At 40.7% G+C, this 144,179-nt stretch overlaps 1 protein-coding gene across 2 annotated transcripts; it reads right to left on the minus strand.

Annotated features, from left to right (window-relative positions):
* Positions 1-11,983: 11,983 nt before the first annotated feature.
* On the minus strand, positions 11,984-85,840 carry TMEM200A (transmembrane protein 200A). Of its 2 annotated transcripts, XM_032339532.1 has the most exons (3): positions 84,783-85,840; positions 65,726-65,876; positions 11,984-15,077 (listed from the first exon to the last, which is right to left on the minus strand). In XM_032339532.1, exon 3 carries the CDS (start codon positions 15,059-15,061, stop codon positions 13,583-13,585), a length of 1,479 nt encoding a protein of 492 aa, XP_032195423.1. In that variant the 5' UTR covers positions 15,062-15,077; positions 65,726-65,876; positions 84,783-85,840; the 3' UTR covers positions 11,984-13,582. The 2 variants fall into 2 exon arrangements, with proteins under 2 accessions (XP_032195423.1, XP_032195422.1); XM_032339531.1 differs by lacking the exon at positions 65,726-65,876.
* Between the last annotated feature and the right edge of the window lie 58,339 nt (positions 85,841-144,179).

Raw genomic sequence — 144,179 nt, forward strand, 5'->3', positions numbered from 1 at the left:
CTTTGGACCTTAAAGCCTAGTAACCTGGAACCAAAGGACAGGATGGGCTCAGAACAGCCTTGTAATTCAATTGCCAGAATACAGATTAGTATTAATATCTGCAAGTGATAAACCGGTTTTTTAACATCAGCAATGAGAAATTTATGACTGAGACTTAACATTTCAGGATTACTCTGCCCTCCAACCATTAGAGACCAGCCAGTGCTGTAGTGCAAAAATAAATATTACAGTTGCCACGGAAACTGAATCACCTTGGAGATGATTAATACCAGGAGGGTTAACAGTAGAGGCTGCAATCTCATCATTTCTGGCCAAATTAATCGTGATCAAACAAAGAGCAGCAAATATTTTATAAAGGCATATGAGCTCAACCCTTTTTTTTCCTCGATCATTTAAGAGGAATTATCAAGTTTTGGGGGCACCTGGGTGACTCCATTGGTTGAGTGTCCCACTCTTGGTTTCAGCTCAGATTGTGATCTCAAGGTTATCAGATTGAGGCCTGTGTTGGGCTCCAAGCTGGGTGGGGAGTCTGCTTGAAGATTCTCTCCCTCCAGACCCCCCCTACTCATACTCCCAATCTCTCTCCAACATAAATAAATCTAAAAAAAAAAAAAAAAGAATTAGTATCAAGTTTTGTTCTCTGTCACGAAGTTTCCTGGTAAGCAGTTACATTTTTTATTTACTGAGCAGTTTTTTACTAGCTCATCTATAGGGGGTATACAATTCCTCTGACCCTGTGGGGAGGAAAGTTTCATGATGAAAGTCCACCTTGTAATGGAAAGCCCTCCAGCTTGTTTTCTATTAATTTTCCCCCTTTGCTGTGAATCCTCATCTTTTGAGAGTCTGGTGACTCTAGATTATTATAATCATTGAGGTTTTGATTGTTTTTTTATTTTATAAAAATTCCTTTGCTTATGAGAGCTTTGCCAGACCTTTAATACATGATGATGTTATCAAGAAGTCTATTATTGAACAGGAAGAAATTGTTACTGTTCAAACAAAAGAGTTCGTAATGGAATGTAGAGACAATAAAAAAACTTTTGTTACTTGGCATGGTTGGTTGGTGATTAGGCTGTTCTAGTTTCCAAAGACAATAAAATTGTTATCAACAAAGAGACTGTTTCAGTCACATATTGCTCTCAGAAATTATAGCATCAGAGAGATAAATAAGAGTAGAAATAGTTTTTTTTTTTTCAAATAAGGAGGACCTATAAAAATATTATTGAAAATTGATCTGGTCAAAATGATTGTCTTGATGCCTATAATTAGTTTATAATACTTCCTCCTGGACAAAATGATGTTGTTACTATGTATTAGTAAGGTTGAGCAACATGGCTTCTGTAGCAGAAAATCCCAGAAATCTCAGAGGTTTTATTCAATAAAGGTGATTTCTCAACCCCAGTGCAAGGCAAATTTAACAGCCCACTTATCACAAAGAGGGATTGCACAACTCATGTACCTCCTAAGAGGATCCAACGAAAAGTACACACCACCATCTATAAAATGCTTTTGCCAAAAAATCCTCACTGATCAGATGATCCATACACAGGACATATGGGGAAGAGAAACTCTCAAATAAACCAGAGACATGCGATCAGGCTAAATCTAGAATATGGTGAATGATAGAGGACAAATGGTCTGGTTTCTTCAATAAAGAAATCATGAGGATCAGACGCAGGAAGGGAGAGGAATCTAAAGATTAAAAGACACTTAAGAGATTTTAAATTGTAATGTGTCGACCTTATTTGGATCCAAAGATGAAGAAACCAACAGAAGAAAAATATGGCATGATTAGGGAAGTTCTAATACCAAGTGAATATTTGATAATATTAAGAAATTAATATTTTTTTTTGCTGTGATAATGGTATTATAATTAAATTAAGATGAAAGAAGACTCCTTTAGGGTTAAATGCTGAAACATTTACAGATGAAATGGTATGTCTGGGATCTGCTCCAAAATAATTCAGTGGGAAGTGGTGGTAGAGGTGAGAACTTCACCTTTTTGCTTTTTTAATCTCTTGGCAATAAGAAGAGATTTTGCTCATTAGCATAATGATATTAAAGAGGAGCTTCCATTGTTAAAATTAGTGCCTTTCTAAAAGGATGGTGCCTGAGGTTTGAGTTTGGAAACCCCTACTTTAGATTGTTACCATGTCTGTCTTGAGTAAAACTGTCATTCAAGGCATTGATGGGGTTCAGGACACACAAACCTAAAATATGGCCCTTTGCCATATTGAATATTTTAAGTTGACAGAGTCTGAGAAAACAGCAGAAGCAGGAAGGTCACCCTGATCTCCCCTCTGCACCTGCTTTCTTCCCTGAAAACGGGACCAATCTCCCAGTATCAAGAGGAAGATACTCATCACCAGAAAAGGGGACTTAGGGGTAAGAAAGCTGTATAAACAAATCTTGTTACTTTCTCACCATTCTCTACCCGTACCCCAAGCCCCTTTGTCTTGTTAATTTTCACAAATTTATTGTTTCTTTGTCTAAAAGGCATAAAAGTTTCTTCCTTTGGCCATTTCTTCAGGTCTTTATTCTCTTATGAAGGCTCCCATGTGCATGTAAAATTTTAATAAAATTTCCATTCTTTTCTCCTGTTAATCTTTGTCGGTTTCACTTTCAGACCCAACTAGGACTGTAAGAGGGTCAAGGTTAACTTTTTCTTCCTCTGCAATGTGGTAGAAGCACATACTTTTATTTTTTGGAAAATTAAGACTTTACCAAGCTTGTTGAACAAACTGTTCTACTCCTATTTGCTAATAAATGCCCATATTGTCACATAACGTGCTAAGAGACTTGTTTTCATTTTAACCCAATAGCAAGAGACCAGCTACATCTGTCTGTAACTGTTGGCAAGTATTATAATCAACCAAAAAGAACTTAATGGTGATTTGTGCCCCCATAGGCTTAGATCCATTTGACCAGTCGTAAAAGCCATAGAGCATATACTCGGGAGACTTAGAGTAGATGTTTGGGAAGTTGGAGGAAGAATAAGGCTAAGGGATGAGCAGAGAGAATGGAAGCCAAATTCGGGTAGAGAGGAGAACAGAAGGAATTGGGGGAGGGGCCTGTAGGGAGGGAATGAAGAGGTTCTAGGTGGAGAGGTTCTAGATCCTAGAAAAAGCCTGAGGAATGGGTCTTAGGCTCCTCCATTCCCACAGTTCCTGTGATAGTTCCTTGACAGCTAAGCCAGCTCTGGTTTTCCTTTCTGGAGAAGGAAGTTTCCAAAAGCCTGCACAGGTAGAATTTCTCCCTGCCCTGCCTGCTTGCAAAGACTGGAATGATTTAAGGACAACAAAGATGTTTGCTCCCCAGTTAGAGGAGAAAAGGCTAAACATCAGAGTGTACTCAATTAATCAATGAATAAGCATGAATGGTTATTTTAGATCTTTACCTCTTGGGAGCTCAAGGGATGGAGGAAGTTGCTCCCAAAGAGCCATGCACAGAGACAGGAATAGGCAGAGACAGTAGTGAAGGCTGAATTGCCAATAGACGGATATTGAAAATTTCCTAGGGTCTCCCCTGGCCTGCGACCAGTACACTTTTTGCCTGGATGCTTTTTCAAGTATAGCTAAGAATATAGGCCAATCTGTTTCTCAAGGTTTCAGAGGACTTTGTTTGAGCCTAGGGGAATATTTTTTTCTTCTTTTTTAAATAATAATTTTAGTTCTCAGAAGATCTGTCACTGAGAAAGCAAGAAGCTTAGAATATATGCAAATCCATTCAACGACAGGTAAAATGACTTAGTAATTTCTGAGTGTCTAGATCATCAGAGAAACAGTCTTTTCAAAAACCTCTGCCCTCCGTCTTCCTGATTCACCTCTTCATTCGCGGTCCATGGGCTCCATCTCCCCCCCCCCCCCCTCCTATGCTCAGCAGGGGATTCTGTGCTGGTTAGGGCAGGCCAGAGAGGCAGGAAGGTGACCCCAGCTAACAATGATAGCACAGTGGCTATGCCCGTGCTATGAAGGAGGTTTTAGCTGTTTGAACTTTGCAAGCTCCTTGAAGGACAATGTCTAATTTGGTTTTGTTTTCACTGCCTTTCACACAAGGGCTGGTACACAGTGGGCTTTCAAAAAGTGATTGTCACATCAACCATCAAAGGGTGGGATCTTGGGGGACATTTCATTTTCTAAACGGTGCAATTCCATTTTGTAAGGATGTGGATTGTTTTTAATAATGACCCCACATTCTTTCCATAACCGGTGGTTATCAGGCAAATAATTCTAAACATATGAACAAGAGTTGATGAAAGTCCTGAAGGCCAAAGAGAAGTAAAAGCATGAGGTGTCAAAGGAAAAGGAAAAACCTAGACATGGTTGAGAGACTAAAGAGATTAGGGACAGCGAATGGCAGGAAGAGCCAGAGAGGAAGATATGAAAGACAGTTTGGTAGAAGCCAGCATCCACTGTCCAAAAGATGCCAGATGCAGGTGTAGGTTCAAGCGATGCCTTGGGGAACTGGGGGAGGGAGAGAGTATGAGAAAAGAGTGAACCATCAGCCTCTCTCAGGGTATTTCTCTTATGCTTAGGGAGTCTCTCCACTACCCTAGGACCTAGCTCCTTGGCCTGGCTTTTGAAGTTCTACTAATTTCCAATTTATCTTCTGTTCCTCTCTAGTTCAGACTCAATACTCTAGGCAGGCCAAGTGTCCTGCAGGCTTTACTTCTCCCTGATTCCAGTTCCTAACTTGAGCTGCAATTTCTCTCTAAAACACTGTCCTTGAAATATTTCCAGGATTCATATAAATCCTACAAAATCTAGTTCAAGGTGTTTCACTTCAGAGAGCGTTACTTTCTTCTTGATATTCTTCAGTGTGTCAAGGACAGTGCAGGTCTCCTTGAGGCTTCCCAATGCCACAAACAGAAGTCATGTAGGTGTGCGTGAGATACTTAAGAGTCTTTTAAAGAATCTAATACTTTATCTTAAACAACGGCAGGATTTTTTTTTCTTACTTAACTTAGAAGAGTGAATGTTTACATCTTAAATTTCTATTTTCCCACTCTCCTGGTATCTGCTCTTGGCACATAGGTATAAAATTTCATTAAGAGCAAGTTTCTATTTCAGGTTTATATCTAGGAAATGAATGTAATTTGCACACTCAGGTGCTGTTGGGATTCCTGAGAGACGTGAGCATGGGAACGGTGGGCTATACCCAATAACGAGACCTTGGTAATGAACCGTACCCTGCAACTCTAAACAAACACTAACTGCAAATGATCATTTTGACTTACAAATTCATGCAATTGAAATATTACGTACACCTGGGTAGTTGTTTCATTGATGAAATGAACTTCAAATAGGGCTTAGGCCTTAAAGACTGAAAGCAAATATATGGGACAAAAAGATAACACAGAGATCATGTTTCAAAAAGGCCACTGACCAACACTATAAGTATTGAATTCCTTTTGCATTTCAGAAATAGCTTTTCTGTTTCCTAAGCTTTTAAAAAGATACATAAGCTTTTGAAATTGCTTTCTTATTTTTTCTAGTCAGATGACCCAGAGTACCACTGGATTAATTCTTCCTTTACTTTCCTGAAGTTGGTTTATAGACTAGTCCATGCCTTCCAGTTTTAGAACCAGCCACATATGTTCTCCCTTTCTTATTGTAGATACTTTTGCAAACTGACCCATAAATATAGGACAGTGAAATACTGTCTGTATTTTTCACCATGAACTGAAAAGTAAGTTCTTCCAATTCCATTAGGAGCCCAATATGTTCCAACATTGTGTAAAAGTCTGAGGAATCTGGATGAATGGAGTCTGAAGTCTAGAAGAACAGAAATAATGAGAAGAGAGTCTACGACGAACATATTAAAATCAATTTCGTGGGGCACCTGTGGGTTAAGCCTCTGCCTTCGGCTCAGGTCATGATCTCAGAGTCCTGGGATGGAGCCCTGCATCTGGTCTCTGCTCAGCAGGGGGCCTGCTTCCCGCCCCCATCTCTGCCTGCCTCTCTGCCTACTTGTGATCTCTCTCGCTCTGTCAAATAAATAAAATCTTAAAAAAAAAATCTTAGGGCGCCTGGGTGGCTCAGTGGGTTAAGCCGCTGCCTTCAGCTCAGGTCATGATCTCAGGGTCCTGGGATCGAGTCCCGCATCGGGCTCTCTGTTCAGCGGGGAGCCTGCTTCCCTCTCTCTCTCTCTCTGCCTGCCTCTCCATCTACTTGTGATCTCTCTCTGTCAAATAAATAAATAAATAAAATCTTTAAAAAAAAATAAAAAAAATAAAGACATAGTAGTTATAAAAAAAAAAAACAACTTAAATTTCCTGGACTTTCCAGTATACAGTTTATTCAGTGACATACTCAAATTGACAATAATCTCCATTCTGACCAAAAGTCAACTCTTGGTTGACTATGGCAACAGGAGCCAGACATCAGTAATAACACACACAAAGTATACCTAGAAATACCCAATATCACACCTTCTCAGATATTCTCCCTTTTCTTCCATTGCAAGCCCGTGGCAGTGTTACCATTATGCTATAGATGGTCAATACTCAATTTTATCTCTCCTTTAGCAGGACAACAGAGCCATAAAGTTGTGTCGACAAAGTAAATAATGAAATATATAAGCTTAAAAAAAAAGAATTGAAAGAGAAGAGCTTGAAGGAGCCACAGGTGAAATACTACACATTTAAATATTTGGTAGCGATCTATACTTTTAGAATGAAACATTTTTGGTGTAAGTTTATAAAAATAGAACAATTTTGCCCCAGAATTTCTTAATGTATATCATTGCCAGAACTCTAGCATAGGAAAAGAATGGCTTCTATTAAATTTTCTCTGTAAGTTGCTAAATATCTTGCAAGTCAGTATAAAACACAATGCAGTGATCACACAACAGAGTGTATTTCCCTTAGATTACTTCCTAAGAGACTATTCCCCTCTGTGAATTGGTAATGAGCATACTGTACTGTAAAGGATAATTAATAATCTATATTGAACATGATTCTGACTCTACATCCCCTTCATATTTTTGCTCATCTGTATTTCATTTGACCATCTTAAGGTCTTGAAACAGTAACAGACTATAATAACAAACATAAAATACAAGAGCCTTTGAAAGATACTTCCTTAACTCTTTAATTAACTGGCTGGAAAGATCATTTGACTTCTCAGGCTATTAGCATTGTAAATGGTAACACATTTGGAATTGGAAGTGCTTTAGAGAAAAAAAAATATACCTAATGAACACAGAAAATATCTGAGTGTAGAAAAAAAGTGCTTCCATTTTTTAAAATTATTTATTTATTTATTTGACAGACCGAGATCACAAGTAGGCAGAGAAGCAGGCAGAGAGAGAGAGGAGGAAGCAGGCTCCCTGCTGAGCAGAGAGCCCGATTTGGGCTAGATCCCAGGACCCCGGGATCATGACCTGAGCCGAAGGCAGAGGCTTTAACGCCCTGAGCCACCCAGGCGCCCTGTGATTTCATTTTTTAAAAATAATAATCTCTGAACAGCTTTGAGCTATCGATGACTCATTAGTTGACAACCTCATTAGTTGTCAACTAATTAGTTGACAATTAGTGATTAATTCGCTAACCCTTAGGGTGACTATTGGAAATAAGCTGGAAAATAAACACTGATAATATCTAAATCAACTAAGAATGTTTTCTCACTGCTTCCATGATTAAAAATTATAGGCTTGGTTTTGTTCCGAAATAAATTGTAAATGGAATGCCATTTGCTATGCATGGGTTTTCAATAAGCCTTAAAAACATATGGTATTGTCTCCGCTCTATCCCTCAAACCCCACACTTCTTCCTTCCCTCCTCGTCTTCCTGCCTTCCTTCTTGTACATGTGGTTTATTGAATATGGATGCAAATGACTCATTTTAGTTCCATAAATCTTGTTCAAAGATAATATAATAGCTCAGGCAGGCATAATGGCATAATTTTCATGGCAGAGCTTCACAGTTAATATGTTAAAATGCAGGAAGTCAATGTGTAAGATAAATACTAAAAATTCCCATTTCTAACTGTGCCTTATCTAACACCTGTCCCAAGTATATCACACCCTGTGTACCCCACACATGCTTCTAAGATATGATGAAAGTTTCAACACTCTATTTCCTACCTGAAATTTTAGATATTTTTCTCCGTGCTAGTCCTAATCAACACAAAATCTATTCATCAGAGTTTGAACATACGTGTTTTTAAAAATCTTAAAAAAAAAAAAAAAACCGACTTGTGGGGCACCTGGGTGGTTCAGTGGGTTAAAGCCTCTGCCTTCGGCTCAGGTCATGATCCCAGGGTCCTGGGATGGAGCCCCACATCGGGCTCTCTGCTCAGCAGGGAGCCTGCTTCTTCCTCTCTCTCTCTCTCTCTCTCTCTCTCTGCCTGCCTCTCTGCCTACTTGTGATCTGTATCTGTCAAATAAATAAATAATATCTTTTTTAAAAAAAAACTGACTTGATTTTAATTGATGTAGATCATGGGAATCAACAGACTTGGATTCAAGTCCTGGTTTTGCTACTAACTTTTGTGTCCCACTGGGTATCAGCTCTAATGTCTTATAGCTTCTAAATTCTAGGCTTTCATGTTTCCATCAGTAAATATTCAATCTTGGTATCATAAGTATCATGGCATTATGATCTAGATTATAAATAATTGCACTGCAAACAAAATCTCTAAATTTAATTGACAGAGTACACATGCTCCTGGAGACACAATCCACACCATTTCATGATGAGAAGGAACTAGAAAGTCATTAGAAATCTCCAAATATTAGACGGGGAATTAGTAGGGAGGAATGAAAATAAATTTCTCAGTAATTTCTGTATAACTACTGAACCAACCGGTAGTAAAGGGAAGCAATAAGAAGAGCATACTCAGAGTTTAAGATTAAAATGAAGACCAACTTGATGCCTGAGAAAGACAAGATCCTATGTGCAGAAATTCCTGTATCCTCTTTCTTACTTACTTTCTCTTCTCTTACAGTCAGCAAAAGAAGAAATACATATGTAAATCAGTTTACCAGGGATGTGTTTCCAGAATAGGAATTGACCTGCCGACATTTAAGGGTTGAAGGACCTAATTCTGTCACTTTAATGAACCCTGTTCTTGGGCAGGCCTGATTTTTAAATTCTATCTCAAGAAGGCATCAATGAGTCAACGGTACTTCAGTGAAGTTGGCCTTTTCCCCCCTTATGCATTCAACCTGAGTGAAGCAGTGTATAGAAAGAAACCAACTGGACTACTTCAGTTTGAATTCAGATCACAGAGGACTTAAATCATTCAATGGGGATCTGATCCGATATTATGGTCATTATCACTATTGATATAAGGCCTGAGATGGGATTATATATAGCAAGGGGGAAAGTGTAATTCTTTGGAATTAAGTGGAAGGATAATCTATGTATGGCGGTTGCTACTTGGAGATGAGTGCTTAAGATCTTTGAACAATCTGAAGACCACAGAGGTTGGATGTGTATCATGCGGCAAGCCAAGACTTTCATATTTAAAACACCATAGGTAGAGTTTTGGTAAATTGATGGATTTTTAAAAAAAAATTTATTTTACTTCTTTTAGTCATTCATGGTATGTTTCCATAAAATAAAGAGGGTTAAATTTGAACTTGCTAAAGCAATTAACTAAAAATTTATCTTTAGTACACTGTTCTTTGCTAGTACAATATCCATTTTGCTTCAAAGCTGGGCTAAAAAAGTTTCCTTTTTACTGATATTACCACTGCTTCTTCTAAAATTACATGAACAGAAACACTAATTTGACAATGAAAACTTTTACAATTGGTAGCTGCTTTGAAGCCAAGAGTTTAGGATATTCTCTTACCCAAATATGGGAATATATAGAGAGAGAGAGAAAGAGAGAGAGAGAGAGAGAGAGAGAGAGAAAGTGTGTTTGTACCTCTTAATACTCTCCACCTATTTTCCCCATCTCTTCATCCCCTCCCTTCTGGCAATCACTAGTCTGTTCTCTTTATTTATGAGTCTGTTTCTGGGGTTTTTTTGTTTTTTGTTTTTTGTTTTTGCTTTCTTGCTTATTTCTTCATTGGTTTTGTTTTTTAGATGCTACATATAAATGAAATCATGTATTATTTGCCTTTTTCTGTCCAACTTACTCATATAGAATAATACCTTCTAGGTCCATCCATGTTGTCACAAATGACAAGATTCCTTTCTCTTTTATAGCCAAGTCATAATCCATTGTGTATACATACCACATCATCTTTATTCATTTATCTATCAATGGACATCTCAGTTGCTTCCATATCTTGGCTCTTGTGAATATACTGCAATAAACACAGCAGTGCATACATCTTTTTGAATTAGTGTTTTCATATTCCTCAGATTAAAAGCCCAGACGTGGAATTACTAGATTTTATGGAACTTCCATTATTACCCTTTTGAGGAACTTCCATACTGTTTTCCACAGTGTGTGCACCAATTTACATTCCTACCAACAGTGTACAGTCTTCACATCCTTGCCAACATCTGTTTTTGTTTTGTTTTGTTTTTTGTCTTTTTGATACTAGTCAATTTGACAGGTGGAAGGTGTTATTTCATTGCGGTTTTGATTTGCAATTCTGTAATTAGTTATGTTGAGCATTTTTTCATGTGTCTATTGGCCATTTATTTTTTATTATCTCCCAAAGTCAATATTTCCTGCTTCAAAGCAGCTCTACTTCTTTTGTCTAAATTATTATACTTACATTATCAATGTCAAAATAAATTTTATGTTGATCATACATTAACTTTGGGCCACCTGCCATCACCTGGGATGGGTGCCTTTCACCCTGCTTAGTAGTCTGCTGACAACTGGCTCACTTCTCTGAAAAAACTCCTTTTGTTTGGGGGAATGTATTAGTTCCCTGTGGCTGCTGTAACAAAATACATGGAGTTAGTGGATTAACATAGCATATACTTACTCATTTACAGTTGTGGAAGCCAGAAATCCAATCAGTCTCACTGTGCTTGAGTCAAGGTGTCAGCAGGACTGCTTCCTGCAGAGGCTTTAAAGGGGGAATCCATTTCCCTGCTTTTTCCAGTGTGTAGAGCTTTGTTCTTCCATTTGTTGGCTTGTGACTCCTCCCTCCATCTTCAAAGCAAGGATCTTGGCATCTTCAGTTTTCTCTCTGGTGTGATCACATCATTTCCTCTGTAGCCAACTCTTTCTTAGTCTCCTTCTCATGAGGACACTTGTAATCACATGGGACCCACCTGAATAATACAGGATAATCTCCCCCATCTCAACATCCTTCATTTAGTTAGGGTTACAAGTGTTTGTTTTGTTATTGTTGTTTTTGTTTTTTTCTTTTTTTGTGTGTTTTGTTTGTTTGTTTTGTTTTGTTTTGTTTGCCACATAAGATAACATTCACAGTTATGCAGGGGTGTTTAGAGTAACTGTTTTCAAACTTGGGAGCATCTGACATTCGCTAGGTGCTATATACCTAGTTATTTTCCTGAAAGCCAATGAAATTTTAAGTGAGTGATCCCAAGTTTACTAGTCAGGGTTCTCCAGAAAAAGTGAACCAATAGGATAGATAGAGAGAGAGAGATGGATAGATAAATATAGAGACATTTATTATGAAACATTAGCTCACATAATTGTGGAGGCCAAGAAATCCCATGATCTGCCAACTGCAAACTAGAGAGGCCCAGGAGAGGTGGTGGTGTAGTTTCACCCCCAACCTGAAGGCCTAAAAACCAGGGAAGTCAGTGGAATAAACCTCAGTCCAATTCCAAAGGCCCAAGAAACAGGAGTACCAATGTCTGAGGGCAGGAAGACAGAGGTCTCAGCTCAAACACAAAGAACAGACCTGCCCTTCTTTTTGTTCTATTCAATCCCTCGACAGATTAGATGATGTCCGTCTGCACTGGTGACCAGCTGACGGATTCAGATGGGACTCTCTTCTGTAAATACCCTTATAAACACACCTAGAAATCTGGGCATGCCTTGGTGTAGTCGACATGTAAAATTAATAATCACACAAGAACAAATATGGAAATGGTCTAATTCAATAGGTGGGTAGACCTAGCTCTTTAATAGGAGCAAAATAAGAAAGCCACAGAACCCAATACATATACTGGAGTATCAGGAGTCTTCAACAGAATATATCTCAAAAGTTTGAAAAACAATACTTTAAACAGAATTGCATATTTAAAAAATGATAGCAAATGTAGGCAGAACACAAATTTCTAATAAGAACAGAAGTTTATTAAATGCTTTATAGTAAAATATTGAGTCCACTCTATTACAGTATACAAGCTTGGTGTTCTAACAAGTAACATTGACTCAATGTCATGATGCCATCACAAGATGGAATTGTGGGGAGCTACGCACAGAAATATATCTTCCTTCTCCTTTTCCACAATAGCTGCAATAATACTGATGCTCAGTAACATTTAGGCATTAGCAAGAACCTGTAAAATTTCCTGAGTATTCCATTAAACAGTTCTTACAATTAAATGTTACCTTAATGGGAAACATGAACATTTTCTAATGGAAACATTCATTTTCGTATTTGTTTTCTTCAATAATTGAGAGTTACAATCCCCAAAATGTATTACACCATAAGAAAGTCTTTGGGGTCTTCATAAGGCTTTCCAGCACAAGATAAATTTCAAGGCAATTTGTCAAGGACTAAATTTTCTTGAATCACCAAGCTAGTGATACACAAAGATAAAAAGAAAAGTCAAGGTTAGCTGATTGTTTTCCAAAGAACAGGATCTGAAAAATCTTGAGGGAAAAGAAGGATGTGGGAATGAATGGATGCTGGATGATAAAAGAGATAGCTAGGAAAGATATGGAGACTAGTTAGCGTTAACTAACCCATAGTGTATTTTTGTGACTAATCAACATCTTCTTCATGTATATAATTATTTCAAGATAGCATTCCTACAAACTAAATTGGTTCATTCCTTTTTCAAGTTAGATGCAGATAAATTTTGATTCTGAATATCTAAAGTTATAGCTAATAGCATTTTGATATTTACTCCTAAGAATACCTGGCACTCTCAGCCATGGTTCTTGAATACATGGTTTCTTGATAAAATAACACTAAAATAGAACAAATAATGAAAAAAGAGCCCCAGAGCTCAGGGTACTAAACACAACTAAATTAAATAATTCCTATCAATTAGTTCACATGGAACTAGACCAATTTCACCAGTCCAAATTATTTAGCTCACCCAGAAACTAGATCTTTCTCCTTTTAAATAATTTAATTGATTTTTTATTTTTTTTTTTAAAAAGCAGTTGTTTAGAAAATTTGTACTCTGGACAATTCATCTTATACAGATGGCCATCAATGAGAGAATTTAAAAGTAAATAAAGGGAGCTTTACTACAGATGGAAGTGTTCTGTGTGCACATTGATAGAAGAGATACATTTTCAAAAGAAGGGAGAATATAAAATCACGGGTGATCAGAGAAAGTCCTGTGATCATAAGTAACCTGAACATACAGCCATCGCCGCCACAGAATTAAGCAACCAGGTCTAACCCACTACAAACCGTTTGATAAAAAATGCGTATGATCCATACTTTAACAGGGAAACACCAGTGAAAATAGTTTTAAAATATATAGCCTTGTAAAATGATATATTTTTTAACATTAAAACCTCGTTTCAGAAGTTCCCCGCTTTAGGTTGTTACTCAAGAATTCATCATGTTCAAAACTCAAATTGTTATGGGATCTTGAAATCATGAGAAGCTTCTCCTTATTAGTAAAGTCTTTTTTGATCGCAGCTTGGGGTACAAGCAGCCTCTCCATGGGGTCCTCTTTATTCTCTAGTTTCATGTATCCTTTGCTGTTGCTTCGATCCAACCGAGGCCAACTTGGGTGTTTCCGTTGTTCTGCCTGAACAGTTAGGGTGGAGGGACCCCTGTCTAAGTCTAAGGATTTTGAATGTGACGAGAGCAAATGTAAAGAAGTGTTGGACCCAAACTGTCTTCTAGCAGCCCCAGGAGACAAGAGCTGTCCAGCCCCGGGTCCAAGGGCCACAGAAGACTTGTATTGGCTCGACAACGACTCCCCAATGGAATTATTCCTTGGGAACACGGTGCTGACTGGCTGGAAGGACTCATTGGCATGGGGCACAGGGACCACGAGCGAATCCATCGACAAATTCCTTGACCTACTTTTGAGGTTCTCAGCATCTTCAGTGATGTTATCTATACTGGGCTCATCAATAACACAGTTATTAAGTTTGATCACAGGCAATGTAAAAGCACTGATGGACGATGACACAATTGATTTGGTTTCACACTTCTTAGGGCCGCTGGACTTATCATCAGTCGTCTTGGAGGGAGGTGGATAGAGGCCAAAGACAGAGACGGAGCTGTCTGAAAGCAAAGGGGGCATGAGATGCCCCAAACTCTTATTTTCGTTTAGTGCAAACTCATCCTCCTCGACAGAGCTGTCCATCCGAAAACTGCTCCTAAAACCTGAAAAAGAGGCAATGGTATTTGCGGCCAGTCTCGAGGCACAGGAGCTCCCATTCTGTTTTACTTCTGTGTCTCCCATCAATGGGAGATTGTAGATGCCATTCATATGCTTTTGCTCCTTGATTCTCAGTGTGTGGATGTCTATAACTGTGGAATAGATATCCCTCATGTGTATGATTTTGGTTTCTTTGTCCCGGTTCTCATGGAGAATGGCGTTGGCACAAATGAATATGAAAATGCCAATCCCCATGGTGAAAGGGCCAAGCATTTTCATTTTATCAGAATGCAAATGTTGCTCAAAGAAGCGGACCACCACGCCACCTTGGTTCCGAATGACCTGAGTCTCGTTGGTTGACAGTGTCGTCTCAGCATCAATAAAATGTTCTTTTTGGGGCCAATATCCAAGGACTGCCATTGCAATTCCTACAATGGAGATAAGCACTCCCAAAATGAGGAAGAAACCGGATGGGGAATAAAGCCGGATTTTGCCTCGAACGACTACGACATCGGCCTGAGGCCGCCGCCTGACCGGTTTCTTCTCGTGGGCAGTAGGCGAGGGGCTGAGGCTGACATGATGCTGTGACCTGGCAGAGTCTTGCCTTTTCAAGGCAGCCAGGCCGGTTATCACACCACCGGTTGCTATCATAGCTCAGTCTTTTGCTCTGAAAAGAAGGAAACAAGATGATAATCTAACACATCCCGGGACATGCTCATCTGTTCAACAATTGTTTATATGTTCTTTCTGTTGTTGTTTCATATAATGAAAAAGGGCAGAACAGTATCTTTTTAATGACATAGTTTGAGTAGAAGTTTTGCTTATTGAGTAATGTAAAATCCTGGGGATTTCCTTCATCAGCTAAATTGGTATCTCCAATCAGATGAATTGGTATCTCTATTATTAAGGAAACGTGAGTTCAAGGTTTATTTTACTTAAACAATTTTTCACTTATGTAAAACAGTCCCAGGTCACAAGGTGCTCGCTCGCTCTCTTGCTCGCTCTCTCTCTGTCACACAAACACACACATGCCATCTTTTATTATTTCTGTTATTTTAAAGAAATGGGACAATAGGCCCCAAACCATCAAAACCTAGACTTACAAAGAGAATAGATTCTAGCAACGTACACTATAAAATCCACTCTTGTGACAGTTACCAGTAAACTCTTAACTCCCACATTTCATTTCTCCTGTTCCATTCTCAACCTCCTTAGTTCTTTGTGTCCATGAACATTTCTGGCCCCTCCTTGCTTGAAACTCTCTTCTCCAGTCTTTCATGATTCTAAGTCTGGCTCTTCTCTGACCTCACTGACCACTTCAATCTTGACTCATCTTCCCTCCCCTACACGTAGACCGCCTTCTCCTGAGAGGCCTATCTTTGGCCATCTTCTCTTTAGACCCTCCCTTGGCGTTCATATCCACTCTTACACCTGCCACCATTACGTCTGTGCTAGTGAATCCCAAGCCAGTCTTTCAGACTCTAGCCAAGTTCCCGTTTCCCATCTCTGGTTCACCATTGGGGAGCACATGTACATTCATGCACCACTAGCAAAGCTGAACCCACCTTCCCCCAGTACTGTTTGACTTGTTTGCCTTCCTTAAGGGTGTCACTTCTTAGGTTTGGATCTTCATAATTATCTTTGGCTCCTCCCTTTTTTCCCCCTCGTCTTCTCATCAGGTTCTAAATCCTAGGAATGTTCACTGCCTGGTGTCTCTCAATTCTACCCTCCATCCCAATCCCACCCCTCCTAGCCCAGGGCAGCTCGCAGTACCTCTTACTAGACTATTATAATAACCTCCCAGCTAGCCTTCCAAACTCCAATTTCTCTTCCTCCAGTCAAGCTTTTACACGGAGGACAGATTAATTATCTGATTAATTATCCTCAAACACAGCTCTGAAACGGTTTAAAGAGTGGAATAATGGATAAAACATTCCCCATTACCTAGCAGAGTTAAATCGGGGATTTCAGACCCAGGGGATTTAGTTTTATCTCTAACTGCTCCCTTTCATTTACATAAAACAAAAACCTTACGATGTTCCCTGTACTTCATACTGTACTATTTCTGAGACTTTGTTAATAACGTCTCACTATCTAGATTGCCCCTTACCCTCCATACCACATTGCGCACATTAACATCTGGCTAGTCATCAAAGCTCATATCCCACTTCCTTTAGAAAGCCTTCCTTGACTCACTCAGCAAATCCCATCCGAGCCCTCATTTCTCAGTGCATTTCAGCAAGTATTACATGGCACTTGCTGCATTATAATGTCTCTGTTCTTTCAATTCTTGTGGTCAAACATCAAGTTCAAGTCATATTTTCATTACCAAAAACATTCAATGTAATAACTTGTACATAGCCAGTGTTCAAGAAAAATATGCTAAAACATTCAATAGGAGAGTAAGCCTTTCCCTGAGATTTGTTGGATGACCATCGCGTTATTATACTAACTTTCCTAGTTAAAAATATGAACAAACAAAATTAATACCAAAACAAAAAGCAACATGTTGTGAGTTGGTAAAATATTTGTCATTATTTGTAAGAATAGTTCTCAAGCTGCCAGAACTGGCTGGTAGGAAACAGAGGATATTTTAAGACTCACAAGGTCTCTGGCAAATTTTGGAGAGGGTTGCTTCACGGCATCAAATCTCATCTTGTGAAACTGAGCTCTCTTTTGAGTTGCTAGTTATGATTTCTGAATAGTGTTTCAGTAACCAGGGTTGTGGATGGTATCTACCCTTTAAGCTAGCTGAACAAGCTGGAGAGGAAACCCAGCATTCATTGGAATTATAAGTAGGATTAAAATAGTTTGATGCTGAAAGAAGAAGCTAGACTGTAACCCACAGCACAAGTGTATGAAATGTATCAACGCATACATACTACAGTACAGAATGTCTTCCCAACCTTAGCTACCGCAGGGTTTCATGTCAACCTATGTTTTCTTGATCCTAAAACAGTTTCAAATGTTTGAATACAGTAATTTGATTAGATAGAAGCTGTCTCACTCAGTTATTTCCATGTGGCGGACTGAGGATTTAGTCCGAGATCCTTCTGAACAGAATCAAAACAAGGCAAAGGCTTTCATCTGCTTTGAAAGGCCCCACTATGGTTGACCCTTCCATTCAGAGTCCACGTTCACCTCCATTTGTCAAAACCTTTCTGCTAGCATTGTCACTCTCCATTCCTGAGGCTGACAGAAGAAAGGGGGCTAGAAGAGAAAATCGTATTCGAGAAAGATGGGTGAGGAGAGGAAGGCAGAAAAGAGCGACAGTGAGTGGGCTTTGTGTGCGAGCAGGTAGGTTAGACTAGACAGGAAGGAAAAGCAAGGGCAGTCTAAGTGGGAAAACTTACAGCAAATGGAAAGAGAAAAGAGTCAGGGCGGAGTTTGGAAAAATCAAGAACAGAGTAGGGGCAAATGAAAGGATCCCATAGCTTCTTCAACGGGGCTGCCCTGGCCAGGTCCAGACGGGGGCACCACGAGTCTCAAGGAACAGGAAGCTCAGGGTATGTGCCAACATCCTTCTTTAGTGAGCTGTTGTTATGATTAGGTCCAAAGTGACCCAGAGGGGAAAGCAAAGATGCTTAACACAGTCATTGCTTCAAAGAACTTGAACCCCAGTGTAGGAGCTAGTCCATCCCCATAAAACAGAATTAATACCCCTAGAATGAAAGTTTCTATAATGGAGGAGCTAAACCAGCTTCCAGCAGGTGAAAGCTTTCTAACTTCCATCACAGTGAAAAGTCGAATGAATTGCATTTCAGGCAGGGTCAAAGGAAAGCAAGGCTGGCACACAGAGGCCCTGGTCTGCCTCTAGCACCCAGTTCAGCACTGGAGGAGGAAACCAGGTAAGGCTCAAGAGGAAAGGGAAGGGCAGGTCTTGGAAGATAGCAAGTGTCACTCCCAAGCACCTGAATATTCCATTCACATGTGATGGGGTTGGAGTAAGACACACATACTATTGTTATAATCTTAGGAAAATTAATCTCAACTTGTAGACCAAAGCAGCAATGAGGGACCGACCCTGGGAACAATATAAAGATGCTAATGGCAGTTCTGCAGTAAGAAGTCCATGGAACTGTAAATATGGAGAGAGTACATGCACAGGCCTTTGCACCCCCAAAGCGTAAGGTCAGCTTGGTCTATGGGGTACAGTCTATGTGAAAGCAGCCTCAATCTATTTTTTTTTAAACTTATGTTGCAAAGTCATATCCCCTCCACTCTACACTTTCATGACTGTGAGTGTGCTCTCTGCCATCCCAGGGCAGGGCTGGGACTTATCTCCTTAAAGATCTAAGTGGAGAATTTTACTAACTGAATTTCATTCTGTTGCCTTGGGCACAGAATTTATCTGGAAGCAAAGCTTTACCTAACCTTCTGGAACCTGAAGGAAGCCATGTGGTGTTCCAATAGGGCCCTCCTCCTAAGTGGGTGCTGTTACTTTGGGTAGCTGTTCTCTCATGTAATTAGTCAACACTGACATCTTGTATGGCAGTTTTAGCAGTAGACTCAAAATCAGTTTTCTGGCCTCAAGAATGTAATGATCAGCAACCACCTTCTTCTTTTTCTTTTTTTTTTTTTTTTAAAGATTTATTTGACAGAGAGCGATCACAGGTAGGCAGAGAGGCAGGCACAGAGAGAGGGGGAAGCAGGCTCCCTGCTGAGCAGAGAGCCCGATGCAGGGCTCAATTCCAGGACCCTGAGATCATGACCTGAGCCGAAGGCAGAGACTTAACCCACTGAGCCACCCAGGTGCCCCCAGTAACTACCTTCTTGAAGAAGCCATTAGACTAATTATAAATAAACCTAACTAGAGGGTCAGCCACACTCACTTTCCATATTCTTCAAAAAGATACCATGATTTTGTCAGAAGTCAAACTAGAAGACAGGTAAGACAGGTATCATCATCTGTTGACAACCAAAAATAAAAAAGAAATTTAGATAGGGTTAACTTTCAGCTACATATTCATCAGCCTCTTTTCCATTCCTGGGGCTTATATATCAGCCATAGTGTTGCTAGCCACAGCTATCAAGATGGCCAGCTTACGAATGACACGTGCATCTTCTTCCTCACTGCGCAAACCGGCTTCCTGCTTGGCTATCTCTGGGCCTTCACAATCTTACCCATTCACCGTAGATCTCCAGAAATCATCAGGATGGATTCAGTCGCAGTGGCCACCTTTCTCCCTACAGATGTAGACCCTTGGACTTACTCGTGCGCCCCATTCTAATCTACTCATCTACCTGAGACTCATCTTCCCCCAGGACCATGCTTATTCTACACCCTCAGCCAAAACCTCTTTCTCTTTGACTGAGCAGATCTCAGCTTTGCATATCATATGTTAACCCCACACCATCCTATCTCACCGTCAGGCTTCACCTCTCCTCCTCTTGCTCTGCTAATCATTTTAAAAGCCTTGTAGTTGTCCTTCACCCCCTGTCACAAGCTTAAAAGTGCATTGTGGAATTGGCTCTTCAGAGCATTCATCCACACTTAGGACTCACATCATCACAGAAGCTTATTGCCTGTACTCTTATGTCCTCATCTGACCACACTGACCTACTGTTCTGACCACAGTATGAGTCTCCCACACATCAGGTGTGGCTCCAGAGGCATGCACACACTTCCATCTGAGATAATAAGTAAGTATACTTGCAAAGTTGAGAGACGTTAGAAGTCTTTGAATCAGACATTCCTTTTAACCAACTAAGTACCAGGAATGCTGTCTCAGATCCAACAATGAAGTTGCAGAAAGAATAGGATTGGAATTCAAGTTTTCAGATTCCCGGCCCAGTGTTCACTCTTGGTTAAATATTCCTCTTCTTACTGTTTTTCATGCTATCTCAATGCCTCACAGAATTCAATGCCAAAAATGTGATATATGCTCAGAAAGTTTCTCTGTTGACTATAAATTGACTTGAGGAAAGCCAACCCATGACTGAAATGTGCTGCAGACCAGGGACACCAAGTTAATAACACCTGGTCCTTGATTTCAAGGAGTATGGAGTCCAGTTGGAGAACAATAAAGTATATATTTAAAATAAAATGAGGCTATGATGATGGACTTAGCCTGGAGAATACTCTTCCACACTATCTGGAGGAATCAGGGGGAGGTTTCCAAGAAGCGGCAAGAGTGGAGACTCACTGTATCAGTAGGAGTTTGCCATGCAAACAGATTTGAATTCATTTGTGTTCCTCTCTGTTTCATGATGGTCCTCGCACTAGGGTTTTTCTTCATCTTCTCAGCTGAAGGATGCTTATTGTCCTAAATATATTTGATATTGTCTTACTTCTATGTTTGAATTTTTATTCTTATCTCAAGGTTTAAAAATTCACCAGAATATGAGGCTATCTGCCAAAGGAAGTAAAAATTAATCTGTGCCTTCAGGACCAAACAAAAACATTATATAAAAACCCCATGTGGTATCCACAAATGTGACAGATGGAAATATTTTCTGTTCAAGCTAGAATAGTTATAGGACTCTCTTCCCAGTAGAGACATTTTAAACTTTCAGACTGGGATTTTTAATCTATATCCTTGCCAGAGTTGGAAGAGAAAATGCCTATGGGTGACTAATAGTTCTATCACATTAAAGTTTAAAAAGTAAGAATAGAGTAGAAATCATTTTTTAATGTGTAGAAATGGTTTTGCACATGGAAAGTGGAATTGTAGAAACCTGGTAGCCAGGCAACCTTGGACAAGTTTTTTTGTTTGTTTGTTTGTTTTTGTTTTTGTTTTTAAGATTTATTCATTGGGCACCTGGGATGCTCAGTTGGTTAAGCGTCTGCCTTCAGCTCAGGTCATGATCCCAGGATCCTGGGATCAAACCCCACATTGGGCTCCTTGCTCAATGGGGAGTCTGCTTCTCTCTCTACCCCTCCTCCCAGCTCATTTGTGCTCACTCTCTCTTGCTCTCTTGCAAAAATAAATAAAATCTTTAAAAAAAAAGATTTATTCATTTATCTTAGAGAAAGAGAGAGAGAGTGCGTGAGTGCACAAGCAGGGGGAAAGGCAGAGGAAAAGGGAGAGAATCTCTGGCAGACTCCACGCTGAGTGTGGAGCCCGACACAGGGCTCAATCTCATGACCCTGAGATCATCTCCTGAGCCAAAATGAAGAGTCGGATGCTCAACCGATAGAGCCACCCAGGCACCCATTGAACAAGTTGTTTTTAGATTCTTATCTTAGTTCCTCTATCTGTAAAATGGCAAAAAAACCTTCTTTAGTACATGGCATTTAGCACACGGGAGGCAGAAGACCAGGTGGGAAGGGCTTGAACTCTGCCACACCACTTAATAGCTACAACTGAGCAACTGACTCAACTTCCTGGAGCCTCAGTGTCCTCATCTGTAAAATGGGGACAGTAACAGTATCTGTAAGGTTGTTGTAGAGCAAAGGAAATCATGAACATGAAACACAACTCAGTATGTGGGAACAATGGTCTATGTTAGTGATGTTAGCTGTGTCTGTTGTAAGGTCATGTTAAGGATAAAATGAAGTATTATCCATGAAATGTTTACTGTAGTGTCAATTGTAGTGAGTTATCAATAAACAATAGCTATTTTGATTAACTCTTTATTGCTCAGTGCCATTAACTTTTTCATTGCTCTGCTAGGCACATGGAGAGGAAATTATGATCACAACCTTGTACTGGGACTTAGAGTCAAAAACTATCTGCATTGGAGACTGCATATTTTAGTGCCCAAAGCATTAATAATTTGGTAGTTATGAAGAAGAGCTGCATTTATAGAAGAGAGAGACAGGTGGGGGGTTGTATAACGCATGCCTTTCTTTTACATTGTATTTCTTCAAATTTGGAGGCCTGTCTTGAGACAAAAAAATAATAAAAGCAATAATAAAAATTAAGTAGGAAAACCCAAACCAGTTCATCTGATGTTTTTACTTATCTTAATGATGCAATTGAACCAAACCCATGAATTTCTGATCAATTCTGCAGGCACTGTTCTGCTTCCATTTGGACCCTCGGGCATAAAACAGACTGAAAATGAAGAGGACTATGGGGCTTGGGGATATAGGGACTAGAGAATTTGCCATAAGGGTGATATAGGATGAAAATCGCAAAATGTTATTTTTGTGACAAGAGGTTTAAGCTGTGATTTTGTGTACACCGTGAAGACCTTTGCTGGTCTGCCTTGGAGAGAAGAGTTTCTTAATATTCAGTGTAAGTCCACATCTGCATGAGTGCTGGAACTAAAGGGAGATATAAAATTTTTTATAATGAGCAGAATGATACTCAGGTCCTTAAATATAAAATACCACTTCATGGTTGAGTACATCCTATGCACACAGAAAACGCTAGAACACAGAATATGCTTGGAAATCTATACACACTCTTTGTTACTGAAGCCGGCCTGACAAACTGTAAAATATGGGTCCAAACCAATTACAGACTCTGCAACAATAACATCGAACAACTGCTCTCCCAGGACTAACAGCCATGAAGCTCACAGAGCACAAAAGACTTCAGAAGGCCAAATAACAGATCCATAATGAGCCGTTAGACAAAATCCTGCTGAGACCCAGTGGGAGACATTTTCTGCGGGAACAGAAGAAATTAGAAGGCTATTTCCCCCAAAGTAGAAATATGCTTCCTGCCTTGTACCCCAATTCTTCAAATCTGAACAACACTTACAATGACGGTCACACACCTTGCTCACGGTGTTTCCGGGCAGGAAGTCGACCTGAAACGGATGCACAGGAGCTATTGTTCAATAGCCACAAATTTAATAAAATGCACGAAGTTAGCTGCGATATTCTTGGATAAAGAGCTGAAACACTCAAAACCCCAGGCTGGACTTTGTATACGGTTTCCCTACCGCAGAAGAACATCTATGGTAACTTCACTTAGGAGGTACGGTGACAATGTTTTTTGGAGACAACATTGGTAAGGGAGACTCCAGTATTAGTATCCTTTCCAGCGACTTTAAATGCCTGGAGAGTAGCAAACATAGTACTGACATTCCTATAGGGCAAGGGGATAGGCTGAAGCTTGGTAGTGAGTTTCAATTTTACTTGCTCCACTTTGTGGCAAATGTCTTCTATAAGGCCACCAGCTCTGTCTGCAACGCAGCTGGGCCAATATTTTGAAGGATGCCAAACATCTTCCTTTCTTCTCTAGTGCAAATGAGGAACCATTTCCCTCCAAAGCAAACCACCATCGAAATTAGCAATCAGCTGTTCATCCATCATAACATACTGTACATCAAGTTTCTTTTTTTTTTTAAGATTTTATTTATTTATTAGTCAGAAAAAGAGAACAAGAGAGAGCGTGTGCACAAGCAGGCAGAGTGGCAGGCAGAGGCAGAGAGAGGCAGAGAGAGAAGCAGGCTCCCCGCTGAGTAAGGAGCCCAATGTGGGACTCAATTCCAGGATCCTGGGATCATGACCTGAGCCTAAGGCAGCTGCTTAACCACCTGAGCTACCCAGGCGTCCCTGGATATCAAGTTTCTTACATAGTTTTCCAAACCATGGTCGGTCAAGGCTGCCATGAAGCATTTGTAAAACCCAAGGAACACATTAGGAAGTAATTCAAACTTAATCATTTCCACTAGAGAATTTCATTATCCCCCTAAGTATAACCTGAGTAGGATCACCCTTCAGGCGAGGGAGGAAGAGGTGTGACAGAGGGGAAGACCAAACTGCTCACCAGTCACAAAAAGAATGAGTCTCTTCAGCTCGGAAATACAAAAGTCCTTTAGCATTAAGGAACATATTCTTTAGAGAAACGTCAGTGAAGGAGGTAGCAGGGGTGCATGTGACTATTTCTATTTTCATTTTCTTCATCTTTTCTCCCACTTGTACAGGTTAGTGGCAGGAAGGTGAATGGTGGAAGACAGATTTTTAGACTTCCAATTTAAAAACGGTATTTGTTAGTCAGTTTGTCCTTCTCCCCTCCTTTCCCCTCCCCTCCCCTCTTCTCCCCTTCCCTGCCCCCTATGTGGAAGCTACTTGAGCTCAAGGCATCTGGCAATACGAAGTGGAGAGTAATTACCTACACTCCTGGTTTCCCTAGTCTCCCCCTCCTAGAGGCCAGCAGAATGTTGGATTTCTCGTAGCTCTTTAAGAAGTGGGAAGAATGTTTTCTCATTTGGTTTCTTAGAATTGATTTATGAGAACTCTTTATATATTGAAGAAATCAGCTCTCTGGCAGTGTTATGCCTGGCAAACACATTTAATTTACATTTTTTAAAATTGTCCTTTATCAAACAGAAAATTTTAATTGTAAGTGGTCAGACTTATCAATATGTTGATTGATGGCTTCATAGACTCATTAGATCTTCTTCAGTGGAAGATTATGTTAAAAATTCTCCCATATTGTGGTACCTGGGTGGCATCTGACTCTTGGTTTCAGCTCAGGTCATGGTCTTGGAGTCACGGGGCTGGGTCCTTCAGTGGGCTTCCAGCTCAACTTAGAGGCTTAGGAGTCTCTCCTCGGCCCCTCCCCCTGCACATGTGTGCTCATGTGTGCTCATATGTGCTCGTGCTCTCTTCTCTCTCAGATAAATAAATCTTTAAAAAAATTCTCCCATGTTTTCTTCCAGTAATTTGACATTCTAATTCTCCTACATTTTAATTTTCTTATGTATCTGGATATGTGTGTGTGTGTGTAAGAATACAGGTAGAGATCTAATTTGTTTACAAGAAATAAACCTCTCCTCCCCTGCTTCAAAATGTTACTTTCACTGCATATTAAATTCTTAGAGTTGTAGAATGTACCAAATCTCATATGCACTTTGGTCAGTATTAAAGTCGACCATTCTGTTTCATTAATGTATTAATTTGCTTGAACCAAACTGACTTGATTAGTATTCATATTATAATAGATATTTGGATAAGATTAGTTTATTTTCATTCTCCTGTGTCAAAAGTTTCTTGTCTATTCTTACATTTTACTCTGCCTATGAACTTCAGAATTTGATTTTTAAAAACCTGGCATTTTTCTCGAGATCCCACTAGATTTCTACATAACTACGGGGAGAACTGACACTTATACCACAGTCGCATTTTATCTAAAAGTTTTCTTTTATGTCATAGTTGTTTTTTTTTTTTAAAATATAGACCTTTCTCATTTCTTGTTACGTTATGTTTCTTGGGTATTTTGGCACTGGGTTTTCACTGTATAGCAGTAAGCTTTCTGTCACTATCATTTCTGTCTTCCAGTGGTTGTCATTTGGATGTGGGAAGCCTACTGATTTTTGTGCATTAATTTACTAAGCTGCCTTACTGAACTAGTTGACTATTAAAAAAGAAAGAAAGAAAGAAAGAAAACGATTTTAGTTCATTCTCTTGAAGGTGTCCTAGGACAATTACATCATCCAGATATATTTTTGCCTTTTCTTTCCCAATTTTAAACCTACAATTGGCATTTTCTTTTTTCTTTCTTTCTTTTTCTTTTTTTTTTTTAAACTTTATTTATTTATTTGAGAGCAAGAGAGAGATAATGAGAGGTGGGGAGGGGCAGGGGAGAGAGAGAAAAAGACTCCTTGTTCAGCAAGAACCCCAATGCATCCCAGGACCTGGAGATCATAAGCAGAGCCAAAGGCACATGCTTAACTGCCTGAGCCACCCAGGTGCCCCTACAATTGTTATTTTCTAACTATACCACCTAGGACATGGAGAGCAAAGGAAAACAAGTACATAATAGGGAGGCGTGGCCATCCTTGCGTGACTCCTGGGTTTAATGGAGCTCCTATGGTTTCACCATTGAAGTACCAGTTAGTGAATGTTTTATGTAGCGTTTTCACTTAGATTCTAGGGGACAAAATTAATTATGTCAGAGCTGCTGCTGGATAGACACGGAGGCAGGAGAAGGAAAGAGGAAGGGAAAGGCAAAGGACAGAAAAGAAGGAAGAAGGAAAGGTGGATACAATGGAGGAAGAGAAGGAGAACCAGGTTGGGGGGGGGGATTATGGTTTATTAATGCAATGCTAACTACCTAAAACCATGAATCAGTTCTATATATTTTCTTGAAAATCCTTACTTCTTTTCATACCTTCTTAAAAACAAAACAAAACAAAACAAAAAATACTATACAATTATATAAGGTCAGGAATTGTCCTGCTGGGGATGCTGGGATTACCAGATCATCTATATATCCTGACTGATTATACTAGTCAAGAGGGGAAAATTGAGAAGAATGATAAACTGCATATGATATCAGGAATATAAAAAAAAACTGGAAAGAATGCATGGCAGAAAATGATTTCAAGGGAGGTTTAACCTAATGGCAGCAAAAGATGGAACCATGTTTCTAAAAACACCATACGTGCGCATCTCTGCTTTCTACAATGGTAGGGTATGTGGGGGTCATGCCCGAGATATTTTTAGCTTCAAATATCTGTTATACTTTATAATGGTTTGCTTTACTGGTAATTTCTTGTGAAAAATGACAATCCAAGAGAAAAATGGACAAAAGGCATTCATAGCCCAGTCACAGAAGGAAAAGTACAAATGTCTAGGTAGCAAAGGAAAAGAGCAACTCAATAGGAAAGAAAATTGCCAACTAAACCAATTTCAAAAGTCAAAACAGATCTTCACTTACTAATTGACAAAGAAGAAAAAGAGGGATTGACTATGTCCATTACCGGTGGGGTGTAAAGCAAATAAACCCTAAAACGCTGTCAGTGAGAGCACACGTTGGTATTTTTCTGTGGTTAGTTTGAGAGTGACTTTCAAAAGGTTAAGTGTCCATTCCCTTTGTCGCCGCCTCCCCTGCACCACTTCACTTCCATGACTACATCCTTTAGAAAGACTTCCGCGAGTCTCCACAAAGTGTGCGTTCAGTGCTATGGGAATGGTGACATCTGGGAAACTACTTACATGTTCATCAGAAGATTGGCTAAGTCATTCATGCTGCATCTAAATAACAGAATAGTATATAGATATTTAAAACAAAGAGTGTGTACTAATGAGGTAAAACATTTACATCATATTTTTTAAAGATTTATTTATTTATTATAGTGGTGGAGGAGGGGTCGAGGGAGAAAGGGAATCTCAGGCAGACTCCTTATTGAGTGTGGAGCCCAACACAGGGCTCGAGCTCATGACCCTGAGATGACGACCCAAGCCAAAACCAAGAGTCTGACGCCCAACAGACTGAGCAAACTGGGCACCCTATTTACATCATATTTTTGAGATTTTAGAACAGAAATAAAGAGTTTAAGATCCTGTTTATATCAACCACACAGAACATGTGTTCAGATAGGCACTGAAGGGATGTGGAAGACCACAGCACAGCCAAGAGTGCTCAGATGTCAAGAGGGCGAACGCTCGCTTCAGGTATAGCCAAAGTCTTCATCTTTTTGCAAGGAGCACACGCTGCTTTTATTTCAGTTCCCTTTTGGAGCTCTAAGTACAGATCACCCAACACCCTCCCCCCCTCACCCCAAGAAAGGATACTTAAGCTTGTAATATAGGAGTAAAAGGGAGAGCCATCTGGTATACATTTGGGTAATTTGGTGGGCTTGCTGATATAAAAACTGGTATAATTTTGCCTTTGAGGCAAAAATGCAAATGTAGAGAAAATAGAAAATGGCTAAAATCACTAACCAGACTAAATCAGAAACTCAGGAATGAAAAATTTACTTACGCTACATCATAATGGTGAAGAAGAGAGAACAAAAGTCAACACCTGCATTTACTGGGTTCAAGGTGACATAAAGGATGAGTTACGAACTGGCAACTGTCTTTAGGAAATCTGCAATCTGGGAGATGCTCATGGATACTGTGTGTATTGTAAAGCAAATCCTTTATCAGGACTCCCTGGCTGGTCTGTGCCTGGGTCATCCTGACTTATTCACATGGCTCCCTTCTGGCCTCCGGCGGGGCTGGGGCTTTCTTTCTTTCCCCAGAGCTCAGTCCTCGCTAATGATCTTCAGTTACTCTAACCTTCCAACTTTGAGTCATTTATGGAAAACGGGCTCCTGCTGGAGATTAGCCTTCAACTTCAGAATTATTATTCTCATCAAGCATGCGGCCACAGAGGCTGGACAGATATATTTCAGCCTTCATTGTGAGGGAAACCGGGTCTGGGGCTCCGGAAAGGGTTCTTCCCTTTAACCTCATTTGCATTCGTCTCCTCCAGGAGATGAGGCAGCAAGGCTGAATCATATTTAATTTTCATGCCCTGAAATTAGATCTCTGTTCTGCCCTGTCCATTGATCCTGCTTCATCCTTTGCGTGCAGCATGGTTCTGTTGCCTACAGAGACCCAAGAGTTGTCCTAGAGGGTGAGGATCTGTTTTGGTAGGAGCTTGTGGACCAAGTTGGGTGGGGTGTTGGTAAGGAGAGGGTCTCTTGTGCTCAATTGTTACACCATGCCCACCCTGCCCCTGCGTAATCTGAACACAGAGAAAGTCTATTTACATGGAACTTTCCTTCAAGAGTCGACATCCTTGGGCTTATCTAAGATGAGTTTATGCCAAGGTTCAGCCATCCTATAAATTCACATGACTTCAATCTGAGGGTTTTTTTTGTTTTGTTTTATTTTACTTATTTATTTGTCATAGAGAGAGAGAGCACAAGCAGGGGAAGCAGCAGGCAGAAAGAGAAGCAGGCTCCCTGCTGAGCAAGGAGCCCGAAGTGGGACTCCATCCCAGGACCCTGGAATCACAACTTGAGCTGAAGGCAGATGCTTAACCAACTGAGCCACCCCGATGTCCTTCCAGTCTGAGTTTCTAAAATGCCCTCAGATCTTGATGTATGTCATCAAAATCTAAAAAAAACAAAGAGGGTTATGATGATGAACCTTTGACCCGTGTGCTTTTTAAAGGAATATTTGGTCCGTTAGTTTACATTTTTGATCCTCAGTGATACCCACAGACTTGGGTATCATAACTTGCTTTAATAGTCTAAGTATTTTTTAGATTTGCTATAGTTACATGCTGAACCACAGATTTTATCTGTAGCCTTTTGGAGATCAATCCAACATTTGTTGGCTTATTCATATGTTGGCTCATTCAAACCTCACAACTCTGAAATGCAGGCTGTAGCTTCATGCCCACGACGTACAGGTGCTTAGCATCCCCCTTATAGCAGATGAGCTAAGAGTCCAAGAAGATAACTAAGTTATGTAGCAGTAGCTGTTTCCCAGGCCTGTGAGAGCAAGTTCTGACCATGCCGCTCCTCTAGCCACTTCATTCCTTCTGAACTGGCTCATCTCCCAAAGGAAAAGTATGGAGAGGATTGAGGTAATAGCGGAGTTTCTTCAGGTTTCGGTATCCTTTGCTTTAAACCGTTTATTTATATGGCATCTGGGTTCTTTTTTATTACTTTTGACATAATGCAGAGGACTGTTCTTGCTTCCTAAATCCATATAAGATTATGAAGTCAAGTAATTAAATAAATCAAATCACATTCCTAATTCTTCCAGAATGATGTTGATAATTTATTCAAATTTCTCGTTCGCTTTGGAAAGCAGAGAATCTCACTCAGCTCTAGTTAGCGCTGTCTGGGCTGCTTCTAGTTCAGATCGCCACTTACAAGGATTTCCACCCTCAGTGCTCCTTTGTCTGAGGATCCATGCTTGTGACCTTGGACTCTGACTTCTGAACTCAACAGGTGTCTGCTGAGCACCAACTGTGTGCCAGAGCTCCACAGTGAGTCTGACACCCTCTGTGCCTTTATCGGGCTGGCACCCCAGAAGCAGACCACCAAGCAAGTACTAAGACACACTGTAGGCACAGCAATGGAAGTGTTTATGGGAGACAGAGAAAGCCAAAAGGAGCCAGTGAAGTTAGGGGGTGAGAATCAGGGGAGGGAATAAGCAGGACAGGTGTCAAAAAGAAGGTGACATTCACACTGTCTTCAAAGAAGGGAGGAAGAAAAGCAGAGAAGCAGGAAGGAATTCCCAGTAGAGAAAACAGAGAGAGGAGAGCCATTAGAATGGCACGAATGACTTGCAGGAATTACGGCCAGGTGGGGGTTTAGACGCAAGAAGCATAACTTTCTATCAGCAATGCCCAAGCAGAAGACAGAATTCAGTGGTAAAATCCCTGAGTCTTACTTGGTGGAGACACCAGTCATCATCATCATCCTAGCTCCCCAACCCTGCCCCACCTGCTCTCATAAAATATTGAAGACTGTGTACTGCTTAAAAGGTCATTTTAGGATTCGTTTGGATTTAAAAGTCATAAAGTTAACTACCCTAAGTTCTACAACCTTACCAAGATCAAAGTAAATATTAGTTAAACAGTGACTTTTTTTTTTTTTTAAATGATGAATTCCAGAAAGAAAGAAAACAGTTTTGCTCTGAATCTCTTCTAGGAGAACAGCCAAGAAGTTCAAATTATTCATCTGGAGGCTTTGGGGGAAAGTATGAAAATTGCAAAGGAAGAATGAAAAATCAGAAATGGGAAAGGAATGAGTATTTATTGAGCTGTGACAGTCTGTTAGGAACTTAATATACACTATTATATTTAATCTTCAGAAAAAATTTTGTGAGGGAGGAAAAACTGTACCATTTCACTGAGACTCAGAGAGGGTAAGTAATTTGTTTCATGTCACACAGCCAGGAAACAGAAGAGCATGGTTTCAAATCCAGATCTGTTTAGCTCCAAGAACATGTGATTTCTCCTTCAATTGTCCTGCACATAAACAGAACTAGGATAAGGGGAAAGATGAGGCATGATTGCAAATGTTGAGAGAAAACAAGGAAATGAGGGGAAGAAGGAAGAACTTGTGATTATGAATTTAGAATGCACTGAGGAAAAATACGTTTTTTAAAGAAGCAGGGGCACCTGGGTGGCTCAGTCATTAAGCGTCTGCCTTCAGCTTGGGTCATGATCCCAGGGTCCTGGGATCGAGCCCCACATCGGGCTCAGTCGGAAGCCTGCTTCTCTCTCTCCCACTCTCCCTGCTTGTCTTCCCTCTCTCGCTGTGTCTCTATCAAATAAATAAATAAAGTCTTTAAAAAAAAAAAAAAGCAAAAAAGCACATCATTTAAAGAAAAAATGTTATTTAAAGAAGGAAATCACACGCATCTCTGACTTGCACAGCAGAGCCCCATGTCCTCAACAACTTGCAGCTGTTGGTGATAACAGAATGGGTTCCATTTCCAACCTTCATAGGAACTCACTTCTATAAAAATTATCAAAGCTGTAGGTCAGAAATAAACAAATTCCCCCAAAAAACACAAAAGTGCAAAAACAACAACAAAAACCACTCCAAACTACATCACTCAATGCATACATAAAATAAAAGTCAAATATCCCCAAAAGCAAGTAATGGTGGCAATACTCTTAATCGATTTTGTTTCTGATGTATCTTCCTACTTTTAGGCATACTCATGGGTATGTTGCTACAGATCTGACCAAACTAGGGGAAGGATACTTAAAAATGACCCTTGTACTCTGAACTGATTTGAGAATATTTTAAACCCAATCGGTTTGAAGATTTCATTTTTCGGGGCACCTGGGCGGCTCCATCTGCCTTCAGCTCAGGTCATGATCTCAGGGTCCTGGGATTGAGCCCCACATCGGGCTCCCTGCTTAGTGTGGCACCTGCTTCTCTCTCACATTCTCCCTCTGTGCCCTCTCTCTCTCTCTAATAAATAAATAAAATCTTTAAAACAAACAAAAAACCCAAAAACCAAAAAGACAAAACAAAACAAGATTTTATTTTTCCTCTAAAGTGTCATATTCACAAACTAAGGAAATATCAGCAAAAGTTTTTTTATTAGTTAACAATGTTTATATAAAAGTGTTTCCTCTCTCTTTAGAGGGTTATCCAGCAACATGTATTTTCCCCCCTCTCAATTACATTAACACAATGATTTAACCCACCAATTATGGTACACTCAAACAAATAGTAGTAGTCACGTCAAAAATGTAGAAAAATATTTAATGACAGGAAGAAATGTTCAATAAATGTATTAACTAAATATCAAAAACTCAATGTAATAAGCAATCTCATTTGTTTGAGAACTAGGTTTCACACACATACACAGCTGTCTACAGTCTACCGCTGGTCCAGACACACTGAGAAAACATACATGGAGAAAACACCCAGATAAGCCGTTTGGAAAAGAGCTCACTCTATGGTCCAACTAAGTACAATTCTTAATTTGCTCATCTAATAATGCATACTCCAAACAGAAGATCACTTAAAATCTAGACTTCCATTTCTTCAAGCTCATGTATGTCTTTATTCCCAAAGTCAGATTGCTTTGCTGTTACATCAAGATCAATTTAAGGGTTACAGCTATGAACGTAGAGCTCGACTCAGTCAACCAAAGGAGAAAAGTCCTTGTGCAAAATAGCAGATGCATTAATTTTATATTCAGTCCCTTTTGCTGATGGAGCTTTTTCACTTCTTTTAATGATTTCAAAAAGACCGACTGGCTAACTAGCTAGATACCAGGAGTATCGTAAAGACACTTATAAATTTCTGAACTAGCTGATGAAAGGGTCCAAATGTCTTTGCCACAAGGAAGCCGTCCCTTAGCTATTCTGACCAAATACAGCCTTCAGAAGGCAATCCCCTCTGCTTCCCCGGCCTCCAGAAGGTCTTCTGGGACCAGAGGGTTCCAAGGCTTTAGGAATTTGTAATCTGTAACAATCAAAACAACATTTGGGCAGACCCATAAAAGAGAAGCCGAGTATTATAATAGCAGAAGAGAAATAATTAGGATCATCCCAACAGTTCAAAAGCAACATGAAAAAATTAAGCAAACCCAGCACCTGAAAAGAAACGAGCTTCGGGAACTCTGGAGGCACCTGGAGGAAGGGGCAGGGACGGAGCTCAGAGCAAGGCTTTCCAAATACCATCACATTGGTATGACTTGCGAGCTGGTTGGAAATGCCAAGTTCATGGACCCACTGCACCCCCCTCCATCAGAAATCCCAGGTATGGTTCCAGCAGCCTGTCGGAAAAAGCTCTCCAGGTGATTCCCATGCCTGTTGAAGTCTGAGCCAAGGAGATGGAAGAATTTCCTTAACAGACCCTGCCTCTACTCAGATAAAACACTGGGGAGAACCGGATTCTTTTCCGGGGGGTGGGAAGGAGGTAGGGAAGGGAATGCTATTACTAGAGAAATATGGCTCAAGGCAGGGGTGTCTAGCGGTGCTGCGGAATCAAGGGACTCCTCTTTGCTCCCCCAGAGGTCACAGCCTGGCCACAAAGGATGGAAGAAATGAGTGGGAAGGGAAAGGCAATCAGCACTGTAGGATTTCAGGATCCCGTGCACTGAGAAAATGCCCCCCGTGCTCTCTCTGCTCCTGAAATTCCTTCAGATGGGGACGACGGTTGCCTACTCATTCTGTTCATCATTCCATTCAGAACGGCTGAGTTCCAGACGCTGCTGGGGCACCGAGGACCCCAGACTAAAGGAGAAGAAAGAGGCCTCTGAAAACAGAGAGGACTTGCCTTTGTGGACACCCCTCAGACTACACCCTGACCTGCTTCCTCTCAGCCCGGAGGCAGGGTGGCCGCGGGGTTGCCTGAGAGGGCGAGGGAAGGTGCAGACACGGGGCTGCACGCGGGAAAGCAACGTGCTTAGCTCCGTTCCATGAAGTGTGTCATTCCAACCCTCTTTGTTCTTCAGCAGTTTATATAAGGCACAAGTTTCCCCTCTGGACAGAAAAGAATAACTAAGCACGGGGACTACAGTCACCGTTAGGCTACTTCCTCGTGGGACACCGAGGCACTTCTATCATTACGCAGCCCTAAACTTCTTGACATAGGCCTTACTTCTGAAGTTTCCTTTTCTTAAGGGACACCGTGGGCAACAGGCGGAAATAAATCTCAAGTCATCCTTATGAATGAAGTGGGTAACCAGCGTAAGTCCCAACAATCCCTACCATTGATCTGGTTCTTGTAAGGTACCAAGCATTGTGCTTGGTTTTATGTTCACTAACTCAATCCCCCTGACAACGCTCCTAAGGCCGGGGGTGGTCTTTAGGGTTGTTCACCGACATTCCAATTCTCCTTCCAGGCCCACGCACCTGCAATTGGATTGCGTTTTCTCTACTCCGTGAATCTAGGCAAGAGCAGTGGCTGGCCTTGGTCACTGGAATGTGAGCCAAGAGATGTGTGTCCCCCTCCAGACAAACCCTTTAGAAGCCAGTGTGTAATTTGCTATGGTCCCTTCCCCAACCATGATATTTCATAGCCCTCCAGACGGTAAAAAGTCAGTCGTCTCAGGTTCCCAAGTACAGATGAGGTGCAGGAGCTGCAGGTCAACCCACAACGGACATGAATAAGAAATACATCTTTGATATTTCAAATCACTGAGATGTGGGGGATTTTATTATTGCACATGACCTACCTGACTCATACAGCTAGGTTCTGTTATTATTCCAACGTTTTATAAAGAAACTAAGAGCCAGAGAGATTAAAAAACTATTTAAATGAAGAGGGGTATTGTCACCAGGTAAAAAAAAAAAATTTTTCCCCCAGTGCCTGACTATCTAGCTTCAGGAGCCAAAGGAAATTGATTAGCTGATTTCTCAAAGATTCCCTCTTGTGTGGTTCCAGTTCATTTTTCACCAAACTGATATATGATAATGTCACATGACTAATAATTGCTCAGAGACTGCCCTCATCTACAGAGATTAAGCCACTGTGACTCGGGGCGCCTGGGTGGCTCAGTGGGTTAAAGCCTCTGCCTTTGGCTCAGGTCATGATCCCAGGGTCCTAGGATAGAGCCCCAAATCGGTCTCTCTGCTCAGCAGGGAGCCTGCTTTCTCCTCTCTCTCTGCCTGCCTCTCTGCCTACATGTGATCTCTGCCTGTCAAATCAATAAATAAAATATTTTTTTAAAAATTATTAAAAAAAAAAAAAAGCCACTGTGACTCACCTAGTATGTGACCAAAGGAAGTATCCAAACCTAGACCTGACACTAAAACCTGTGATTTTGTCACATTGCTTTTATGGCTAAAGGTATCCTGAAAAGACTAAAAGTTCTGGTCCCTAATAAACTGTAATCTTTTTATTTTTTTTAACAGATTTTATTTATTTATTTGAGAGAGCACGCATGAGTGGGGGGGTGGGGGCGGAGGGTTGGGGAGAGAGAAACAAACCTCCCACTGAGCAGAAAGCCTGCTGCTGGGCTTGATCCCAGGACCCTGAGATCATGACCTGAGCCTAAGGTAGATCCTTAACCAACTGAGCCACCCAGACTTCCCAATAAACTATAATCTTAAGATAATAATTTAAGTTACCACTCTAAGTTTTTATTTGTAAAATTAGAATACTTACTCTCCCATTCTTTTATTTATTTATTTTTTTAAACTTATTTGACAGACAGAGATTACCAGTAGGCAGAGAGGCAGGCAGAGAGAGAGAGAGGAGGAAGCAGGCTCCCTGCTGAGCAGAGAGCCCAATGTAGGGCTTGATCCCAGGCCCCTGGGATCATAACCTGAGCTGAAGGCAGAGGCTTTAACCCACTGAGCCACCCAGGCGCCCCTTACCCTCCCATTCTTAATGGGTTGCTTGAGCTATGTTGAGTTTAAAGGGTTTACAAACTAGACATCAATAAAATCCAAACTGGGAAATACTGAAACTTCAGGCTTGGGACACTCCCTGGCTTCTGAGTAGCTCCCCAAAACAGAAGTAGTAACTTTGTATTCACCTTTTTTTAAACTTTCATTATTAGGGATAAAAATATTTCTAAAATATAATACTTCAAAAAAATGTAGCACTTCATTTCAGGTTCCTCAAACAATATTAAATACAATTTAATTTTCTCTTGATATCTCAGAGTTCTTTTGCTTTGTTGTGAATATAATAATCACCTATGACATACTTTTGTGTGATTCTCTGAAAGTTTTGTAAAAAGCCCAGGTCTTTCCCTAAAATATTTATGATCAAGAATGGAAAATAACTTGTTTTTTAAAGATTTTATTTATCAGAGAGAGAGACAGAAAGCACAAGCAGGGGAAGGAGCAAGCAGAGGAAGAAGCAGGCTTCCCGCTGAGCAATAAGTCCAATGCGGGACTCGATCCCAGGACCCTGGGATTATAACCTGAGCCTAAGGCAGAAGCCCAACGTACTGAATCACCCGGGCATACTGGGAAAAACTTTTTATGAGTGTAATTGTGTCACTAGGTGAATGTGGTTAGTGCTATCACACAAGTAAAGTTCCCCAGAAGTCTGGGGGAGGGCGAGGTTTCTGGCTGACGCTGCCATTGGGAATACGGTTACTACAACTGCTCTTCCTTACCCAGTTCTTATGTGTGGCCTTGTCCTTAGAAATGAGAAAGCCAAGAAAATAAGCTTACTGATGCTAGGTGCAAAGTAAAAGCAAGCAAAGTTGGAGTGAGGACTTTGAGTGTACCTAGGCCTGGGCTTTATGACATCCATTCAAGTTGTTTTTTGACTTTGGGATGTGTGCCTACTTCCTGGTTTTGCTGTGTTCTTAATAAGTCTGCAAATTTACAGTGAATGTGAAGTTCTTATGTAAGATCAGGCCCACATGCTAGACAGTTATTTAGATAAGTTGTGGCGTGAGTATTAGGTGACCAATATTTTCTAAGTGTTACATTCTACATACATTCTCATAAAGAATCCTTTCCAGTTGTTCAGAGCTTACCAATATAGTTAAATTTCTTCACCTGAAAGATTCTTTCTCTCTGTTCCCACACGATGCCAAGTCAATTTGAACCTGAGGATACGAGACTGTTGATAACACTTTCAAACAAACTTTGTAAAAGTACCACCCATTTGTGCTCAGATGTTCATTATTTGTTTTTTTTTCTTCTAATTTGAATTGCCATTATAATTTACCACCAAAGTGAGTATTTGAGTGACATTTATATGGATCTATCATTCATTCATCCATTCACTCATTTCCTTTATTCATTTTCATTCATCCGACAAATACTGAGCATTCATTATGTGCCAAGCACTCTCCGGGGAGCTGGGGATAAAAACGATGAACAACTCGGACTCGATCTCCCCCTCCTTGGATCTAACTGGAGAGGCAGGAAGATAGACATTGAACAAATAATTGCGAGCATTACATGTGGTTAAAAGGGCAAATGTAGGATGGCGTGGAAGTGAATATCACAGTAACCAACTTTAGTATTAAGAAGTTTGAGGAAGTGGCTCTAAACTAAATCGAGAAGGGAGGGAAGAACAGCGTGTGCCAAGGCAGAAATGGTAGAGTACCACGTCCCAAAGAAGCCAGCAAAAAGCAATGTGGCTCAGGCAAGGAGGTGAGGAAAAATGTTGTAGGGGCAAGATCACATGCAATTTCACAGATCATATTAAGGGCCTTAAACTCTAACTTGGGAGACACAGTGAGTGGGCTTTAAGCAGAGAAAGAACTGATCAGATTTGCATGATTATAGGATTCCTGGTGCCAGAGGGAAAGGAAGCAAAAATGGATCTAGGAAGACCAGCTAAGAAGTCTTACAGCAATCTACGGAAAAGACAACAGTAGCTTGAACCAGAGTGGCGGCTAAACGGTGAGAGCAGATGGAGCTGAGAGGGTAGAATGAAGAGATCTTGGTGTTAGAGAAGATGCAGGAGGGAGGGACAGGAGCTTGTCAAGATGGCCCCATTTGCTGGCTTCAGCAACTGCATGGATGAAGACACCTTTTAAACAAGGAACACGTGATAAGAAGTCGTTTGATGGTAAAGTTTAGTTTTGAATATGTTCTTGGTTCTCATATTCCTACAGACTTACTGTTTTGTTTTGTTTTTTTTAATCAGACTTACTGTTAATTGACTATATGTACACACACACACACACACACACACACACACACAGCAATCCTCTAAGCAAAAGTTGAAAATTTAATCCACTGATAAAACAGGCATGAGGCTTAATGTCCACAAATCACAATGTTGTTTTTCTTAGTGAAACAGATCCTCTGAATCTTTACACTAGAGTCAAATACTAACTAATGAATGTGACTAACTAATGAACCAACTTCCTTTCTCCTACAATACTATTTTTTTGTAACCTGGAGAATCCCAGCAGCAATTAGTATGGAATAATTGTCAAACTTAATTTACCATTAAAAAAAAATCCCAACAACTAAAAAACCTGCTCCCAAAATAAAAATCCATGTAATTATGACATTTAAAATGTAAAAAGGAAAAAAACCAGGAATGTCTATAAAATATTCAGTATGTGTGAAACATTTTGAAACCTTGGAAGAGTTGGGAATTCAAAGTATTATTGTTACCCAATTATCTCTAGTTTAATTTCCAAATGACTTGTTTCAGTGAAGATGATGAATCTTCCTAATGATGTTTACAAATTCTGTAATAATTCCTTACACATACATAGCACAGTAACTCATTTGCATATCAGATGACAGTTTTCTTTTAGATAAAGGTACAACCTCAGACACCCTCCAAGAATGACCTTGTGGAAAACCCTGGAGGCACTAAAGTGGAGGAAAGGGACCTCTACAGCAAGGAGGGCTGGGCAGATCTGCGAGCTATTTATTCATTTTTTAAAAATTTTTATCTATTTATTTGTTATAGAAAGAGCGAGAGAGAGAGGACAAGCCAAGGGAGCAGCAGAGAGAAAAGCAGGCTCCCTGCTGAGCAGAGAGTCAGATGCCGAGCTCCATCCCAGAACCCCGGGATATGACCCGAGCCAAAGGCAGACGCCCAACCAAGTGAGCCACCCACTCACCCTAGCATCCATTGAGTAAACTATGAAAGTGGGGCTTGAGGGAATCCCAGTGGCTTTTCAAAACTTAAGGATCCATCATCTTATGGAGTCTTCGGTTCTCTTTTGTCTGACATGTAGTCCTCTTGAAATTATAAAGAGCTGATTTTTTCACCAAGGAAGGATACAATTCATTTATAATGAAGCTTGCTGTTAGCAAGCCAACCACACAGAATTGAGAATGCATTAAATCGTTCACCTCTCCACATTCCATTGTTATCTGTTAGTCTCTACAGGATGCACGGGGATTTGGGGACGAAAGAGCTTTCCTTAGCCTTCTGCGCATCTCCGTGACTTGCACCTTATCAGGCACTCGGTGGAAGAAAACCCTTCTGTTTGGGCCAAACCTCTGTTCTCTCCATCTTCTATGGTCTCTAACACCCTGGTTCTCTTCCCTTTCTTCCTGTTGCCTCAGAGGCTAGATCTGCAAATCCTTGCATTCCTCTGAATTCTGTTCTGCAAGGAGGGGTAAGGGCGAGCATTCAGTGCTCATGAATACATTATCTATGAAACAATGTAATTTTATACTGCCTCAAATAATTTATCTCCTATGAGTTAACATGAAAAAAGAGTCTCTGGCTCCTCCTTTCCTCTATATTTCATCTCTAAAGGTTGATTTGGAAGTTCACTATGGCTGTGGCTCCGGAAACTCAGTGTGTATGAGCAAGGAAAAGTATCCCTCCAAGCACATAAATGTATTTGTAGTTTACTTGTTTATTATGTTTCTCCTCTACTAGATCATGAGCACAGTTTGTTCCTAAGTTCTTAGCATAGTGTTTGGTGCACAATATTTCGTGAATGAAGGTAGGAGTCCAGGTCACTGGACTTGGCTGGGTGATGCTACAGAAGAGAACTCTCTGATCTCATGAGCCAGGAAATTCAAGAGACAATGAATGCACTCATTCTTGTACTCTGGGCTGTGCCATGTACATTTAAGAAATTATTACAGCATTTACAAACACCATTAATAAAAATTCATCATCTTTACAGAAGCAAGTCGTGTGAAAATTGAACTGGACATAATTTGGTAACAATAATACTTTGAATTCCCTTTTTTCCCCAGGATTCAAAGTGTTTCATATGCTGAATATTTCATAGACACTGTAGCTTCTTTTCCTTTTTACATTTTCCATGTCATAATTACCTTGATTTTTATTAAGACTTTTATTTTGGAAGCAGTTGGAAGCAGACTTTTTCTTGTTGTTTCCTTTATAGTAAATTAAGTTTAATTATTATTTCATACTAATTGCCACTGACATGCTCCTTCAAGTACAAAATGAATAATACTGAAGGAGAACAGAAACAAGTCCCCAAATCACACTTATCAGTAAGCATTTGGCTTTGGTGTAAAAATTCAAAAGTTCTACTTGGAAGAGGAATTTAATGATCTTCTAGGCAAAGGATGTTCCAAAGCTTTACGGTAGCAAAAACTTTGATATGTTCCAAGAAAGAAAGAAAGCCAGGTGCTCAGGGCTTAGAAAGTAGAGGGGTGAACAGCACAAGATAAGAGTAAAGAGAGGGACTGGGGCTGGTCATGGAGTTGTATATAAGAACCATAGGGTTTGTTAAGTGCTTTTAAGCAGGCTAGGGACATGATCTGATATGCAGGCATCGCTTTGGCAGCTGTGAGGATAATAAATGAGGATGAGAAGGAGATGAGGTGAGACACTGTTTGTTTGTTTGTTTGTTTTCCTTTCCTTCTCTTTTTGAAGGAAGAGTGCAGGCCTCTTGCACAGCACCGGGCTCCCATGTATAGCCCAGGGGGATTTCCTTTTCTCCAGCCCATAGGTGTTTCTCACCCCCAAGACAGACAGGTGGCCAGGAGATTGTGCTAGGCTCTTTGTTCTCATTTCTATCCCATTTTCATTTGTAATGAAGAACTTTGGCCCTCCAAGTATCCATTTCTGTCTTTTTGCTCTTTTTTCTAAGGTAGGCCCTCCCTGGGGGCCATTCAGAGCCAGTGTCTCAGAGCGATATCCTATGCTTTAAATTGGGGAGTCTGGCAGAAATCTTGGGACTCTGTCATAAGTCGGGCGACAGGGCCCCTCGTAATTTGCCTTTGGGAACTATGTTGACAAGGAAAGGCCTGGGGTATTTGATGGTGCCAGGTGGGATGTGTTTGTGTGCAGGCAGGGTCAAAGGTTTTTGGAGAGAACTGTCCTCACTTTAAAGCCCAGGTAAAATGAAATTAGACATCTCATTTCCAGTTCTATCCCATTCCCACCCCAACTAGATTTGAGACAGGAGGTACTGAAAAGAGCAGAAAAGACCACATGCACTGACCTATTCCACATATGGATAACGAAGGATCAAGAACATTTCCAGATCTCTCACCAGCGGCATGGTTGTGCCCTTTGTTGGGAGAGGGAAGACTAGGAAGAAGACTGACGCTGAGGAGGCTGGTGTTAGTTGTCAAGAGTTCAGGTATGGACATGCTGAGTTTGAGATGCCTGTGAGATACCAAAGGAGCACAAAACCCAATGAATGCCTACTTAACATCTCCATTTTGGTACCCCATAGGCATGTCGATGACAAAGTTTTAGTACAATTGAGACAGAAAAACAGTCTGTCTCAATTGTACTAAATTGTACTTGAGAGATCTGAAGGCAGCTCCAGGGCCAAGATCTGGGCTGGAAATAGAAATGTGGGGTCACTAGTATACGTCCCATGTGCAGAGTGGACAGTGCATTAGACTTTTTGTCTGATTTCAAAGAGTACAGATCTGATGAAATGTCAATAAGGCACTGGTACTTGATTCTGACATCATGGGTTACTTTGGACACGAAATCCCCTGAAGACAACTTACTCTTAAGTAATTAATGCACATGTCTATTTTGGAAAAGAAACACTATAAATGTGTGTTCATTTCTCACTGAATGTGGAATAAGTTAAACATCAAGGTCTGCTGTATTAAAATATGTATCTTCACATTAAAAGATAAATCTTTAAAAAAATGAATTGACATGAGGATACTTAAGAAATCACTTCTCTTTAATGGTATATTTCAGAATCTTGGTTAAAAAATATGACTATAGATCTTCTGAGTTCAGCAAATCATTAGGTTACTTCCACATCAACATTTAAAAGTGGCATTACGCCCTGTTCCTTTCATGAGCAATTCATTTCTAAAGCAATTTGGTGGGGCTGAGTAAGGCAAAAATCCACATGGGTGAAGGGAAGCCATGGTGATGGAGAGGGGGGTGTCAGAGACTGGCTAGAATGAGGAAGATATTCACCGAATCTGGATGTCAAACTCTGAGCAGAGTAAAGAAGACATCCCCAAAGGGAGGGAGTGGGGGGTACCCAAGCACTGATTTTCAGGGTCCAAGCAGAGCAAGAAGCACTTCCACATGGGGCCAGCCCAGGGTGTCACACTTGAGCAAGGTGAGACAGTACTCCCTGTGGGAGAGGGCAAGGTGGCCTGATGTGGGCATTGAGACCAGAATAACACAAAGGAGTAACACTATTGCACAGTAGCCCAGCACAGGGAATCAGAGTATGAACAATGAGGAGGGAGTCCCCCTACGGTGGGGTGGGACAGCGTGATGACTCTCTACTGAGAGGGTCTGTGAGCAGCAGCAACACCCTGATCATATTGAACACACCTATCACCCATATTTTGGTTTCTAAATACCATTCTCCATTAAAAGGAACAAGAGCTTCTGGGAGAAATGAAAAATTTCAAAACTAGAGTAGTGAAAGTGTAAGATGATCTCAGAATAACATGTGCCCCCCAAAGCAAGGAAATGCTCAAACAATAATGGCAATATGTCAAAAAGACACAGAAGCCAGCTTGAATGCGCTCTCACTGGCCAAACATGGAACAAGTGAGCATCAAAATAAATAATGGTAGTCATAGGTTATAACCCATTAAACCATGAGACCATAATAATATAAACTAGTAAATGCATAAATTGAAAGTTTAAGAAGGAAAAGGATATTTGCATAAATTCAAAGTATCCCTTCACAAAATATTTATTCATTATAAACAGAAAACACTGTGGAACTTGGATTGATTAAGGAGTGGCAGAAACCAGATCAAAGTGAACATTATTATCATGAGATGAACTGAAATCATGCACTAAATGGCACAATTAGAAAAAAGCACCATAAAAGGATCCAGAATAAACCACTGTGGCATCAAAATTATTTCATGATAGAGGCATTTTGAGTTCCTGAAATCCCTTATCTGCTTAAAAGCAGAGGCTCCTAAAAGAACTTAAAAAAAAAAAATCAGTTGTCATAAATACCATCTCTGGGAACAATTCCAATCTTCTCTTTCAGAGAGAGAAGCCGACATCACACCTGGACTGATATTGTCGCAAAACCACCGTATCTCTCATCTATTTTCCCCGAGGCATATTATCCTTCCAAAGAGTCATTTGTTCTTCCATAAGTGTCCTCTCTCTGCACTTCCTTTCTGAATAGTCATTTGTTCTCCCAGAAGTAAGCATCTGCCCCCCCCTTTTCTTATTAAGATGGTATATAAGTCTCAAATCTTTACTACTGCTTTGAGTTATATTTGTAAACTACCATGCATATGTAGTTAATTAAATCTGTTTTTCTTTCCTCTCACTAACTTCTCTTTGTCAGTTTAATTTGCAGGCCTCCATTCATTAAACTGAAGAGGTTAGAGGAAAAGTTATTTTCCTCCTCAACAACCACTTCTGGGATACTCCTGCCCAACATGAATCTAAGAACAGGGAAGCGTCACCAGACAAACCCCTACTGAAAAACATCCTACAAAACTGGCCTTTCAAGATCATGAAAGTCTAGGACAGGCTAAAGAAACATTCCACGTTGAAGGGGGAAAATGATATGACCACTGAATCTGACACGTGATTCTGGACTGGATACTTTCATTATAAAAGACATTCCTGGGATGCCTGACAAAACTTGAATGGGGTCTGAGGATTGGATGGTAATAATGTATCAGTATTAAGGTTTTGGATTTGATGTTATATTGTAGTTAGGTAAGAATGTCTTTGTAAGAAATGCACACCAATGTACCTGCACACTAACTCATGTCAATGAGTTATTTTCAAGTGGTTTAGGGAAAAAAGTTTTTTATACTATATTTGCAAAATTTCCATACGTATGAGGTTTAAGAAAAATCAACACTTTAAAAAATGGCATTGATTTCCCAACAAACATGATCAATTACTGGTTTGAAAAGAATCTCAGATGCCAATGTGAGATGCCATATTGATTTCCCCAAACTTCCACTTGACGGAGACAGCCTCTCCGTAGTAACCACTGTACATGCCACTGTGCTTTCCCTACATCTCTGAAAACAGGAGAACTTAGTATTAATTAAACAAAAAGGTCGTGCACCCCCCAGATTCAATCTCATCAGAATGAAGACATAAGTTCACTAACATTTCACTGGGGCTTTTGAAGTAATCATCCTTGTCATGTTCGTGGATAACCAGCTGCCACCCTGCATAGGAGCAATGTCTCATTCATGTGCAGGTTCTAGTACTGCAAAATTATGATGTCACATGAAATCCCTTCACCAAACAGACTTCCTACCACTATTAAACAATATCACAGAAATACAAGATTTTTCTTTACATGGTTCTTTTCACATTTCAGCAACATACTATGTGTTCTCTTTAAATGCAAATTTAAAGAGAAAATGGCCACAACTGTAATTAGATCATGTGGACTTAAAAAAATCTGGTTCTTTTTTTTTTTTTTTTTAATGGAACAGTTCACATGAAAGGCATTTAGCATCTTATCACTCCACAGATTTTGAATCCATTTGAATTTCTGCTGACCTTTTAGCTGTCTCCTACTGAAGAGACTCTCGTTATAAGATGAGAACAAAGCAGTGCAGCCAAAACCATGAAGTTGGACCTGGGTCCCTCCCTAAATCCTGCACCACACAGAGAAAGCCCATTCATAGAGAACTTACAAAGGAGTTATGATCACAGAACACCTGAGAGCTGGCCCAAGAGATTAGATAAGGCTCACCTCACAACTTAAACACATTCATTTTAGTTTCAAAAAACATTCTAGTCAACCTAGCACTTTATTTTAAATAAATGGGAGTCTAGAATTTTGTTGTTAGCCATATTACATGAACTACAATAAATATGAGAGACCTTCTAAAAAGTAAAAATGAACTTCCATATTTTCTGATAGCTTACTTCAAAAACAGGATTCATTTAAACGTGTATTAAAAAGAGAGAGTGAGGAAGTGCCTTTCATACACAAGGCACAATATGCCACAGAGGAAACACGGCCTCAAAACTCACCTGGTAGTTTGCTCTAACTACTCTTGTCCCCCCAATGCTAGGTCACAGGCTTTTTAAGATGCTGAATTATCTTCCTCTTTGACCTAACCCCCTGCTAGTCCTGAGATATCAAAACACTTTATATGATAAGAATGACAGGCAGGAATAAAATCCTATCTGTCTGAAGTATTTCCTGTCCATCAGCTCTTTGAACCTGAGCCAATCCTGCCATGATGGGATGTGGGAAAGTCTGACCAGGTAGAACCGAGCAAGGCTGGCCGCTTTGTGCGGGTCGTCCGGGAGCCGGTCAGGGCCCAGGTAGTTGTAATAATAAACTCACGCAGAGAAGTTGAGCTCTTCCAGGAGTGCAGTCTCTCCTAAGATAACGTAAAGGTTACTTCTCACTCCGTACCACAGTTCATTTCATATAAATGAATGCATGCTAGCTCAGAGGGAAAAACATAAATAAATCACCCGAAGACATACACTGAAACTTAAAAATAGACTTCAAAGCATCATGTGTCAGTTCATGTCCTACAGAAAGATGTCAAGACGTAATTAGAAATCTGAGAGCTTCCTGGGGGAAACCCTGGGACAGAGAAGTGGGAAGGACTCAGAATGGGTGGAGGGAGCTTCAGACCACCATAAAACCTTGGACCCCATGAAACTAAAGAGGAAAGGACAAAGAATCAAATGTAGCTCAGAGAAGGTCTCTGCCAGCACGATCTCAAGGACAGGGCACCCACCAGAAGAATCCTGTGTTGGGCACAACACCCTGCCATGCTCCGTCATCCCTGGAGAGGGCCCAGGGCAGGGAGGCCCTGCGGGAATGCTGTGACACCAGTAGCCAACCACTCCTGCCACAGTTTCTCTTGAAAGGGAGATGGGGGTGGCGGGCCTCATCTACAGCTTCCATGGGGGAACAGGACCCCCAGCTAGATGTTATGCAGAGAATACAACACACATCTTTTCCCGTACTCTGCTCCTTGAAAGCCTTTCAAGTTTCCCCTGTGCCCACATAATAACGTCCAAACTCTTCAGCAAAGCATGGAATATTCTTTCATGATCCAGACACTTTCTGGTCAATTCTATTTCCCACCTCTTCTCCCTAAGCGCCCCACCTGTATGCATGCCCCCCACGTGCCTCATGCCTTTTTTGCATCCCTGACTTTTCTCACGCCCCCTTCTTTCCTTCTGTTTCTGATTGCCCAGGCCCATCTCAGCTGCAGCACCTGCCAAATCCAATCTGGGTTCTGAGGCCAACCAGAGTCTAGAGAGAGGAATCATGGGAAGTAGGCAAGAAAGAGAAGACTTGGGGGATACAGAATGGAGGTAGAAGCAGTGACGGAACCAATCCCAGTGTCTGGGAAGAGGTTTGTCATAGACCTTCTCCAGCCCTGGGTGTAGTTGAAGAATAACCCTTGAAAAGTGTCCCTCCCCCCACCCTTGGTAGAAACCTGGAATTGCGATCCTCTGGTGTCCCTCTGGTGACTTTCTGTTCACCCTTCAAAGAGCCCCACTGGGTCCTGAAACCTGTGCGATCTGCTCTTGTTAATCAGACCATGTTCATATCCCCTCCGTGGAGCCACGGCAGCATTGCGTACAATGGGGCCCTGGGGCTGTACTGGGCTCTGAACTTCCCCACCACATCTGACGGATCTCTGTATGTCCACACTTGGTAGTAGAGGGTACTCCATACCCAGTACAAGCAGGAGAACAGAACTGTATTTATCACAAATGTTAGAACACAGATAGCATGTTAATAATGTATCAATACAGATGATATGTAAAAATTAGAAGGATAGAGAATTCAGAGATCATGTCTGATATATAGACTCATGAGCTTTATCAAGAAAACCAAAAGAAAAAGTTTCAAAAACATGGAAAGTCAACCATCAAGAGGTCAAATGCAGCCTGGATGGGAGGCTAAGACGTACGGTATAAACTACTCACTGTAAGATTTTCAGTCTTGAAGGAGAGGAGAAAGCCAGGGAAGTAGTTCAAGATGGACACATGATTAAGGAGAGGGTGCTGGTTTTCTGTTTAAGATGGAAGAGTTTTGTTTCTGGCAACCAGGCTGACAACGTGAAACAAAATAAACTATTTCTAAGGAATTAAAACTGGGAAGTGAAGTTATTTTGTTTGGAACTCAGGACACTGGTGCAGTGTCTACACTAGCGCAACATGGAAACTGGGAACTGGATGAGAGAAAACTATATCTTAATGCAGACTCACCATACAAACGTAATGGGATGAAAAAGCTGGCTTCAGAAGACTTCATGCATTCTTACCCTGTTTATGTTTAAAAAGATGTGCTAAACAAAAGATTGGGAAATAAGAGGGGGAGACAAACCATGAGAGACTGTGGACTGTGAGAAACAAACTGAGAGTTTTGGAGGGGAGAGGGGTGGGGCATTGGGTGAGCCTGGTGGTGGGTATCATGGAGGGCACATATTGCATGGAGCACTGGATGTGCTGCATAAACAATGAATTTTGAAGCACTAAAAAGAAATAAAATAAAATAAAATGAAAAAAAAAGTCTTACTTATGCACTAATAGTTTGCTAATTGAATTTAATTGAAAAATATTTTATTTATGCATTTCTTTGGGAGCAAGAGTGAGCAAGGGTGCGGGGAGGGGCTGAGGGAGAGGGAGAAGAAGATTCTGCACTGAGTGTGGAGCCCAAAGCAGGGCTCGATCTCATGACCTAGAGATCATGACCAGAGCTGAAACCAGGAGCCAGACGCTTAACGACTGAGCCACCCAGGCGCCCCTAAACAAAAGATTCTTTTGAAATATATACACATGATTCAACTATAAAGAAGAGCAAAGAATAAAATAATACGAAATTCAGGATATTGCTTCGGAGAAGAAGGAAGAGCACACAAGCGCTTCAAATATATTGGAAAGGGTCTAGTTTTAAGATTATGGTTGTTGTACTATTATCCTTTAAACTACGCATATATTTTATATTTCTCCTATATATGTGTGGCATGTTGTATATATTTTTAAAAATCAAATATAAAGACAGAAAAGACTCGTGGGCTACATTATAAGTAAAAAAAAAAAAAAAAAAAAAAAAAAAAGAGCCACAGTAAAAAGTAAGAAGTGAAAGCTGTGAAAATACAAGTGTAACTGATGGAGGCAGATCCCAGGAGAGAAAGAATTTATGGGTTCCTGAGATGGGTGAGTTCACCTTGGAGAGGAAGGTCATCTCTTCCCAGAAGCCGGAGAATGATAAAAGAATGAAGACAAGCATGTCTTAGCTTGAAGCAGATCCAACTGATGGTTTTGTGAGTCAAAACCCTTCAAACATTGGCAATTTCACACGGGTCCATCCCAGCAGCGGAGAAGAGATGGTCCACTGAGGTCTTAACCATCACAGAGCTGAGCCAGACTGGGAAGCAGGGGGTGAGGGGACCTGTGCTGGGCGGTGGGAGCAGGCACAGACAGGGATAGGGCAAGCGGTGCCCAGGAGGGAAGCTGAATAGCCCAGAAAGTGCACCCGGGCTGGAAGCCACGACATGTTAATGGCACCAGCCCACAAAACTGTGACGTCTCCCCCAGTGGCGGTGAGTGACCCAGTTGTCAGAGGTGGGGGGCTGAGCACATGGACATGAATGCACACAGCTTCTCACTCTTAGTTAGAATGACACTCCTATCAAGATACAAAGTCAACTAATGGGAAATGAGTTGTAAGAAGAAGTAAAAACAAAACAAAAGAAAAAAACCTGTGGCGGTAGTGCATTTCAGTAGTAAAAGCAGCTCTGAAAACTTTCTGAAATAAGGATTTCACACAAAAGCCACAGGATGAATGACCCATATCGTCTCACTTAAAAATACAAGTTAGCAAAGATGATATATTTCTTTCAAAATTCTGTAATTTGGGGGGTGCCTGGGTGGCCCCATCAGTTCAGCATCTGCCTCTAGATTTCTGCTCAGGTCATGATCTCAGGGTCATGAGGTTGAGCCCCACATCGGGCTCCACACTCGGCGTGGAGTCTGCTTGTCCCTGTCTCTCTGCTCCCCTGCTTGCACATTCTCTTTCTGAAATAAACAAACAAAATCCTTGTTTTAAATTCTGCAATTTTAAACATATAATTTGTTTCTTCCCATAACGTTCTGACTATCTAAATGATCATCAATGTAAATTAGCAGGAAAAATTCCCTTGGTATTAAAAAGAGGGCTATTTCTGGACATAAGTTATAAAATAATCTTAATAACCAGGAAGAATTCATCATTACAGTATCTAGAATTTCCTTGGTATGAAAGTAGTATCTGTGTTGGCCATTCATTCTGTCTGAACAACTGGCAAATAAATCTGTGAGCTGCTGTTTTAAAAGTAATTCTGTAACATTCTTGTGAATTTTTGTCACATTAACAACAGGGTTTGAGTTAATAAGTGGTGATCCCTAATGCAGCCTATTTCAGATATCCCTCAGAACAGACAGGACTGCTCATGGGAGGTGCCCAAGACAGAACTTTCCACTAATGTGCTTTTTTCCCAAGTGTTTTCACCTGGTGTGGCTGCACCAAGATAAAAGAAGAAGTGGTGTGGCCCATGACTGAAATAATACGAAGGGAAGCCACTGCAGAATTGAAGGATGGGGGATGGTAAACAGGACTAAGATGCAAAAGTTAAGGAAGAAGAGCCAAGAGAGGATAGAGAAATGACGCGAAGAAACACTCTTGTATACAACTAAGGAGGTTGGTTAGGCAATATTTTCATAATCACTTAAAAAGTGATTATAAAAATAAAATTTCTAATAGATGAGCAAGTACTTCACTTCATCTAACGCATGTTTTCTTTTTTTAAAAAGTATTTTATTTATTTGACTGAGAGAGAGAGGAAGCACAAGCAAGGGGAGCAGAAGGCAGAGGGAGAGGGAGAAGCAGGCTCCCCACCAATTAAGGAGCCCGATGAGGGGCTCGATCCCAGGGCCATGGGATCATGACCTGAATCAAAGGCAGACAGACACTTAACCAACTAAGCCACCCAGGTGTCCCCTAACACATGTATTCTTAATAAATCTTGTGTATCAAATCCTTGTAAAATTAAGCAAATTGTAAACCTAGGATTTATAGAAATTCCTCAAGGTGGTGATGAGTTGTTTAAACTGCACACAGCATAGATTTCCCTTTTGCTCCTGCAGCGTATTTCACAATAAAAGCTATACATTTTGAAAAATCTTGGTTAAGTGACATGCTAAAGGACAAGCTCCAAAGGGAAAGGGAAAATACTGAATATAGAGAAAGAGAGGCAAAATTAATGTAGTCGCATTCTGAAAGAGAAAAAGGGAATATGAAATCTTGAGATGGTTAAGTAAGCCCTGGCTCCACCCAGCAGCTGGAGGTGGAGTGGAAAGGAGGCAGGAGGAGAGAAGGATGAGCCAAGCTGCTATTAGGGTGAATCAGAGGCCAGTGCTGATGCCGCAGGGAAAAAACAGGTCAGGTATATGCAATTTTGTAGGGATCGATCTCAGAAGCCAAAATTATCACCCCCTAATTCTTTTCTGGAACACAACAGGTAATCAATACATGTTGACTGAATAATGAACAAAAAAATTAAGTTTCATTAAAGTTGAACAGATGCCCAAATAACCCTCATTAAGTGTAATAAAAAGTCATTTGTAAATCTTACCCAATTAATCATAAATCTCAAGTAATATGTAAATAGAACAATTGACTGTGAGTTTTGTATTTCTTTCCTTCAGATTTATTTGAGTGTCTTAATATTTTTTCCATTTTTTACTCAATTGTGTCCTATTTTCCATGAACAGTGTTGTAGTCTCTCCACTGGATGCAGTGTCTGAATTCTCATTCCTTGAGAATTGCTTGTGTTTCACTTCAAAGTTTCATTATTTTTATTGTTTTAAGTGTATAACTTTCCCCCCTATTTATTCTGGGAAAAGTTATTTTTACTAATGTTCCATTTGCTTATTATATGAGTTACTCATGACAAGTTAGAATTTTTTCTGTTAAAAGCACTTCACAAATTCCTTAAGTATTTTAGTCATAGTAAGAAAGCCAAAATCCATTAAGTTTTTTTGTTAAGAAAAGCTATGAATATATAAAATTTAAAATTCTTACATGGCAAAGCCACTGTAGTCAAGTTTAGAAGAGAAACTGCAAACAAAGAAAAGTTGCAACATATAGAACAGGCAAAGGAATACTGTTCCTTCTATATATAAAGAGTTCTTAGATATCAATGGTTAGGGGTTCTCGGCTGATTCAGTCAGTACAGCATGTGACTCCCAATCTCAGGGTCATGAGTTCAAGCCCTAGGCTGGGCATGGAGCCTACCTGAAGGAAGGATGGAAGGAAGGCAAGAAAAAAGAAGGAAATCAACGGTTAAAAACAACGATGGCAACAATACCCTATTGGAAAAACAGAATATAATAGAACATAAACAGGCAAATTTACAAAAATTTGAAAAAAGTTATTAACACAGAGAAAATGTCCAACCTTATGCCAAGTGAAGTCATGACATATCATTTTTTTAAAGATTTTATTTATTTATTTGACAGAGAAAGAGAGAGAGAGAGAGAGATCACGAGTAGGCAGAGAGACAGGCGAGAGCGAGAGGGAAGCAGGCTCCCTGCTGAGCTTGATCCCAGTACCCTGAGACCATGACCTGAGCCGAAGGCAGAGGCTTAACCCATTGAGCTACCCGTGACATTTCATTTTATACCTATCAAATTTACACGGTTAAAACAATTGAAAAGATGCAGTGATGGAGAAGTGTGGAGTAAGCATGGGCCTGGGAAGATACTGGGAGGATAAAAATGTCATAATACGTATCCAACTTTAAAAATGTGTACATCCTTAGACCCACTGATTTCCTTTCCAGGCATTTATTCCACAAAGTCAGGTACGTGGGATAAGAAAACACTGATGTAAGTTTTAAAATATAGAATCAAATGCTCTAAACAATCAGATACAAACATATACTGCCAAAGTACAAAAACAGGGAGGTGAAGGCTTTATGAAGTACCAGTTACTTCCAAGGAGGGAGGGTAGAGCATGGGATGTAATAGAAGGGGGTTTCCAATGGTACCCGAACCTTTTTCCTTTTTTTTAATATAACCTTAAAAAAAAATTATTTATTTATTTATTCATTTGAGAAAGAGAGAGGGTGCTAGTGAGAGGGACAGAGGGAGGGGAGAGAATCCCAAGCAGACTCCCTGCTGAGCACAGAGCCCAACACGGGGCTGGATCCCAGGACCCTGAGATCATTATTACCCAAACCGAAATCAAGAGTGCAAGCAAGTTCATAACTAAAGTCTGTCTGATACTTTCCTTTGCAAATTATTCTGACATCAAATATCCCTTCTCACTGTTTTCATATGTATTCCAGGGAGGAAAATGGAACATTATAAGCTTCGTATCCCTGCCCTTTTCAGAAATGCCATAAAAAACGACAGTCTTTTCAATAAATGGTGCTGGGAAAATTGGACAGCTATGTGTAGAAGAATGAAACTCAACTATTCTTTTATACCATACACAGTGATAAACTCAAAATGCATAAAAGGTCTCAACGTGAGGTGGGACTCTATCAAAATCCTAGAGGAGAACATAGGCAGTAACCTCTTCGACATTGGCCACAGCAACTTTTTTCAAGATATGTCTCCAAAGGCAAAGTAAACAAAAGTGAAAATGAACTTTTGGGACTTCATCAAGATCAAAAGCTTCTGCACAGCAAAGGAAACAGTCAACAAAACAAAGAGACAACCCACGGAATGGGAGAAGATATTCACAAATGAAAACTCAACAAACACACAACAGATAATCATGTCAAAAAATGGGCAGAAGACATGAACAGGCACTTCTCCAAAGAAGACATACAAATGGCTAATAGACACATTAAAAAATGTCCATCATCATTAGTCATCAGGGCGATTCAAATCAAAACTAAATTGAAATACCACCTTACACCAGTTAGAACAGCCAAAATTAACAAGACAGTCAGTAAACAACCTGTGTTGGAGAGGATGTGGAGAAAGGGAATGCTCTTACACTGTTGGTGGGAATGCAAGGTGGTGCAGCCACTTTGGAAAACAGTGTGGAAATTCCTTAAGAAATTAAAAATAGGGTTACCCTATGATCCTGCAATTGCACTACCAGGTATTTATCCCAAAGATACATATGTAGTGAAAAGAAGGGCCATCTCTATCCCAATGTTCATAGCAGCAATGGCCACAGTAGTCAAACTGTGGAAAGAGCCAAGATGCCCTTCAACAGTCGAATGAATAAAGAATATATGGTTCAGGGTGCCTGGGTGGCTCAGTGGATTAAGCCTCTGCTCAGGTCATGATCTCAGGGTCCTCGGATTGAGTCCCGCATCCGGCTCTCTGCTCGGCAGGGAGCCTGCTTCCTCCTCTCTCTCTCTCTCTGCCTGCCTCTCTGCCTACTTGTGATCTCTCTGTCAAATAAATAATTAAAAACTTAAAAAAAAAAAGAAGATATGGTTCATATATACAATGGAATATTACGCCTCCATCAGAAAGGATGAATACCCAACTTCTGTATCAACATGGACGGGACTGGAAGAGATTATGTTGAGTGAAATAAGTCAAGCAGAGAGGGTCAATTATCATATGGTTTCACTTACTTGTGGAACATAAGGAATAACATGGAGGACATTAGGAAAAGGAAGGGAAAAATGATATCGGAGGGGGAGATGAACCATGAGAGACTGTGGACTCTGAGAGACAAATTGAAGGTTTTGCGGGGGTGGGAAGGGGTGAGCCTGGTGGTGGGTAGTATAGAAGGCACATATCGCATGGAGCACTGGGAATGAATGAATGAATTCCAATGAATTTTGGAACACTGAAAAAAAAATAAAATTAAATAAAATTTAGAAAAAAAGAATTATTGTCTTAGATAACCATGCTATTATACCTTCTGTATTTTAACTGCCATTATGTGTAGCATTTGCTTTAAATCCAAAAGTGGATTGAGCGTGAGTTACCTTCTTGAGTACATAACACAATCCGGTCAAGTTGTGTGGCAAACCTGTTCTACCATCATTACCAGCAAAACCTTCTCCATCCAACCAATGAACTTAGAAGCAATTGTTATGAACTGAAATGTAGTTTCATTAACCTTATATTTAAAAAATAAAAAACACGTCCTGATACAGGTTTAACAAGAGCTTTTTAAAAATTATTTAATTGAGCATTTAAGATTCTCAACCAGAACCTAAAATATTCTCTGAGCTACTTTTACTCAAATTAGTTGTTTATATACTCATTCCCTCTGAAGAAACCATTTGGGAGCTCTGTTCTTCCAGAGTGTGCCTTTCACAAATCGGCTACTAATGTTTCAAATAGTAGAATAGAACAGACTGTCCAGGACTGGCCATTGGAACTGATTTTCCAAGCCTCCAAAATTACAGATTGATTTTGACGTGTTTCAGCTGGCTGGCATTTCAACTAAGGTTCCAGCCACTGGGGAGAGGGGAAATCAACTGAAGTGACCCCTTTTCCAGGAACCTCAGTCCAGCTACAGGAATTATAACCAGTCCCTCCAGGATGGTGACATAGCTAGCCAGAATTGGTTTTGGAGGGGAATTGGGGAGAAGATCTTATTTTGTTCCCTCCTCTATGCAGAATGAACTATGAAGGCAGATAACTTGTATCTAATACATCACTGAGAGCCTACAACTTGCAAAACATTACAATACAATGAAAACAATACAGAACAAAGAGAGGAGACCAGAATCCTAGTATAGTATTTAGCACGAGCCAAAGGGGTGATTTCGGGCAAATCACTTAAGTATGCCTCGCCCAACTTCCTCAGCTGGGCATAGATCACACTAGCTTCTAGATCCTAAACATGCTTACAAGTTAAGGATTTCACGATTCAGTGTTCGCTAAAGGGTCCTCCGACTTTTGCAGGCAGGCAAGTGAATCACGCTCACTGTCCTCTATTACCCAGCACTGTACCCTCTATTCCCAAGAGACAATTTCTAACATCCCATACCCCCTGGAAGCTGCAGAGTGTAAATTCAACCTTCTTTTCAATACTTTGTACATACCTTTTGACGTCTTAACACAGCATAAGGCATGCCAAAAAAATAAATTAGGAGGGGCATTGTCAGTCAGACATGAAGAAATGAGGATCATGTGCCAAAAAATGTCCTCCCACATATAAAGAAACTGGTAATTGGAAGTAAGAGGAATCCCCCGCCTCCCGGAGCAGACTGTGCAGAGGCGGGGCGTCCCTGCCAACACCCCAACCTTTGCCAGAAGCAGAAGCAGCGTGGGGTGGGGGGAGAAGAGAGCTCTTCCACCCCTGCTACTCTGAGTATTTGCAGGGATTCATTCCAGTTCCTGGCAGGAACCTGCTGGCAGAAGCAACCATGCGCTTCTGCAGGAACGGAAGGGAATTTCAATAGGATAGTTGTGAAATGGCAAAATCGTCTCAAGCCTTGACAGAGGTTCCTTCTCGCCTGTCGGTTCAATGTCTTCCTTGAGGTGGTCCAGATCTTACAGACTCGAGGCTGGGTTTAGCGGATGCTGGCTCCTTCAGCAGGATGCTGGCTCCTTCTACACAGAATAGGCAAGAGCCAAATCTTCCGGGGGTTGGTATAAGGTTTTGAGACGTGGACAAATATTGACTTCAAACCCTGACAACTGATTCACAAGTACAGTTTGTTGAATCATTACATACAACTAGCGCTGTGACTTCATTGTTATTTCGCCTCAAAAACAAAGCGCTGTGCAAATCATGGGAACGGAAACTCGTACATTAGCCTAATGGAGGAGAGCTATGTGGTGCTGAATCGGTAAGATCAGAAAAGAGAGAAAAATCCCTTTTCAGAAGGTGAGAAGAGATTTTGAAAGATGGAACATAGTCAGAGGCTTTTCAAATGTGATTTATGAAAGCAGACATTTTGGCAATGTACCAACATGTTCCTTGTCCAATCAGAACAATATGGGTTCCTTCAAAGAAATCATCGTTTAAAGGGTTAGTACTGTTACACAGTGATGTTTTGGTCACCTCCTTAGTGCCAAGAAAACTGGGCGCCACGTTTCCCTGCTTTACATCACAGACGTGAAAAATAATCTTCATGATTAAAAAAAAAGGGGGTTCTTGAGACTGTTGTTTTTAGCAGGAAACTAGTTTTTGAAATGCTCAGGCAGAAAATGACAAATACTGGCACGTTTTGCAGGCTGATGTCACGTGATCGTGAAGCAGCCTGGCCTCTTGAACATGATCTTTGATCAGGCTCTTTCCATGAAGCTGTTATTGACACTGGAGGCTTTGAAGTTGGTGTAAAATATCTACCCACCACACATCTGCCTCTGATGTTTCAGCTGGTCATTTCTGGTCCCCAGGCAATGACATGACTCCATCTGTTGAAAAATTATTTCGTCTCTATTGCCCTAATGCTAGGTACATACCTTTTTAAATAGCACTCTCTTATAAGAATTGATTTATTTTTTCTTTTGTTATTTCTCCCTCTTAAGATCTAGTTCCTTGAAGTCGGAGGCAATAAAGGGAGGCAGCACACCTTAACACCCAGACCCCCTGGTATTTCTTCTGCTACCTATTACAGATTATTTCACTCAGCTAGGACTTCTTTCTTGATCTCAGCATTAAGATTCTGTTTTAGATTCTGTATCTATGGATCTCCTGTTTCTATCCAATAAAGATACCTGCATGGTTTCTTCATTCCTAATTTCTGCTGGTTAATTCCATCAATTCATTCTGACTCAACTGTTCTGCATTTTGCTAAGTCTATACTGCCTGATTCACCCCTACAGAACCCTAGCTTTATTTGAATCATTATTAAACATTTACTAAATGCCAAGAAATGGGCTATGCATCATAGAAAACCAAGGTGAATAGGAAACCAAAACGAGTGAGATGTCAAGAAGTCACAACTTAGTGGGGGACACAATCAAGAAACATGAGTTATCCTTGGTAAGTGCCAGAAGACACACAAGCAAGGAGTGTTGGCTTGGTAACAGGCACATGATGCAACAATGATCTCAGAGGACGGTGACCAAGTGGAGGGTGACCATTGCTTCTAAGGTGAAGAGATGGCCGTGCTCTGTCTTAAAGAGCAGATGTTCATTCAATGAAAAAGAGAAAAGAAAACAAGAAAGAGGGAACAGCCGGCATAGGCATGGAAGCCTGAGGGGCTGGCACGGTGAGGTCAGGATGTTATCCATGGTGAGACAGAAAGGTAAGTCACAAAGGAGAAGGCCACAAAGACAGGAGGCACATCACAATGGGCCATCTACATCATGCTGAAGGCTAACCTTGGTCATGAAGGCAATGGCCAACACTAAGGAATCTGTGTGTCCAGGGACCAGGCAACAGACAGATAGACAGACTGGGTAAAACTGGAGGCAGAAAGGCCAGTTTGCTCAAGCATGTTTTTCAAAGATAACAGCATCTATCATTTATTAAGCAGAAAAGGCATTTTTCCCCACCCTGATTTACATGCATTATTTCATTTAAGCAATTTGCACACATTATATCTCATGTAATCTTCACAACAGCCCTGAGAGATCAGTATCCATCTGACAGATGAAGAAAATGAGGCAACAAGAGGAGAACCCATCTGCAGAAGGTCACTGAGTCATCAGTGGCAAAGGAAGATTCTGATTCCAGATCCCAGCACTAGGGCTGGGACGGCTTTGCTCCCAGGGATAAAGAATCCTGACGGAAGCTGAACAGGAGCAAGGAAGGAACACGATGTGCTCAGGCCTTTTCACGCCAGGTTTCTGGTTTTGGAGCTTGTGAAATATACAAGAGGAGCTCTCTAGGGGCTAGAAAATGTGATTCAGGGATTACTAGAGAGGTTTTAAGCTAGAGACACATACTTGGGGATTTTCAGAGAATAGACGGTTGGAGCCCAGCTGTGGAAGGTGTTCCAGGGTTTAAGGGGGAGAGAGAGGTCCCTTTGATCTCTGCCCGGACTTTGATGCCCAGAGTCTCAAGTCTTCAATCCCAAATTAACATCTACTTTGAGTAGACAAACTGCACCATTCTATCCATGATCACGGCATAGGGGAGAGGAGCATCTGAAAAAAAGATGGTGACATTCATGGTTTCAGGAAAAGAGATCTCGGGAGATGATGAACCCTGGCCATTTTGGTTTCCCCCAAAACAAAACCCACGACACAGAATGGACCAATACAATTATTATGTTTCTCCGTCTTTAGATATCTTTTCCTCCTTCTCTATTGGTTTCTCTTCTACTAGTGTGGGGATGGTGGCTCAGAGAGAGAGATGCAGTGCTGCCTGGAGGGACTGGTTGTCTATTGGGAGGGGCACAGAAAAAACAACGATCACGTGGCGAAGCGCGGAATGCCCTATGTCTGCTGTGGACCACAGTGTTCACCCTGGAACAGCTCTGTGCCTAGGACAAGAGACAATGTCTGGAGACATTTTCATTGCTACAATAAATCTATAACAAAAATTGGAAGAGGGCATTACCAAATCTAATAAGTAGAGGCTAAACATCTTAAAATGCACAGGATGGGGGCGCCTGGGTGCCTCAGTCAGTTAAGTGTCTGTCTTTTGCTTAGGTCACGATCCCAGGGTCCTGGGATTGAGCCCCACGTCTGGGTTTCCTGATCAGTGAGGATCTCTCCCTCTGCCCCTCGTGCTCTATCTCTCGCTTTCTTTCTCTCTAAAATAAATAAATAAAATCTTTAAAACACACACACGCACACACAAGATGATCTCCCACAACAAAGAATTGTCTGGTCCTCATTGTTACTAGTGTGGAGGCTGAGAAATCCTGCTGTAATGAAGGAGAGGGCAGAGGAGACCAAACCCTTAAGGCTGCCTTGGAAGACCAGAGCAACCCCAGAACACTGCAGCTGACTCCAGAAGAAGGAATCTGCCAGCAGTGAGGCAACATCTGATGTTAGTGGACCTCTGCTCCTTACTGGGCAGTATTTTTTTTTCCACAGTCCCAATCCACTATCAGCATTCATTAAGCACCTACTGTATGTAATGTATTCTCCCAGCTATGTGGGGGAGAGACGCATAAGAAAGATTCTGCCCCTTTAAGCATTTGAAGAATACTAATTCTTGTCGAGCTTTCTCATATACCTTACTATTTAAACCTCACAACGATCCTATGAAGTAGTTGGTACTAGTCTTGCTCTGTAAATTCAGATACAGCTTACTGAGATTGAAGACGTACTTCAGACCACAGAGAAAGTGGCAGAGCAGCTCTGAATGCCTCGCACACACTCCCGCCTGCTCTCTGCGTGACAGCACCCGACATAGGTGTGTCACCTTTACATGACATGGTCATCAGGGCTGGTCACTCCAGGAAAATGTGACACATTCAGATTCTCTCTAAAGCTACAGTCAAGAACTTCAGAATGCTTCCTGGTTAAAATTAGATGACTGGGGGTTTAATAATATATCACTTCTCCAGGATCCAAACAACGGAGATAAAATAAATAAAACCATTATGATTTATAATCATGTCCATCAAGCCATGAGATTTTTTTAATCAAAGAAAGATTACAGTCAAAAATAGTTCGGGGACTTGTTGAATATCTCATTTGTTTTACTTTTTAAAACGTGATGAAGCATTTAGAGCAACTCTGAGCTGTCTAGAACATCTAAAAAACCAAAACACTTATTTCTGACCATTCTTGACAAGTGCTTAATGCCCTTGGAAGCAGAATAACGTTTATTAGTAATCCTGAAGTGTCAGCATGAGCCATTTTTATAAAGCCATTTTTATACTTCTTTTTTTTAACAATTTTTTTAAAAAGATTTTATTTATTTGACAGAGATCACAAGTAGGCAGAGAGAGAGGCAGAAAGATAGACAGGGGGGAAGCAGGCTCCCTGCTGAGCAGAGACCCTGATGTGGGGCTCGATTCCAGGAGGACCCTGAGATCATGACCTGAGCCGAAGGCAGAGAGGCTTTAACCCACTGAGCCACCCAGGTGCCCCAGGCAATTTTTATACTTCTTAAGTAATGGGTATTAACAAAGAAGTGGGGGGAGACCCTATAGTTTCATTATAACAAAGGGAGCTCATGAAATGAAATTAGCCCATGGAATATTGAACTTACATCCCTTACAAAGTACAACTGACCTGGAAATTTTACTCAGAAATGTTTAAATTTTTGAGATCTGAAAATGAGCAAATCATCAGAATCAACTGATGGTATTAAAATCTGGCTTGCAAGCTTCTGTATCTAAAATTACTAGCTTCTTAAAACTCTCAAGAGTTATATCACTGCTTTCCCTTATCATGTTAAACATCTTTGGCTGGGATCCATAGGAATACTGTGTATCACTTTCAAGTCTATAACACCTTTTTTTCTCTCATTTTTTTCTGATATAATGATAGAGTTGTGGGTTGAGAGAGACGACGTAAGTGTCAAAGATCAAAAGCTCTAGTGACAACCTGGTAAGCAACCAAGGGTAAGTTCCTTCATTTTTCTAGAATACTCTTAGATGGAGAATTGTTATCTCACAGGGTACAGTGAGAATCAAATGAGAAGGCATGAACAACGTATGTAGCAAAGTACACAGAGTACACACTAACAAATGTTAGACGTTTCCTTCACAGAAAGATGAAATTCAGGTTCTAAAGTAGTTGTCATGTTATACAGTCCTTCACATTGGAAATGGCTACCTTTCACAGGAGTCCCGGACAGGGGAGTTGGCTTGGTGATGTACAGTTCCTGGTCCTAGCTCTCCTTAAATGTTTTTTTGTCAGGCTCATACCTCTCTTCCCCTAATGGTACAAACACCAAATATCTATTCTGCGTATCAGTATTCCCAGCACATACCTCCACTGCCCTTCTCAAAATCTACACCTGGCGATTCTGGAACATACCCTGGGCTGAGACCCAAAAGATGGCTCCCACCCCAGTCTGGTTCCTGCTTCTCCAAGCCTTGCTACATGACTGAGTGGTCTTTGTGGATCTTTGTTTCCTCGTTTGTAAAATCAGAGGACTATTCAAATACAACAATCTATAATGTAACCCACAATTTATTCTAAGGTCCTAATTTGTTGAGAGACAATGAAAATATCATTGACTTACGTACTTATGCAGCTAGACTATAGCAGTATTTTCATATTATATCGCTTTTATTTTATATAAAATGTGTTTTATTTTATATTTATATTAATGCATCTTTATCAGATAAATGGATCTTTTTTTCAAAAAAATAAGTTTGCTTGACTTTTCCTTAAACAATAATGATTAGTTTTAAAATTACTGCCATTTAGGGGAGCCTGCTGGCTCATTTCTTGGAACATGAGACTCTTGATCTCAGAGTTGTGGGTCTGAGCCCCACAGTGGGTGTGGAGATTACTTAAAATAAAATCTTTAGAAAAAAATATTGCCATGTAGTGATATGCTGAATGCAATGAGCTAAGTGGTTTTATAAATTTATAAGTTTAATACAGTGGTTAACATAGCTCATATAAACCAGAATAAATGAGTTTTCAGTAAGGGCATTCAAATGCTTTTTTTTTTTTCCAGTCTCGGTAATTTAAGTGTTTATAATGGAGCGATGCATGTATATGTTAAGTCTTAGAATTATTTTAAAAATCGGGTATCAGGGAGCCTGGGTGGCTCAGTGGGTTAAAGCCTCTGCCTTCCGCTCAGGTCATGATCTCAGGGTCCTGGGATCAAGTCCCGAATTGGGCTCTTTGCTCGGTGGGGAGCCTGTTTCCCCCTCTCTCTCTACCTGCCTCACTGCCTATTTGTGATCTCTCTGTCTGTCAAATAAATAAATAAAATCTTTAAAAAAAAATTAGGTATCTACTTACAGACATAAGCATTAATAGTCATTGTTTCTGGTGACAAGATTGAGAAAGCATGATTACTGAATTATGACACTCACTAGAAGAATCAATCATCTTCTCATAGAAGCAACAAAGATACATGAATTTTGACTATAAAGTACTATACATGAATGCAAATGTACATCAGCAAGAATACAGATCAATCACATTGACAGAAACAGAATCTACCTAAGCGATGAGTTATTCCACTCTGAGGACAGGTCCCATTTTCTCCAAGGACAGACATATCATCTCTCTTGAGAATTCATTCTGGGCATTATCCAATTACTTTGGGAGCATCTATATTTAGATAATTTCCTAATGTTGCAGGTTTAAGCACATTTCCTTTTAAATTGTTTTCTTCCTAAAGAGGAAGAGAGCAGATTCTTACACATTCGAAAACCATTACTATAAACGGTCTGTTCCCCGGAATCCTTTCCCACTTTCCAACTTCTCAGTCAAGCCTTAGTTCTCATCTAAAAATTCACCTCCTTTACCGCCTTCTTGATATGAAGACGGCTGAAGGGGTCATAATCTCCAAAGGACCTCCACTAGTCTACCATAATAAAGTTACTGAATTTGGGGGCACCTGGGTGGCTCAGTGGGTTGAGCCTCTCTGCCTTCGGCTCAGGTCATGACCCCAGGGTCCTGGGATGGAGCCCTGCGTTGGGCTCTCTGCTCAGCAGGAAGCCTGCTCCCCCCCGCCCCCTGTCTGTCTCTCTGCCTACTTGAGATCTGTCAAAAAAATAAATAAAATCTTTGAAAAAAAATAAAAATAAAAATAAAGTTATTGAATTTTAAAATTTTATTCTCCTTCCTGAGGGGCCCTTGCCATTGTCCCTCCCACACTATTCATTAGGAACACTTCAATCTGTGAAGCAGAAACTAAGTGTAAGCTCGATGCTCAAAGACCCCGGGTCGCCTCTCACTTCTGTGTTCTTTCCCATCTTCACAAAAGGACTTAAAAATGGCCTTCCCACAGACAAAGAAGAAAAAACAAACAAACAAAAGCAAAAACAAAAACCAGAAATGGGACAGGGCTCTAAACCAGCCTAGTCAGTTTAAACCTCAAGTCCAGTTGCGCATGTATGACGTGTGCATGTATACGTGTATGACACATATGACAATTCCAGGGAAAGATGCTAATGGGTAAGGAAACGGAGTCGGGATGCTGGTCTACAATCCCCTCTAGATGTGAGTCCCCTTGACTCAACCAATTGCAACAAACCTGAGAAGCCATGTGTCCAAGTTCACGTGACTGCACTCAGCTTGAAAGATACAGCTTTCCCACCCTTCCAAAAACTCTATCCAAACAGAAACACTTGTTCTGCTACGCAGATATGATGGGCGCTTCTGCAAATGCCTTTCGTATTACTGTATCACATTTATTACAAACACAAGAAGCCAGGTCGACCGTTACAGACAGGTGATCCCTCACGCTTCCTTTCTAAGCATCTCAGCATCTTGCCCCTGCCACCTCCGAGTGAGAAAGGCATACTGTCACCAAATGATAGCGCTCCACAGCATCTTAGGGGCCAAATCCTCTTAGAATGGATAATTAAGAGGGACCCTCTTCCTCCCACTCGTTTTAATAGCATTAAGGGATTACTGACAATGAGCTGGGCTGTGTGACTGCCTCCCCACACGGAAAGGGATCAGGTTTAGAAATAGGTTCTCCAAGGGCGAGAGTCTGGGACTACTGCGGGTAATCTGTAAAAGGACCTGGCCTTCCAAGCCTGGGGTGAAGAAACAGGAACACTGCCTTCTGACACAGTGTTAAAATACCAGCATTGTCATGCAAGGCAAATCTGTTTTATCAGAGGATATTCTAAAGTCATTATCTGTTGAGATTACATTTTTTTCATCTTTTACTAGTTTCTTTCTTTCTTTCTTTTTTGGGTGAAAAAAAAGGTATTTCAATGCTAATTACCTAGAGGAGATTCTGAAGACCCAAGCTCTGCTTCCTGTCCTGGAAGGCTGGTGTAGGGAAGGGACAGAGACCAGGTGCTGCGGTTCTAGTGCTCTGAAAAGCCCATCAGTTCCTGTGTGCCTGTCTTTATGGCTGACAAGAACACTGCTGCCTTTAGGAGCTCTGAACGGAAACCACAGAAGGTGCAATTCCAGTCACTCTGACAAACCCGAGCTCAGTGTTCAGCTTTGTCGCAAGCAAACGGAGGGGCTACTCATGGTCACAGACTTGACAGCCCACACGTGCCGTTGCAGAGGTCTCTCCCCTGTCCCTCTCAGCCTTCCCCAGAGCTTCAAGGCACGAGACCAGTCCCTGCTGGGGTCCCAGTTTTACTCTGTTAGAGAGTAAAATTTCCCTTTCCGGGATGGGGCTTGGGAGGAGCCAAGAGAATGGAAATCAGAAAGTTCTTCCAGTACTTCAGGCAGTTTTCCCGACGACCACACATCAGTTGTGTAAACCCAGACACAGATACCTAAGTGAAATGAAGAATACAGGTAAACTCTAGATAAGAAACAACAAATGTTGGAGGGGCTGTGGAGAAATGGGAACCATCTTACACTATTGGTGGGAATGCAGGCTGGTACAGTCACTTTGGAAAACAGTGTAGAGGTTCCTCAAAACATTAAAAATAGAGCTATCCTATGACCCACCAATTGCACTACTGTGAGTTTGCCCCAAAGATACAGATGTAGTGAAAAGAAGGGCCACAAGCACCCCAATGTTCCTAGCAGCAAAGTCCACAATAGCCAAACTGTGGAAAGAGCTGAGATGTCCTTCAACAGACGAATGAATAAAGAAGATTCGGTCCATATATACAATGGAATATTATTCAGCCATCAGAAAGGATGGATACCCAACTTTCGCATCAACATGGACAGGACTGGAAGAGATTACGTTGAGGAAAATAAGTCACGCAGAGAGAGTCAATTATCACATGGTTTCACCTACTTGTGCAGCATAAGGAATAACGTGGAGGACATTAGAAGAAGGAAAGGAAAAGGAAAGAGGGGAAAACCGGAAGAGGAAACAACCCATGAGAGACTGTGGACTCCGAGAGACAAACTGAGTTTTAAAAGGGCGGGGAGTAGAGGGATGGGTTGGCCCGGGGTGCGCATAAGGAGAGCACGTGCTGCAGGAAGCACGGGGTGTTACACGCAGACAAGGAATCACGGAACGCGCCATCAAAAACTAATGATGTATTTTATGGTGATTAACATAACACAATTTAAAAAAAAACAACTCTATGGGCGCCTGGGTGGCTCAGTGGGTTAAGCCACTGCCTTCGGCTCAGGTCATGATCTCAAGGTCCTGGGATCGAGTTCCACATCAGGCTCTCTGCTCAGCGGGGAGTCTGCTTCCCTCTCTCTCTCTCTGCCTGCCTGCCTCTCCGCCTACTTGTGATTTCTCTCTGTCAAAAAAATAAATAAAATCCTTTAAAAAATTAATTTAATTAATTAATTAATTTTAAAAACCCAACTCTATATAATTCAAGATTAAGAGCTCTCCCCTCACAAATAGCCAGTCTTGGCCCAGAATATCAGTAAGATTTCAGGAAAAAGTGGGAGGGGGCAGAGTTTCTTTCTCAATGGAAGGATAATTTTCTCAACCAGGCATTTTTCACTTCAAAACACGGTCAGAGGGCCAAAGGTAGTTCCCTAAAAACTTACCTGAAAATCCTTCTTGTAGTTGATAGTCATGGGAGACTGCTTATGAGTTGGTTGCTGCTTAGACTCCCAGGGAAGTGTTTTCAAAAGGGATGCAAGATCCCAGGTTGCAAGGTGATAAGCCTTCTCCTGCTCCAGCTGAAGCATCGCGGAACTTTCAAGTTAAAGTAGTGCAAAGAAGTTAATTTTCTCTTTAGACCAACGAGCTCCTAACTGGTGTCTTCTTGGGGGGATTTTGGTGGAGACCAAAGAACTGGAGAAACCAGACGCAATCCCATTCAACAGCTTCCTCTACAAACCCCATCAACCTATTCTTACGGTGCCTGTTCAGCCAGAGCGACCTATCTTTCCTTCCCACTCAAATTATTTACTGGAGGAGCTTTGATTTGGCAAAATAAGATAACTGCTTGATGAAATAAGGTTAACAGGAGAAATGGTCTGACAAATCCCCAACAATAAACTCTGTTTAGAATGTAAACAAACTCTGTTAGATCACAGGAAGAACAGATTATAAAAATGACCATAAAAAGCTGATGAGCCCTCCTAGGGCCCCAGGCGGGTTTCTCCACTCCCCTCCAGCACAGGCACCTGGCAGGGAGCCATGGACCTCCTCCTTCCTTGAAGTGACAGTGACGTTAAAGATTTATTATTGTGATCTCTGTAACTTGTAACGCCCCAAAAGCACACGCATGGAGCTCCATGTTCGCAATGCAAATCCCCTTTCCAGATAAAGACTGGTTTTCTTCTGACTGCTTGCTTCTGTATTTATAATCAAAAGTTTATTAAAAATGACTGGGTTTCTCATGTTTCTAATGAGACAAGAGGCTGTACTAAAAAGAAATCCTTTTGCAAAAAGACAGTAAGTAAAGGTACTCCAAATACAAACATTGGTGATATGAGAAAAAAAGCAAAAATCATCCTAAACTGTCTGACATGCTAAAGCTTCTAACAAGAAGAAAAGATCCCATCAGAAAACTTCAGGGGAGAGTCATCTGCTCCCTGACAAGTTCACTTATGTGTGATTTGCTTATCACTTCAACTGTGAAGCTTGATAGAAAATGCCAAAAGATCCAATGATGCCTCTGGGAAACATGCTTTTCTTTCCTGAATCAAGGAAATTGCAAAGGAAAGCTCTAAATGTCACAGAATTAATATTCTTTTTTTTATTAATTAAAAGCTATAATTTAAAAACAGAGGTAACAGAGGTACCTGGCTGGCTCAGTCAGAGGAGCAGGTGATCTTGATCTCGGGGTTGTGAGTTCAAGCACCACATTGGGCATAGAGATTACTTAAAAAATAAAATCTTAAAAAATATATGTGTGTGTGTGTGTGTGTGTGTGTGTAAAATATACGTTAACAGAACATCATGCAGGTTTTAGAAAAGTATGATTACCAAAACTTCAGTAACATGACCACTTTTAATAAACTCAAAGAAGTACATTCTGAGGAGTGCCTAGGTGGCTCAATGGGTTAAGTCTCTGCTGTCAGCTCAGGTCATGATCCTGGGGTCCTGGGATTGAGCCCTACATTGGTCTCTCTGCTCAGCAGGGAGCCTGCTTCCCTTCTCTTTCTCTGCCTGCCTCTCTGCCTACTTGTGATCTCTGTCAAATAAATAAATAAATAAAATCTTTAAAAAAAAAAAAAAAGAAGTACATTCTGAAAGGATAAGTTTATTTTATATAAAACACTGATAAAACCAACTCATTATGTTCAGAAAGTACATACAAAGTGATTTCTTCTTTTTTCAGATGATGTGAATAAATTCTTCCTCCACACTCCTTGGGTCAACTGGCCCTCAAAGTATTAATATTTATCAGAATTATTCAGAAAATTTTAAAATTTGTACTCATAATAAAGACAGTATTCACCACTTTTTGATGTTCATTTTCATCTCTCTGTGCCAACCAAATGTGATTTAATATATCATTAAAAACGAGAACTGAGGACACTTCCTGGGTTTTGAGCACAACAGCTCCTAATTTATTGATCAGTATCCTCAGAGAGACCGGGAACTGCCGTCCAGTTATGAGGAGTCCTCATGACAAGAGTCGTGATGGCTACGGGGCCAGAAGAGTTCCCACTGCCAGGCGCTCAAGTGTTCCAACTTTCAATTTTATTAAGATGGCTTCATGGGAGTTTCAAAACATCCAGATGAATAAGCCCAAGAAAAGCCCAGATTATCTATTATCAGGCAATCCTCCCATCTGGCCAGGTTTTAGCATGCCCGCCTGCCCAGACTTGCTGTCTCAGTGTCTGTCTCTCTCTCTTTGGGACGGCACTGCTGACTTCTTCACCATCATGAGGAAGAAAATTTGTAAGGAGAGAGTGGCTCCTCCTCTAAATGAGTAATACCTCTAGCGTGATAAGCCCCACCCCTTCATCAAAGTGAAACTAGCCCTCTTGATGCCACGGGCAGCTCATGAACCCCTCAGGGCTACTGTCCACGTTCAGCTTAGGTAGACCATTCCATGACCTCTGGGAGGAATCCTGAACACAACAGGACATCGTAGCTCGCCTTGAGGAGCTCATACAGTTCATCAGGTGAGAGGGTTTGCTTCCTGTCTGAGGTCACGAGGGAGCCAGGGCAGGTGCCTTGAGGAGCAGAGCCAACTTAACAGAAGAAAATGAAGAGTACAAACTCAGCAGACCGAACAGCAGACGCGTCCCTGCTTCTCAGTGTACCCTCCTGGCCCCTGGCCCAAGCCAAGTGGAGGGGGATGTTGCCTGGGCACAGGGAGGAGGGGCTTCCTGTGGGCTGCAGCTTTCCTTCCACCCCCTGGTCTCCAGCAGGTGAGGGCGCAGCTCCCCATCAGTAGAGCTGAAGTGGGCTCTGTTTTCTGGGGACACTGCTAGTGGTGCCACACCAACAGAAAAGAACTTTCCCCTTCCACTCTCCAGTCAATTCTTTCCACTGTCCTGAGAGAGACGTTAGGTCCATTTTTATGACTGACACCCATGGGTTTGAGAGAAACAGAAGGGGGACTAACCATGCTCAGGGCGTCAGGCTGGACTGCTGGCATGAGCAGAGCACCTTGAAATTGCTGGAAGATGCATCCAGCTCTCCCAAGACAGGCAGGGGAAGAGCCCACAGAAGAGTCCTCACCCCCCCTTGCCCCCTGCCCCTGGAAAGGATTTCACATCCGGGCAGAGCTCATAGCTGCTGCATTCACAGCACATGTGCAAAAGCAAGATCGCCCTGGTGGCAGTGAAAGGACAGAAAGAACCACACTGGGCAGTGTCACTCAGTGTCACACATTCTGCAGGGTCTTTTATTTACATGACTTTTTACAACCCGAGTAACCCTTCTAAGGAGGTCACGTCCCATGCTACAGATGAACAACCTGGGGTCCCGCAAGGTTACATAATTTGAACAAGGTCACCCAGCTCTGAAGTGGCAAAACTGAAACTCTCCAGCGATTTTCAAATAATCCCTGGCAATGGGACTCTTTTTCCAAAAAGGATCTCGCTTCAATCACGAAGAGCTCAGAGAATCAAAAGTTGACTCTGTATTTTAAAAATATCTCTGAAGGAGAGCCACTGGGGCCAGGCAGCCAGATGGCAATGATTTCCAGAATGAAAGTAAGAGAGAGCCCGGACCAGAGATGGGATCTCCCTCAGAGAAGCCCCGGGCAGGTCGGTGAGACAGCCTTTCAAACGTTAACCTTTGGTTAGCAATTCTCCCAATCCCACTAGATCAACCATAGAAAACTAAAGGATAAACCTTCATGGTCCCAACACTTATATTTTAAAATGACACTCTTGACTCTTTCCACAAGCTGCTTTTCGTATGTGCCCCTCAACAGTAAGAAAGGCTGCCTCCCTTTATGGGTGGAATGTCGCAAGATGATGCCTATCTAACTGCTAAGTAACCGATGTTCACTGAGCGGCACCTGCCACAGGAAGATGACTGACATCCCGAGAGTACTGGACTTGGAGAAAAGTAAATGGAGTCTCCAGCGTGGTAACCCAGGGCCTGTAGCTGCATACCACCTCTGTAACCAGCCATACCGATCCAAGGTCATGTCGACCTCCACTGATACTTATAAAAAAAGCCCCCTCTGAAAATGAAAAATAGCCCAGCTCCTTTCCTAAAGGGTCGGCTTCAGAGATGGTTCACCAAGAAGCACAACAATTTTTTTCCAACCTCCCCCACCCCCGCCCCCTTTGGTTGGGGGCAAGCAAGAAGCCGGGTCATGGAACCAGCAAGCAGTATCTGGCGTTGCTCCTCAGGATACACTGTTCATGAAGGTCTTACATAACTGATGGATGCTCAGGTCAGGACAGAGAAAACCATGGGCAGATTTGCCTTCTAAGCATTCAAATAAGAAGAGAAAGTTATTAAAGGAGGAGGCTCTCGCCGTCATGGGAGACGCCCAGCAGCACGGTGCTAACTTCCAAAGAGCTTCAAGGCCAGGAGAGGTGTTGCTATAGACCTTTAGATCATAACTTGAGAAAGTACTGTGGACATAATAAGCTTTACTGAGTGCTCTAATAACTTCATTTTATAAATAAGGTTTATTCCTGAATTTAAATACATCCAGACCCATATTAAAATATAATGAAAAATATTAAAAAATGGAAAGACTATATTCGAAGACTTGAGAAACAGTAAAATCACTTCCCATTTGACAAAGATGATTTTTGATATTTGCACATTCGTTTCACGTACTACCGTGACTCTCCACCGTGTTTTTCCCTGTAGGAAAACAGGAAGAGGATGTGATGCTCTCTCAGGGTCCAACATCAAATACTGAATAGGATAAGCTAAGCTCCCAAACGGAGAGGCTAGAAGTAACCTCTAATAACAGGTGTCTTTTCTCTTCCATTTTAATGAGCTAAAAATGCACTAGTAATAAGAGCCAGCATAATCCTCTGAGTTTTCCGCTAGATGTTCAAGCAACTCTCTTAAGTTATATGCTTTTCTTATAATGCCCCGGAACATAAAATAGCTTAAACCTCTATTTGTGGTTTTAAAAAGTTCTATCACAAAGATAATACATGACCTAGTAATGCTTTAAGAAATATATGCAAATGTTTTAGAAGTATAAAGACTCTGTCAAAAAGAAGGCAGCAGGGGCATTGATAAGAGACCAGACTGGTAATGGGCATGACAATGAGACTGACCTTCAGATGTGCGACTCAATCAGTATTTTTTGTGAAGAAATAACTTGTGCATCTATTTTGCTCTAATTTGGTACCAACAACTATGACATGAAGTTTAAGGAAAAAAAAAAAAAACTTTCAGTAATTTCTAATCCCACTTCACCCAAAAGTTTGAAGGCAATACTACACCAGCGTTGTGCTGAGAGATTAAATCAGAGAAAGAAACTGAACCCGGATCTTCAGAAATTGTTCAGTAAGTGACACATGCCAACAAAGCTTTACTGCTAATACCATGTACCTTTTGTCACTGACATCACACCTCTAGCTTTTCTTCTACCTGCAAGGCTGCTACTTCTTGGTATGTTCTCTAATCAGCCCTAAACATGGAAATCCCCAAAGCATGGTCTTAAGTCTTCCCCAGTCTCTGCCCCCGCCCATGACTTAGTACCAACTACATGCTCATAACTCTCAAATTTACGTCTCCACTCCAAATTTCACATCTGAACTCCAGACCTATCTGTCCAAATGTCCACCTACTCTTTCTCCTGAGATGCTTCATGGGCATCTCAACTGTAATGAGTCCAAAAATGAACTCAGGAACCAAATTTAGGAATAAAGTCTTCCTTATCTAATTAGATGATACCACCCTCCACCTATCTGGTCATGCTAAAATCTGGGCATATCCTGGACCACAATTTCCTACGTGCTGTGACCAGTGTTGGTTGATGCTGCCTTCAAATCCTGTCTCCACTCTGTCCACAAATCTCCAACATCACCTCTGCCATCCCGTCTAAGCTCTGTTGTTTCTCCCTTCGTGCATTCTTGCCTCCTCTGACCCCTTTATCACAAAACTGCCCAGTGGTGGTAAATCAGCTCATGTATTTTCTCTTTCAAAGCTTACTCTTTGGATCAAGTATCCAACCCTTATCACCTCCCACAGGGCATTTCACAATGGCCTTTGCCCAGCATATAACCTTTCCTTCTACTTTCTCTGCTATGATCCAGTGGCAGGGCTTTCTCTCTGTTCTCGAAAACACCGAAGAGTTTCTTTCTCAACCTGCCTGCATGGTTTTTCTCTTTGGCACAGCTTCTCCAGACAAGTTTCTCTTGTTTCTGCCCCCAACTTACAAGACAGTTCTGGGAAACATTCCATTAACCTTCTGACTCACAACCCTCTCTCCTAGCAACATCTATGTTTTCGTGGCGCTAACCACACTTATCATCACATCATTATTGACGATGTAATTTTTTGTACCCCATTACCAGATGATAAGCTCCTTGTCCACCCCACTCAGATTTTCTCTAGCACGAGACACAATCAGTGCCTAGAACACAAGTATCTGTCAACCAAACAATGCTAATATTTAAGAGAAGGTTTTATGGGGTATGCCCCAAGTCTTTGACAATGACAACCTTAGTTCATATTAGGTGGCTAATTTAAGTATAAATTTCATAGCTTTTCTTTTCCGGGGGCCAAGATTAGGAGGAAAAGGGACCGGATTTTAATCCCATATCTGTACTTGTACGTAGTAAGCAGGCTTTAAAAACAGTGAACTGCTTTTTCAGAAAAGACTCCTCATGGCTCTCATACTCTGAATCTGTGAACACACAGAGTTTTCAATCCAGAACAAAATTTTGTATACCTCCCCCCCAAAAAAAAAATCTCCTATTGGCTAGAATTCTCTGGGGTTTTCTTGCTTCCAAGTCTTTCTCAATGTCATTTTCTTTTGATCCCATGATTTCTGAGAACCCTGAATTACAGTTCAGACCCATCAGTGAGAGCCTACGGATGGGAAAGGCAGAACCTAGGTCTCTGCTTCCTGGCTATTTCCTCCTGAGACTAAGTAATGATGGTAAGGCCCAGCAAAGCCCCCACTGCAGGTCTGGATGGGCAGCTGCTTCCCATGTTACTCAGATGATTCCTTCGTGGTTGTAAGATCCTGCAGAGGCCTGTGCTTTGTTCTACTCACATTGGCCTCTCTGCTGTGCAAAACCTCTACGCCAACCCCCACCTCTCAGAGGCTGCCTCTCCATAGCCCTTGTGCTTCCTGTTCCCAGGCCAGGCACTCCCCTCTCCTGGATAGTCTAATGATTCCTTCCTTCCCTTCCTTCAGGTGCCGGCTCAAATGTCAGAGGGCTATTTCGTGACTATGCTACACCACTCCCCATCCCAACTACTCTCTATCCGTGGGACCTGCTTTATTTTTCTTATGATCTGTCACAATAAATTATAGGCTATCATTTGTCTCCTCCAACCGGAACGTAGGAGTCATAAAGAGAGGAGCTTTGTTTCCTGCTCAATATCCAGGGCCTGAAACAGTACATCGTAGGCACTCAGAAAACATGCATCACATGAATGAACAAAGGAATGAATGAGTGATGCTCTACTAGAAACCAAGAAGGCAGCAGGATCTTCCAATCTAAAGCTTCAGGAGTCACTAAAGGTCAGAGAGGAGTGGTGCTGATGAGGGTTAGGAGGAAGAGCTTAGGTTGCCGGGCCTCAAAGCAGAAGAGCCAAGAGACACCCCCTATTTGCACGCCCACCTTCCCTACCCACCCCTCATTGCACCACACTGCAAGCTGAAGAAGAGAGAGCTCAGTTCATGGGGTGGAATGTGGGCTTGAGTCCCAGGGGCCTGCCAGTCAGCAGGTCTCCTGCCAAATGAGCAATGAGGTTCTGACAGTTGGGGTGGGCGAGGAGAAACTCCCGCAGTAGTACCAGTGGAGTGAGCGTCAAAATGCAGGTGGCCTTGTTTCCTGGAAACGGACGGCATGTGCCGTCTTTTCATCTTTGTCTTCTCTTTGTAATTTGACTTTTAAAAATCACTTAACCAAATTCTGAATTTAAGGCTTCTGTGAATTAGTCCACAGTTTGACTCACCGCCACTCCCTTTCCCGGAGCTCGGATGCAGGGAGACCAGTGTATCATCCTTCAAAGCTGTTATCCTCAAAGTCCTGAGCCCTCCTAGAGGCTTCTAGGCTGTGAGTTCCTCCAGAGGAGAAGCTGGTGTGCTCCCAGCACTGACCGCAGCGGCCAACACTGAGCACGCGCTTGATAAACATCAGAAGACTCAGTGAGTATATTTTGAATGAGATCTCCCTGAAGACACCAAGCTAGACATTCACTAGCAAACATCACTAATTACATGCTGTTATTTTCTTCTGCTCAATTACGCAGGTGTTGGATAGAGTTAGTTGTGGATAGAGATTAGTTCAAGGATTGGAAGACTCACAAAATACATAGGGATTTCCACATGTGTCAAAGAAGGTGTGATAAGACCACCATGAGGACTTCCCAGAGATTGCTACCTATATGGCACAGGTGCAGGGGTGGGGGACGATGTACAGAAGATAATTATATTTGTTAACTTTATTTTTATTTTCAATATTTCATTTTTTAACACCCTATCATTTTTAAATGTTATTATTATTCAGAAGCTCCTGTGTGGTTCAGTCAGTTAAACATCCAACTCTTGATTTCGGCTTGGGTCATGATCTCAGGGTGGTGGGATCGAGCTCTGAGTCGGCTTGAGATTCTCTCTTCCTCTCCCTCTGCCTCTGTCCCCCCCAACCAAATAAATCCTTAAAATATATATATTATTAATATTCAGAATAAAGTTAACACTTTATCTAAATATTTTCAGAGAAATGATTTAGTCTTTTACTAAAGAGTCTGTGTTTTATATCTTACAGTGGCTTTCTTCCCCTGACATCATAGAAGATCAAATATGATTAATACATTTACTAAATGCATACACGTCACTATATGAGCCACAGTTAAAAATTTAGGTTTCACATAACAACAACAACAACAAAAAGCACAGTAGACTGACTGAGCTGTTTATATTCTACAGAGAGGACTATATTTATATTAGTATTTAATGTTTTGTTTATATGAAACAGTCTTTGAAGAGGGACATACTAAATATGGAATGTCTTCAGCCATGGAACGATGTATGGCACACCTTGGGTTTCTAAAGTGATGGGTGCTTTTGCTCCCAACCCCCTACTTTAAATAAATGGTCTCAAACATCAGGCTTCAAAAGAAAAACCTACTCGTAACTTCCAAGCACGTTGAGAATGAAGCCTTCCCTCCTCTCCCCGGACCCCCAATATGCAAGGCTGGCTCTTATTATCTCGCACGTATGAGCCAAGATGCCTTAAACACAGAGAGGTCTGCCCTGACCATATGATCTCCTCACAGCCCCTTCTGTATCCGAACCCACCTTGTTTGTCTCCCCCATCTAGAATGCACCCTCACCACAACCTTGGCTTTGAGCCCTACTCTATTCCCAGCTGCCATCACCTAGGTAATTGCATCAATTATTAATTAATGAACTTCCTACAGAGCTTGAATTGACTATCCCATGCATATCCCATCCGTAAGTAAGGGGTCCTGCTTTCCCACATGGTTTTCTACATCATCGTACAGGATATGCCTTGCATTTGACCAAATGGGTCGTCAGTATAACTTGGCGGCAACTTCTGAATGAAGCTCACTAAGTCACAATTTGTTGAATAAATGAAAGAAAATAATTATGTTCAAAGTTACTGACAGAGATCCGTAAAAGAAAACGGAGTTATAATGCTGTAATGTTCTTCCTCAACTTTCAGAAGAAAATCAGAAGTCTTTTGATTTTAGTTGTGTATTATTTTTGTAGAAAAATGGCAGCTGTGAAAATATTGAAAATGGCACTCAAAACTCAAAACCCATGTCAAATGGACTGCGATAGGAAGTTTAATAGTTCTTTTACAGTCGCAGGAAATATTTCTGGACAAGAAAAAAACCCTGCAGAGGTTTAACTAAGATGCAAATTCTGCCTTCTTAGGGAATGAGTCAAAGTTTCTCACTATGAAAGCTAGATACAAGGATGTGACTGGCTTTTTTTCTGGAAAAGGGAGCAAAATCAGAAGGTTCAAAATTCAGAATCTTCGGCTTATTGGAGAGGAATCAGCGGTTTTAGAGAGCAGGTGTTCTGGAAAACCTCAAGCGTTTTCACATTTTATCTGGGTCCTCACATTCTGCCTACTGGTCAACCTGGCCCAGAGTTCCCTGCTGGGAACACAGCCATCAACAGAACAGGCACAGGTTTGCCCCCCTTAGCTTACGGCCCCTCTGAATAGTGTAGGGACCATGAGCACAAGAGTTACAACATCCCACCGAGCTACAGACACAGAGGAGGCCAGGGCGTACTAAGCAAAGTGGGGCTCTGGCTCGGAAAGTTTTCCACAACATGGTCTGAAGAGCACCCTTACAAGATGTGCATTTTATGATTTAAAAAAAAATCACTCACAAGCTAATCTGCTCTCTGCCTTGTGCCTCTATCTAGATGTATAATCAGGAATGTGTGTAAATACATATTTAAAACTTGAATGGTTTATCACAATATTTTAACGATCTAGATTCCAAAAGAGAGGTTATTTTTATAACAAGGAAACCAAGTACGTGGTTAACAAAAATTGCTACTCATTTTGAAATGGCGACTTTTCTTATTTTTAAAAAATACACAGAACCCTAGTTGATGAAGGGGGTATTTCCATGCACTGTCAATCACAAATTTACCTATTCTGAAAATCAGTTTTGCATTAAGTATCAAGAGACTTAGAACAGCCATACCCTTTGACCCAGGAATTAGCCTCTTCCATGGATCTTTCTTAGAGAAATAATCTGAAATTTGAACAAAGATTTCATCAAAATGCCACTTATAATGCCAGGTATTTGGAAACCATCTAAAGGTCCAATTTTAAGAGAACCCTTAATAAATTGGGCTATATCCACATAATCAAATATTATACAGACATTAATAAAGCTTGCCGAGGCGTTGGAAAATATTTAGGACATAAGGTTAAGCCAACAGAGCAGGCTGCAAGATGTTATTAACTATGGAAAAAAATTCATTAAAAATGAGGAAGAAAATGTCAAAATCTGATGGGTACTTTGGGGCCAGGGGATTATAGTCTGATTTGTTAGACTTCATGTATTTTCTAAAGTTTCTATTGGGAGCGTGCATTGCTTTGATGATGAGAAATAAGAAGATCTCTTCAGAAATGCTAAGAAACCCTACTTTATTACTAAAACGTGCACACAAAGGTTCACGGAGCTGATCTGATCCGTGGTTTGCCAAGTGAGCCCAAATCTGTGTGTCTCCTATCCCTCCATCAGCGCAGAGAATCCTGAAATTCCCTGGCTTCACCCTGCATGTCAGCGCCACGATGCTGATTCTCAAAAAGGAAAATATTCCTCAGCAGCTGCCAACCTATCTGCACCTCTGTGACTCGCTCGCTGTTTGCCAAAAAGCTGGCTCCTTGTCCTCGTTCCTTTTACCTGAGGAGCCTCTAATATGCTTTACCGATTCTAGTATCTCTACCAGCTTGATTTCAGGGTACTGCAATCATCGGTTTACCTCTGGCTCTCCCTTTAGCTTATGAAATTCTTGAGATTCTTGGCATCCTGACATCCGCAGGATCTAGCTGAGTAACTAGTAAGCAGTGGCATTTGATAAAAATTCTGTTAAATATGTTTTACGGTCTAGGAAGAAAGCCACCTCCATAGCCCCCAAGAGAAACATTCACGAACAGGACCCTCTTGTGCTGGAAATCTTGGTATCTGGAATCAGAAACAATCTGAGATATCATTTCCAGCTTAGGAAGGAGCAGAGCCTGGCCCTCCCAACCAGGCCCTGAGGTCCTCCTGTCAGAGGGAAACAATTTCATGGAACATCAACACCAGGCAAGGCCCCCCTGTGGTCACGACGGCTCAGGACAGAAACAAGGCCACTCTGTAATCACACCTGAACATATTTCTGTTCTGACAAACAGAAATATGGACACTGTCTAACCCCTAATGTGACCGATGTCCCCCTAATCGGGCTCATCAGGGACTGCTGCTTCTTCGCCAGTTATTGCATTAACCTCTCTAGTTTTGGCTACGTCAGTTAAGACTTACTGAGATAGAAAATCACAGGATTATTCCTGCTTCAATCCAGAGCAGAAGCCCTGCTTCTTTAAACCTTCCCCAAATCGTATAACATAAACTCAAATCTTAAAATCTTATAAGTAATTTCTAACACCCTCTTACTGAGACCCTCTGTGTTTCCCTATGGTGTGTGCCTTCTCCCTTGCTTAAACAAGTAGCAGCCCCAACCTGTTCCACCAAGGGTTATTTCTGGTGCTGGTCAGAGAGCATTAGTAAATTCTTAATCCTACCTGCACTGTTCTTCTCCCACTCTCTGTTCATATATTGTCATCAGAACTTACTTCCTCCTGGAAGCCTCCCTGGATTGGCCTTTCAGGTGTTAGATGGTTCCATTCTTTTTAGTCTTCATAAGATTTAGTTCAAGTGCTACTATTAAGTTTGTATTTCATAATACTAGCCAGCACTGTGATCTTGATTGCACTCTGAAAAATCTTTCTAACTCTAAAATCACCTTGTCTTACTGTGTTGCTTTAAAAATGTTATGGATGATTATATTTACCTCCTCAAATAGGTCTGAGTTCTCACAAATATGCCTGAAATATAAATTTTTATATACCTTCACATTCCTTTCTACTTATCGTGTGTGTGTTTGTATGCGTATATATGTATACACACAGCCCACTGCACATAATGAAATCCACAGTCACACGTCTGCTTACTAGTTTGATCTTGCATTTACTGGGGAATAACATAATGTCCCTGCTGTTCTGTCAGTAAGCAGTTTCATTCAGTGTATCTTCAAGGATAGACCTTTGTAGCTGGAATGTGTTTCATATACCTACTACATTCCGTGTCCGCTCGTGCTCTCCCCTCCCGACTCCCTCCCCTCCCTCTCTCTCTATGTATCTACTCATCATATTTCAGGACAAAGTACCTGTCCATATCAAGGTAAATTCAGGCCAAGGCAGCTGGCAGAGGTCCCTTCTCTTCAACAGAAATCAGTGACTAAAATTAAGCCTTCCGAACATCTGACTTGCTGACGTATCTGTCCTGCAGAATGACAGAGATCCTGCTCGGAGGGGAAAAACCTAGCGGATTATGAGTTCTTGGCCAAAGCCGGATATAATCCTGCTGGACAGCCCCCTCCGGATGACCTGCTCCCCTCTCAGTGCTGATGACTGCAAGTCAGCTCTCAGTCTCCCTTCACAACCATAGGCCCTGCTGACTTCCCCATTTCTAGTCCCCAGACTTGACATTGACCTTGCCTGCCAAGGCCGGGATGACTCCCTGAAGATCCAGAATGAGGTCTAGATTCAGACAGAACTGGGTTTCCATGACAGCGCTTTCCTCTCCAGTCTGGCTCCAGGAGCTCAGGAAGATCACCTAACCTTTCTAAGCCTCTAGTTCCTGGCTCAAAGGGGAAAAAAAAAAGAAAGAAAGAAAGAAAGAAGACAGACAGACAGAAAGAAAGACAAAGGAAAGGAAAAGAAAGCCTAATATTTACCCTCCCTGGACTGTAATAAAGGTTTGGTGGAGATAATGTATCTAAGGCATGTGGCAGGTGCTCCACAAACATTAGCTCCTTTTTTCCTAGTGGTGCCTGACAACTTATAGTATCCTGTTTCCCTCTGAGGAGGTGCCCAATGTGTGTTCTTCCTGCCTTACACCAGGAAGGCATTTAAAGCAGGGCAGATGGCAGAGTTCCTGTTCTCAGACCAACAATCAAGCCCCAGTTGTTGCACTGATGGGCTCACCTGTTTGACTTCCTGATACCACTCCCACTTCCCTTGCTCCACCCCAAACCCCAAACCAAGAATCTAGGTCTGTTCTATTCTCGGTTTGGCAATCCTGTCCTTTTTTCCCTGGAGCATGGGTGCTCTACACCTGTGCCCTGATGACCTCTATTCCATCCCCTCTGGAACTTCTGTCACTTTAGTTGCTTAGTAGAAGCCCCGTCCTTCAGTTTCACCTCACCTAGAGGACTCTGACCGTGGCCTTGAGGGGTAGTACGGCAGTTTATTGAAGTAGGGGTATTTGTTTTGGACAGTCAGGGTTTGAATCCCAGCTTCATGACCACGTAACCTTGAGCAAGTTATTACCTCCCTAACTTCCAGTGTTCTCACCGGAGACGGTTTTTATGAGATTTAAAGAATATGGTGAATTCAAAACATGTAACGCAGGACCTGGCGTACTAGGTAGGTCCCCAATAAATGTCAGTGCTACATGCATAAACATCGTGCCGTTGGACTCACCATGACCATTGGCCTCCTTTCTACATAGCCAGTTACCACGTACCTACCCACAGCACACAGCCATGTCACCTACTACCTCCCACTGATCTTCCAGATCCATTCATTCCTCGCATGTCAACACAGAATGTCCTTTATCCAGTCATATGCCCTTACCAGACTCATAATGTCAAGCACACCTCCCAATATTCTAATTTGGTACCTATCATCTTAGGACTTAGGTCCTAAGTGGTAACTCTAACCTATGCCTGCTGCCTCCCCCTTCCCCAACTCCCATGAACTCAGGAAACCTCCATGAATAACGGTACTATGTTCATCACTTCACTTTCCTGTTCAAACATTTGCTAGATTGGTAGTCCTTAAAGGAGGGGGTCTCCAATTTCATGATCTTTAGATGACCAGGGCTTCTGATCATGAAACGGATAGACTGGAAATAAAGCACAACGATATTTACTAAAAGTACGTGGGTACAGATAAATGGTGGCCTCCTCAGCCAGAAATATCCTGCAACCACACCTCTTTCAGCAAAGTCTAGACACGAGGGGTATTACTTCATCACTGGCCTTTGCCTTGGTTGGGAGGAGGGTCCCATTTTTGTAATGGGTATGGTCTTGGGCACCTGAGCTGCCTCCATGTGCAAACTCCACACCACTGTTCAGGGGGTCTGTCCTGAAAAAGGAGGGGACAATTCTCCTCGGTGACAGACATGTTGTTTTTGATTGACCACATCGGTAGATTCAGAGAACCACACCTCTAAGGGATCTTGACACAATTGCCCATCGTGGTGTCCCCGCTAGCCTCTGCCTCCTCACCCTACCACCACCACCATGTACACAGCATGGGGCACATGATCTAGTTCAAGACTGCAACTCTCTGATGGATGTGGACTGATATAGAGCCAGTCAGAGCCCTTGAAGGAAATGTCTATGAACAGGACCTGGAAGAGACAAAACCTCTCTTTTCTACGGCTCAAAAGCCCAAAAAGGCTGGATGGGAACTACTTGATAGTCAGCTTTCCCAGCACATAGGAAGGGGCCTCAGAATGAAGCTGACCCAGAGAGAAAGGAGCTGAGAAATAGGGAGAAAGAGAAAGAGCCCTTACAAAGCCCAAGTGAGCCTCTGGGTTCTCGCCACGACTGAAGCAAGGTCCATCTTGCTGGATTTTCCAGTCATATGAGCCAATAAATCCTTTTTTGTATAACATAGTTAAATAGAGGTTCCTCACACATATAAGGAATCCTGACCAACTCCCTTGGCCAAGGACGCCGCGTGGGGGCACCTGCCCATCCTTGATGTTCTATCTCTTCAGGCAGAGAGGAGGGCACCACAGGAGGGAATGGAGAGATCCATATCTTCACGCCTTGTTCATATTCTTTTGGCTCCTGTGTAATTTCACCCCCAGGGACAAAAAAAACCACAACTTGCTCCTAGCATACATCCCATTCGCAATACAACAGCCCCCCTACCCCTCGCCAATCCCTGCCTTCACAGGAGAGTTTCCTTTTCCCAGCCGCACTCAAAACTCTTTGAAGAGTCTTACCAATGACTCTGTAAATAGTCAAATCCCCAGAATTCTTCTGGGGAAAGGGAGGGAGGCGAGGTGGGGAGGAAACACACAGAAATAATCAGACTAAACATCAGCAACAGAAATCAAGACATTTCAGGAGGTTTCGCTCTCTTAGAGACTTAACTTTCAGAATGTAAACTAAATTTTTACTCAGAAACTTGAATCTCCACTAAAATCAGACACCCACCTTATCGCTCTATCCCATGAACACAAGGTTTCCAAAGCACGTTGCAGCTTCTCCTATCTCTGTAAGTCTGCAGAAAGGCAACGGGGCATACGGGAACACATGTGCTTTGTAGTATTTTCCCGATTTCCTCACCTTTCTGCTCTCATTACCTCTTGGGGATGTTGTGAAAAATCAATTGCCATTATTTGTGAAAACTCATCAAAATCTGTCCAATACTCAGCGAAAGTTGGCATTTATTATTTATTATGTATTATAAGCTCAGATAATCAATGATCGGTCAGATCTCCTTTACCTCGTATTAGCATCATTATTACCCTTTCCCTGTGTCCAGCATGGACATGTCTTGCCCATCTTCCTTTGCGCAACTCTATTAACTGCACCCTTCCCAAATTACACTTTGGCTTCTCCCTCTCAATTCCACTAAAACTCATCACACAGCACTTTAAAGAGACAGAAAATCACAGGTCCGAAACCCTCAATCTGTCGATGAGAGGATGAGGGTGTAGAAGCCCTTGAAGGCCAAGTTACATATCCAGGGCCACTCATTCAGTGGCTTAGTCAGGAGAACTTGGGTTTTTCCAAGGCCCCATCCAGAGTCCTTTGCAACCCACCACACTGTGTGCACCAGTGCCCTGCTGCTCAAGGACCATCCCAGATGCTCAGTGATCTGTGCACACTTTCCAGACCTCTCCACACCAGACTTCAAGTTCCCATGGGAGAGGTTACCTTGCAGTCCATCAGCCAGTCCACAGGAATACATCCAACATGTGTTCATCCGTGTTCTCTGAGTGCTTGGGTAAAAATCAGACATGAGCAGACAAATCCTATCTTAAGTTCTGAACCAAACACACTTACCAAAACTGCACATCATCTATCCCTTAATAAAATGAAGGGTCCATCTCACTGCAGATGTGCTTTTTGGTCCTTATACAAGTTTTGCTTTTGTTTTTGTTTTCCAAAAGCATTTTGTTTGAAGAAGACTTCCTATGCTGTCTCCTATTTAGGGAGAGTATTAATAAATGAAATTTATTTTGAAAGTGTGTTCCCTTTAGATGCTATATTCTGTTTAATAAGTGCATTATTATGGGGACTTATAAATTTATCTTCTACTAATTTTGCTTAAGAAATGCAAAAGGTGACATCTGCTTCTATCCTTGTTTTTATCTATTTTCCTGAGGTCAATATGAATTTCTTTCCCTTTATGCTGATAATCTTCAGGGCAATGAATAAATTAACACAATCGGTTCAGATTCACTCCCCCTACGTGTCAGTGGTTGGTTATCTTCTCCACCCAGCGAGCTGTTGTCAAAATTCTGAAACCACACAAGTCCAACTATAGCAATCTAGCTCTGGGAGCATTCAAAAGCTTCACTGACAATTCTTCCAACTTAAAATAACAAGTGCAGCCATCCCTCGTTACAATGAGCCTTCTTGAAGAATTCCTTTTGATTATGGGTGCCTTTGGGATACCACATGGCTTTTACCTGGACCCGACTCAGAAGCAACAGGTAAAGCCTTTCTGTGCCGACCGCCTGGAAATCACACACAGAGACTTCCCACGCAACAACTCCCTCTTTCACTGAAGGCTTTCCCAGCCTAGGATACAAAGCTAATTATAACCAGGGTTACAAATTATAGCTAAATCATCCCATAATTATGAGCTCACTAGTAGGACTTGGTTAGCATAAATCATTTCTAACACCTCAGTATATATTTTTAAGAGTTAAAAAAAATCCTGTATCATTAAATTGCTGGACCTTTAACTATAGTTTCCACTTAATGAAAACATTATTTTCTGTTTAGAGGGACTCCTTTCCTTCACTTAAGCTGTTTGAAAACCATGAAACTACAAGCAGATGCTTCTGCCCAGATAAACAGTAGTGGAAAAACAAGGGTTTAAAAAGTTTCAAAATCTAGCCTATTTTTCACAAATTGGTAATATATTCGCATATCGGCAGCCAAATAACAAACTGAAGGTCAATTGATAATAAGTATGTCTACAATGCAAGGCGTGATAAACCATCAAAGTAAATAGGCTTTACAGCGAACTGGTAATACCTATGCATAGAGCACTCCAGAAAGTGTAGCTCGGAACTTGGTTTGACGGCAAAACCAAAAGAGTTCAATATTCTTACTGACAAATAAGAACAGATGTCGATTCCTTAAATATTTTCTATGCATACAGTTGTCCACGACTACTTCTAAAGATCTTCAGAAGAAAGAAAAAAAAAAAAAAAACCACAAGGTTCAGAGACACTTTAATGCAACATATGTAGTTCTGAAATACACCAGACCCAGGTGTACTGGGATAGACTCCAATTAGTAAATTACACGTATGTGAAGCATCTGACTTTCTGTCATCACTGGTGCCTGGTACTGAATAATGAATTATTTTTTATTACATGTGTCACACACATACACTTCTCCATCTAAATCGAAAGGTAGTAAATAGACAAAGAGAGCTTACACCTACACAGTGTGAAATGCTGGCGTGGATAATTAATTATAGCAGAAGAATGATTAATGAAGCAAATCTTGCAAAGCCTCAGTTCTTTTTCTGAAGGACGGACTATGTGACTATATAGGGAGAAAAGTAGTGCTGAAATCGGCAAATAATCGCTCTGCCTCTCCATTTTGCCCATGTAGATACTCCCAGGTATTGCTTTAGGAAACCCTGACTACACTTCGCTCCTGCCAGGGACTACTATAAACTGACGCCGCGGACGTCTTCGCCGAGAATGCTGACTCTCTGGAACGGAGACAAAGGAGGGTGTAGCTCGGGGAAGCCTAGTCAGGCGCTCCGAGGCTCCGGGCTCCCGGAGGCTGCCCCGCAAAGCTTCCCTTGCGCTCAGAGGGCTGGGGAGTATGAAACTGATGGCGGACTTGGTTTATTTCCCAAACTTCGGGAGACAACGTTTACCCTAACTCGGGCGACTGAAGCAGGGGGGAGTGGGGGTGAAGAAGCGCCCCTCTGTGGCTGCCGCGGCTGCCCACCCACCTCCCCGCCCCCCGACAGCACCTTCCCTTTCTCCCCTCACCTGTCCTGAACGCGCGGCCTCAGGGGTCCGGGGGGTCTCTCCGGACTCTCACTGCAGGAGCAGTTGGGACGTCGGGAGCCTCTTCAGACGAGCGGAAGAGGCGGCGGGCTCGGGGGCGTCAGCGGGAGTCTCCGCAGCCGCCGGCAGCCGCGGGCTCCCTCCCCATCCCGGCTGGGCTCGGGCGGCGGACGCGGCGCGGCCACCGCGGGCGGATGAGTCAGGCGAGGGGGCGGGCGGCGAGGGCGGGGGACCGGCAGCGGAGGGTGGGGGGCGACCCTTACCCCCGCGCCGTGGGGGCGGCGGCGGTCTCGGGGCGTGGGCCGAGCTGCTGCCTGTGCCCGCCGCGGGTCGCGGGGCCGCTGGCCGCCGCCATCGAGCGCAAGGAGCCCGAGCGCTCTTGCCCTCGGAGGTCAGCGGGTGCAGCGCGCCGGCCGGGAGGCAGGGACTCGCCGCTCAGGAGTCGTCGCCGCCTCCAAGAAAGACAAAAGGGACCCGGGGGCCTGGAGGGTAAAAGTTTTCTGCTCTCGTCCAGACAGATCCCAACCACCCCTCACGCCCTAAGCAGGGAAGAGGCGGGCTGGGGACTGGGGACTGGGGGCTGGGGTGGGCGGGGGCGGGGCGAGCTTCCAAGAGCGTCACCGCACGGTCGGGACCCGGGTCGGAGCCAATCTCGCCGCCTCCCACCGCCCGTGGGAACTCCCCCAGCCCTGCTGCCCTCGTTCTCGCAGCCCGCCTCCTCCTGGAGGATGCCGACAAGATCCGCTTCTCCCCTTCCCAGGGCCCCCCAAAGGCCCAACGCGTGACCCGGCCGCAAAGTTACACTTCTGGATCCGGGTTTACCGAAGACAAAACCTGTCTTGGGGGACAAAATACCCGCTTTCAGGAGCTCTTCTCCGGGCTGGAAGGCCAGCGGGTGGAAACGGACACACCCACCCGTGGGGCACGCCTCTGTCTGCGGTGCAGCCGCAGGTCCCAGAGCCGAGGTCCCAGCCCCGCCAGTCCACTGGAGCAATAGGGGAGCCCCTGCGGATGCCCGGGTTTCCTGGAGCAGGCGCCGCGGCCCCACGCCCCTCAGACTCTTTATCAGACGCCGCCTGGGCGGGTCGGGGTCCCCCTGGCGGGCTGCGCCGGCGCTGCGCGAGCGGAGCCACACTCGGCTCCCAGCCGGCTCTGCAAACGCCCCTTCTGTGTACACCGCCCTAGAGCGCCCAATGGATTAGCCGCGGGTGGGCCCCGGAAGGAGCTGTGAGAGATGGCTTGAGGGTGAGAGTTATGGGCAGGAGGGATAAGGGCGAACCGGACCGCTGAGTGCTTCGATGAACGGTGCTGATGTTGAACTCTAAACATCAAAGTTAATGAGGGGTACAGGTTACTCCTCCTTGCTCCCTAACTTCCAGTGAGTGGAGATTGCCCTAGTCATAGAGTAAAATGATATGATAATTACCTCCAATTTGGAAGAGACAGAGTGGTGATTTTATTCTATGCAGGTCAATTCAGTAAATAAGGTTTCATGTAAAACTCTGGATTACTCTTCCAGCCATGACACCAGCATGTGCGGAGCACATCAGTGCCAGCACTTGCAGTGGGGTACACCTGTGCGTCTCCTGAATGTATTTTAGGTAATGGATCGGAGAGCAAGTATGGCATCCGGTGAAGTGTGTTTGCTATTTAAGACAGGGGAGGGAGGGATAGGGATTCCATGCAAAACCCCACATTTTGCAATTCAGGTGTGGCAATGAGAAGAGACTGTGGAAATAGGTTTCTTGTGGTCCCGTCTTCCTGTCTTGACTAGAAGAATTTGAAGACTTGGCATTTTTACTAAAATTTTCGAAAAATGTTAAAAAAAAAAAAAAACCAAAACCAAAAAACTAAAGGAGTAGGGAGGGAGCTGAAGAAATAAGTCACTCCAGTAAACCATCTGTAGTTTTATTTTTACCCCACCTGAAGCAAGAACTCTTTAGCCCACAGCCACTTGCTTAATTCTCTTTGTTTTCTTACACATTTGTCAAGGCACCTCACCAAAGGAATGTGATTCCACTGGGCCTTCTTCTAGTTGTAGCTCTGTGTATTTATAAAGCCACATTTTTCTATAAAGCTTCTGAGAGTAGACATCACCTGGTTGTGTTCACTGGGTTCCCAGGGAATGAATAACAAGTTCACAGTGTCCACAGAGATCATCAAACATGACATTGCATCTAATACAAGTGGTAAAACATTTCAAATGCCCATCTATCTATCCTACACATTGAATAGCTGAGACTTTCTCAAAGAGGAAGTGATAAGGGTTATGAAAGAAAAAAAAAATCCCATTCTTATGGCCACGGATGCTGATGATTCCTCATTTCTGAAGTTAGATTTCAGTGATTCAACCAAAGAAGCTGCAGCAGAGACGGACTGCATGAGACCACCAAAAGGGAATTATTTATATTTCTTTTAAAAATAATTACTACTTGTCTCAGAAAAGATAGAGATAAGATGTTTTATAAATAGGGGATTATCTACAATTCAGTAGACCAAGAAACTCCCTAGATATTAGTTACAAATTCTTTTCTGGCATTGAGTGCTCAAGGCAAGCCCAGGTAAATTATTTAATCTTTGCTAATGGCCAGTGTCTGTCCATCTGAAAAAAGCCCAGTGAGGATAACACCACTGGTAATGGATTTTGAATTTAGCTCTGTATCTGCTTTTGAAGTAATGGATGGGGACCTCTCACCATCAGGCTGAACTGCACTTCACACTTAAAATTTTTGCTCCGTCCTTATGAGGTTTGTAAATTTCCACTAGAACAAGCCCATCTTATAAGTGTACATGTGGGAAGAGAGCACTCATCTCTGTAATTCAAGCTCAACTACCTACAAGCACAACTGACAGAGGGACTTCAAACCTCATTTCTCCCATTCCTTAAGTAGGAACAAAGTACCTATTTCAAACTGTTTCTGTGCAAATTGAATGAAACAACATATATAAGACTTCTCTCACCTATGACTTAGATTGTCAATACATACTGAAACATACACACACATATACAAACATAGAGACTCTTCCTGTGGTATCAAAAATTAACAAGAAAATTTTTGAAATACAGAGATTTCAATCTTCACTCTTGATATACTAGAAATGTAAGCTCAATGGATAGCAACACATTTTTAGTAAATTCATTTTGAAAATACACATTGGAATAACAAGAATATCATTAAGTAGAACACATAACAAGGCTAAGGGAAGGCTTGTCAGAAAGTTTATGTGCGATTATACCATTTTCTTTTGTCATAAATGTAGCCCATAGCATCTCCAGACATGAGAAGAGGTCCTCAACCAAAAAATAAAAAAAATATCTTCAATGGAAAACAAATGCAATTGTTTCCTAGATTCTTATCTGAATTGTTTTGCTCCAGCTGTGAAATAAATTGATAGTCTTAAGATCCCCAAGGTATCTGGCTGGAAGCCATAGTTGCTGTTTCAAAATAAGTGGTATAAAAGGACAAAGTCAATTAAAGAAAATGATCTATCTGATTTTATCTTTAAAATTCGGAACAAGGTAGAAGAAATACAGGGAAAAGAAAAAGGTAATAGAAATACATTTACAAAGAAATGTTTAAAGTCATTTTATTTCACTGTGATTTTGAATAGCACTCTGCCATATTTTTAATCTTTCTTTCTCATTTTGTATAATTGATTAATAGTTCAGTATATTTAGCTGCAGAAAGATGTTGTTAATTTCTCTTCATTAAACATGCAAGTGAGAGTACTAACCCCTCTCAAATAGAGGTTTTATAACTTTGCAGCTGATACTAATACTTAAATATTTTATAAATTCTGTATTAACCCCTTTATTTGATGATAAACCTTTTTAGCTTATGTTTACCTGAGGAGCACTAGCAGTATACCCTTCAAAAATACAAACTGGGGGACAGACTCTCTTTCTCCGAAAACTCCAGTTCCTTCTTGTGAACAGATTTGTACCTATATGTAAGGAAAGATCATCTTATGACTGGCAATCCAGGAAGTATTTTGTCAGGAAGTTTCTGATTGTATATTTTATTGCAAGAATCTACTCACAGAAGATGTTAGAGATTTGGCTGAATAGTAACCCACCTGTTCCACTGTCCATGGTACTGAACCAATCATGTATCAGTGCTGGCCTACTCAAAGTGTGGTCTGAGGATAAGAAACATTGGCATCACAGAAAATTGTTAGAATAGCAGATTTCTGGCTTCAACCCAAACCTACTGGAGATCATACTCCACAATTAACAACAACCTCAAATGATTCCTCAGCTTGTTAAAATTTGAGAAGTGCTGCACTAGGACGCCATTCATATTACCTTTTAACTATCCTGGGGCTTTGTTTATATTACTCTTCCTTTCAATCCCTTCCTGAGGCACAGCTGAAATCCTGCATTTTTAGCTATGTTTTATTTGGTGATGGTAGTGTGGTGTTATGCAAAGAGCATAGCTTTTGAATCAAAGAACAGGGCTAAAATCTCAACTTGTACTCATCCATAAAGTGTCAATAATTATAGTACGTCCTTATAATGCCATTTTAAGGATTCAACGATAATAAAATAGTATTTGTAAAGCACTTAGCCTGGCATATAGCAGATGTTCAACAAGTGTCTCAGTCACCCTCATGGCTGCCATCTTGGCATCACACTCTTGGGCATTGTAAAAATTTATTGTATAACAAGTTAGTCTTTAATTTCTGCTCAGTGAGGGTGCTTGGGTGGCTCAGTCATTTAAGCAGCCAACTTTTGATATCAGCTCAGGTCATGATCTCAGGGTAATGAGATCGAGCCCCACGTTGGGCTCCACACTGGGCATGGAGTCTGCTTAAGAGTCCCTCTCTTCCTCTCCCTTTGCCCCTTCCCTCTATTTCTAATAAGTAAATATAAATAAATAGATACATACACACATGCATACATACTAATAATTTCTGCTCATAGTACATACAGATTGAATTAATTAATAAAATGAGATTTTAATATCCACCATATTCTCTGTCTTCACCCATAATTATGATCTAGAGCAAAGAAGGGTATGTTCTTTCTTGACAATTATATGAGATCTGTTTTTACTAAATTGGAGCAAGATGACTTGGTATTTTGAATTCTAAAATGTTTATAAATATCTAGATGCCTTAATTCTACTACCAACAAAAATCTGTACACATGTACAGCTGACTTTGTAAACAGTAACCGTTTACACTTATGTATAGTCTCTAATGAAACCACGATGTTGATAAAATAGAATGCAGTTTAAAATTGTGCTATTTAGGATCCCTGGGAATACCCTTTCACACACTTATTTCGAAACATGAGGAAATGTTGACACATTCATTTTTCAAAAGAAATGTCAAACCTGATCATCTGTTCTATTACAATAGTCATTTAATGAGTTTTGACACTTGAGATCATTGCTCACTGTGCCATTGTTGATCTGGAAACACCTGTTTCCACAAGGGAATAAGCTGAAATGAACTTGAGCAGGCCAAGTCTTCTTTTAGGCACTATATCCATTGTTTTAAATTATTGGAAAAAATAATCTTTGAAATACTTTAGATATCATTTCTTTCAGCTCCCTCATTGTTTTAGTTAATGAACACAAGTTAATTGCCTATCTCAGGATCATGTAACTAGAGAGTGGTAAGGGCATGACTAGAACCTGGATCTTTTTATTCCTAGTCGAAGGTTTATTCAGCATTCACTAACATATCATGTTAGGCTGCTTTAATGTCCCCAGGTGGTTATTGGAGAGCTTGTAGCCTATCTCTGGAAGTAGATGAATTTCCCCAGCCTTACCACACCTCCCCACCTAAAGGAACAGTCTTATAATAATTTATGAATAGAAATTCTGTTTTGGATTGTTCATTCATTAATTGAAAAAGCATTCACATAATGTACTGGACATTATATTCAATTAGGGTCATATAAAAAAGAGTGAGAGGAGTCCTTTTCCTTATATGTATTGTGGTCTGGTGTGTTTTGGCACTTTTATAAGCATACAATCACAATGTGAAAAGTGCCCTAATAAGGGTAAAAAATGATGATATAAAATAGGGGTTCTCAGAAATCCTTTGGGGAGCTAGAGTTCAAAGGAGGTTTCAAAGACATGGGGATACAGGATATTGGTCTTAAAAGGCTAAGAGTCTTCAAAGGATGGACTAGGGGGGTAAGGGTGAGCAGAATTCAAAGAGACAGAACTGTGTGTGCAATTTCCAGAGAAGAAAACAGTGTGGGACATTCAGAAGAGGGTAGGTAAACCCAGTACGGCAGAAGTGTGGAAGGAAGCCAGAGCTATCAAAAGGAATCTGGAGAGTTCGACCGGGACCAGCTCACAAAGGGCTCCGATCTCCAGGTTAAGAAATTTAGGTTTTAACCTGGAGACATTAGGAAACATTAGAATGTCTTTTTGACAGAAGTGGTAGAGGTTTTGTGGAAGGGGTGAGAAACTCAGAAGCAGGCAGACAAAAATGTTGTAGATTTTTATAATAGCCTAGGTAAGGGAAGGTGATGGAATGAACCAGGACATTGGGAATAATGATGAGTTTGAGAGCTTCAGAAAGTACATATTTTTATTTACACTGTCTAGGACCAGTATTCAATGAGCAGAGCCGTGTGCTGCCTTTTCTATTCATTCTTCTGCTAAATAAGAAATGAAGACTAAGAGTTCATTTGCTATTTTCACCATGGTTTAAATTCTGTGTCCTCAAAAACATCTGATTTATTCAAGAGTTAAAAATTCAGATATATATTAAAGCAGTAGATTGCAGTATTGTCCGTAGTTAACAAAAATATCATAGCAAACCTTCATATAGTACTTACTTTGAGGTCGGCACAATTCTTAATCGTTTTATATCTATTAACTCTTCACAAAAATCTTCTAGATTAAGTACGAATTTTCTCCCCATTTTACAGCTGAAATAACTGAGAACTATAGAGGTTAAGTGACTTACACAAGTTAGTAAGTAGAGGAACTGGGTTTATGAGCCATGCAGGCTGATGCCAGATTTGGAGTTCTCAAGGACTTTTAGTTGTCTTTCAGTGAAAATGGGAAAGCTCATCAGTAGGAGATTGTCAAGTTATATGTTGACACATTGGAATACCATGTAGCCCTAAACAGAAAAGATCCATATTCACCTATAGGAGTGAATGTCAAAGAGATAGTGCTAAGCAAGAAAAGAAGTTGTGGAATATCTTGGATAGTGGAAACCCATCTTTGTTAAAATGTGTGTGTGTGTGTGTGTGTCTAAAGGTGTTAGGCATGGAAGGATACATACCAGAATATTAACAGAGACTATCAGTGGGGAATGAAACTAAACTCATTCTAATTTTTATTTTATACAATTTTGCTCCTTTAATTTTTTTATAATGACTTGTATCAATTTTATAATAATATTCTTAAAATAACAATAACAATCATTAAGACTTTTCTCTGTAACTGTGGACCTAGCAACAGATGGATCTTACTGATAAATGACATATGTAGGAAGTTTGTGTTCATATTTTCAGACTTTTCTTCAAACCTGGCATACACACACACAATAACAAATTTAAATACCAGATTTCACCTTATAATTCATCAAATAAAATACAGAATTTTTGGAATCCTTACTGGAGATGTGCAATCTGAATTAAAAGCTTCCTGAAAGAAAGTTCTTCAGGACTTTCTGGCAAATGCAATCAATCTGCAGCTTCATTATATTTCCATCTTCTCATTGTATGAAAGAATAATTTACTTCAAAAGGCAAGGTAATGGTTGCTTGATTATTTGACATCTTGCTAGCAAGAGCATTATCTAATTATACTCTTCTGCCTCCATGAGAGAACGCAAATTTTTGCCATAGAATATTTGATTAGTAACTTTTAAATGACTTAAAAAACAGAAAGTGACATGTTATTGCTATGAGAGAAATTAACCCTATTAACCAGCCTGATGCCTCACATAGCATTCCTTTTCCTACTGACAAAATAAAACCTCATTCCTCAAATGCATGTCAAAGCAGCTCTTTTATTTTCCTGTCTGCTTCCTCATTAATTATTTAAACAAAAGTTAATGTGTGCCAACCAAAAAATCCAAGAACTATGCTTTTACAATGTTTACCCAAATATACTCAAGAACAATGCTCTCTTACAATGTCTTATAAAGTATAGTGTACCAGTAGACTGGTACAGTTACCCAACTGGTTAGTTACCCAACAGTTACTCACAGACTGGTCAGTTACCCAACAGAGGATTTGAAATTACTTTTTTAACCTTGAAAGAGAAGGTACACGTTGGAATGTTGGAGCTTAAAGAGTTTACCTGGCCCAGAGTCTGACAACTAACAAATTTTAGGGCTAGGATAAGGATACAGGTCTCCTGTCTTGTTGTTCAGTACCCTTCAATGCAAAAATACTGTCTTCCGGTGAATGGTTGTAGTGAGAACACAGGTGGCTTGCCAGAGGCTTTTGCAAATCAAGAGATTAATGAGGGCCTGCTTACTGGATCCATAATTTTACTGGACAATGGAGGAAAGATTTTTTTTATTGAAAGGTAAAGATGACCTATGAGAAAAATTATAAAATTACAGGGACTTTTAAAGACAAAACACAAAATAGCAAAGAAGTTCTGAATTCCCATCTAATGTTTTGACATATGCTCTAGTTCATGGCACACAGTAGATGTAAAGGTAAAAATCCACTTTCCTCAGCAAAAGGAATATTTTGATGAGATTATTTGTGAATCTCTTGCAAAATTAGAAGCTAAGCAACATAGAGATGAGTCACTCGGGTTTGAGAGCATCCGAAATATGAATTAATTACTGCAAACCAGTAAGTATTTGATTGCCCTCTTATTTCTTCCCAACAGTTCCACAGGCAAGGGAACATACCAGGCAAAGGACTGATATTTTGGACTGAAGTTCATTTTGATGAACTTCACCATTGGGTGGGGGGGAGAGAAAACCAATAGGCTGTTAGTGCCTCTGGTACCATCTATGGGAAGGACAGTAAGTATAATCTTATGATAAAAACTGTTCTTTTATTCAACACATTCCTCATGAGCTCCTACTACTGTGTACCAGGCCTTGTTCTGGCCCAGCCTTCTCTACCATTAATGATTCAGATCTCAGAGGGGCAGAAAATCATTACATACAAAGTATAGCAAAAGGAAGTGATAAGTGCTTTGAAGACGTAAGCAGGGGAAGAGTCTAGAGAGTGATCTTGGAGCAGGACTGTAGTTTTACGTAGAGGCATCAGCAAAGTCTTCTCTAGGGGCAGATGCTTGAGGAGTATATCTAAGTGGAATAAACCATAGCCTCGCTGGTTGTTACTCACAAACAATAAATCATTGAACACTACCGCAAAAATTAATGATGTATGATATGGTGACAACATAACACAATTTTAAAAAAATCGGCCTGGGTGCCTGAGTGGCTCAGTTAAAGAAAGCCTCTGCCTTTGGCTCAGGTCATGATCTCAGTGCCCTGGGATCAAGACCTGTATGGAGCTCTCTGCTCAGCAGGGAGCCGGCTTCCCTTCCTCTCTCTCTGACTGCCTCTCTGTCTACTTGTGATCTCTCTCTGTCAAAAAAAAAAAAAAAAATCGGCAGCAGGGACAGACCAGATTGAGGGAACAGAAAATGCAAAACAAAACCTCTGAGGTGGAATGTTCTGGGCATGTTTGGGACCAACCATGCCAGGATGGCCAGGCAGATCAGGGAGAGGATGAATGATGAGAGATGAGAGAGGGAGGAGACTGGGGCCAAGCACCCAGAGCCTTGTAGGACTTAAGCTTCAGTTAAAATCACATCATTTTAAATTATACCCTTATTTCCTATAACAAGAACAGTGACAAAATTTGAGATTTTTAGGGACACTTGGCTGGATCAGTCGGTGGAGCATGTGATTCTTGATCTCTGGGTTGTGAGTTCAAGCCTCACACTGGGTATGGAGCCTACTAAAAATTACGTAAAAAGAAAAAGAAAAGAAAAATTTTAAAAATGAGATTTTATTTCTGGATGCTCACTTCAAACTTAAAATGTCAAATAAATAAATAAAACAAAAACATATATGTGTAGGTGCTTAGATTCTAGAAGGCTCTTGTCCTCCACTCTGACTTTGAGCAATTGTACCTACATAGAAAAACCTGATAGCCAAGAAGGGAGCAGCATATTAGCTTTACAGTGGCTATGCAAATACATTAAGCAAACTCCAAAATGAAGAGCTATCAAATTAAAGCTGAATTGGAAATATTGTTAGGGTCCAAATCAGTCTACTCTTGCTGTCTGCATCCCTGGGCCCTCTGTATCAGCTGTTAAGCTGGAGCACAGCATCGGCCTTTTTAACTAGGAAGTTGAAAATTTCAAAGGTAAAGGGATGTAGACCAGAGGATCCTTTAACACAGAGATCTCCAAGGGAGTCAAGAGAGGAGCAAAAAGTATGTACTCCAACACTTCCCTGTTTGCTCTTTGCCCACAGAAACAATAGGAAACAAGAATACACATCATCTCACTTATAGGTTGAAGCTAGGAAAAACAAAGTAACAAGTGCATGGATACAGAGAACAGATTGGTGGTAGCAGAGGTGGGGTATGGTGGTTGGAAGAAATGGGTACAGGGAGTCAAAATATACAAACTTCCAATTATAGAGTAAATAAGTCATGGGATATGATGTACAGCATGACGAGATGTACAGCATGACCACAGTAGTTTGCATTATTGTATCACATACTTGAAAGTTACTAAAAGAGTAGATCTTAAAAGTTCTCATCACAAGAAAAAACAAACTTGTAAGGATGTATAATGGTAGGTGTTAACTAGACACTCTGGTGATTGTTCTGTGATATGTACAAATACCAAATCATTACATTGTCCACCTGAAACTGACTTAATGTCCTATGTCAATTACACCTTGATAAAAGCAAACAAAAAAGAAACACAGGAAAATGAAAAATGTTTCAACTTCCTCCAACTTTGTTATTTTTAAAGAATTATAAACCAAAGATAGGTAAGCTATATATCATGCTAATCCTTTTTGCTGAGGCACCTTGATGAAAAAAGCCCTAAAACTCTCAGAAGGAAGCCATGTCTGTTAAAGGTAACTCTCCCTCCAGTAGCATAAGCTTTCTTTGTTGCTTATAGAAACTGTGAATTTCATTCAAAATAAGAATGAACTCTTCAAAATGTTTAATTTCTAGCTCAGTGCTCATGAAGATCCTACTGGAATGATAAGTTTTGAGAAAGAGAAAATTTCATAGTCTTCAAGGACCTTCACTCAACTGTAGCTACATTGTCCTATTCACTTGACATTAGTATTGGTGTTGATAGGATGAGTATTTAGGACCCTTTTGATTGGACTGTATTTGCAATTCTAAATATGAGAATTGGTGGTAAGAAAAGTCACAAAGTGAAGAGGTTTCAACTCAAAACCCCTTAAGCTGTGAGTCACACTTGAGTTTTAAGATGCGATAAGTAAAACCATCTGCTGAAACAATTTTAATAGGCTTTTACTCATAAAGCCTTAATATCTTTATTCATTAATATAGCTTCTTTAAAAAAATTGCTCCTTGACAGAAACTGACCCCTCCTTTCTTTCATAAAATCACCATATTAATTTTTAATGAAGTCATTTTCTTGCCTAAAAACTTCAATGGCTGCCTATCACAATAAGATAAATGGAAAATATTTAGCTTCTCTTAACAACCTAGTTTGTTTTTGACCCCTCTAGACTTATCTATAACCCGTCTCATGGCACTAATAGAACTGTTTTATCTGAGTGTCCTAACATTCAACTTGAGAATAAGACAAAATCCATGACTCATGACAGATACTGAGAATTTTTGAGTTCCAGTTAGGAGAATCTGTTCTCTGTCTTTCCTTCTTGTGCTCCCTATGTGCATTTGTGAAAACAGGCAGCCTGATTTCCTTTTTACCGCTCGAAGACGCTGGCAAATTCTTACTTCCTCCCTGTAAGGAGGGGCTTAGAAGGTCCGTTTCTGTTTACTCATTCAGTGAACACATGTCAAGTGCCTGCCATGGGCCAGGCACAGAGGACTCACAGCATCCCTATGCCCCTATCTCTGGGAAGGGGGGAGCAGTTTCAGGATACATGGATTTTCTCCCTATTCCCGACTCCCCCAAACCAATCTCATTCATAGTTTTGTAGACAGCTGTCCTGCCTAGAGAATTCTTATCACCCACCCAAATATGGTTCTGTCTAGACCAACCCATCCCTTTTCATCCAACCCATCCCTTTCAGCATGAGGAACACCCTCCCGGGCAGGACAAGGTGACAAGTTGTTGCCACGGCTGTCTCACAGGAATGTCTCGTTGGATGGTGGGGTGTCTGCTTTCTTCTGTCTGACTGAAGAAAAAAGAGATTGGCAAGTTTTTTGATTGCCTTTTTCATGCCTAGGCCCCTTGTCCTAACATTTCTCTCCCTTGAGTGGGACCCCATGGCCCACGGCCTCCACCTCCATAGAGGCATCTGATGCCTTCCTGTTCTCTTCAGGCCTCTTTCTCCTCCCTTCACCCCCCACAAAAAACTCATAAAATTCAACTCAATTAGGAATTTATTTATTAAGTGCTTATTAACTATGATCATCAGCCTCCTATAACTTGATCATCAGCCTCCCCCTAACCAAGAAATTTTAAAGCAAACGGACTGATTAATTTGGTGGAAAATTATTCACAGCCCAGGTTTAGATCAATGAAGCATGTTTTCTTCCTCCATTTGTATACTACTCTGTGTTCTAGTTATAAACAAATTGTGCAGGAATTTTGATAGGGAAGATGGAGGGTGTAAGTTAGGTGTAGTGGGGGTCAGTGTCCTGAAATAGCAGAGGAAAATGTCCTAAGCCAAAGCAAATCTTTCCTTCCTTCCTTCTTCCTTTTTTTCCTTCCTTCTTTCCTTTCCTCTTTCTGTCTTTGGAGACTATGTATAATGGGAAGGGGGGGTGGCATCAATGGAGGGGTTGCCCACCAAGGCCCAGGAAAGCGAGAAGTCAGTCAGTGTCTCTGGAAAAAATGTTAGCGTATAAAACATTAAGAGAATAAAGTTGGATTACAAATTAGATTCCAGGAATTTGGTGGTGTGCCAACAAACAGGTGGCTAGAGATGTCCATGTCGGGAAAATACTAGGGAGAAAATAACCACATGTTAGCTATTATCCTTACTGGTTGGGCTGGTTAGGGGTGAATTTTCTTTTTTAGGTATTACCACATTTTCTGCAATGAATAGTTGGTACTCTACAATAAGAAAAATAAATTGTTAATAAGAGGAAGAAAACAAACTCAGAAATATTTTCCTCTCTGAGGGCAATCTGCTGCCTTGGGGGGGTCCAGCAGACTTCTCTCTCAGAGTAGAAAAGATGCCCTTGTCTCTGTGTTGGTGATTTGTCCTCCACTAGCACTTTCTGTCCTGTTATTTCAGTTCACCACCACTTCTCAGGACTCCTAGACTCTAACCTGCCTAGCTCGCACCGCACCCCTCTCCTTTGCCCTCGGGACTAAGTACTTATTTTCTGACCCCAGGAGAGGAAAATGTGAGCAGCGTAAAAACTGGGGCTGTAGGATACATTAAGCTTCGCCACAGTACCACAGAGACATGCTTTTTATTACTTAATCATTTCTTTACCCATCCATTGGTATCTTATTTTTGTACTGACCAGCATTTTCAGACAAAGTCCTGTGTGACGAGAAAACATCCTTTCCATTCTCTTGGTGATGACTTACGGTACGGGTAGTTCACTTCAGATACTGAGTTGTGGAGATTTCAGGCTGACCAAAGGGACATCAGGAACAAGCCCTGAGCTTTCAGTGAAATGAAATCTTTTCTAAGTTAAAAAGGTTATTTGAAAAAAGATTCTGAGAGCTATTGATAATGCATCCCTGAAATTGCATTCTATACCAGATTCAATATAACATTACCCCAAAAAACCAAAAGTACATTAAAAAATCAATAACAATAATCACAGAAGTAATCAAAGTCCATCATCATCTCCAAAAAGTTAAGTTTTTTCCCCTAGAAGTTTCCTAAAATTACTGACTTAACTCCATTCTAGAAAAGTCAACGTTTTGTTCCTAATAGTTTTGAATCAAGGCCCCACAGTATGGTCTGAATTTTCTAGGTTCACAGACTATGTGCTTACTTACCAAAACATGGTCAACATTTTCTTTTATACACTATAGATAAAGACTTTGATAATTTTATAAAATTTTAAGAATATATGTTACTGCTACCTTTCAAGGAAGCAATTTAGCTTCTTACCATAGATCCAAAAGAGTTAAAGTAAATTAAAATATCATGTTTCATATGAAACTTACTATATATTGAATATTGGGTAAATAATTTCCCTTTTTTTGTTTAACAATAGAGTCTCACTTTTTAAGCTATCATTAAAGAAAAGACTGTACATTTCCAGTATTCTGGAAGTCTGTCAAGACAATATGGTGCTTCAAAGTTTTAAAAAGAGAGAAATCCTTGAATAAACAAAAACATGCCATGGTTTGGAGAGGCTCTAAAGTGAGTTTTAAAGTGATTATCTTTAATTATAAATGTGATTGTAAGATATTAAAATTAATAGCCCAATTCTTAGCTAAAATTAATTGAAAATGATGCTTAATGCACAGGTTGCTTAGCAATTACATTTTTATGATTTCACATTAATTTTCCAAAGCTGAAGCTCAGTTTATTCATGGGAACCAAAAAACATTTCATCATGAACCTGAAACATTTTTTTCTGAGGTTTGTAAGCAACATCGTGGTGGAGGAAAAAAAGATTCTAAACTTCTGGTCCTGAGCTATTTTACTTTATTTGTTATTATATTTTATATATAAGGTCATACGAGAACCTGGTGAAAGTTATGACTCCTCATCCCGGAAAAAGCTTAATGCTATCATAGTCACAAAATTTCCCTACATCTGTAGAGAATTCACTGTTGGCCCAATATCCCCAATATCGTTTTGGACCGTCCAATTATCATAAGCCTGAGGTTAAGAATCCCTGTCCAAAGACCAGGTTAGTGTTTCATATTAAGTCAAGAGACATGTCTAGGGCTTGGGTTTGTAGGAACTCTTTATTTCCCTGCCAAGTTTAGTCTACTGATGGGATAACAGGAATAGCTTGTGAATATCTGGAATTTATTGAACTGAATTTGAAAATGTGTTTGTGTGTAGAAAGCACACAACTACACATTTTAATATATCATCCAGTTATCAGGGTCAAAGAAAGTAGAGAAGGTAGAGTGAAATGGCATCCTTTGGCCATTTATTTTCTGGAAGGCTTTCAAAGAGCATGTTTCCATGCATCTAACAACCTGCCACTGTAACAAACGTCCCACTCACAAGGGCTACTGCGGACACCACTTGTAGTGCACCAAACACCTTCCAGGGCTTTGCTCATGAACAAACGGAAGCTAGTCTGCACGGACACCAGGTTCTCACTACAGATACACCTCTACCTGTGTGCCATGGAATGTAGTCCCCTGGAATATCCTCACCCCCCCTGTGTATAACGGAAACGTTACTGGAATTTTCGGTCAGAGTGGGCTTCAATCACCAGAGTGGCCTTCATTTAATTTGGAGGCAACTTAAGCTTCCATTTCTCATCTAACAAATCTCTGTAAGTTTTCAAGTGACAGGAGACAACAAACCAACCAACTACTAAAACCTGAATTAAAAACAAAAAGTAGGGGCACCTGGGTGGCTCAGTCAGTTGAGCGTCGGACTCTGGATTTTGGCTCAGGTGATGATCTCAGGGCTGGGTGATCGAGCCCTGTGACAGGCTTCACCCTCAGTGGGGAGTCTGCTTGAGATTCTCTCTCTCTCCCTCTGCCCCTCTCCCAGTCTCTCATAAAAAAAAAAAAAAAAAAAGGAAAACTAGGTCTTCCTACTGTGTCTTTACTTACTTAAAAGTCATTAATGTTTTACCATTTTGCATTGTCCATCAAATAGTTTAGCTTGTCAATTAGCTGAACAATTCTGATGTCATGTGTTGTGTTAAAGCAAGATAAAGTGATCGACCATATTGATTATTACCATGTAGCTTCCTTTCTTGCTTGGTTGCTTGACAGCAAATTGTCAAGTAATAAACAAACATTAATGTGGAGAGTTTGTGGATTCTAATGTCAATAAGGCTCAATTATTACAGGAAACCAAAAACCTCATATGGTCCAAATGTATTGGAAACAGTTTAATGCTTCTGACATCATATTTTGCTTCCAGACAGATTTCACTCAAAGATGATACACCTGGTCTGGAGGTCTGTCTGCATCAGGGAAATTAGACATCTTCAGGGGGGAAAAAAGATTCAAGAAGAGACACAATTTGGAGCAATGTAACCTTGAACTTCATCATAAAGGATGCCAGATGGCTGACTACAATAGCTGAAGAAAAAAAATGTATCAAAATGGTAAATATATATAAATATGACCAAAATATCAAATTGCATCAGATCTAGTATTTTCTTCCTTTAGAATTTCCAGAAAATTTTTGTGGAATTAAAAAACAAGATTTTTGAGAATCCTTTCTGATTTTACTTTAACTCTTTTTGTGTTTACTTAATTGAATCATGTTTGTGGAAGGCAGAGTAGCAACTCCCCAAAGATGTCCATGCCCCAAACATCCAGAAAAGGTGAATATATTATATTACTTAACAATGAAGAATTAGGCTGTAGATGGAATTAAGGTTGTTCATCTGCTGACCTTGACTTGGGGAGATTATTCTGGATAATCCAGGTGGGCATAATCTGATTACCAGAGTCCTCGTAAGTGAAAGAGAAAAGCAAGAGAGTCCGAGTCTGGGAGAAATTTAAAGTTGCTATGCTGTGGGCTTTGAAGATAGAGGAAAGGGGCCACCAAGCCAAGATATGTTGGAAAAAGCAAGGAAAGTTTTTCCGCTAGAGCCTCCAGAAGGAACCAGCCCTGACAACAACTTGACTTCAGCCCAGGGAGACTCACTTTGGATGTCTGACCTCCGTTGTTTTTTTTTTTCAAGTGACCTCCACACACAGCTCAGCATGAAGCCCGACGCAGGGTTTAAACTCACAACCATGAGGTCAAGACTTGAGTGGAAATCAAGAGTCAGACAGCAATAGAAAACAAATATAGTATTACCAAACACCTATCATGTGGCCACTTCTGCATTATAGACTGGGTACATATTGAAGGAGAAGTCTTGATCCCTAATAAGTTTAGTGGAGGATAAAATCATGTGTACCAAATATCTCCGCAGCATATCATGTAGTGATACGGGAAAATCTTCACAATCTTAAGAATCCTCTGACCTTTGAGGAGCTACATTAGGAGGATAAACTCGATCATATAAGCTGAGAGAAATCGACTTAGAAATTTATATAGAATATTTAAATCGGAAAGACCAACATCTTACATTGAATTGGAACTCATGTCTGTGCTATTGATGTTCTTTCTTCAATACCCAAGCACCTGTTACAGAAGGTAACAGTGGAAATTAGCCCTTAGAAGTCCTATTTTCTGAAAGAGGAGTTTGGAAAGAAGACAGTGTGATTGTGGATGTAGGAGCCCACTCAGTGCAAGCGGCAGATGGTGCATGCTGGTAGCATTGAAAACTAACGCTCTCCAACTTGTAGTTTGCGCCCAGCTGCTCTTACCCTCTTTGCTGGTGGTGGTAAGCGTCTGATGGTCTAGTGAAGGTTTGACTATAACTTACATTCAGTGCTTTATAGCTGAGTCATAAAACTTTATGTAAACCCTTGGGAGTACAAACACTGCCTGAGGGGCACTTACCAAGTGGCTGGAAACCAGGCCTGTACCCAGTTCCTCCCAGGATGGGGTAGCAAGGTGCAAATACCACATCATGAATGGAGGGGTGGAAATTTGGTAAAGGGTACGTTACATATCCAGATTCTGACAACCACAAGGAACCACTACCTCCCCCTCAAAGGGTCACAATGTATAGCAGTTAACTTGCCCTTTTGGCACAGAGAACCAAAGAATCACCAAAGACATTGTCAGGTGTTTGGGCAGCATATACAGATGTGAAGAAGAGTGAGTAGGCAGGCACTCCCCCAATATTAATGTGAATAGCTGAATTTTTAGGAGCTATGACCAGCATTTTAGAGAATGACTTTTCCAGCTTAGGAATCAATACACTTGCATTTTAGAGCAAGTATAGAACACTACCTACTATAGCAAGATTGATTACTTCATTTTCAGGCAGGAAATGACTATATTCTACTACGTGCTTGCTTAAGACTACTAGTCTGTAGCATGTGAAAATATGGTGGATTTTTCCTCTGGATATTTCTGAAGAGAAATCACTATGAGATGCCCATTTTACCTGTGGCAAATATACAAACAGGATCAATTATCAGAGATGTTACTTTCACTTACCAGGTCTAACCTCTATAACTATTATTACCAGGTCTGTCTTCTATAGTTGTCATTACAATTCCTTCTTCCTTTTTTAGAATGAAATTCTCCCAGAGATACTGGCATGCACTGAGTTGTACCATAGGATGTGGTATCATACATCGATTGAACACAGGAAAATCAGGATTCCAACCCCAGGTCTACCACGGTGTGTGCCTAGCAATCCGAACCTCGTTTTCCTCGACTGTAAAGCAGAATACAAGAAAATAGCTCCTAAGTGTTTTCTGATAATTAAAGTTGTAACTCACGTAAAGTGCTTAATGCATTGTTTTAATAAATGTTAGCTTTCATTTTAATAGGTAGTGCATAGAAATCCACTGACACAGAGCACGTGTTTGATAAGGTTAACTTGGAAAACCTTAGGTTTGGGGCACCTGAGTGGTTCAGTTATTTGAGTCCAACTCTTGGTTTTGATCTCAGGCTCCTGGGATAAAGTCCTGCATCAGAGTCTGTGCTCACGGTGGAGTCTGCTTGAGATTCTCTCCCTCTACTCTTCCCCCCACTCACACTCTCTCTATCTCAAATAAATAAGTAAAATTTTGGGGCGCCTGGGTGGCTCAGTGGGTTAAAGCCTCTGCCTTCAGCTCAGGTCATAATCCCAGTGTTCTGGGATGAAGCCCCGCATCTGGCGGTCTGCTTGGCAGGAAGCCTAGTTCCTTTCCTCTCTCTCTGTCTGCCTCTCTGCCTACATGTGATCTCAGCCTGTCAAATAAATAAATAAAATCTTAAAAAAAAAAAAAGAATTAAATTTTAAAAAATTAAATAAATAAGTAAAAGCTTAGGGGGGTAAAAAAAGAAAATCTCCTGCTAGACAATGTTGGTTGAGTGAATAAATGAATTAATATTTATGGATCTGATTTGCTTAAGTCTAAAACACATAGTAAGAATAAGTACATTGTTCTTCACTCAGCAGGATAGTGGTGGTACTGGCAGGAAGATTCGCTAATGGGATTATCTCCTTGGTGGTGACTGGGCAGGGCTGTGCCTGTCCTGGGGACAGGTCATACATGTTGGACAGTTGCTTGGCCAGCATCAGGGCTGGGCTCATCAGTCTTGGCACATTGTTTTCCCTTTCTGGAGCATACCCACTCATGAGGGGAGAGAATTCACAAGCTTGGCCTCATTTCCATTCACCCTGGAGCATGACAAATGCCGCTGGTCAACTGCCTACTGACCACTTGGCTCATCTTTGGGGATGGGAAAGTGAGCTTGAGAAAAATAGCAGCTGGGAGCCTGACCCTCTGCTACTGTCGGGCCTCGGCCCCTCCCCGGAGCTCAGAGACAAAGGCGATTGCTGCAGCCAAGTGTTTTTGCAAAGATTATGAGTCTTTTCAATGAAAAGGATTGATTGATAAATGCCATGTCCTCTTTGCACCGAGCGTGCATACCATCTGTCTGCCGGTAACAGGTTTGTTTCCTGTTGATAGGGCCTGGTCCTCCATATTTCACGGCCTTTCTCAGAGGACTGCACTGATGGTGCAACATGAAAGGAAGTGTGCGGGAAGCAGGAGAACTGGAGATGTCATCTGGATCTGCCACAGCCTTCGTCTTTGGCTGTGAACCAGGGCAACAAGACTAGCATTCTCAAATGCCGCATATCTGGGCTTAAACCTCCTGACAGCCCTGTAAGATAGGTGTCGTGATCCCCCTTTACAGATGAGGACGCTGCATTTCGGAGAGACTGTATAACTTGCCCAAGATCACTGAACTAATAAGGCACCAAATTGGGAAGCTAACTTCTGCTAACTGCAAAACCTTTGTTGTCTCTACTACACCATGTTATCTCTGGAACTCAGTCGTCTTAGTCCTACAATGAGGGAGATGAGCTAGGTGGGGGCATCTCCATTTTCTCAATAGTCACACAAGGTCAAAATCCAGTATCACATAGAACACAGCTTTCCTCTTCTTTCTTTCTTGAAAAAACACAAAAACATTTTCTTTAATAAGAAGCCCATGCCTTATATAGAAATGTTGCAGGATTATTCGCTGAGGTTAGTAATTTGTTTAATGTGTTTCCCTCCTCCCCTCTTTTCCCACTGACAATTTCAAATGGGGCCCAGGACTGTGTTCCTTCAACTCAGAATGAAAAGCATAAGCCACTTGAAAAACAACAACAACAACAAAACCCAGAGAATTTTCCTGGGTTTTGTGAAAGCCTGACCTCCTTGGTGTTATTTGGGTAAGTGCGGCAGGGGTAGAGGTGAGAGGAGGTAGTGCCTTTGAGGTCGGCAGAGGCAGGTGGAAAGATTTCAACAGAGAAGGAAAAGAGTGGAGTTCTACGTGCAGGATTCTGAGCATAGCTTCAGGGCAGAGCCCCAGAGACATGGCCATTCTGCACAGGGGTCTACAGGTGCCCTAGCTCCACCGAGGCTGGGGTTCAAGGATAGGCTGGCTGGCTTCCATGTGGCATGGTGGCAGAGGGCATGAGTATAAAGCATGGGGAGAAGACGACCATGATGAACTACAGAGGAAACAGTCTTCCCCCTTTTTGTCAGCACCACATACACTCTCTCGATTCTTCTGCAACCTTAATGACTAAGACTGAATTTCTCACCTGTCTGGCAGCATAGGAGCTTGGAGAAGATTTTATGTGGATTTAAAATAATAAATAAATGTGGTATTTCCTGCCAGCAGGGTTTATAGACTGAGTCACACCTGTGCTATGGCTTTGGATGTGACTCAAACATGAGTCAAGTGCATGTGGAAGTTTTATTCAAACCATCTTCCTTTTGTTTATCATCTTTCGTAAGACCCCTTTTTCATAGTGTAATTTTAAAGGAATTGAATACAAGCTATTCAAAATTCTGTATTAAATCATATGCAGCATCTATTAGAATTGCTAATTGATCCAAGTCCATTTAACACTATAACTGCTTGTTGTCCCTCATGACACAATCATGCAGGAAAGCATTAGGATGCAATGGACCACCAGTTTATACTAATGTTATGACCCACATTTCAAAATCTTGGCTACTTCCGGAGAGAAGTCGGAGCAACAGGGTCAGGAAGGAGCACCCAAGCATGTGAATGGTTGTGGTCAAGTTCTAAAGTGCAGCTTTTTAAGTGAGTGGAAGGAGCCCAGGACTTTCCTGTACTACGTATACTTCCTAACTTACACATGCATGGCAAACATGCTTTTGCATGCATCAAAGATACATTAAAATATGTTTAAATGCTGAAACCCTGTAGCAAATTTGAGGTTATAAACCTAATACATCAACTGTGACTGTCTTGGACTTTATTGGGGAAATACACAGGAGGATTATATTCCAGTCACTTAATCCACCAGCTGCTTGTATCTGACCTTGACTTTCTTCCCTCTCTTTTGCTACAATGGGAAAATTGTAGCAGCCCCTCTGTGTCTGAAGCCAGTCTCCTCCAGCACACTAAGATATTTCCCTTGCACCAGTTTGCAACCTTGCTGTAGAACCTCTCTCCAGCTACAACCACCACTGGACAGCCGGCCATGACCTCAGATCTCCGTCAGCTAATTCTTCTCCCCCTTCCCAGCACCTCATCTTTATAAAAACCACACCATCCTCCCAGCCTACATTTTCTTATCCCTCAGTTTCTTTGCAGCACTCTTGGCTCCATATCTCCCCTCAGTTTACTCATGCCAAGATCACAAATGTCCCTCATGTTGTCAAACCCACTCAAGCCATGGTATTTAAAGAAAAATCTCAGGACTGGACTGCACCAAAAGTGCAAAGAAATACATAGATCCTAGCTTGAACTGCAATGAGATTTCTGCCAAACTAGAAACCTTGCACAACTCTTGTTTGTGAATACACACAGTTCTCTGTGGCCGAATGGTACCTGCGATTTCACTTAAGGTTACACTGGCGCTTAGGGCAATAAAAATATATTTAATTTAAAAATGACAAGATTATCATTTAAAACAAGGACAAACACCCTGACTCCTTGGCAAGCTTGCATGGGAAGGTCCCAGGGTGGCAAAAAGAATGGATCAGTTCTTGTGTGCATGCTGTACATAAATCACACTAGGTTACTGCGTCTGGGCCAGTTTTTTGCGTGGATTAACATTTTCCAGTTCCAAAAATTTTTCTCCAAAATGTAATACGTGTTATTTTAGTTGTAGCTATTTTCAAGAATAATGTTCAGATCTTTTGAATTTAAAATTTGACTTGATATTTTTAAAAGATCACTTGTTCTACCCCATGACTAATTTTTCTGATACATAGAGTTTTAACTTTGTTTCTTCAAGGCAAGAGAAATAGTGTCAAAGGGGAAGGAAGCACACAATAAATTGGTGCAAACAGCGAAGTAAGTGCTTCACAATTTGAAAAAAGCTAAGTACAGATCTAAACATACATTTTTATATTTTGATGGTAAAGAAGGCAGTTCCAAAAATTATGCTTCAATATTATATAAATGGATGCAACCATTCCAAAATATAAATATCAAAAGTATTCCTCACATATGTTTTTAACCGCAAAATCAACCATACTTAATATACTCATAGTAATGGCTTTTGCCAAACTGGGGAAGCAAAATACTGAAAAACAAACAAACAAACAAAAAACCATACTGAATTTAAAAGTGTGGTTTCTAGTCCAAAAATAAAAGGGTTAACCTATTTATCTCAAGATAATTTCTAACCAAAAATGTCTACTATTTTAAATCAATATTTTGGGAGGGGGTGCCTGGATTGCTTAGTCAGTTAAGCATCTTTCTTCAACTCAGGTCATGATCCCGGGCTCCTAGAATCAAGCCCCACATAGGCTCGTTGCTCAGCAGGGAGTCTGCTTCTCTCACCCCCTGTCTTTCCCCCTGCTTGTGCTCTCTCCCTCTCAAATAAATAAAATAAAATCTTTCTAAAAAATCATTATTTGGGGATTCACCTAATCTTTTTAAACTCTTATCCTGATATTTAATAACATTTGATCAATCTAAAATGTAAAGAAATATTTTAAAGGCTTATTTGTGAAGTGTTCTAACTTTAATCATGCATTAATATGTTCTTTAAATGCTCCTGGGGCACCGGGCCGGCTCAGTTGGTGGAGCATGTGATGACTCTTGAGCTCCTGGTTGTGAGTTTGAGCCCCAGATTAGATGTAGAGATTACTTAAAAATAAAATCTTTAAGAGAAAAAAGATGTTTCAAATGTTCAGGGCTGGATTGTATTTACTAAGTCATCCCTGTGCATCTCAGAGCACCATCACATTTTAGTCATTCATTTACTTATTCGTTGATTTAAATATTTATTGAGCATATATGCTATATATCCAGCCCTTAAAAGGCATTAATAAAAGGAAACCAGAATGCAGTTTCTTCCTTCTCACTTTACTTTCTGGTTGAGAGCAGACTATTACATGATGTTTACCATGTGACCAATTAATCTAATCTCTTCTTATATTAACTCATGCCAGTCCTGCAATAACCTGAAGAAGTTAATACTATCATCATTCCCTTTTACAGATAAAGAAAAAGAAGCACAGAGAGGTTAAGTAATGGGCCATATATCACACAGCTAATAAGCAGCAATCCAAGAAACAAGAAAGAACAGGGAAATTTTACAATGCAAAATGTTAGTGTGCTTTGTACATAATTGGGGGGAAATACGAATGCAAAAAATGAAGTAAGATGGTCATAGGAGGTCATTTGTCAGGGAATGGTCTCCAATGGCATCTCCAAAAGCAATAGGGAACTTGGATTGGTATGAAGGAAGTGAAACCTGGTCCAGAAAACCCTTGAGGCTTACTAGATGCATCTAGGGCGCCTGGTTTTTGTAAGGGCTGGGAGAGAGGTATCCATTGTCGTCTTCTATCACCTATCTCTATTTTAGATATATCTAATGTTCACCTATCAAAAGAATCATTTAAAAACCTAGCAGACGACACTGCTGTTTTGACTTTTTATAAATGCTCCATTGTTAACTACTTGTAAAACAGTTTTATTTTATATGTCAATGGCTGCTCACATGGTAGTCATTGTTTGACTTTCCATCCATTATTCCAGGAACATTTTCTATTGTGAACTTCTAAATGTCAGAAAAAACTAATAGCTTGAGATTCAGCTCCGGTCTGATCTGTGTTTACCTGCAAATCACGACCACACTGCCACCTAGTGGGTCTTGGCGGCAGCCTCCGCAACTGACAAATTGTAATTCAAGTATCTCCAGCCCAGAATTCCTTAAAATTTCTGTTTTGACATTGGTGGCTTAGAACACACAGCTCATGTTAATATAGAAATGATATTATGAGTAGCTGGTACGTTTCCAGCTTGTTCACACAATCATTCGTCCCATAATGTACTCTGAACACTTTCCAGCTCAGCTGTCCCGTCCATCCCCACAGTTTCACGGAATCTTCTTGGATCATGATATAAGTTCTTTCTGCTTTCACTGTTCCGATGGTCCACGAGCAAATGTCTGGTTCCCAAACTTCAACTGCAGCCATGCTGTCTCAGCCTGCAGTCTGGCCTTGGGCAGAAAAAGAACCCCACTGGGGGGTCAGTCTCTTTCTCTCAGTCCGCTTTTGATTGCTGACGCCATGACTCGAGTTTCAGAAGGGCCGGGCCTCTGTCCCGTGCTCCCAGCTGTGTATCTCCTCCACTTCTACCCTTACCTGGCCCACGTGGGGCCCTCTCTGGCTCTGCCTCGCTGATGACTCAGTGGAATCTTAGCTGATCTTGTTCCTGTCAGCGACCCTCATCCTGCCTTCATGGATTCCCTGACTTGTTTCTCTTTTCCGAATATTTTGAGAGCATGGTGAATTAATACTGTTGCCTGATAATAGGAACAGCAACTCAAGGGATTTCTCTCTTTCTTCTGGTTTCCTGTGAAAGCCCCCTCTCCTGGAATTGAGACCCACATATGTCTATGAAGCTATTATTAGCTAAGGAGAGTCCATCTTGTGGTCTTAACTTTTTTCCAAATTCTATGTGAAGGTATCAAGTGTACTCTGGGTATGTGGTTATTTGTATATTACCACAGTAGAGAATTTCATACATTTCATTGCATGACCAGTGCCTGGAAGAGTATGTAACACATAGTAGGTCTTCAAGAAATACTTTTATGGATGTTCCGTGAACTCCGAATTCTTCTTGGGAAGAGCTCATGGACTGGCCACCAACTCACCTAAAACGGGATGGTCAGCTTTCCCATTAGCATTTCAGGATTCTAGAAATGGGTTGGACTCTGCCTCTGTCTTCCTTCTCCCACACTCTTGTCACCTAGTTGGTTATGGTTGCTAGGGAAAATGAAAATCCATAGACACAGTAAGAACAATAAGGTGGATGGCTGGTAGTAGCTGTGAATTAAGACCAAATTGTGTCTCTTAGGCTTTCTCATCGTCCTTCTGCATCAAATTCTTAAAATATCATAGACCAGGACTCAGAAGACTGGAATGTAAGTCTGCTTGGTCACCTGCTGGCTGTGCAGACCAGGGCTATTCCTAACTTCCCAAAGCCATTTTCTCATTTACTAAATGAAGATGGCAAGACTACAAGTGTACGATCCCTTGCCTGCAATTCCAAAATCCTAAAAGTTAGGAAAAGAAAATGCTTTTTCATAGCTTTTTTTACATCATAATCTGACTTGTATGGAACAAACGAATGGGAATCTTTTTAAAACTTTTATTTATTCATTTACGATTATGAGGCAATGTCTCAGAACCACTTGGATATATTTATGGTTTAATGTATGATAAAGGCATCAACTTACCTTTCTAAAAAAATGTAAAAATTCTGGCCCAGTGTATGCACCTTCATATGACACATACTTGGACTTGAGCATTTCCTAAAAGGTGCTGTGGATCTTTTCCTCTCTCAGGATTTTGTCAGGAACGTAGTCAAAGAGCAAAAGCTGTGAGTTATCACAGTGCCTGGCTGTACTGAGCCCTCAGTGAACGTAAGTTATAATTTCTAAATTTTAATTTCATTTCCCCCTCCCAGAAAAAGACATTTTCTCTGTCCTGGAGGGGCACAGACTACCTGGAGCACATTCATCCCAGGGCTGTATAGGCTTCCCAGAAAATCTCCCCTAGCACATATACACACTTTCACATGTACTTTCAGCAAAGCCACCAAGTTCCCCCAAAGTCTATCAAGGGACCCTACTCTGGAAGTTCATCTCTACGGAATTCAGTAATACCATCTGTGTAAGAAGAATCCCATTAATGTGATAGATGGTTACTTGGAAATGATTTAAAACTATTTTCAAAACTATTTCATACTAAAAAAGTGCTATGCCTTATGTTAATAAATATAATTTTAAACGTTTGGAGAAAATTGAAATACCACAAAATACGTTAAAGGCATATACAGGTAAGTCACTCTCCTGAGTGGCTTAGGCACATAAATGAACCAAACAACCTCCTATGGGCATCACCAGTTCTATTTTCCTATGATTCTGCTTTTGTTAACAACTTACATTCATATAATATATATAACTTATAAAGTGGTGTCACATACGTTATTGCAATAAGTCCTCAGAGACTCCTGAGAGCTAAGACAGATATTACCTTCATTTTACAAGTGAAAAAAAATGTGATTTTAGAGGAGCCAGATGATTTATATTGGAGGTCACAAAGCTGGATCACCAAATGCCTAATCTAGTGATTCTGCCACCATACTCCACTGGCTTTTATGACAAATTCTTCTCATAGATACCTTCTTCATCTCCAAGTTTTCACTGACACTCTAAACTATATTTGCATTTGGCTTGCTTTTTATATATATGTGTGTTATTCTTATATATATTGTATAATATATTTATATTTATAGGGAATATAGATTTTATATAGTCTATCTAGATCTAGATCTGGATGTATACTTTCAACATACTATAGTATGTCTTTGACCTCTTCTTCCTCCTCCTACATTTTCCATGGACTTTCCATCTTAGCACATTGCAGTTGCACCATATACGAGGGTAAGTCAACAGGTGTTTTGAAAATCAAGGGCAAGAACACCGCATTATTTCTTAGAGCCTGTTAGCTTGAAAGCACCAGACACTACACAATTCTAGCAGAAATCCTGTGGTCTGTCTATATCCTGGGATTCAAGTAAGTCATAATGCAATGGGCATATGAATTTATATTTAATAAACATGTGCTAACCCAAATTTTTCAAAGTGCTTATATTCAAAAAGCACTGAACAAAACAAACAAATAAACAAACAAACATTCAAACATCCACAAAGCTCTTAAAGCAGCCGGAGGGCATTTTGTCACATATGGCTGTACCTGTAGAAAGCTCAGAAGGAAGTCACGTGTCAAGTCAAAGTTGGATTTGTAGGACATGTAGTCCATTTCAGCTGTGATATTTTTACAATTCCTCTACCAGGAGAGATTGACTCCTGAAGGATCTGATAATTTTCCCAGAGCCAGATATTTATTTGTGAAGAATTTTCACTTGTCATTTTCCTAATTATTGAATTTGAATTCAATATCCCCTTTGGTTACCTCCAGCTAAATCCCACCTGATCCACTAAAGTCATGAGCTGGGTTCTCTTTCAACAATAAGAAAAGTTACACATGAGCAAGTCTGACTAAGACCTAAATCGCACTTTCGGATTGTGTTCGGATTTCAGATTGTTCATATTTGGAGAAGCAGCCCAGTGGTTCCACTGACTAGAATATTAATAACAACAATAAACAAACCAAACAACCCACCTCCAAATGCTTCGAGGGGTTTAATTCTCACTTCTAAGCTATTTGGCTTAGTGCCAGTGTTATTTTCAAAGTGGAAAGCAAGTCTACTGTAAGAATATACTGCTTTGATTTTAAGGGTAAAATGAAGGCCTATAATCTTTATATTTTTAAGTGAGGAATCATAACCTAACATGGGTGTATATCTGACATTTACAAAAGGTTTTAAGAAATATTGTCTTGCTCAATATTTCAGGGTCTCTTAAGGACTCTATCTTCTACCACAAATGTTGTTTTTATTGAATAGATGATAACAAAGTGTAACAATTAGGCCTTTAGGCAAAAAAATTGAAATAGGAATAGAATGTATCTCATATCTTCAAATTTCTTTTCTTCATGTTTAGCCAAAATCATTAATAACACCTCCCAACTCACATACTTTGTATGCCCTTTCTCTTCTCCCTTGTACCGAGACCTTATGTCCAAAAAGCAGCTGGGAATTCTGGTTAGAAACGGCATTGGGGAGGGCATGTGCTGTGGTGAGTGCTGTGAATTGTGAATTGTGTAAGACTCATGATTCACAGACTGGTACCCCTGGGGCAAATAATACATTATATGTTAATAAAAAAAAAAAAAGAAAAGAAAGAAATGACAGATTAAACACACATGCTGTTCGTTGCTCCTTCACAATATTCCAGATTGAAAATAAATGTGTAAAAGGGCACAGAGCCACAAAAACAAAGAGAGTGGGAGAAGAGATAACAGCAGATGAAAGATATCAACAGAACCTTGGACTCGGGAAAGCAGTTGGGTGAACGGCACCTGATTACGCAGACCCGGGAAAACAGACCTGTGGGCTTGCAGGAAAGGGAGCTGCTTAGCTCTGCCAACCCTCAGAAAGGCTCCAACCCTAGAGAGAGGGGACAGTTCTGAAAGCAGAACTTCAGAGCCCTGGAGCGTGGGTCGAAAGTTCATGCGAGGGTCGGTCAGACCCCCGGGTTCCCTCCCCAGGACCCTGGCCTGCTCCTCCCCTGTTGAAGAGACTTATCTTTAGACAGATGTACAGGTGCAAATGTAGCATGAGATTAGACTGGTGAGAGGGAATGCCAAAAATAAGGGCGTGAAATAGACTCCCAACAGAAGGGTCAGACTCTCGAGGGCGCCACTGCCTCCCAGCTTGCTTACAGTGAGGTTTTGATTTTCTGGAGGGGGGGGGGAGACACAAGGACTCCTTAGGGTCGTCAGTGGTTTGGCAATGCTTTGAGACATGGCTGATGCTTGCATCTTGTGGGGAGAAGCCAGGGATCCTACAAATACACAGAGCAGCCCTGCACCACGGAGAATTCTCCAGCACAAAATGTCAAGAGTACCCGGGCTGAGAAACTCTGCGCTTCGGGTGGTGATTTTTGGTGTGGTCCCCAGACCAACAATATCTCCATCACCTCAGAACTTGATAAAAACGTGCATTCTCCTGAGTCTCTCTCCAGACCTACTGAATCACAGACTTGGAGGCTGGGGGCATAAGACTCAATCCTCCATTGGAACAGGCCTTCCAGATGATTCTGATGCAGCTTTAATGTGAGAACTACTGCTGAACCATTCTAAGAACACGGCGACCAGAGGGAGAAGTCCTAGAGACGCTGAGGACTGGTGATCCTCCAAGGCAAAAAGTTTGCCACAGCCTCCGTGTTCTCATCACGTGCAGACCCAGTTCCTGCCCCGTGGGATGACCATCAACTTGTTAGTGTCTTACTCTTAAAAAAGAACCAACCGGGCCCCAAGGGTGGCACAGCAGGTTGGGCGTTTGACTCTTTGTTTTCACTTAGGTAGTGATCTCAGGGTAATGGGATTGAGTCTCCCCTTGGGCTCTGTGCTCAGCACGGAGTCTTGCCTGATGCCCCTCTCCCGCTCTCTGCCCCTCCCCCGCTGGCTTGCTCTTGCATGCACTTTCTCACTCTCTCTCTCTCAAAAATAAACAAATAAATCTTAAAAAGAATAAAAAAACAGCCAGATAAATCACCAGACTATTAAGAAAATTAGGGATCAAAACAAATAAATGATATATATGAGGTCCTATGAACATCCTGAAGTACTATCATTAATATATCTGACAAAATAAAGTGAGCTTTAAAAACGAGGCACCGAATCCAAACAAATCACCCAAAATTAGGACCCAAATTACATGAAGAATAACTTGCCACTGGAACCCAGAGCATACAAAGTAAACTTGCTTTGTACTACCTTCTAGGGAAGATAATGGGTCAGCCCCCAGTCACTCATTAGGAGGAGGTGTTGGCTAGCTTTAGCTTCTCTCTTTCTGGCTCTGCTTCTGCCACCCTTGCTAACTGTGGTTTTAGCGTGTTAGGTGTAGGAATTGAGGAGAAATGAGGGGAAGGAACACTCCCTGGGCTCGATGGAGGTTTTAAGTGGGCTCCTTCCTCCTTGGGTACTCTCCTGTGTCCATCTGAGGCCGCTCTCCTGATGGGCATGGGATCTGTTTCTGCAGTTACCACACTACTCTTGGTTCCTAGTTTTCCTGTTGTCCAAAGAGAGGTCCTATCCTTTGGAAGTTCTTCTGAAACAGGACTTCAAACTTCTCCAGCTCACTTTGGCTCTTCTTCCCTGTCCCTCTCCAGCATGGCTGTCATCCCGCCACAGAAAACCCTTACACATCCTTTGTCCTGATGAACTCAAGTGTGCTGGACTCTCCCAAAGCACTCAGCTCCATTCTGCTCACAGACCTCTTAAACTCTCCCAGGTTGACTCAGGCTACAAAGCAAGCTCTCTGAGCAGTCTCCTGGCTCACTAACCATGGCATTGGAGGTCAGCTCCCCCTCATCCCTGTGTATTTGGGTAAAGATGGGGGACTCACAGTATAACAGCTCTCTCTCTTTAAAAACTTCTCATAGATGCCCCCCTTTTTTCCTGCTCTCAACTCTTTCAGCTTTGAAGTTGGCAAAGAAGTTTAAAAATGTGGACTCAGAACTACCTTGGCTAGTTCTACACGTAAGGATTTGCCTCAGTCATTTTGAGGTCTGACATCTATTGTTTGATGCCTCAGTTGAAAATGAATGCAGGATAAATCCTTCGTGAACCATGATACATACAGAAGAAAGTGGGAAGCTCAAGCAATGTTCTATATGGTAAGCTAGGCCCTCCCCAAATAAATGAAATAATCCCACCTCCAACTCATTCCATTTTCCTTGACTAAAGACTGAGTGGTTTCCTCTTAAAAAACTCAGTCATGATTCGGGATGGGGTGGGGGACCTAAGGTTGGATGCCCCATAAAACTGAGTTAGCCCAGCCAATCTGTGACCAAACCCAGAAGTTAGTCTTCAGCAAAGCATTTCCTTTGATGAAGATTTGATCTATTTTGATGGGATGTTTCCAGGTCAGACCCTAAGAGATGAATCAGAAAAAAAGAGACTAAGAGAAAGCAGTAGACCCATGGACATCCTTACAAATTTTATTGTCAATACTTCAGCTGACCTCTTGCTCCAAATCTCAGCCAATTTTAAAAAGTGTAGCATAAGCAGCCCCTGGAATACTCTCCTCTTCAGTTTTTTTGGGTTTTTTAAGGAAGGCTCGGATACTTCTCTGTGGGCACGTAATCCCAAGCTATAGCAATATCCAGGGCAGGAGAGGGGGCCGGGGGGTCTGCTCTTGCCTTGGTCTTTGGATGGGCACATAGCTTCAGTAGGCCCCAGTGCCCTCACCTCACATAAACTGCATCATTAACAGAATTTCAATGATTTCTAAATAACCTTCCAGCCCTACCATGTTGTAATTCTGGCCACATAAATAAAACACTATTTTGGTAGCCGGATGAATAAAATTGATACTCACAGCAGAAAAAAATAATAATATAAGGTTCAATATAATTCTCACATCACTTCTGAAAGCATGGAAAATGCGACAGTGGGTAGGAGGTTGATGCTGTTTGTGCACTTTAACAGTTTTCCTTTATAAAGATAGTTCCTCCTCTCTGTAGCTCCATGATTTGGTGGGGAGAGTGAGATGGTGAGCAGCACTGTGGCTCTTTCTCAGGGTCCCCTCAATTGATTTCAGTCATATTCACTCCTCCAGAACTGCCCAGCCTGGGGTCATCTTTCCAAGGTACGCTCGGTTAATACGGAGCATTGGGTATACCACCAAAGGTCTTGTCCTTCTTAATCCAGAGGGGAAGAATATTAGCTATGATTGTAGTTAATTTTTTAAAGATCTAAACCTATTAAATCCGGCATATTGCTATGGGTTACTGAATGCCTCATGCTCGGATCTATCTCTTCAATGCAGTAGAAAAAATTCACGGCTATGTTAATAGATACACATTGGCAATCAGTCTTCAACTCATTATTTTTGCAATATAATTCAGGTCCTGAAGATCTACAATCGTAGGGTTTGGGAATTGACAGGTGTTAAATTATCTGTACAGAGCACATTTACTGTAATTTTGGATTCAATAGAAGTACATTATTTATTGCCCGGAAAAATTACAGCACTAAAAGAGATAGGAAAACTATAACATTCAAGGAAATTGTGCTCCCTAGCTCATAACCAGAACTGTTTACATGCAAGGTGTATTGAAATTTTGTTAGAACATGGTATGTTGTGCCTTGCTTTTTAAAGAAAAAGAATTTAAATATTTTTATTAACCAAAAAGTATTTTTATTTCTATTTTATTAAAAGATTTATTTATTCATTTATCTGAGAGAGAGCACATGGGGAGGGGCCGGGGGGAAAGAGAGACAAGCAGACTCCCCAGCCTGTTGTGGGACTTGACCCCAGAACCCTGAGACCTAACCTGAGCCAGAATTAAGAGTCAGACACTTAATGGACTGAGCCACCCAGGCGCCCCACAAGAAAAGTATTTGTAGAAGACAGAGATAATTAACCTTGGAAAACAACTCATTTGTGTCAGTGAAGAAATAAAATATATGAAGTTATTTCTATTAATATAAATTCTACCCACAAAGGGTTCTAAAGCTCTAGATATTAAATGAAATCTTCTCAAAAGACAATCTAGGTTTTACTAAGATTACATTTGCCCTACCAATATTGCAATATTTATAAAGATATGGAGGCAATTCTGGTAATGATGTTTTACATTCTTTGAAGCAATTGAAACACACCGAAATGGATTCTGGGACTCACATGGATAAGCATGCCAGAAAATTCTGGGAGAATATCATTCTCTAATATAAGAATAGAGAAACCATGGGTACCTTAGCCTTCAGTCATTTTTTTTTAAGTGCCTGCAGCTCATTTAGGGTTTCAATTTAGGACAGGAGGTTATGCTCAGGAAAGGGTATTATCTTAATTGAATAACAGAATTACCTGCCATTTGGTACATTGGAGAAAGATTTTTTTTTCCCTTTGTATGATATTATTAAGTGATTGCTTTCTGAGCTGAAAGGAAAACACCGGGAAAGCTGAGGAATACAATTAAGGGGAGTCAAGGATGACTTATAATTAAAAGGGGTAAGCTTTGACTTCCCAGAGGCACAGGAGCTTAGAGGAGGACAGTCAAGGAGTTCGGTTAACGCAGCTGATGGCAGTGAAGTGATCTGGATTCAGACCCCCCACACTCAGCACAATAACGGTGCCCGGAGTCCTTCAGGTGTCCTTTCTTCTGTCGGCAGGAGGCCAGGAGGCTCACACTTCTTGGTGACATTTCTGCTTCTTGCTGTTCTTTTTCATTTCCCCTGCTTGGTGGCTGTCCGAACTCGGGCTCTGCTTGGTCAGAAGACCACCTTGTACCTCTCCATCTGACTCACTTCCGTCGTGGCTTCTGACGTCAAGGATTTTCAAAGCACCAACATCCGATCCGTGGCTCCACATGACAAGTGACGAAGATCATGACAGGAATATGTTCGCACATAATCGCTAGCATTTCTTGAGCACTTTCTAAGTGCCCAGCAGAGTGATAAGTACAGTATCAACTTACCGGATTACCGCAACTACTCTACAAAGTGGGAAAGAATAGTATCCGATTTTTCAAGCAGGGAAAAGGAAACTTTCTGATAATCACATAAGCGGCTAGAGCTGGGTCATCAACTGGAACTTAGAATCTAACACCTAGGCTCCTGTCCCTTAGTGTCTAGTTTCCAGCATCATGAGAAATAATATTTTCTGACACTTTACAACATGAAATCAAGTATGTGACATGCATTTTCCCATTTGGAACACAATGCTTGAAATACCCTGGCTCTCCTTCAGTGACTTTGGAGAAGGATCTCTTCCCACAGAGGTCAACATTACATGATAAGACTGCTGAAGGAAGCCAAGTGTTAACACCAGAGATTAGAGTATGAGTCTTGACTTTGCTACTCACTAACTTTATAAGGTTGTTTGAACATTCTGAGTCTAGTATTCTTTACCACTAAAATAAAGATTATAATTGTGTGTTTCATGAGTTATTGAGAGAATTGAGAATTATGTAAAGAACAGTGTGTACTCATATCATTCTTTCAGTAAATGCTGGCTATCCTAATATTAATATTGGTTATTTTCCACCTGAAGGGTGACCTCATAAATCTCCTGAGTATCGGATCACCTTTACTTGGAGCTAGGTCAAAAGTCCATTGTGAATCAACAACTAGGATACATTTTTAGCACCTTGATTTGCTTCTATATCATAGTAACTTCATTTCTCAGAAAAGGAATTTTTGCCTTGATTTGAGGTAGATTTGATCATTCCCTTGTTCCAGAGGCTTAATCTTGTAATCTAGGACCTACCCTCCAGCCCCAGAATTTCTTCCACTGATATCTTTCATTAGGTCTGATGAAACACCATCAAAACTAGGATTTGGAGGGTGGGGAGCCTGGGTGCTTCAGTCATTAAGGTCTGCCTTCGGCTCAGGTCATGATCCCAGGGTCACTGTCTGAGCCCCACAATGGGCTCCCTGCTCAGCAAGGAGCCTGCTTCTCCCTCTCCCACTCTTCCTGCTTGTCTGTCAGATAAATAAATACAATCTTTTTTTAAAAAATAGGATTTGGGGCTCTCTCCAGGTTGGTCAAAGCCCCTGGGGGTTGAGGTTTTTTTCCCTGAACCATTCCTACAAACAAATAGTATAAAGTAGCATGGATATTTGAACTTGCCAAATCAGGGAGACTGAGATGGAATGAGGGCCTCTTGACCTCTCCCGGATTTGTAAACATCTAAAGATCTCCTGAGACTTTATTTTAACATTCTGAGAGAGTTCTTCAGGAACTTTTTGGTCATGGACTCCGGTTCCAGGTTTGATCAAGATTAGCATCGAGCTAAATCAAGCATAACCAAACAAAGAAAGTAAAAACAAAACAAAACCCCGTTTGATCAGAGAGGCCAAATAGAGAACAGACTATAGGAAAAGATTCCCAAGAATGTATCATATATAATCCCATCAAATTGTATATGTTCTCTAAGGACTTAAATTTAGATATTGGATGGGATGCCCTCGAGCTCCATCTGAGACGGAACTTTTCCTCTGCTGCACACTCAGCCACTTATATCAATGTCAAAAGACATAAAAGTACAGGTCTCAACTGGCAATGTAGAAACTGACTTTGCATAAATGTGTAGTTTTAAAACAACTATCTCATATTTGACAGATGCTAAGCTTTTTCAGGCCAGCATCTATCTACTCATATAAAGAAATAATCAGAATGATCAAATTCAATAAAGCGGTGATTGGCATGCTATTCTTTGTAAGCAAAGCTATTTAGAAACTTACTCTGACTTGTGGACATGATCACTAACAGCCAATTGACCTAAGTTAATTCCGTAGTAAAATCCTATAAAAGGGCAGTATGGATCACAGTTATTCAATTTTCAACATCAAATTCTTTGTTTCTCCCAGTTTGTGGAACAATCCAACTCAATATTAAACCCATTTCTCCTTCGTAACATTGTAAACCCGGGTTTCTTAAATCAATGCTGTAATTTTTTTCGTAAAGAATATTTGAATTATTGTTTTAATAAGGCCTTAGAAAAATACTCATTTTCACAGTTAATGAATACTTTTTAGCAATTAACAAAACAAAACAAAACAAAAAAAAGGAAGAAAAGAAAAAGAAAGCTTAACTCCAAGCCAATCAATACTCACAGCAGAGCCAGCTAGCTACATAATTTGCAGGGTCCGATGCAAAAAGAAAATGTGGGGTCCCCTTTTTAAAAACCACGATGAATTTCTAGGCAGTGACAGCAAAGCAATAAAACCAGACCGAGTCCTTGGTGTGGAAGCCCTGAGCAGCTAGCTAACTGCATGGTTTCACGTGCATGAAGGCAGCCCAGCTCACAGCTACATCCAGCTTCTGCATCCAGCTTCTGCATCCAGCTTCTATAAGGTCTTTTGCATCGAGTGAATACTTCCTTCCCCACGGTATGCACAGGTTTCCACTGTATGTAAAGGCTGAGCTTTCTGAATTAATAAATATTACAGAATATTTTATTTAGATCCATGCAAGTATGTTCAGAAATGCAGAAATATAAGGGAAAAAATATAAGGGGAGAAAGGACTAAAATAATTCAAAAAACTTAGGAGGAGGAATGAAATAGTCAGAATCATAGCTCGATCATCCACATCCTTCGTCACACTCTAGAAATAGAAGCTCCGCCGTGAACCAACAGTGAAAACCTTAATCGGTAGCTCAGAATCTTTACTAGAAAACACCAGGCCCAGATGGCTTATCAGCTGTGTCTACCAAATACTCAGCTGAGCAGTTTCATGTTCGTGAACTCTCCCAGAGAATAGAAAAAGAAAGAACATTCCCTGGCTCATTTACGAGGTTAGCATAAAGCTGCATACCTGGGATGGATACGTTTTCCCTCGACTCCACATTTGTCCTCTGTATTTTTCTATACCTGTGAGGGTAGAAGCCCACGAAGTGTATCTTGTAGCCTTCTTGCCATCTGGCTTCCTGTTAGTTTTGCTAATGTGAGGCCCTGACAAGAGTCTGGAAAATGAGACTAATGGTGAAGTGATTTGTTTCTCATTTCTGGCAGCTCCTCCAGGGATGGCAGCTCTAGCTGGGCTGCCGCTCCCTATCAGGTTAACAGCTTAGTCCGCTCCCTTCCATCAGCAAGCAGCTCAGAGTCATGGCAGTCTCAGGTACAAGGTAGCTTTTTGTTTCTCTAGCCCTCATTACCTTCACTGGGTAACTGTTCCTTTCGTGCCCCTCTAACTCATCCAATAACCTTGCAACGAATTTCATTCTCTATATTAAGTGTCCTCTTCTTGTGATATCTAGAATGGTCTTGTTTTTTTCCTGCTTGGATACTGACTTATGCGGTGGTTAAACCATCTGAGAATACTTTAAGAAAGAATTGAATATATTTGCATAAGTGCAAAATCCTGAGCAAAATATTAATTTAGTGAGGTATTAAAAAAGATACTATGTGATTGCCAAGTTGTGTTGATTCCAAGATTTCAAGGTTAGTTGAACCTTGGCAGATTAATCAACACATTTCCCACCAATAATATTTAACAGGTGAAAAACCATATGATCTTTATAGACTCAGGAAAAACATTTGACAGAATTTAGTATCCACTTATGATTAAAATTCTTACATAACTAGGAGCAGAAAGGGATTCTATAACCTGATAAGGAAAATCTTCAATGACTTCTACCTATCACTTTTCTTGATGTCAAAATGCTATAAACATTCTCTTTAGAATCTAGAAAAAACATAATGACTCCACTACTACAACATCTATTTAACATTTTTTTGGAGATCATAGCTAGTGAAATAAGTCAAGAAAAAAATAAATAGGAGGATAGAGTATTGAAAATTAAGAATTAATACCATAATTGTTTAGATGACATAGATGATATAGATAATCTAGACAGAAAACCCAAAGAATCTATAAAACCTTCATTAGGATTAATAAGAGATTAACAGAGTTGTTTGAAACAAAACCAATGTAAATAAATCAATTTCATTTCTTTATAACAGCAACAGAAAATGCAGTTTTTCTATTTATAGTAGCAACCAAAGAATCATAAGATGTACACTTTGTAGATAAATCATAAAATATTATTGAAAGGTATTTTTAAATACCTAAATAAATAGATCCATATACCATATTCTTGGAAAGATTCAATATAATCAAAAATATATATCAGTTTTAATATCTTTAGCTTAAAGTTCTCATAGAATTCTAATTAGAAGTTCATCATGATTTTTTTTGTGTGTGGAACTTGGCAACTTGACTTTATATACAAAAAATGAAAGAGCCCTGAAAAGGGCCAAAATTCTTCTGAAGCAAAATAATAAATTGAGGAGATTTTCCTTAAGCGTAATGAACAGTTATAAAGCTCTACTAATTGCGATACAAATGTAATATTGGCATAGAGATAGAGAATTTGGTCAATGAACTAAAGACAGAACCCCCACAACTAACCCACATATTTTCAGAAACTTGGTTTATGAACAAATTTGGCATTTCAGATATGAAAGGAAATGAGGGAGTGTTCAAAAATGTTGACAGAACAATTGCTTAACCACACAGGAGAAAAAGAAAATTGGTGCATACCTCACATGAAACACAAAAATCAATCCTAGGAAGTTTTTTGTTTTGTTTTGTTTTGTTTTGTTTTGTTTTAAGATTTGATTTATTTGACAGAGATTACAAGTAGGCAGACAGGAAGGCAGAGGGAGAGGAGGAAGCAGGCTCCCTGCTGAGAAGAGAGCCTGATGCGGGATTCGATCCCAAGACCCTGGGATCATGACCTGAGCTGAAAGCAGAAGTTTTAACCCACTGAGCCACCCAGGCACCCCAATCCCAGGAATTTTTTAAAAAATAAAGTTTAAAGAAAAAAACATTATAATGTTCTGGGGAAATGCATTTAGACACTCGTTAGATTTTATTAAGGGAAAACAGATGACACGCTTTAAAGGAAAAGATTGGTATAGTCAACAGCTTTAGATTTAACACGTTATGTTAATCAAAATATTTTTAAGAGATGAAAAATTAGACTAGGAGAATGTACTTGCTGCATGTATAAATAATAAGAATTAAAGTCTAGAATGTACTCAGGAGACAAGTGACATTATTTTATTTATGGTTTTAAAAGCTCACCAGACCATTGTTTGTTCAATAAACTCTATAGGTACAAAAGTGTAAAGTGGGGAACAGCTAAGAGAACAGTTACGTATAAAAGATGGAAATTTGGACTGGGGTAGTAGCAGTGGAGAAAGATTCAGGAGATAGATTCAGACAGACAGATTCAGGCTGGATTTTTGCATGTATGGCCAATAGAACTTGCTGACAAATTGTGTTTCAAAGAAAAAGAAGAAAATTCTAATTTGATTCCAAATTTAATTTTAATCTCAATCAACTGGATCCCTGGGGTTCTATAAATAAATACATCTATTTCTATTTATGGAGATGCCTGAGGGAAGAAAAGTTTAGCATTGGGGAGAAGTCAAGAGTTCCCTTCGGGGCCATGTTAAGTTTGAGTTACCTATTAGATATCTACATGGAAATACTGGCTTCATTAAAATAGGCATCAGCTGCTTTAGCTCAGAACTCAATAGAGATATCAAGCTTAAAAGACGAATGTGGTAGTCATTGGCCATATATGGTAGGAAAGTACTCATCTGGGCTGTCATCTGAAACAGAGAAGGTTGTGACCTCTGCCTTTGGGGAATATTGACAAAGAGGACCCCTACTTGGAGACGTGTTCTTCCGAATGTGGGAAGTGGGAAAAGTACTGAAAATAGCAATGTTCAGTGGCGTGTCCCAGGCAAAGTACTCTGTTGATCAGCTCCAGGAAGAGTGATATATGATAGTCAGTATTAATTTTTTTTTTCCCCAGGTTGTAGTCTTCTAATATCTTCACTGACTTTTCGTGGGAGGGAAAGTTAAGCTTGCTGTTATACTCATAGTGAGGACCCGGTAACTTAACTGCAGTCTGGAGAATTAGGTATAATGCAATAAAGGGAAACCGATAGAAGAGCACAGAACATCATTTCACAGCAGCTTAGTATGGAATGATTGACTAGCCAATCTCCCTTTTCTACACAGAGGTAAGGGCTGGGGGGAGCGGGCAAGAATCATTGGTTAATATGAGCCAATTGCATCAGTCCCATCTCCCTTGCTTGTTGTTGGTATATATACCTAAACCAGTTTATGCCAATAAGAAGTGACGAGAGGTTGGCTGGGGTCTTGACTCTTAAGAGAAAGCTGTAGCAAGTCAACTTCCTTTTCCCTAGACTTGAAAATGGAACTCTGTAGTTCTATTTCTATAAACCACCATCTTGTGGCCACAAAAGAAATGTAGGATAAAGGTGATCCAGTAGATGCGGTGGGAAAAGAGGGAAAGAACCCAGTCCTTTTCATCAACAACCAACTCTGAACCATACCCTACCCCAGGAGCCGCTCTGATGTAAGTCAGATTACTTTTACTTACTTTTAAAGCTCTTTGTGGGTCAGATTTCATGTAGTTGAAGCTGAAAACATTTCAACTGATACAAATATTGGTATGCAATCATCAGAAGGATTTATGGGAAAAATTAAACATTACTGGAGCTCAAAAAAATTAAAGGACAGAAACCCAAGGATGAGATGAACTGCCTGCAGAAATTTAAGATGAATAATTGGACTGTAGTTGCTGGATATTGGAGAGAAAATCAATGCTAGCTAAAGGACTTGGGGACATTTGGGAAATTCAGGGTACTCAACAGTGTTCAGATTTCTGCAGAACCAGAAGTCAGGGAGTTATATAATTTTTGAGACCATCCTAACAGTCATATTGAAAAATAAATCACTGGAAAACTGAAAGTAAATGCTTAGAATTAGAAATCTTAATAAATATGTACTAATAATGATTAATATGTTCTTCAGTTGAATGCAATGAAAGAATAAAATTGAAATAATAACATTTCATCTTGGTACTTAATCATTAATCCTTCTTTCTGAAGTGCTTAAAGAGCGTCAAATAAGATAAACGTTAATAGCTGGAGACCAAGTAGAATTCGTTCTAAAAAAAAGTACAGACAGTAACTGTTCAGGCAAGGATTTTCTCAGAGTAGTCTGAAATGCCCTAAAAAAAAGCTCATTCAAAACTCTCTGAAGTGATTTTCAGAGTTGTGTGTAATGCTTAAAGCCTTTTGGAGTCTAGTATGTATATCATATGACATCCTTAGGTTAATCCTACATATGTATATTTTTTCTTAAGTAATCAATTTAAAAATGAATAACTTACTCTTGCTTACCAGCTCTGCACAGCCATATCCATCAATGTCTACTGATACTCCCAAAGAAACGTCTTGGGAGGGGACACCGGGGTAGCTCAGGCAGTTGAGTGTCAGAGTTGATTTCAGCTCAGGTCATGATCTCAGGGTCATGAGGTGGAGAGATGGAGAGATGCAGCCCTGCGTCTGATTTCTCACTGGGCAGGGATTTGGCTTGAAATCCTCTCCCTTCGCCCCTCCCGGCACCTTGTTCTCTCTCTCTCTCTCTTTCTGTCTCTTCCCCTTTGTCTCTCCTTCTCAAGTAAATAAATCTTAAAAAAAAAAAAAAAAAAGTCTTGGGAGTAAAATCTGTGTTCCTTACAATACAGGAAGGATCACTTAAATTAAGGTAGCACAGGGCGCCTGGGTGGCTCAGTGGGGTAAGCCGCTGCCTTCGGCTCAGGTCATGATCTCAGGGTCCTGGGATCGAGGCCCGCATCGGGCTCTCTGCTCAGCGGGGAGCCTGCTTCTCTCTCTCTCTCTGTGCCTGCCTCTCTGTCTACTTGTGATCTCTCTCTGTCAAATAAATAAAATCTTAAAAAAAAATAAAATAAAATAAGGTAGCACAAAAGGCTGTCTGCCCTCTTCTGGTCAATCTTGAAGTTAAGCGAGGCTTGACTTCCACTGCTATAAACTTTCACGCAGAGCCCAGGCTGTGTGAGTTTCTCTCCTTGCCCATGGGGCCCAACACTTATGAAAATCAAAGGCAGTCCTTACCTGGAAAAGTTAAGAGACTTAAGAGACAAATTCTGAAGTCTTTTGTAGCATGAACTCCTGAAAACATATTTTCATTATAAAAGGACATTGAGTACTCCTAAACTTGAAGATATAGCAAACTCACTTCTGACAATAAAATATTCCTCACTGAATTAATAATCTGTCAATATAACATATTAATCCTTTATCTTTAGAGAATGACCTTTTAAAAAATATTTATGAAAACATCACAATTCTACAGGCTATTCTTAGGCCCATAACGTGACTAAGAAAACCATATCCTACTTAGCAATATTGTCACCTGCCAGGAAAACATGGTCATATGGTTATCTGTGAAAGAGAGTAATTATATGGATAATAAGATTTTTTCAGTCTTTGTCTAAGGGAATGGGCAGTGTGTCTGAGAAAGGTCTGTACCCTAATGGCTAGAATGATGCAATGTCTTCTGGGCCAAGGATATTTGTGAGTGTTTTCTCAATAACTTTATCAAAGGTGATGGAAACATGGAATGCCTGGCTCACAGAAGAGATTTTGGGCAGATGTAAGATGCTGTATTCAATCACAGAACATTCCTTCCTGCTGGCCTCAAATGTTGTCTCAAAATACTCCTTAACCTGGTACCTTAGGCAAATAGAGTGGGCACATACCATAAAACCAAACTGTTCCTCTGACATAGATGCAACAGCCCAGTTCCTTTGGCCTAACTGTGGACTAAATACTAACTCAGGGTTTCAGAGAATTTGAAACCAGGAGAGGGCAGTACTCTAGATTAATCCTTGGATAGAAACAGCCTGCAGTGTAAATGAATAAATAGACCACCTGAATTACCCAGCAATCATTTATGAGTTTGATTCTTAAGAGTCTTTTCTGAGAATGGAGCTGAATCAGGACCCGATGAAAATGAGGTTTTATTTATTTATTTATTTATTTATTTATTTATTTTAAAGATTTTATTTATTTATTTGACAGAGAGAGATCACAAGCAGGCAGAGAGACAGGTAGAGAGAGAGGAGGAAGCAGGCTCCCTGCTGAGCAGAGAGCCCGATGTGGGGCTCGATCCCAGGACCCTGGGATCATGACCTGAGCCGAAGGCAGAGGCTTTAACCCACTGAGCCACCCAGGCGCCCCTTATTCATTTATTTTTAAAGATTTTATTTATGTATTTGTCAGAGAGATAAAGCCAGCAAGTACAAGCAGGGGGAGTGGCAAGCAGAGGGAGAAGCAGACTCCTCACTGAGCAAAAAGCCCTAGGAAGGACTCGATTCCAGGACCCTGGGATCATGATCTCACCCGAAGGCAGATGCTTAACCGACTGAGCCAACCAGGCATCTAAAAAATGAGGTCTGAAACAGTAAAGGCCCAGCTCTTGTGCTATGAATTGCCCTGCCAACTCACTGCCAACCTGTGAGAACCCTCCTTGGTGGCCAGTCCTTCAACTCACCTCTGTATATGCAACAAAAAATAACATCCTACTTGTAATTTAGTAAGCCTTAGTTTTAAAAACTTCAAAAACTTCAAAAACTTACCTGTTTTAATAACTAACCTTTAATAATAAAAGTCACTAACGACCTTTTAAAATTTTTAATTCCTTTCTTAATTTCTATTTTCTCTTCCTAAGCTAAATTACTTTTCATCTAAACAGAACTGTTGTAGACACTCATTAAGAACTTATAGATCTGCGCACATGTATTTATTTTAACGGGACTGAGAACTCATTAAATATACACTTATGTGACTAAGGGAAAGCCCACAGTTAATTAAATAATTCTGGAAAACCAATAAGGGTTGGAAATGGGAAATCACATGAGTATTAACAGGTAAGATCACATACCAACAAGTTGTTTTAAATGATGCTCATATGTACAGATGCAGGGAAGTAAACTATAACCCTTGGAGATTATGGCAAAAAATTAATGAATAACTTTGCATGATATTAAGGATCCTTCACCAAGACACTGCCTACAGAGCCGTGAGACTTTGGGCTGACAGCTAACTAATTTGCTGGTTCTCTATCAAGCTATGAAATAAACCAGGAGCTTGAGTAGTAAGACTTAACAACCATTTTCAAAGGTCACTTGTTTTCAATGGCATCACTATTGTGTAAATCAAACATCAAAATGAAAGTTCTGAAAAAAGTGTGCTAAAGGAGGTGTTAAGGAAGAATGTTGAAATAATGACTGTCACAGTAAATCCGGAGTGATTGGTTACTGCCCGAACCCTGAGGGCAAGGAAAGCAACAGGATTAATAAGCATAAAAATTTATTTTCTTAAAACTTGTATGTTGTTATATTTCCAGATTTTAGAACAGTGGTAACAATAATGTACATTTAATAATAATTGCCATAACTTTTTGCACATTTACTCTGTGCTACTCTATTGTGTAGGTACATATTACCTGTAACATCCAACCTCAGAAGAGCTCTGTAAGGTGACTTATTAGATGAGGAGACTCAATCACGGGACAGATACATAGGATACAGAGAGGCTCAAGGGAGATCCCAAAGGCAGAGCTAGAATTAAATCTAGGCAACCTAACTCAAGAGTCATGTATTACTCGCTATGTTGTATTGTGATGGTTATTTTCAAGTGTTAATTTGGCTAGGCTGTTGTGCCCAGTTAGTAGTTAAAATACCAGAGTAGATACTGCTCTGAAGGTAATTTTTACATGTGACCTAACATTTAAATCAGTAGATTTTAAGTGAGGCTAACTCTTCCCCATAATGTAGATTATGGGTGGGCCTTATCTAATCTACTGAAGGCCTCAAGAGCAAAGACTGAGGTTTCTCCCAGAAGAGGGAAGTCTACTTCAAGATGGCAACATAAAAACTCTGCTTGAGTTTCCAGCTTGCAGTTATGGGACTCAAGACTGTGGCATGAACCCTTCCTTGAATTTCCAGACCGCCAGCCTACTCTACAGATTTCAGACTTCATGCCCTTCATACTTGCACGAACCAATTCCTTGAAATGAATCTCTTTCTCTCGATCTCTCTTATAGAAATTTCTCTCTCTAGATTTCTGTTTCTATGGAGAATCTTGATGAATTCACGTATATTAGTATAATCCGAAAGTTGTCTTATGTAACAATTTTTCATTTAGGTTTCAGTATAACCTTATGCCCTAGGTTAAAACAAGTTATTATTAACATGTTAGAGATAAAGAAAATAGGCCAACAGAGAGCAGATTATTTGTCTAAATCACAGCACTAGTCAGGAATAAAGCTGAAGAAGACAAGATCTACCAACAGATGTGTTACGTTTGGTTCTAGCAGATGTGTTATGTTTCTGGAGGGATTTGAGTTTGCCATCACCTACCTGGGTCTTCTGACTCCATGGTCTAAAAATATTTCCTCCACCTCATACCACCTGTCAAATACACAAGTACATTTGTCAGATAATTCAAACAAAAAGGAAGAAGAGAACACTGAATCAAAAGCTTTACATGAATGCCGCTCTTTGCCACTTTCTGGGGCATGGTATGCAAAGTGGGCAAAAATGTTGAAAATAGAATCAAGAAAACCAGCCTCTTCATTCACTTCCTCAAATACACATAGAGTGCCTATTGCCCAGTATATAAGCATATCCTTTGGAAGATGGCAAAAGGAGTGTGTTAATATTAAGTCACAGAGCAAGGGGGGGGGGGGGTCTATGCTAAAAGCCAAAAGTGTTTCTAACATTTAAATGAGTCCCAACAGTTGTATCCCCCTCTTTAAGCTCTATACCATGCCCCCTGTGCACCACTCCAAATTTTAATATTTATTATATGCATAATGTTAAAGGCAAATAATGCTAAGTTCGTCAAATGAGCAGACCACAATTGACACTGTTGGATCTAATAGATAGGATAAGTATAGTACATAGTGCTTAAGTGAAGAGTGATGTTTTCCAGCAGAATATAAGAGCAGTACTTACAAAGATATCATCTGAAGCAAAGTGAAATGGCTCTGCAATGAGTGTTTATTAAAGAGACTGTACTATGCATAAGATTGTGATTAGCTCTGTTCAGCTATTTGATTCTTTTTAAAAAGATTTTAGTTATTTATTTGAGAGAGAGTGCTAGAGAGCATGAACAGTGGGGAGGGGTAGACGGAGAGGGAGAAGCAGACTCCCACCTGAGCAGGGAGCCCCACGTGAGGCTCGATCCCAGGAACCTGAGATCATGAACTGAACTGAAGGCAGATGCTAAACTGACTGAGGCACCCAGGCACCCCAGTAATTTGATTCTCTTTCACTTGGCAACTCCCATTCCCACTCACTTCAGTCAATTTTGCAAACCTTATCTACTCTCTTCCAACCTTTAATCCCCTCCTTCCATCCCAGAAGATCTCATTCTACTTCACAGAGAAATAGAAACCATCTGATAGGAATTTCCTGACCACCCACACAGCTACCATCATCATTTCCCATTTGAAATGGAGGAGCCAGGGCACCTGGGTGGCTCAGTAGGTTAAAGCCTCTGCCTTCGGCTCAGGTCATGATTCCAGGGTCCTGGGATTGAGCCCCGCATCGGGCTCTCTGCTCAGCAGGGAGCCTGCTTCCCTCTCTCTCTCTCTGCCTGCCTCTCTGCCTACTTGTGATCTCTGTCCGTCAAATAAATTTTAAAAAAAAAATCTAAAAAAATAAATATATAAAATGGAGGATCAACTCTTCTTTCTTCTAGAGAAAAATCTTTACCTGGTTCTTTGGCTTCCCTCCTGTGATGGTGAATTTCATAGGTCAGCTTGGATAGTCTATGGGACCCAGTTTGGGGTCAAATACCAGTCTTTATGTTACCGTGAATGTGATTTATTTAGAAGTGATTAGCATTTAAATCCGTAGACTTCCAGTAAAAACAGATTATCTTCTACAATGGATCTTCTACTTCTCTCCTTTATACATTCTATATTTTCTTGACTTCTAAATAAATCCTATCAGGTCAAAAAAATAGAATATGAATTTCCACAGCATCCTCAAATTGCTACCTTATTCTCTTTTCAGCTTCACACTTTTGATAGTTGTTTATTCTGTTTTCCTCCTTTTCGTGCTTGTCATTCATGTATTTGTTCAATGAATGATGAAGAGGTGAGTGGAGAGTCTTCTGGATGCAGGAATTCTAGACACTTAGAGGACATAAAAAATATAAAAACTACTCCTTAAACAAGGCATAATATAACATAATATAATATAATATAATATATATATATTATATTATATTATATTATATAATGCCACGTGATAGTTATAAGCAAGAAGGTACAGAGACAAAGCATCAAAGGGTTGGGATTCTTCCGAAGATTTCTAGGAGGAGATAAAACTCCTCAAGATCACTGTAGTAAAGAATATACTCCAAGAACTCATTTAAGGGACAGAAGGAAAAAATTAGAGCCAACTACAAAGACAGAAATTAAGTAAGGCATCCACAAAAAATTCTGAATTAGGCAAAAGTGGGGGGAGAAGGAGATTTTTAAAGAGAAAGAATGAAGGGAAGTGGGTAGAAGAGACAGGGTAATTGGGTGGTGGGCATTAAGGACGGGATATGATATAGTGAGCACTGGGTGTTACATGCAACTGATGAATCACTAAACTCTACCTCAGAAACTAATAATATATATGTTAATTAATTGATTTTAAATAAGAAATAAAGAGAATAAATCTAATTTTGTGGAGAAACTAAAGGAGAAAATGTAAAGAAAGTGAAGAGCTGTCAAGGAGGATAGAAAAAAAAGGAATATATGTGTAAATATTTTCAATTAGTAGGCCAACAGTCAATATAGAGAGAACAGTTCCAAAGAAAAAAACTGGAGCAGAATTTGGATTATCATACATTAAGGAATAAGGGAAGGGTTGGAAGCAATGAATATTAAGTCTTCTTTCAAGGAGCAGGACTTGGACCTGCAGGACTTCTGGCATGATACTTCCCCATGATACTTCACTATTCCCTACCCCATGTCGCTCTGTCACCAAGGTTCACCACTCCTTTTATAGATGTCTCCCATCTTGATTCCTCCTTTTCCCTTCCTGTGCCTGCCTCTCTCCTACCTTCATTAGTCCCCTTGACTCCCATTTCCCTGCCCTGCTGGTCCTCCAATGTGAATGATGAAAAAGGGGGGGAAGGCTGTGGTGGGTGGGGGGATTCTGGGGGAGGGGCAGTGCATAGGAGGGACAGTGTAGCATGAAAGAAAGCACGTGAAAGCCTGGAATTGAACAAACCTGTTTTTAACCTTACTGCTATCTGATCTTGAGAAGATTATTTAAATTCCATGGGCCTCAATTTCTTCATCTGTAAAACATAGATATTACCTTCTTTATCGGTTTGATATAGGGGTCGAACGAAATAAAATCTGTTCGACAGACAGGTATATGCACTCAAGGGGCTCAGTCATTTTTATTATACCAAACTAATGTTCCCAAAATGCTGCCTTTATTATTTTACATCTGTGACCAAAAGCTTTCAAGATCCTGTGCTTTCTTACCATTTAAATGTAAATTTCTTTTTCCTCGGCTGATCTCCTGGGCCAAGAACCTGTCTTAGTCATCTTTGCAACCCCAGTGAACAACTTAATTCACTTATTCAAAAAAACCTTCCTTTATCTAGAAAATAGACATGTTCAATGGCACTAGGATAGAGTAAGATGCTTTTGGATTCAAGCAGCAGACCACGTAAGTAGCAGGGACTTTACAAAAAGGATGCTTATCTCCTATAACAAAATTCTAGACGTAGTGACTTTCTAGATTATCAAGGCTGTATGATGTCGAATTCTTTCTCTCTTTCCAATCCACCAGCTTCTGTGTGTTGGTTTTTCATCCTCTGTCTTGCTTCCTCATAGCTCCAAAATGGCTGTTGTAACTTGGGGTATCACAGGACCTGACAGAACCACCTCCGAAGCAACACATATTGAGGCCAAGGAACAAAAAAGCTTTCATTATTTGTCTCCTCGCCACCTTATCAGTGAGGGGACTTTTCTAGATTTCCTTTGTTTAATTCTCTTCTTCTCAGTTTGCTCTGTTAAATGTGGAAAAGCCCCAGAACTCTAATGGCTTTCTTTTCTACTTATTCTCCTTGGTGCCTTTATAACATTCTCGTGCTTTGGAAAAGATATATGCAGATAAGGGCCAACTGTACAAATCTCACCTCTGAGGACCACGTTCATATATTCAATTCATATCTCCACTTGCTGTCCTGCCATATGTAATATTTTTCAATTTCCTTTTGTCATTCTATATCATGTTTTTGAGAATGATGCGTATTACCCATGAGAGTGTGTCCATTTTTAACTGTTGATTATTAACTTAATATGGAAATAAAGCATAATAGCTCTGTATTTCCTTGACCTGGGACAGTTACTACTTTTTGTTCTTACAAACAGAGCTGCAAATAAAGAATTGTTATGTCTGCCTGATCTATGGTTAAGGAATAAGGAGCATTTATTTCCTAGTATAATTGTTGACTTGTTCATTTCTCTTTCTAATCATGTAAAATGCTCTCTCTGTATGTTGTTGGGGGCATATACATTTGAAGTGGTTATTACTTATTGTAACTTGAACTTTAGATCAATGTGTAGTAACCACCTATAACTCAAATAATGCTTTTCCCTCCAAGCGTATTTTTTGTATTAATAGAGCTACACTAACTTATGATTTTTATTTACCTGGGCTATTTTCCTCATCTTTTTACAGTGAATTATTTTGTGTCATTATGTTGACGTTCCTATATAAAGAGAATTTTGTTGGATGTTTAAAACCCAATTTATAGCCTCTATTCTTCAACTATAGAATTTTGTCCATTGACATCTCTTGTAAATTACTGAAATTTTTGATTTATCTCTCTTTTCTCTCTCTTTTTGCTTTCCATTCAAAGTGTGTTTATCTTTGTCTGACTTCTGTAAGATTGGCCAAGGTATCTTTATCTCTTTTATCCTCTAATTAATTCAATATTATACATTCGATTTCTTGTTGTTTAAGTGATTATGTTCAAATTGCCAACATATATTCTAACCTTCTCCTAAACAATAATTACCCAGTTCCCTTATTTAATGCTGTAGGTATTTGGGGTTTTATTATATCTTAGGTGTTTTTTATTACTTAAATTAATAACCACTGAGACACAGCTTTGTTATTATTCTACGTAAGAAATGCTTCTTTTATCCACCCACATTATTGTTAATTTCTTTGCTTACCATTTCTACTTGAAATCTGTATTTCTTTCTGGGCTTTTCCTTCCTTACATCCTTTAAAAAGCTTTTATTCATCATTTATCCGAGAGTGCTCAGTCCTCTGAATTCTGTCTAAAAATGTGTTGTTTAACCCTCCCTTTCCAAAAAACAGTTTGCTAATTTATTCTAGATTAACACTTACATCCTGCTTAGTGTACCTATTGGCTTTTTATTTCTAGAAATTGTATGTATTCTTTCACAAATGTACAGTTTCTTCATAGTGTCCTGTTGTTTTCTTATGATTTATTCACGTTATGTTTTATTCATGTTGGACAAACATTTTGTAGATTCTAACAGAGTGTTCCCGGGACTGAAATTCTCAGGGTTCACTCCTCCTCATTGTTGAATCTGGTGACTGCTGCTCCCAGTGAATTGCTCTCTGTGGCTTAGCCTGAGGGTTGCCTCTCTAGGACAGTTTTGCATTCGCTTCTTGCACAGGCCCCAAGGGTACCATCCTGCTGGGTCCAATCTTTATGCAAACTGCTTTCTTTCAAGATTTCTACGCTTTGCGAAAGTATTGTTTGGAACCCTAACCCTTCATGAAACACACATTTGGAATTGGATTCCCAGAAAATACTCTTTTGACTCAGCTTGTCATCTTTCTAGACCGATAGGTGGAGTTTTGCTTTAAGAATACTTTCTCTGAGGGGTTCCCTGAGATTTAGAGCTTTCTGGGTCCCGTATTTGTCTAAAGTTCTCAGCTTCAAGTCCCTTTTCTTTTGAAGACAAAGCTTCAATTTCTGTCCCTATAAGAATGGCAAGCTCTGGGCGCCTGGGTGGCTCAGTGGGTTAAGCCGCTGCCTTTGGCTCAGGTCATGATCTCAGGGTCCTGGGATCGAGTCCCGCATCGGGCTCTCTGCTCAGCAGGGAGCCTGCTTCCTCCTCTCTCTCTCTCTCTGCCTGCCTCTCTGCCTACTTGTGATCTCTCTCTGTCAAATAAATAAGTAAAAAATCTTAAAAAAAAAAAAAAAAGAAGAAAAAAAGAATGGCAAGCTCTGAGCTGGATTACAGAGACCGAGAAGACCGCCGGGCAGCCACAGGGGCTCATGGGCTCACGTATGTCCCTCTGCCACCAAAGCCGTCTGTTCTTCCTTATATGCCCAACTATGCATTTAAAAAGTCTTGGTTTTTTTCCTAATAACATATATCCAGTACTTAACTTAGTGTTGGTAGCAGGAGAATTTCTGCTTCTCTTTGTTCTCCGTTTGTTATACCTCTTTAAGACTGCTGTCATCTCAGTAAGGCTAGAAAACAAGACCCTTTCCCTAGTTATAGAAGCCATCTTAAAGGCAAAAAGCAAGGTCAACCCTGAGTGTGTATGTGTGTGTGTGTGTGTGTGTGTGTGTGTGTACAAGTATGGCTTATGTGAATGTGTTAAGTATGTAAATATAGACCTCAGGCAGGGAAGACTTTGCTGAGGAACTATGTCTTGAAGGAAGAAGAGGAGTTTACTACTGAGGCACAGTGACCCTGCTCTGGGCATAAGGGAACATAGGCCATTTGGAGATCTTTAAGAAGATGCATTCAACAGCATAAACACAACACAGACAAATGGTCAATGTGTAGGATTGGATGAGAGAAGTCGGATTTTTATCTTAAAGGCAATTGAAAGCCTTTGAAGGCTTCAGGCAGAAGAGTGACATGATTTGATTTCCTCTTTAGAATGCCAGTTGGAAGACGAGGCAGGGAGACAGTCCAGCAGATCCTTGGACTAATCCGTATATCTGATTTTCTGTGCTATACTCGGATGCCGGGGGCCAGAGGATGTCAGGGTGTTAGGAGAGGAGGAAAATGCAGAGAAAGGATGTCAGGCAGAGAAACCCGATGCCATGACCCAAAAGCCAAAGGAACGATCAGGGGGTCTGGACATCTGGACAGAGGGTCTGAAGTTCAAGAGAGTCAGAGGGGAACTCATGAGGGTGGCCAAAACTGTAGCCAGGTTTGGTCATAATGCAAAGAAATCTAGGCCGGGAAGATGCGGACCAAATTAGAGAAATGGTGAGAACAAGGATGAACGTTTGATGCTGTCAGTTATGGGACGTTGTGGTTCATCATGGTGAAGCTTTCAGAGATGTCCATTTTCACTGGTTATTGGAACAGGAGGACATGCTTCCTACTTAATGTGACTATCTTTCTTATAGAGTCTCTGATTCATCAGCACCACTAAAAATTCATTCTTAAATGTAATCCACAAGAAAAAGCATGAGAAAACATAATGATATGTCAATAATGCATTACACTCCTTTCACTAGGGAGAAATAACTCTTTAATGGAGCTATAGCTGTATCTCTGTGGGTACAGGCATAGACATTTATGGGGCAAGGTGGTAATACTCCTGCCAGAAGAAACAATCTGGGCTGTCTTGATTTCCCATTTTCTCTGTCAGAGGAATCTGGCAAAGCTCTAGATGCCTGGCAGGTGCTTATCACTCTATTCCTCCTCCAACAGGAGAACAACAGCCTGGCGATGTGATATTCCAAATTTAAAACAAAACCCACTTTATCCCAGATGATGAGCTCTAACTGGTGTGGCTCCAGGGAAGCAACTGCTCATATCTGGCTTTTGTGTTCTTTTGGGAAATGCAAGCTGTGTCTTTCCCATCTTGGCAGCAGTGGATCTCTAACCCTAATTAAATCTCCACAGTGGTACAAGTTGGATCGCCCTGAAATTTAAATAAAGGAGAAATCACAATTTTATACTGTAAAATCAACAAAGTAGAGACTTCCCCTTTTTCTACCAGTTTGAACTGTGGGGATTCCTACTCTGCTCAATTGTTTTATACCACATTTTTAGCATGAACAGTTAAACCGTGTATATTCTTATGCATTTTATAATTACCAAATAGATGCTTGATGGTCATGGAGATGGATGATTCTGGAAGATTTGTAGAATAACAAGAAAAGAAGCCAAAGATGAGGCAAGAAGATAATGCTATAAGATTATAATTACTGTCCCAAGGAGTTTGCAATCTGCAAGACGGTGTCCCAAATAACTACAATATAGAACGCTGTGTGACATGTGTCAAAATAGAAGCATGAACAATTTTCCCACAGAGAGAGAATCCAAGTTAGGACACAGCAATTTTGAGGTGCAGGAAAAAAAATTCATGTGAACATGGCATTAGGCAACTGGGAAGCAGCAACAGAGCTCAGATGAGAGTCTGGTGTTCAAGGCTAGATTTGGAAGTTGCTCATCTAGAAGTGATATTTCGAAGCTTTGAGATTAATTATGGGTGCCAAGGAGAAGCATGTGAAAGAGCAGGAGAGAACCAAGGTGAGAACCTTCTGGAAGATGCTCCTAGAAGGGACAGAAAGAGGAGCCAGTCAGGAAGGGATGAGAAGGGAAAGAGGTGTGGGATTGTATTCTGTCATCAAAGGCAAAGGAAATGCGAATGTGAAGCCAGAGGGAAGACCCGCGATGCAAAATGCTTGGGGAGTCTCTTAACTTGGTCATGATGAGGCTGGTTATCATCTGCAGGAGAATGGCTTCAGTAAGTAGGAAGAGAAAAGGAAGACAATGGTGGGTTGAGTAGGAAATGGGAAATTGGAAAGTAGAAGCCACTGAAGAAAACATTACCTCACAAAACAGAACACTTTGGGGGAGTCTGGTGATAGGAAAGAGAGAAATGCAAAAATAGCTCAAAGGGTCAATGGGCTTGAGAGTCAGATTTTCTAGTTTGTTTTGATTGGTTTGGTTTTATTTTTAACTTAGGGGAGATAATTTTGATTCCCAATTAAAGATGAATCAAAACAAACCATAAAAGACTCAATCTCAAAAAACAGACTGAGGGTTGCTGGGAGGAGGGTGGATGGGAGAGGGGGGTGGGGATATGGACATTGGGGAGGGTATGTGCTATGATGAGTGCTGTGAAATGTGTAAACCTGGCGATTCACAGACCTGTATCCCTGGGGATAAAAATACATTATATGTTTATTAAAATAATAAATTAATTAATTTTAAAAAAAGATGAGTCAAAAAAGGAGAAATTTAAGAAGGAAGGGGAGAATAAAATAGGGTCCCTGAGGGATCGTAGGTCAAAGACTCACATAATAATAAAGGGTATTTTTTATTTACTGCTTACTGTATGCCACATAAAGTACTAGAAACTTTATAAACATTAAGTAATGTAATCTTTAGAGCAATACTGGTAGAGAGCTATTGTTAAGCTCATTTTATGATGTGGGACTGAGACTCAGAATGATAAGGTAAATTTCCATGGTTATACAGCAAGTTAAGTGGTGAGGCTAGGAATGAAATCAGATCTAACTGGACTCCTAGACTCATTTTCCAACTCCTATGCTAGGTTGATCTTGGTGAGGCAGAATATTCAATATAATTGCAAAAAATGTGATCATGTCTGTATTTTCCACCTTCTCTCTAATCAGTGATGCTACTAAGCTCAGTGTGTGTAGGGGGGTTTATGGTGGTACAGCAACACAGCCCTCCTTCCTCTCTAGGCACATAGAGACGTATATACATCAGTCCCTTGTTGGGCGGGGCTGTGTGAATGGTTCAAGTAGAAGAAATGTGAACCAAAGTAACCCAGCACTTCGGAGCTGAGGCAGTGAAATGCATGACTGTCCTATAGCACCCTTCTGCCTTTGTGCCACTTGTGGAGGAAGGTCTTGAATTGAAGAGTCAGGGCCAAAAGTCTGACGCTGACTGCATCCCCCGTTCACTATACGGAGCATAATAGTTTTGAAGAGGTGGCCAAGAGTGGCAGTGGACTTTGTGAACAAAAATATTCTTGTATTATGTTAATCCTCTGATATTTAGGGATTGTTTGTTACCATGTTACAAACCAAACTTAGGCTATGCAGAACTGAGAAGGAACGTCAAGTTTATACCTGGGACATTCATTAAAAGGTTCTTGAAAAGGGTAATAACTAAGTTACTCCTAGAGATGAGCAGAGGTTAAATAGGCAACGAGTAGAATAAATAGAATAAGAAGGACAAGTAGAGGGTGTACCATAGACCAAGGAACAAGATGGCCTATTCGGAGAAGAACATGGCAGGTCATTTAGTGTCAATGGACATTGTCTTTATCATAAAGTAAATGTGTATACACATAGGTTTTTGTTCTATGCCATTTCATTCACTTGTGTCCAGACTTGTTTAAACAACATAATTTTTTCATTATTATAGTCTTATGAAGCATTTAATGTCTGTTATGAGGCATTCTCTCTCATTATTTCACTTACTATTTAACTATACTTTTAATTTTAGGCTTTGAGAGAAACTTTAGGAGCTAAAATTAGTAAACTGATGAAAGCTTTACACTTGCATTAGTTTCCTACGCTTGCTGTCAAGTTAGTGGCTTAAAATAACATCAATTTGTTATTTTGCCATTCTGAAGGTCAGAATTTTGCAAACGATTTCAGTGAGCTAAAATCAAGGTGTCAGCAGGCCTGAATTCCTTCTGAATGTTCTAGGGGGCGTCTGTTTCCTTACCTCTTCCAGCTTCCAGAGGACACCTACGTTCCTTGGCTTATGGCCCCTTAGTCGGTATACCTTCAAATCACATAGCCCAAACTCTGCTTCTGTCCTCTCTCTCATTCTGATCCTCCTGCTTTCTTCTTATAAGGACCTTTGTGATTATAGTGATGCCACCCAGATAATCCAGGATAATCTTCCCATCTTAAAATTCTTAACTTCGTCACATCTCAAAGATCCCTTGTACCATACAAGGTAACATAGCTTCAGGTTCTGGGATGTAGACACCTTTGGGAGGTTAGTAGTCAGCTTATGACAATACTTAAAGGAATTTTGAGCAAGGTTGTAAGCAGAGAGTGATGGAGGAAAAAAACTCTAAAATAAGAATGCAACCATATTGGAGTGGAACCTAAAGTAAAAAACTATAAATAAATAAATAAATAAATAAATAAATAGCAGAAAAGAGAAAAGGCAACGTTTGAAGATTAGTGAAAGAAAAATCCAAATCAGGTCCAAGCAGACCATTTCCTGTTCATAACAAGCTAACTAATGATTTCTCCCCTCATGTCAGTGAGCAGAAATAAAGAAATAAGTAAGCTCAAATTTACATCACGAATACACTGCTATGTATAATTACACTTCAACTGTGTACTGTAGTTAAATTATATAATGCAGGCTTGTTCTTATAAACCAAATACATGTTTTATTGTTGTTCTTCTGAGGTCCAAAGCAATACAACCCTACCCCATATTAAAACAGATGGGTTTTTGAACTCTCTGGGCTTTATCTGAGTATTTTGGTCAAGACTTTAAAACCAGAGTTGACAGAGTAAGAAAGTACAATATCTTTTTATTGCTTTTTAAACCTGGCTTATTATGTCCGCACAATGTAACATGCTGATGATACGGTCTGGGACTATTGAAGAAACACAGGAAACCAGCAAGTGAACCTTTGCGGTCAATGGTGAGAACTACTATTACCAAACTCGAACTTGTCCATGCACCTGCTGCACAGTAAGTCAATGTCAGAGTACCTGTTTTAAAGCTAAGGACAATTTATTATCAGAAGGGCAGCCCAACGAGAAGGCAGGGGATCACTCCAAAAGCTGCCTTGCCCTGTTGAGTGTAGGAGAAGCTTATATACCTGACAGGAGGGTAATGGGTTTCTTGAAACTTTGAAACAATTTGGAGGTGAGGATTCTTCTGGACAATGAAGCACTGTTTGGGACCAGGTACCATCAGATTAAATATGTAGAGACTGGTGTTACCATCTGGTCCCCATTAGGTTTCTACAATTACTGGGTAAACAGGGAGTAGGGGTAAAGAAGACAAACTTAATGATTGAGCAAGCATGAGGTTAAGAGATGCATAAAACATAATTAGGCAAGGAAAAAGACAGAACATGGAACTAAACTAATAATACAACTAATAGAACTATAGTTCCAAACAGGTCCAGGAACCAAGCACGTGGCCTCAGCACTGGTACAGAGATAAGTGTGGGATAGAGATATCTTCCATTTACAGGAACTATGGGAACAGAGAAATAAGTAAATGACCCCCACAAGGGAGCAAAGAGACAAATACAGAGTGAAAGGCATTCTTGGGTGGGGTTTCTCACATTTAGTGGCTGTACAATTCACCCAGGGAGCTTGTTAAAATACAGTTTCTGATTCAGCAGGTCTGGGGTAGGACTTGAAATTCTACATTTCAGATAAACTCATAGGTGATGCCAGCACTACTAATCAGTAGGCTATATTTTGAGAAGCAAGAATCCAGAAAGCCACTAAGTTGATTTATCCAACAAGTTAATGGTATGAAAGGAAAAAATGGTGGGGGGAGGCTGAGCAACTGAACTCGAGAATCTCAAGAGACAGTGCAATCAAATGTAATGAGTTGTACTTGTTTGGATCCTGATTTGAACAAATGAACGGTAAAAAAATATTTTAAAGTACAAAATGTTTCTGAAACTGGATCCTTTGATTCTGAACTGAGTTTTAGAATTCCAGAGAATTCTCATTCATTTCCTTAGGTGGGATAATGACTTACTGGTTATGCGAGATAATACCCATATATCTTAGAAAGGCATATTGAAGTATGTGGGAGTCAAATGCTTTAAAAAAACTTCAGTAAAAAGAAAAAAATGTAATGAAGGTATTGCTAATTGTTACATTTGGTGATGGGTGAATGTTTACTCTGTTTTTCTTTCTACCTGTATCTAGAAAGAATGGAAGTAATTTTAAGAAAAAAATTCCCAGTAGGTATGCTAGTAGAGGGTGAGGACGCTAATAGGCTACCAGTCTATTACATTTTTCCTGTGAATTCTACCTGGTGCTTTATATCTAATATAAATGAATGAATGAGCCATAATTAAAAGCTGACATCCAATGCTGTACACCAGCAAAACAATAAACACTAAAGCCTCCTTGGATGGATTAATTCACTTCTTCACAAAACACAATATTTAATTATTAGCTGAAGATTTATAATCTCTTACTGGCCAGATAGCTAATCATCCCAGTTGTTTCAGGGAATACATTTTTGGCTCTCTAGCTTTTCCTCATTATTTATAAAAATCAGAAGCTTTTGGAGCTTTCTTTTTCTTTCTCTTTCTATTTCTCTTTTTCTCTCTCTCTCTCTTTTTTTTCTGCTCCAGGACACTATACAACTATAACTTAGGTGTGAAATAATTTAAAATAATGAGTGGATAAATAAGTAAACCATTTTAGGAAGTGGCTATTCCAATCTGATTCCTGATTCTAAGAGGCTCTCAGAAAAGTAATTGATTTTAGATATCCCCAAATTTAATCCATTAAATAAAATACTGATGAATAGACATGGGTATAAGTATATGATAAAGATGGCATTTCAAAATAGAGAAAAGATAAATGATTTAATAAACAAAAATGGGATAATGATCAGCCGTCTGGAAAATAAATATATCTGTGACTTTCCCTCACTCTTTCCACAAAAATAAATTACAGGAGGATCAAAGCCTTAAGCATAACAAGAGAATTATTTATAACTTTAGGAAAAAATAGGACTTTTTAAGAACAAATACAAAACTCAATAAACCATGAAGAAAAGGATAGATGAATGTGTCTATGTAAAATTTTTAAATTCCGCTCAGGAGGGAAAAAACAACATAAACAAAATCAAACACAAGTGACAAAAACTGAAAGAACACTTGCAATATATGACAGACTAAAAGTTATTTTCTAGATATATGAAGATCTTTAACAAACCAAGTAATAAAAGAATTCAATAGAAACTGAAGGAAAGAACATAAACCAAAAAAGTCTTCAAACATAAGAAAAGATGCTCATTCATAACCTTAAAAATGGTCCTTAAAATGAGAAACTATTTTAACCCAATCAAACTTGAAAGCATCAAATTTTTAGATAGTATACAGTGTTAATGAGGTTGAGGAGAAACAGGAATTCTTATATACTATCAACCAGAACAAATTTGGTAGTATTTAGCCATGCTTAAGATGGTCACAATCTTTGACCCAGCAAATCCACTTCTAGGAATTTTCAACAGATACATTCATACAGATGTTCTAAGGAATACGTACATGAATGTTTCTTGCAGTATTATTTATTTAAATAAACCCCAAGAAAATCTTAAAATCCATTAGTAAAAGACTAGTTAAATAAATTATTATTTATTCATACAATAATGTCATGTCATGTAGCTATTAGAATGAATAAGATAGGTCTGTGTATTAATATATTTACAAGATCATATGAGGGCCACAGCAAAATATTTGGGTGAGGGACTTTGTGAAAAAATGATTTTTAGGCTATCCATAGTTTACCTTTGCAAGTAATCATATCTTGATTT

This window comes from Mustela erminea, chromosome 4 (assembly GCF_009829155.1).
Source record: "Mustela erminea isolate mMusErm1 chromosome 4, mMusErm1.Pri, whole genome shotgun sequence".
NCBI lineage: Eukaryota > Metazoa > Chordata > Mammalia > Carnivora > Mustelidae > Mustela > Mustela erminea.

Coding starts and splice junctions, on each gene's coding strand:
- TMEM200A (XM_032339531.1), bottom strand. CDS start 15,061: ATGATAGCAACCGGTGGTGTGATAACCGGCCTGGCTGCCTTGAAAAGG.